The sequence below is a fragment of the Arctopsyche grandis genome, chromosome 9, assembly GCF_051622035.1.
Source record: "Arctopsyche grandis isolate Sample6627 chromosome 9, ASM5162203v2, whole genome shotgun sequence".
Lineage (NCBI taxonomy): Eukaryota > Metazoa > Arthropoda > Insecta > Trichoptera > Hydropsychidae > Arctopsyche > Arctopsyche grandis.
Window position 1 is genome coordinate 22593638 of NC_135363.1, and position 144179 is coordinate 22737816.

The window sequence follows — 144179 nt, forward strand, 5'->3', positions numbered from 1 at the left end:
TATCAATTTTAATTAGTTGCCGTGGTGACGTGGAAAATTATGCTAAAATTGTATGAACGAAGCTTTTGTGAAATGAGGATGCTTAGATGGGCAGGAGGGTAACCATGCAGGACCACATACAATATAAAAATTTCCGTGGCAGCTATAAAGAAAGACCATTTCTTGATAAGCGACAAGAGAGTCATCTCAGATGTTAGGATAACGGACCAAATGACACGCAGAGTTCTGAAATGGCAAAACACCCAAAAAGATGCGGGTGTTTTGGATAGAGATAGGTAAAAGATTCTAAACTACCACCTGAGTCTACATTAGGAGAGCCGACTCCAAATAAATGGGACAAGTCTAAGAGAAGAAGAAAAAGCCATTGTTAATTTGAAATGATTTTTATAAAGCAAACGATGGAATAAATGAATTTCAGCATCTGGTCTTTTCATTTCTGCGAAAACCCCAAAGTGCAATTCTACTTAAATTCGCTATGCCTTCTTTTCATTCCGGTATAATGAATTTAATGGAAAATAGCATAATACAAATTGAAATTGCTATTGCACTTAACAAATACGTCTAGTAACGGTGGCTCAAAATTGCACTAGATTGCATCTCGCCCGGAAATGCATCGTAACAAGATTTGGCATTGCCATAATTTAATTAAGTGTTTCATCTTCGCGAGCGACTGATGAAAATCCCGAATGAGCTCTTATGCGCGTCGTCGCGAGGCAAGCTCTTAAAGTTCGTCAAACTAATTGCTATATATGTATATATTAGTATATTATGGAATATCATATTTTGGTTATTTAACTTCACCAAATACTTCATTGGAAAAAAATAAACACTTCTCCAAAAATAGGAAATTGAAAAATATATTGCTTTTGGTTTTATATACGTGGACTTATTTTGAATCTTTAAATTAAAATATATTAACGTTAATAATGTCAACGTGTTAATAATGAAGAGCAGTTGTCGAGGAATCTTATTAAATAAAAACTTAAATTATTTATTTATTTATTTATTTATTTAAGTTTGGACCGTTGTAGCATTACAGGAATTCCTAATGCGCCACAATGGTCAAAAATATAACAGAAAAGACAAGAAACAAAATAATAAATTAGACATAACAAAAACAAAACATATATATACACAAACAACTAAAAATAATAATAATTATTATTATATATCGTTTATCGTCTTGAATTCATCCTATGCTTACAAGGTTTTTGTATTTCGTAATATTCTTTCTCGATTATGATTTTCAAGTTATGAATTCCATACGTCCTCACCAGATAGAATTTCAAAATTTGTCATCCGGACTGACCGAAACCAATCACGACAAGCAAATAATACACCACCACCACGTCGATCTACTCTATCGCGACGATGCACCCTCCAGGAAGAATCAAAAAGTTCAGCATCAAAAAATGATGAAGTCAACCATGTTTCCGTTAGTGCTACCATATCATCACAAATAGTAGAAACGGCTGAATTAAACGCAGCCAGCTTTGTCCTGAGACCTCGTACATTTTGGTAATAAATTACCAATTTTCGGTCTCCCAGTTTGGCGCGTGACTTTCTTTGAGACAAGAAATGGCAGTTTTGATTGAGCCAACGGAGGTTGAGCCAATGGAGACGAAACGGAAGAGGAAGCAGAAGAAGAAGCCAACACAGTCACAACAGAATCACGACTATCAGGACCATTTGAGCAGGCAGATGTAGGAGAAGAGGCAAACATCGACGTCACTGCGACCGTTTCCATAGAAGATTCACTAATACTTGCAGACGTAGTTTTAATATCAGGCTTCAAACATCTAGCAGCTCCCGTACAAACATCAGCAAATGAAACTCTTGGGCGCAGCTCTAATGATGAAACAACGTCAGTGGCAGACATAGAAGTAGTATTAGTATTAGATTTTATATTCTTAATGCTCATTCCCCAATCTTTAAATCTACCAAAATGAACACCAGCAGGCCAAGAACCAGCAGAAAATAACAGGCCAGCGACAGAAGCAGGAACAGATACCTTAAAGGATGTATAAGATCCTCGTGCATTAAGAGGGGAAACCACAATGCCATCCTTTAATCCACAGATGGCACTAACGTGAGTCAAAACCTCGTCACACGAAGTGTCCAATGAGAGCTAAATTATATTAGTTTGTTTTCAAAACTTTATTATTTACTAACTGAAAAAGATTATTATTAGCATTGAAATATTTAGATGGTAAACGTATTTATTTTTGGCAATTTGAGCAATTTATTCTAAGCTTTAGTACATTTTGCTTAAATAGTGGTATAAATATTTCAGTGTGTTTAATTGTGTTAGTTATTTGGTTTCATTGCGAACTTTGTCCTTAATAAAGATGCCGTGCTTCGGTCGCACTACTAGCGTAACTTTTTAACCACGATGTTTATATTTAACCTAAGGCTCTCACCATTCATTCTATTTCCTCTCCTGGATATTGTACGGTTGTCATAATGTGTCTCAGCTATTCAAAATTTTATGCCATAATGACATTAAGAACTTCCTGTTGTAACTATGTAAATATATTTGTCAACGTGTTGTAGGACATCTTAGTTTCTGTGTTCGTTAATATATGTACGTACATAGACATACATATGTATCTATGTATTCTATTATGCTTTGTATATTTACAAAATTATTTTATATTTTGAATAAAATCACACAGAGGTTCAAAGAAAAGTTAAATTTTTATGTAAAAGTTGATAGCATAATAATAAACCACTCAACTGTAATATTCCGTCTATATATGTATGTACCTATATATGTATTATGCCATATAACTTTGGTCAAATTGAAAACAAATATATTTGACATATAAAAATTTAGACGGTTTGCCCTAGGGTGACATCTATGGTGACTATCTAAAGTTGTACATATATAAATTTATAGATTATAAATTTTGAAATAATATTTTTCCTGAAGAAAAAGATCTTCGATCAATGTGTTTTGCCAGTGATAACGTATGGATGTGAAACTTTGTCATTAAACATCAAGATACTACACAAAATCCAATACACTTAAAGAAGTATGGAACGCTGTATGCTTCGCAAAACGAGGAAGGACAGGAAGCGGACGGAAAACGTGTGTGAGAAGTATGACAAGGGTAGTGGATATAATGGATAGCATGAAGAGATTAAAATTGCAATGGGCGGGCCACGTAGCCAGAATAATGGACGAAAGGTGGACAAAGAAGTGATAGAATGATTCCCGATAGAATGCAAAAGGCTAAAAGAAAGACCACAGGGAAATTGGGTCGACGAAATTAGGAAAATGGGTGGTTTGAGATGGATGAGAGTTGCGCAAAACAGAGACGAGTGAAAGCGTGTTGGAGAGGCTTTTATCCAGCAATGGCTATAGATGATGATGACGATGCTTCAAATAGAGGTGACATAGTGGGTAGGTTGGTTATTGCTGAAGGAGGAATTTGATGGAGGAACCATTTCAACAATGAAATCAAATTAATAAGAAAACTCTGATATAAAAAGATCGACCGTGGAGTCACACATCTGAGGTCTGGCACGCAACAGAGCCAGGGATAGAATCCGTTACCAAACATTCGACAAAAGTACTCGCTAACCACTGATCTAATATTGCTGATTAACATATACGCACGTTAGAGTTAAAGTGCTCTCATACACGACCAGTTTGGTCATACACGAACTATAGATATAGTTTAATTAATAGTCAAGAGCTATCTTCAAATTAACTGAAATAGTATCATTCTGATCTCTTAGTGGAAACGATTCCAACCAATTGACAATCCTGTCCTATATCTCCTAAAATTTGTGTGTACGTCATCTCATAATTTGTTGATATTTAAAATGTCCATAGATGTCTATATGATGTTTGTAATGTTTGATAGGCTTTAAATGTTACTTATTGTATAATGTTACATTCATGTACATGCAATGTCGACAATAGATATATCTGCATTAAGCCAGCAGCATAGCTCGGTCGTAAAGCTTCCGCTTAACACCGAGAGGCGCCGGGTTCGATCCCATGAGCTGACCTCGATTGAAAAGAATTTATTCCGAGTATATGATCTGTAGTACTGCTGGTCAGACTTGGATATTTGTGACTTCAAAACGATCGTTTACTATCAGAGTTTGCCAATTTCTCTGGATTCATTGTTGAAACGGTTCCCGATTAAAATTTGCTAAAATTATGTACAAAAAAATTTATGTACAATTCATAGATGTCTCGTTGATTTGCGAGTTTTCAGTGTCGACTTTTATAATAAAAATGCTATATTGTTTGTAATTGGCCAGGAAGGCGCAGTGAGGTTTGCCTGTACGGCCTTCCTGGTATAAAATGTAATAAAAATAAGATATATCAATAAAATATCAACGCAAAATATTTGTCAAATATTGGGCCTCTGCTAATCTTTACCTAGACATGTGAAAAAGTCAAAGATAGAAACTATTTGTTTTAGATCTGCATACATTGGGTATTGTTGAGTCACTTTTAGTCAGTATTTCTATGATATATATATATATGAATATTGTATCAGTAATTCAATATATGAATATTGAATTAGTATACATATGTATGTATATGTATCTATATACATATAAATGAATAGATTAATTAATAGATCTTTAGGTTTCGTCCACCTACTCGTCGCGTATTATGATATCCAATAATGTGAACGGATCTCAATTTTCTTGAGTTGGGGAACGAAACGCACGTAAAATTCGCTCCATTAATGTCTCGTTAATTTGCGAGTTTTTAGTAAATGTTGCATTGTATGTAATTGGCCAGGAAGGCGCATCGGGGCTACCTGTAAGGCCTTCCTGGTATATGCATATGTAAAAAATAAAATAAATAACGAAATAAATATGTATACAAATTTAAAGATTCAAGTCAGTGATCTGAAAAAAATTGTGTTTCAGTAATATGCGCATATGCTCGAGGGCTGTTTATTTTAAAATGTTTTAAATAAATGTGTTTATCGATGTATATAAAAGTTATGTAAGTTTTTTTAAGTGTGCTTTCATCGATTCCCTTCAATGAAAAAAAAAACAGAAATAAACTGATAGGAATAATTTATATATGAACTGACATTTAGATTGGTATATGAATATTTGAATATAACACGCGACAAGGATTTATTTAGTAATCTAGGATTTTGAAAGGCATAAATCTCTCGCTTTAGGGATTTATTATGATAGTGATGCATCCTGCATCCAAGTTGGATGCACTTGGATCCATGCATAAACAAACACACGTATACACATGCTTCGTCTAGGCAAAGTTATAAGCTCTCTCCTGCGCCCTATAAAGGGAAAGCTCTACGCGAAAGCTCATCTCGCGTAGAGCCCCAGTCGGTGGTTGGCCGTAGAGTCGCGCGGACGTAGGAACATCTACGGTTCTCTTACACCGGACACGAAACTTCACAACTGTCAAACTGTAGCCAAACTTACTGTAGCCAGCCATGGAGAGAGTTGGTCCATTCTCGAGCAACTTCCGGTGCGAATCTGGCGGCGGGGAACTGCACGCTCTAAACCAGCATCTCGCGCGAAATTCGAAATTCGCCATACCACCTCTGTGTTGAACATTTTTTCAAATCCAAAAAGACGAATATTGAATTTTAATGATATCGTTTGAATTGTTTGCGCTTTTAAATTGGGTTTAGTTCGTTTTTTTATTTTGAAATATTCCAGTTGAAACGCACGTGATTTGTTTATGGGTGGATCGTCTGGTCGGAGATAGTTCGTCATAAGGTAATTGAATTTAAATATTATACGTTAATCATATATGTATACATGTAGTTAATCATCTTGCGAATACGTATACGGGAAGATTTCTTAATTTAATTTTGTAACTTTTGCGTAATTTAATTGAAAAAGTTTCGTAATCAAATTCGGAATGGGATTATGACAGCGTTCATTATAATTAATCTCCAGATTAATCTCACTTCAAGTGGTGGAATAAGAAATCCGTTTCTTCTTTATATATTACTTTTATAATGATTGTGTGTGTTTTCGCTTACAAATATAATGAAAAGTTGCGATTAAAGCGTGTTTTTTCTAATTGCTCAAGTTTATGATATCAGAAAGCATTAAAAAGTCTCACTAGAGTTACACGTAAGCACGAACAAATTATCGAGGCAAGGTCAACTAATTATAATAGTTATATTTCTTTACACGCACCACAAATTTTTATGTAGAATTATATTGTATTTATGTGTATGTAGTAAATATTTGATTTTTGATATTTTAAATAGTATAAATCTCGAGCAAATCCACCAAATTTGTATGATGGATGTGTATTAAAATTAGTACACATATGTACATACATAAATATATATAACATATATATAGGAATTAAATGCATTTATTTTAAATTTATTATTTGCATATATGTACATATATTTAAAAAAAATACTTAGTACTAAATAGTAAAAAATACTAAATAGTACTGCAAGCATATATTTTTTTCTAGAATTCGTTATACCACATTAATCACTTTCAATAACGTGCGTATGTTGTATGTAGAATAATACATATTTGAAAGTACATAAGTGCATAGTTAAAAAATACATATTTACGTAATATACTTGTACATATGTATGTATATACATATATGTATATAATATGATCCTTAAATTGCAGAAATTTTTTAATTTAGCATAGTTTGATTTATGATTTTTGTTTCATCTAAATATTTTTGGTTTATTTTAAGCCAAAAATATGTTCTACGTTCACACACTGTTTTTTTTTATATTTTACCAACATGATATTCAATAATTTAAACGTATTACTTTCAGTAAGAATATATGTACGGTAAATATAAGGTTACGAGAGTCTGTCAATAATTTGTTGACTATTCAGCGTTCCGGACTTATTTCCTAGGCAGGTTTTTTGGCGTTATAAGAAAATAAATGTATGAACATATTTTAATTTTAACACATATTTTCATATTAAATGATTTCCATTTTATTGGTAGCGGTATCAAAGGATACGTTCATACATACATATGTATGTATGTATGTATGTATATTTAAACACTGAATTTTTTTGTATATAAATTTTTATGTTAATTTCATATTATAATGTGTTATTATCGTTTGTTATTATTGACATACATCTGTTATCGACCAAACCATAATTAACAATGGGTTTTTATAATAACATTCTGCTTTCAAATAAATAAAAAATTAAAATGTGTGTATTGGTTTCTATTATTGTACATTTACGCATTTTTTTGAATGTTTATAAATATACTGTGATCTAAGCAACATGCTATTATATACTTGGACGACTATATAATGATATCATCACGTAATGATTTTCAGACGTTTCAGGAACGAAATTGCGTAAATTAATTATTGAAAATACATATATTAAGGATTTGTTTGGGGTAGAAACTTTTGAATTTTGGAATACAATATAATGCTAGAACTTTTAAACATTCACAATTTGTACTGTGTCCTGACGACTTGCAATTCTTCAGAACTAAATATTAGAGCAATGTCAGATTGCCATCTTGGAGAGATTGGCATATGAAAATCGTCTTCCTTTCAGTGCTTAAAAGTATCACGTCCATATTTCAATCTTACATATGTACCTATACATTATCAGTGAGAGTTGTTGACTATATCTTTGCCAGATGGAAATTTGATCTTCACATAGAAGATATAATTATGCTAATATAATAAAAAATGTGATTGAAAAATATGAAAAAGTAACATTTCAGGTTCAAAGTATTAGAATGGAAATAATCATTTTATATATGAGTTATAAATCAAAGTGGTATAAATCCACTTTTTTATTTCTAGAAATATCTCGCAAAACATTAAATATAATATAATGTTTTGCGTTTAACCAAAATACGAGTATATTACTAAATGAATGTTCAATGCTTTTCGATTCAATGATTCAATGATTCGATTTGAAAAATTAGAATACATTAAAATTGAATTAACAATCAAAACTGCCGCTTTGACCACTTTTTTTGCATTTCGAGAAATATCTCGCGAAACATTAAATATAATGTTTTATTTTTTTTACATATGTAGACACCAATGCGCCTTCCTGAATAATTAATTACAAACAATACAGCATTTTTATTACATAAATCACTGTATTTCAAGAAGCTGGTGAACATGAAATTTACAATTAATTAATTAATCCATTGAGACATCTATGGATTTTTAGACTTACATATTTTTTTTACAAATTGTACATACAATAATACGGAAGATTTGTAACAGCCGGTAGGATAATTTTTAAGGAACCGTTTCAACAATGAACAGATAAAATTGGCAAACTCTGATAAGAAACGATCGATTTGGTCTCACAAAAATCCAAATCTAACTAACAGTATATTAAAGATTAGCCCGGCATCGAACACAAGAATCTCTTAGCGCTAAACATAAACCCAACCACTGAGCTATACTGCTGCATTGCGTTTAACAATGTGTAAAAATACTAGTGGCTTTTGTAATACGTTTTTTCTGCTTTCCCGAGATTCTGGATATATCGAATTAAAAGAAATGATAACAATTTATGAATAAAGTCAAACAGAAATAGTTAAATATAACGGCTCATATGTACATTTATATATTGTATGTAAGTTTGCAATCGTGACGTCACCGGAATAATACATCGAGCACGTTTAAACGATGAATATGAAAATGTATATAAATTTTCCAGCGCACGACTGAATTTTCGCGGCGAAAACGCCAATTTTCACCCCGCAAAACTTCCACTTGGTAACGAAAGAACGCTCCCCGGGGAGAAAGAGAGAGACGCGCCTCGCGTATAATTGTTTTAGCGCTTAAATTCGTTCGATCGCTTTCGCGAAAACCACCAAGTTCGTCCGATATCGCGAAAAGGTGAGTTGAATTCCCAAGAAGTTACACAGACATGGTTGAAAACGTGAGCCGGAGTCTCGCACGTTAAGGGTTAACGAGTTTTGTCAACGGCGAGTCGGAAAACTCGCCTCTATCCAGAAAGAGCTTTGAGGGAAAAAGCCTCTCGCGGGAACTCCGGTTTTATTTATAGACGAAAAAAGGGTTTCGGCACCGTTAGGGAAGGGGGAGGGGTCAGAGATTAAAAAAACGGGATGTTTTTCGATCGAACGCCGTTGATAAATTAACGAACGTAAAATTTGACGTTAACGAAGTAAATAAATTAACGACGTGCGCGACGCCCAAGAATTTTCCACGGAAATTTATATTTTTTTCGTTTGGGAAATTCTCAAACATCTAAATATTGGATCGATTACGACGAGTGCGATTATATATGTATGTAGACGTGAGAAATTGTAGACGTAGAATTTGAAATAGTTGACCGGGTATGTATGAGTGTTATTATGTATCGTGCGCCCGGGAATTTATGGGTTATTCGCCGTACAAATGGCGTGTTTTGTGCAAAAATTTGAATAAACTCGTGTGCGCGTTTAATCTCGGTAATTTGAGTGTACCCTTGTATATCTCGAAATTTTTATTGTCGCGACTATAAAAAATCTATTCGCTTGGAAAAATTAACCCGCAGAAATTTATTGCGTGCCTTTTATATTTGGAATGACAATAATTTAATTTTAATGTGTGTTTTATAATATTTTTCATCGGCGCCTGTCTACTTGAGGTAAATGTCTGATTTAAAATTTAAATTAAACGTACAAAATATCCGTATTGTACGTGATGAGTGAACGCAGCTTATGCTATCTTTTATGATTCAAATTAAACCCTTCGGCAGATTTGTACAATGTGATGGATTGTTTGTACTTGATAGGATTCATATACATAGAGACGTCTACTATTACTTAACATCATTATTGTATTATGTAATAAATATGATCAAGCTTATATATTGTATTGTTTCATATTTCATAATTCCTAAAATTTGAATATTAAATAGATTAGTTTTCTTTAATATTTACATATATAAATTGTAAGTAGATACGTATATGCATAAATATGTACATGCATTTAATAGGCCGGAGTGAAAAACGCGAATTTTGAATTTCCATCGAAGAATCTAGTGAAAAACTTGAATTGTATCAAGGAAATGTTAAGTAAAATATTTCATCGATTTTAATGTCTTTTGCCTCCAACCAATTGATTTTTCTCGACAAATTTTCTAAAAAGTATTTAAAAAAAAATATAAACGCTTAATTTACCCATAAATTTTGACTGATTAACGAGGATTCAAAGTCGCCGTTTTACCAAAAACTCCCATACAAATCTCACAACGCCCAATTGTATGGCGAAATGATTCTTTTCGGAAAATCATATTTTTTGTGTTCCCGTCATTATTTTAAAAATAAAAATCGTCAAAAGCTTCCTTAGTTATATATTTACCCTTAATTTTAATACAAATAATGACGAAATTTTTTATAAATTCTTAGAAATATAACAGACCAAAATATAATGTTTTATGTCAACATAGGGGGAATGTCATATTTTACCCGGTGACCGGAAAAATGCACTCGAGATAGTTCCACTCTCGAGACATCCATACTTTCAAAGATGCTCAAGGAGAACTAACGCAATAGAATTCCACAAAAAAGCGTCATGGGGTATTTTTATGTTATCCGAGGGTGCTAACCTTTTTTTTTGCGTAACTACTATTTGAGTGCCTTTGAAAATTAGGACTTCTCGAAACTGTGTTACTTTTTAGTGCAATTTAGTGCATCTTTCCGGGAACCGTTTTACCAAACATTCTTGTTTTTATGTTTAATTTGGAAGAATGTAAAATAATCAACTTTTTAAGACAATAAATAACTAATCTATGTATGTACATACATATATATGCTTATTTGCCGATTATAATGTTTGAAAATGAAACAAGTCACATCCCAAAAAATAAACTTCTATCATTTTGTACAATCTTTTTCAATCGATCAGGCAATATTATGATATCTTTCTTATTGTCTGATTGATGGAATGAGGCTATATATGTACATATATAGCTATTTTTATACGAAACTTTATAAGTAACGATTTTTTCCACCAAAAATAGCTTATTTCAATTTTATAATATCCACCACGTAAGCATACATACATAGATAAATTATGGGACGTATGAACGTTTTTAGTTTATAGGAAGTATATTTTTTTAGTTTTAAATTAATAAAAAAAAGTCATATGTATGTATTATATATTACATATTTATGTAATATGAAATATACATATAAATTAATGATCATATTAATTTTCTTAAATTTGACGAAGGTACGAATTTATTATACATTATTGTATCTACTTTTATTTTAATAAGCGTAATTAATTTTAGACTGGCAAGCTGTTTAATTTTGCTGTGGTGTTTAATTTTTTTATGTCTATGTAAAATTGTGTGTTTTTAATTATTTGATGAGGTAATTGAGGGTTCAAAAATATGTAATAAATTAATTGCATATTTAAGTATTGCAATAAAAAAAAATTCGACGGATTCTACACGTAAGCTAAGAAAATCCCGTCGTATTTTTACGAGCGACTCAAAAGTTCATGTAAATTATTGCAATAACCGATAACTCTTTGCTCGCTCGTTTTATTTACGATCGAAAAGAACGGCTTGGGCATTATGAATAAAATATTTTATATTGCATCCCCATCCCACGATCGCAGACTGTGTAAGGTACACATGTACGTATAAGCTAACGTGTATTTGGGGATCGTTTTGAATAATTCATTGAACAATTCAATACGGAAATATGGATAAAAATAGGAGCAAAATCGCTGCGAAATCGATAATAACCCCCGAGAGAACAATTCTTTGGGTCGATATTCGAAATATGTAAGTTGAACCGTTATGGTTATGGTGATTCGTGATATGTCAAAGGCCGTGTATCTCTCAGATGCTTTTAGAACGGACAGATTCAGATGCTCTCCTTTGCCGCTGAATAATTCCCTCAGGCTTCAAATTCATAGGGGATGGAAGGAAACGAAGAGGGATAAGTCACTATCATCCGTTATGCCAGATGCTTCTTCAAAGATAGTTCCTTTTGTTCTATTTCGAATGAAATGTTGATGAAACTGCGGTTGTATATAATTGCTTCTACGGTCAATTTTTTTCGATGCAAAGTCACATATACCTTTTGAAATTTTCAGACTTGGCTATTCCTAATGATATATTCTGGATTCATATAAATTGATTTAAGACGGAAGAGCCTTTGAAACACTCAAGGGATGATCTTTGGAATGTTTGTGTATTAGTTTTAAGCGTTGGGTTTCAAGTTTGAGAAATCTTTAGGGATTTTAGTTTCTTTTGAAAATAATTGATATTTTAAATATTATAATTGTATTACGAATAAGGCTTATTAATTGGTAACGTATTTTCTCGGAAAAATAATTTTAAAAATAATTTAAAAGCATTTTTATATGAATAATTTTTAACTTTAAAACAAGTTTTGAATCTATCTATCTATATACATATAATATATCATATGAAATATATTATATGTATATCAATGTATTTCATAATTAGTAAATTGAAAACTTTGATATTGATTAATCTAAAAGTTTATGACATTTGATGTACGTCTGTATATGTTTAATTACATATTATACTCTTATATTTTATAAACTGTGTACATACATATATATATATATATATATATATATATATATATATATATATATATATATATATATATATATATATATATATATATATATATATATATATATATATATATATATATATATGTATGTACATACATAAATAGTATGACATTAATAGTGTACTATCAAATGAATATTACTCCAGCGAAGTAAAAGCAATATGTGGCTTTTAAGACTAAGATTTCGAAACCTCCTTAAGCCATTAAGCCTCATTAAACACGAAATAGTAATTGAAATATGTAATTATTTCGAAACAATTCTAAATAATGCTAAGTTTTTGGTTTAATATGCATGTTTTATAGACAAATGTACATATGTTTGTGTGTATATATACGATACTGGTGTAATCCTTAATTTTATTACGAACCCGGCTTAAAATGGAGTTGAAATTAAATAAAATAAAAAAAATACGTACTATATTTCATTTGAGCTTGAATTAAAATACGACCGTGGGGGTATAAATCAACCGTGAATTTTAAATGCGTGAACGAAATTTGTAATGCCGACGCGAAAAGGTTAGAGTTGAGATGTTTTTTACACTTGAATTTTTTTTTTCCGTTTATTTCTAAAGCTCGAATGAAAAGCGATTCGTCGTCGAAGAAAAGCGTTAAACTCGGCGATAATAGACGGAGATAAATGTATTGTGATCTAAAAAGCGATCAGTGTAAATAATATTTGAAATTTTAAAACGCGATTCCCGAGACGTGATCGAATTTCGATCTTGATATCATCCCGAGTCTACAATATTTTATTATTATCTTATAGGGCTTAAGTTTTTCTCATATTTTTATACCATGTCTACGAAATATTTTCATCTCATAAAAAGAATAATAATATTTGTCTGCATGGAGTGAACATTTATCGAGTATCTAGGTGAAAACTGATCAATGTTCATTCAAGTATATATAATTTTATAAAATTCATAGTTGAGCTTTGTAAAAAAATTATATTGAAATTTGTTTCAAACAAATGCTTTCAAAGTATGATCGTAAAAGGTTTACAGATTCAGCATTTACTTTTCACATATTATATACATAGATGTATGTATGTACATACTGAAAAAATAGCATTTTGTATCACGTTGTACTTTTTCAACTTATACTCAATTTCAAATATTAGATCAAACTTATTACTTTGTCGAATATCATCGATCATTTTTCTTATCAATATGGGATAAGATATGGAAGAGAGGGAATGTCGAAGTATGTTTAAGCGTATATATTTTCGTTCATACTATACATTATAAATATATTTATGATAACATACACATATATTTTATTTGGTTTCAAAGCATAATACGCCTTACATACATATTTTCGTGTATGTATGCCTTACATACATATTTTAACGAAACTTTTAAGAAAGTATTTTGGCAAAGGATATTGTTTCGTCGGTTATCACACATTTTGATTGGTAAATAGAAAAAAAAATAATAGATTTATTAATAGGGGAGCCAATTTTAATTTTTAAGTGATTCCAACTCTGTATAGAACTATTTCACAAAACGATTTTTTACATATTTTTATTTTATTTAACATATAAATTTTAGACATAAAAAATCACATATGTATGTATGTATTTATATTCGAATACAATTATTTCACAGTGTATTTGAGAATTACTTAATACTTCGAAATAGAGTTTTAATTTGTCGAATCTAAAGATTTCAATAAATAAATATGATGAAAATACATGTACAATAATAAAAAAAAAACGCGAAAATAACATTATTCGATCAAAAGGATGAAAACGAAGTGACGAGGGAACTATCGAGAATCGACGGAAAAAATCTGGAAAATCTCGGAAAAACTTCTTAATATTGTTTTTATATTTTCACTCGTGTAAAAGTAAATGTACATATGTAACAAATAGCAATAGAAGTGCACAACAAATTTGTTAATAATATTAATAATATTTATTAAAGTACCGCAAATAATTATTATTTATTATGTTTATTCCATATGTTTTACATACATTTAAGTGCCTTCAATGCGATGTAAAAGCTTTTGAACGGCATATTTATGCACTCGTAAACAAAACACAAAAGAAATGCTGACGTCATCGAAAAACGCCTTCATACAGCACATATGTTTATTTCATTTGCATTTGAAATTCAAATGAAACATTAACAATGTGCGGAAAATCTTTCACAACACAGATATATACGAAATACGTACATACTTATGGGACGCAATAATGTAAAAATGAACGAGGAAAATTTATTCGCGTTAGGCGCTTTTTCGATACACGGTGAATAAGCCAGTCGGTCGAGTTTATTTTTATTTTTTTTATTATGCGAATATGGGGTTTCCCCATACGCGCGCGAGCACAGGCTCGTCTCTAGGGGATGCTGCGGCCCCATAAGCTTCTTCAAAATTTAATACACATCATCTTTGAGTTACGCGTTTCCAGCATCGACCTCTCGACGCAGGCGCTCGTGTGTGTTGGCCTTTTTTCAAATAAAAAAAAGATAATATTTAACATTTATAATATAATGGGTAGGCTTCTGTTGTATTATTTACGTGCATGTGAATATTTTTGGCTGGTCGCTTTGATAAATGGTCATCGCTATACAATGCGATACATATTTTATCAATACGCTTCAAATGGGTTGAGAATTCATTCAATTCTATGTATGTTGGCTATATTGTAATACCCATATAGAGTGGTTCATAATGCGTTTTTTATCATGCAAAGGGCGATAGAAAAAGTCATTTTGGAAATATATACATACATAAAACTTTTTAGAATTTTAATTACCATAGTATTGTTGCATAGGGGTGGATGGAGGATCCAAATAAAAGGTCAAAGTCGCTTCACAGCATTTATTGGGTGATTAAGGAAATCCACGCACTGCCAGTGCGTCGTCCAGAATGCCTTAATATGGCCTAAGTACCTGCTTATAAAGGGCAGGTCGCTCACTACATCTTCCTCGACGCGTTTGTTTACCTATTGTTATAGTCACGTATTAGATATGCGATCCCACGGTCTTGGCACGCAGTCCCACGCTTTCGCGCTGTCAGTTCTGAGAACTCTAGCGGGAAGTGGCTGGGTACCGTTACCGAACCATTAAGTCCATTCGGGGGTCTCCATTGTTTGCCGTCAGCACTTAAGCCTGGAGATAATCCTCGAAAACCAATTATAACGGCGGCTCCTTTAGCATATGATACAGTATCATTATACATATGTTGCCCCAAAACAACACCCATGGCCAAACTTTATTTTTATTTTTATTTTTTACATAGATACCAGGAAGACTAGGAAGGCTTAAATTCATAGAGACATCTATGGATTTAGACTTGTACATAATTTTCAAAATATTATACATCAATCAAATTCAGATATTTTTGACATAGTCGGAAGGGGGAATTTTGCCAATTTGATAACAATTTGTAACCGTTTCAAAAATGAAATCAGATAGATTGGCAAAATCTTACATTATCCATTACATTGATCACCTTATCAATAATGTGATTTATTTATTTAAAGTTTGGACCATTGTGGCATTACAGGAATTCCTAATGCGCCACAATGGTCAAAAATATAACAGAAAAGAAACAAAATAATAACTATACCGGGTAATAAAAATTTCAATTATAAAAAACATAGAAGGAAATATCTTGCACCTATAGCCAGTTCCAATTAATAAGAACCAACTGCAAATACAAAATATGATGAGCGCAGACTACCAGACAAATAGGTTAGAATGATATCCGATAATTTACGTTCACTAAGGTGGAAAATATCACATTCAGGCGCAGCAGCAATGATTTCATTAAGAAGTCGAATGACTCTTGGAATAGGAACCATTCGAAAAAGAACTGTACGAGCAGTAGGTACAACCATCAAATGATGATGTCTACCACGTACATAATTTATATATGTATATGAAATTGAATGTTTGTTTCTCTGTATGTCTCGTATAGCTTCCTAAATCACTCAACCGATTACGATGGAACTTTCTGGATTTGTTGTATGCATATCCGGGAAGATTATTAAGAAAAAAAATCAGGAAAAAAATCTTAAAAATAATATTCGTAATTAAGATTTTACCGACGCGAAAGTATAAATCGCCATTGTGTAGTCAACGAAATGTGTTTGTTGGCAAACGCGTGACCAGTTGGTTTATGACGACACGGCGTTGAAGAGACGTTACTCTTCAACCATCTCTTGAAACGGGAACGGGAATTGCATGCCTTATTCTGACATTTGCAACGCATGCCGGGTTCAGCTAGTTAGTGATAAAATATTTGTCGCCATCCAATTAGAAAATTTAATCAAACATGATATAAATTCACTGTATACGAAGATAATTTGGTCAAATTCATCAAACGACCGGCACAAAGGCTATTGAACCACTCAGTGTATCACGAGCGATATTTCAGTCGGACGGCAGGCAGAAGTCCCCGGATATAAATGTCAGCAATCAAAGTGATTATTTTTTTAAGTGTTGCTTTGAACTTCGACTCTGGTGATTAATGGGTAGTTTTCCAAAGGTATTGCGGCCATTACAAAGGTTCCGGGACGACCGGGGTGTAGGGCGGCGACTTAACCCTTTCCAAGTCGTTCCTTTTTTCCACGTCCCATCGCACGCGGGCTGTTAAATCCTTCGTGAAATTTGTGGCCCCGAGACCCGTAATTTAGATGGAGGCTGAGCATGGGGGGGGGGGGGGCTCAATTGTTAGCACAATCCTTCTAACGCTTCGTATCTTCGCCTAAATAATTTACGCACCCAAAACCCTTATCTGAGCGACCATGCAGATGTTTGTTTTATTGCCGTCTTGCCGATCGAACCGAGCACCTTAAACCTTTCTCCAGCAAACATTATATATTGTACAATATACATACATATATGTATATAAAGGGTGATAGATGTCTTGGGGAGAAGCCGCAGTGCCTGCGTAAGATGCGGCACAATAACGGAAAAATGTGAAATATTACAAAAAATATTTTTCATGATATAAATACGTCTAATTACACTTATTAATCCAAATGTATAAATTTACAGTTTTATTCGGTTTAAATTAAATGTCATTCTAGCCTATAGCACTTATTATTTATCTACGCACGATTTGTTTTTAAGTGTATATAATATTTTTATTTTATTTTATTTATTGAAAAATCAACAGAAAACAGGATGTACATAGATATTTATAAAAAACAAATAGTAAATATATAATATATGTAACATCCTAGTCCAATAACAGATTTTTACAAATATTATAAAAAAAATGAAAAAGATAAATATAAGGAAAACAAATGAAAAAGAAAAGAATAAAGGCTATAACATGACAAAATATGTAGAACATTGCATAATTAAACTATAGTATTAAAATATTGGAAAAAGGTTATAAAATAGAATATAAGAAGAAATTGAAATTTACAACTATATAACAAATGAAAAAGGTAAATACAAAATAAACAAATGAAAAGGAAAAGAATGAAAGCTATAATATGATTAAATAGCACATTACATAACTAAACTAAAGATTAAAAATATTGGAAATATTGGAAAAAGGTTATAAAATAGAATAGGAGAAGAAATGAATCAATCGGTCAAGATTCTCTTGATGTTAGACCTGAATTGATGTAGGGAAATACCAAATAGATCAACCTCATTCAGCTCTCCGTTAAACATACGATAAACGCGCTGCAGATAAGAATATTTTTGGGAATTAGTATTGAAAGGATCAAGTGAAAAAATTCTGAAATTAACCTTATTCAGTAAATCAGAACAACCAAGGAAACCATTTATGAGCTTAAAGAAGAATTTAGCATCAGTATGTCGTCGCCTGACAGAAAGATTGTTAAAAGATATGATTTTTAAAATGTCGGAAACAGTAGAATGGGTATAGGTAGGAAAAAGGTAGTGTAAGGATTTAATAAATTTAAGTTGAACTTTCTCAATACAATTAATATGGGATAAATAAAAAGGTGACCAGATAATTGAGGCAAATTCAAGGTGATATATACAAATGCAGGTGTGTATATCTAATATATAATTTCGAAAGAGACTTTGTATGTATGTAAGTTTTGGTTCGTAGAATTCGTGACTTAAAATTTAATAAAAAACATTTAAATATTCAAATAAATTTAAATAAAATAAAAATGTTCAAATAAATTTAATAAAATGTTTACTATTAGATTGTCCATGTTTAAGTTTTTTATATTTCAAATACCGAGCGAAGCCGGGTAAAATCACTAGGTTTTATTAGGGCACATATACAAAAGGGGAAAGTTTTTTGCATGTTTAATTTTGAGGAATTTTTTATTTATTTAAATTTAGACCGTTGTGCCGTTAAAAGAGTCCATAATGCGCCCCAATGATCGAAAATATAACAGAGCAAAATATATACATACATACGGAAAAAAATACATATTCATACCGGCTGGACATACAAAACATCCCAAAGTGAGGCCCAAACATTTTTTTTTTAATTTATGCCAGGAATGCCTATCAGGTAACCCTAATTTTTTTTAAACTTTTTAAAAATATGAAATATGAACGTGACAATACATACAAAGTGTATAAATAATAATTTTAAATATATGTTTAAAAAGCATTGCTGGTCAATTATGAGTATTTGAATTAATTGTAAATATCTATGTATGTACAGAGAATATAATACTAAAATTATAGTTCTGCCACTTTATTGTTTTACAAAATGTTATAGCTATTGGTTCCGGTCAATGTTTTTGAATCAAAAAAGTTTCAAGCAAATTTATTGTAGGTGTTGACTATTGCGTGACGAAATGTAAGGATTATTTGGATGTAGTTTTTCTTAATGGATTTAATCCACACGGGTAATTTTCTATAATTCGACATTTTTTTTGGACAATTTGTATAATTTAATAATAGTAGTACCAATAATATGTTACTATTATTACATTACCTGAGTATTATTGAAATTTGGAATGTCAAAAAACTATATACATACATATACATATGTATGTACTTAAGTTATATTCATTGAATATAAAATGTTCATTTACCTTATGTATTACATACATAAGGCAAATCTAGAATACACACGATAAATTTAAATTTCATACACATGACTAACGGTCGTGCAAATTGTTTGGCTCGGTTATTATCAACACTGAATTCACAAGATAAAATATTTTTTAAATTACTTTCATTAATTAAAAAAAAACGAAAAACTGTAAAGGAACTGTAGTAATTTTTTAAATTTTATAATATTCGAGTACGAGATTCGTTTGCTTACTGTAAGTATATATATTTCACGTTATCAAATACATTTTATCAATTAATAAATTACTAATTAATCGTGACGAATCTTTTAACAATAGCAAAATGTCTACCAATAGCAAATAATATTTCGCAGAATAATCTTATGTGGTAATAAAGCTTTTAGAACATATTTTCATAAAGAAGAATTTACGTTGAAATTGATATAACCTAAATCTAGTCAACATACTTTAAATAATTGAATCGACTCATATTTAATCAATATTTGAAATATTGATCTTTATTTCATAATCCGAAGGTTTTCTTACTGAAATATCGCTTTGACTAATTCATACAGTTTAAATGGTTCAGTCAGTACATGGTTTATTCAGTGCATGTTTCAAAAAAAAAAAATACAATCAATCGATACGTACGATTCATTGTTCAAAATTATTCAAAATGGTAGTAAAAAAAACATTTTAAGTTTTGCTAATTACAGAAGGCGACACTATTAATTTTTTTTTATATGAATAGGCTAAAACTCACAATCGTTGCAAATTCACACCTATTGATTCTGATAATGAATCTTAAGTTTATCCATTTGGTCATTTTTGAGACATAAATTGTTATCTTATCAATTGTTTTCTCAAAAATCTAATCGAATAAAAATATTTCCTAAAAAGGACAAAAAATGAGTAGGAAATATATGTCAACCACAACTCGGATATGTATCTGGTAAATACTCCAGGTATGTTAAAATTAAAGTATTAAAACAAAATGGTAGTCTAGTATAAAGGAAATTAGTAAAAATATATATGTAGAGATATAGAATATATCATGTTTTATCACTAGTAAGATTGACTTTTGAAATTAGTATAATTTTTTATTTTAAACTAAGCTTTTTAAACTAGAGCGCAAGAGCTATCGAATCAGTAAAATTTGACGCGTTCCACGTTGTCAATATTGTGATGTTCTTAACATAGTTATATTACGTATAACGAATTTAATTATACGATAAAAATTTATACAAAACTCTTGTGATGACAGGGATCCAAGAACTGTATAGGTGTGATGATTTTAGCGGAAATCACTTATTTTCATATCCGTACCAGAGTGCAGAGTTTTTATGATGACTGATTGATTTCACAGTTGATAAAGACTAAATGGTATTTACTTATGGAAGGGACAGAGAGTCATTCCAGAAAAAAGCGTCGCATAAAATTTTACATAGAAACCTACGACAGCTCATAGGGCTCCTCATCTGAAGGTAAAAGCGAAACATCTCGACTACTGAATATGACGCCAGATTCGCTTCCGCGTGATGCATAGCGGCCATTTTATATCCTCATATAATACATGGATTTTTTTCTAAAGTCGCCTCGAATGGCAGCCGGTCTTATGTGTGTTTTTCGATAACATTCGCATTAGCTCGCCCTGGGGACCATAAAGGACCCTATTGAGACGTTTCAATATGTCGGAGGCGACTTGTGACCCCCATTCGGGTGAAGAGACCTACCCCTAGGGTCGAGGACGGGGTCGAAATCGGCTACAAGCCACCAAACCCTACCTCTGAAACTATCCCCTCCAACTATCGTGGACTTTGGTAGTTTGTGAGACCCCTGTAACGACCCTTGGGGGGGTTCGTGTGATTTTGCGTCCCACAACACATTGGCGATTCCTCACCGATTTACGTATTGCGTTTGAAAAGTGCCATTCTAGAAGTTTCCTCCTTATTTATGTCTACGCTTTTATATTTCCTCCCGTCTATTTTATATTATCACACAGTTTTACGACGTGATAATACGACGCTGGGAACGTTTGTCGAATCGCATAAGGTTGCTGTATGTGGCTGCCGTTTCAATTTTATGGGAATCGTATTAATTATGTTTCACTGCTTTCTTAAATAAGATTTTTGTCATATTATTTGAAAATAAGATTTTTTTTTATTATTGGAAAAAGCTTTGTACATCTTATGTATGTAGTGTGGAGTATTAGTACACTAGAAACTTCAGGATATATTCAACTTAATCGGAAGTATAGCAATATGCATATATTTTACATAAATATAAACATATACATATACCAAAAAGGCCTAAAAGGTTAACCTCAGTGCGCCTTCTTGGCCAATTACAAACATTGCAGCATTTTTCTTACATAAGTCGCTGAATTACAAGAAACTAAAAAGCTTGAAACTAACGAGACATCTATGAATTTTAACATATACGTACATTTTATTGTACATTAATCATACTCAAATAGCGGTGACAAAGTGGGTAGGATGGATTTTTGGCCAATTTTAATGGAGGAACTATTTCAACAATGAAATCAGATAAATTGGCAAACTCTGATAAGAAACGATCGACTTGGAGTCACAAATATCCAAGTCTGACCAGCAGCCTTATGGGGCGCAGCCTTATAGGGCGCAGCCTTAAGGGATGCTGCCTTATGGGGCGCAACCTTATGGGGCGCAGCCTTATGAAGCTCAGCCGCATGGGGCCCCGAAGGGGGCGCAGAGAGGCGCAGCCTCATGGGGCGCAGCCCCATGGGGCCCCAAAGGGGTGCAGTCTTATGGGGCTCAGCCGCATGGGGCCCCGAAGGGGGCGCAGCCTTATGGGGCGAAGCCCTAAACGGCAACTGATCATGGGGGCGAAGCCCTAGACGGCATTTAATCATGGGGGCGCGGAGGGGCGAAGCCCTAAAAGGCATTAACTAAGGGGGGCGAAGCCCTAGACGGCATTTAATCATGGGGGCGTGGAGGGGCGAAGCCCTAAAAGGCATAAACTAAGGGGGGCGAAGCCCTAGACGGCATTTAATCATGGGGGCGCGGAGGGGCGAAGCCCTAAAAGGCATCAGCTAAGGGGGGCGAATCCCTAAACGGCAATTGCTCATGGGGGCGCGGAGGGGCAAAGCCCTAGAAGGCAAAGGCTCAAGGGGGCGCCGTGGGCGAAGCCCTAGAAGGCAAAAAAAAAGATTTTTATTTTTATTTATTTTTTATTTTTTTTTATTTTATTTATTTATTTTTATTTTTTTTTTTTTTTAATAAAATGTATACTATTAGATTAGTCATGTTTAAGTGGTTTATATTATAAATACTGAGCGAAGCCGGGTAATACAGCTAGTGTACTATGTATTCTTGTGTTGATTCTTGTATTCTATGAATCGCAATTGATTTGTAAATTAAATTGGATCAATTGGAATTGGAAAAACACTAGTCTTCTTTTATAATCGTCATAAATATCCGTTAATGTGTTGTTGTTGTTGTTTATGTGGTCCAAGTTTATCTTAACGGTTTAGATAAGTCAGAGTGTAATTTATGTTATTACGAAAAAAAAGTGATCACAATAATTACTCTGTATTTCAAGTAAGAGTACGTGTACATATATGTTTGACATATATGTACATACATATTATAAATCATTGATAGCAAAAATGTACTTATTTGTACTGTACACACACATGTTATTTTATTTATATAAGAATAGACGTAATTTATTTATCACCGCGAATATATTTATTATTTCTTGTTCGATAATATAATTTTCTCCGCTTCGTTGGATATTTTCCCACACGCCGAAACGACTGGGAAATTTCTTATTATTTTTCTTCTTCATTTTTCCTTTTATTTATCTGATTCGGTGATCATGGCTCAAATCAATCTTCCTCAATATTGGGCTCGTTTCGACCTTTGAACTAAGAATATGACCTAGATTTGTGTATTATATATATTATTTTTGGTTATTTCTGCCGTTAATATACAATCAATCGTATTCACCTGGCGAGAGATGCATACATTTAAACAACCAAAGACTGCTTTCACACGCTTCTGAATTATGTTCCCCGACAGTAAAAAGCTTTTAAATTCATCGTTGTAAGTACATAATATCGAGTGTTCCAAAAACGTCAAGAATATGATCTAGTATAGTTTTCTGGATATTCTTTTCGCACATTTTCTTTTGTTTTATTTTCGCGACCGACTCTCGATTTTCCCCAGGGTTGGTCTTCGTTATGAAAACACACTAAAATGTTTGCACACAGCTTCACTTTTATACAGGGAAAAATGCAAATTTAAAAAATGCCATTTCTTTGCCACAGGGTTTATTGAAATTCCAGAGAGAGCGAGAGGTAGGGGTGGTTTGATTATTGAATTGTTTCATGAAATATTCATGTAATAATACCCGTAGACAAGTATCGTTTTACATTCATTTCGTGCCCCTCTGGTGTATGCGTATACAAATAAGCGTAGATAAAAAAGCCACCCGTGGTAAAAGATACCCCCTAACCCAGTGGAGACGTGAAAAGCGTAAATGCTTCACAGGTTAATGGATGAAAAAGGTAGAAATAAAATTATAGCCGTGTAGGAAATGAAAGGAGCCGCGACGATGATGATGTCAACGGTGGGATTGTAATTTGAAATGAAAATGGGAAATTTGAATGCGGTCTCTGGGCAAAAGACTGAAAACATCATGTCGTTATCGGAGCGTATTATATGTCATTATGAAAGGATCTAATTCAACGTCGCAATGAATTACATTAATTTATATTTATTTACGGGTATAAAAATGACGAAGTTCAATTTAAATGTATTATGTTATTATTTTTTTATTATTATAATGATTTTATGTATGGATAAAGAAAGGGGGAGACATTGCTGGTATATTTACATTTTACATATATAATTTAGAATAATGCGAGAAGCACAGATGCTATTTCTCATGGGAGATGACGGGTAATGAAGAACGACAGAATTGGAAACGTAATAAAGAAAAAGAAATTCATTGGTTTTTCACCATTGACATTCTTCATGTTTTACGCACGAGTGACTTAATATTAATAAAAAAATAAATTTTGAATAAATTAAAAACGTAAGTGATTTCTTAAGAAATATTCACACGAATTATATGAATAGTTGAATATCAAAATTATTTACTGTAATTTTTCATAAAGCCAGCAGTATGGCTCGGTGGTTGCGTTTATGCTAAGCCCTGAGAGGTTAACGGGTTCTATCCCGTGCTAATATTTAATGCTGCTGGTCAGACTTGGATATTTGTGATTCCAAGTCGATCGTTTCCTATCACAGTTATTCAATTTATCTGATTTCATTGTTGAAACGGTTACAAATTGTTATCAAATTGTCAAAATTCACCCTACCCTTCAAAATGTAAAAATGTACAATATGTAAAAATGTATATACAAGTCGAAATCCATAGATGTTTCTATGGATTAATTCATTACTTAATTAATAGTTAATTTCGTGTTCAGCATCTTGAAATTCAGTGATTTATGTATGTAATTAAAAATGCTGCAATGTTTGTAATTTACTAAGAAAGCGCATTGGTGTTTATCTGCTAGGCCTCCCGGGTATATATGTACATATCATTTGTTACAGACATTACTAACAAACTAACCAGTAGATTTTATGACAGAATCACTAATAACCATACTAACACACTTGTGAAGAGTCTCGGTGATTACAACAAAATGTCTATACCCTTCAGGTATAACACACAGATTACCTAACACAATCTACGTCATCGAATTTAGAGAGTCTTTAATGAATATTATGTATTAGATGTATTATGAGCATTTATAAAAATTGTAAATAGGTTTTTGAGCTCTTTTTCCTATTATGCTGTACATTAACATTAGAATAAAATAATACTACTATGATTACTAACCAAATATAATAAAATTGTAAAATAGAAAATGATCAGTAGATCAGTAGCTATTAAAATAGATATAAGATGTATTGTGAACATAATTTCGTAATAATAAAAAGCATTTAAAAATCAAAATAAAATATACATATATATCTATGTAAAAATAAAAATAAAGTTAATTTTAAATTTTATTTTTATTTTATTTTTATTGTTACAAATAAATATACACTCGTCATCACAGATTTGCTCCAATGCGACGTGTGTACGTTAACGAAATACAGAATACATAAACAATCACAAATCATAAATACAGTAATACATATACAATCAGAATATATAGCATATAACAATTAATCAGAAATAATAATCATAGAGACATCTATGGATTATTTTTAGATTTTGTGTACAATTTTTATACATATAATAAATACGAAATTATAGAGATGTCTATAGAGATATATATAGATTTCAGATTACTGTGTATAATTATTACAAATTATACACAGGCAGATTTTGTGACAACAGGAATAGATCTAATACCAATTTTCAGGAACCGTTTCAGCAATGATCAGATAAAATTGGCAAACTCTGATAGAGAAACGATCGATTTGGAGTCACAAAACCCCCAAATCTAAGCAGCAGATGGCGAGGACTCGAACCTTTGACCTCAGTGGTGCTAAACATATACGCTACCACTAAGCCAAACTGCTGGCTTAGTAGAAAGCTTAAATGGAAAAACAACACGATGTTATCAAAATATGGAAGCTACTTATATACATATGCATGAATTTATGTATAGCACATTAAACTGAATAAATGTGTATGAATATACAAGCTTAAGCCTTACATTTAAAATGTAGACTAAAATAAAAATAAAAACGTGAAATCACTTAAACCAAAAACACACACACACACTTTTTTTGCGCTTTTCCGAAGTACATTTGTTACAAGAAGGCGTTTAAATATCCAGCCAAGACTTGAATAATCGTTATGCCGTCATTTCTGACGGAGACAATTTGCTAATGCCTACACATTTCCCGCTAAACATTACAACTATGAATATTTGCACGTAAATTATTATTATAATAACGAACGAACGCGCACACCGCATGTCACTAATAAGCACACATTTAATTTGCAAGCAGCACTCGCTTCGCAAAACTTATTACGGTTTTGGCACATCTTCAAATGCCATGACTGGCTTTTTAATTAGCACAAATAATATTAACTTTCCAAGCTGGCAAAACGCAAAAAAAAACACACCACTCGGCTTGATTAATAATAATAAAAAAACTTGGACTTCGTTTCAACGTCTGCATGAGAAATTCTTCAGCCGTAGCTTATGTAGTCGTAATAAAATCAAATTTAAATTAAAAACGCCAACGTTCCTAGCAATATGAAAACACACAATCAAAGCGCACACTCTTGAGCTTGAATTGATTGCAAAATTAATTATAATTCTGTTTATATTTAATCAAATGTTATTGCCGTTGTGTCGCGTGTCGTTAAGTCGTTTAGTACCCAACATTCGCTACGATTTGTATCACTATTAGTTCTACGACTCGTTGTAGAACGCTCGTTACGCTATTTAACTACAAGTCTACGTCATTTGAACCGCGAAAGCCTCATTTAGCCAAAGGGTTATTAACCCTAAAGCTGCGCAATGAGTCGTAGGCGACGTTAGGGCATTTCCAACCCTTCGCTTTTTCTACACTCTTTGAGCTACCGGATTACTTACGTTCGTTAGCTTCGGTAACGATAGCTATTACTTAATTACCGAATTATTACACATAACTTAAATTGCCTCAATTTATTTAGCTTACAGTTTCGTTTGTACGTAAATTCAATGATATTTCAATAGTATGTAGAAACAATAATAATAGTATATATATATATATATATATATATATATATATATATATATATATATATATATATATATATATATGTATGTATGTATGTATATATATATATATATATAGGAAGTCCGCTGGGTAGTAGGGAGGATTGCAGGAGAGAGAGACAAGTAAAAACGATCTCAATTCAATCTTATGTTTATTTAGAACAATAGGTAATCGATGCGCGTACGCAACCGGCGCGTCAAGGCGCGACGCCTACTACTGTCGCTACCGCACACGGTTCGGTAGTACCAACCTTAACATTAATACATACAGTGCATAAGACCAACTGTTCGGCATGAGCCACATCATTATACATAATTGTAATCATTTTTATATTAATATCTTACATTCGGCCATATCTGACAAAACATTCGTCCTCGAATGACATTCATCATCTTTCATTCTTTATAATTTTTCATCTTTCATTCAAATAAAACAGTATCACTTCAATCTCCAAGCATTCATCATTTCTACTGAAGATTTAACAAAATTTGACCCATCGAGTTCTCCCACTTCATATACATCATACTGATTGTTGTCTCTAACTTTACAATCAACCCGATACGGTCCCATGAATTTAGGTCTTAGTTTCATTCCCGATTCAAATTGTGAATCCTTTTTTATTCCGACCAAATCTTCTTCTTTGTACTGCTTTTCTGATGTTCGTGTCTTATTGTATGTCCGTCTGTTTTTCTTCTTGAATTTCTTATACAAGATATCTTCATTCGATAAAATATTTTTATCTGAAACATTTTTCTTCTGCACGCCGTCAGTCAATCTCTTTTTCCAAGTGTCTTTCTTTGAAACAGCATGCAATTCTCCCGGCTCCATGTAATATTCTGATACTTCAACAGACACCTCCGCCTGTAGATCAGTCTTCCTTCTCGGTACAAAGCTTTTTGAAGAACACTCCTTGTTTGACATCAAGTTTTCAAGCTGTTCCAAGCGTAACTTCATAAAATTTCTCTCCGTTCTGAGCTGTGAAATTTCTTTGTTTCTCTCCGCTAGCTCTTCTTGTACTTTATTGAGATTCTCGGTGAGAACAGTCAGTTCCTCACTATTTTTCTGCTCCTTTTCTTCCGTTGACCCGACATCTCCGGTCATCGTTTGTTTTCTTTTCTCGGAGACAACTATGTTTGCAAATAGAATTTGTGCTGTCTTCTTTTCTTCCTCATCGGTGACAAGTTTTTCACCAATATTCTCTCTTGGCAGTTTTTCCATATCGGACTCTTTACAGATTTCCATTAAAGGTATATTTACATTAGGTTCTGATGTGTCTTCTCCTTTTCTCATCGGACATTTTGCATATACATGTCCAAAGCTGTTGCATTTGTAACATTTCGGTCCTCTGTGCTTATTTCTACACTCTGATAACCTATGTCCTTTCCTGTTACAATTGAAACAAACTATACTGTATTTGTTTTCTTCTGTATCCTTCTTTTGATACATGTGTTTGTTTGACACTCCGTCGTCTTTCCTCGAATTCCAGGGAACATCTTTTCTAACATTAATTTTTTCATATGTCTCTGCTTTCTCTTTGAATTCTTTAAAGTTTTTAGCTCCATATAAAATTATTTTATTTGAGCTTTCGTCTTGAATACCATCAATAACATACTGGATGATTACTTCTGCCTCTAGGTTTATCCGACTACCTACATATTTCTCGCATATTTATTATATATTCTTTGATGCTCTCTTCTCGGCGTTTTACTCTAGTCATTAATAATGTATGTATCAATGCACTATTTGTAACTGTTTTGAATTCTTCTATTATAATATTTTTCAATTTTCTCCACGTTGTTATTCCCCGTTGAGATTGTATAAACAACTTTGCTACTCCCGTCAATGACTTTTTGGCATACATGAGCTTCCTTAAGTCATCCAAATTCGTCATCTGGGCCAGCTCTTCAAATTCTGCTATCCATTTCTCCACAGGATAGTCTTCATTTCCGTTAAACGGCGATATAGAGTCTTCTACATCTCGAAATGACAATAAAGGTGCATCTCGTCTTGATACTTGGATCTGCTTAAAACTTCCTAAGCTTTGTCCATCTTCTTCATTGTCTTCTTGGTCGTTGTCCTCAGCTAGGTTAGCTTCTTTATCGTCTTCATCTTGGTTCGGTTCTTCATCTTCTTCTTCATCTTGGACCAAATTGTTTAAGAATGATCCAATACGATCGGCAATATCGTTCATTGTCCCGATCATTTTTATATTTAAAATCCGACATATCATTATGAGATTATTTACAGGCATATTCTTTACTTTTTCTATTATCTTTTCATATTCTTCCGATGAAGTATCTAATCTATAACCCGAAAATAAATTCTTTCTCAACTGTCTCGAATTTTCAACTTCTCCAAACACAAATAAATATAACTCTCTTATTTCACTCAGTTCCGCTTCATTCAAACTCCGCTTAACATTCTCAAACGATTCTAAAGTCGCCATTTTGCAAATAAAATTAAATACAATGACAAATAAACAAATAGAATGGTAAATAAATAAATAGAATGTCAATTATAACCTAAAGAGTTTTAACACAACTCATCAAAATCGTTGCACTAATATATACGGTGGGGCATATAGACTTATGGACACAGCACTGAACACACACACAAACACTGATATAGCATCAGGTGATCAGCTCTCGATGAAATCGTCGCAGCTGATATCCTCGTCGTGGTGGTGGTCATCGGTCATCAGTCATCAGGTCGTCTTAGCTAGTCATTTGCTAATGTGGTGAATTTCGGCGAAAGAAACCTTTCTTGACACAGCTGTCTTCGCGCCTGTCTCGTGACGTCACAGCTGATGTCGTCGTCGTGGTGCTCAATGGCGACCACCTGTCAGATTGTCGGCGTCCTTTCTCGCAATCTGAATCCCTATCCCGGACGAGCGCCCATTTTATAGGAAGTCCGCTGGGTAGTAGGGAGGATTGCAGGAGAGAGAGACAAGTAAAAACGATCTCAATTCAATCTTATGTTTATTTAGAACAATAGGTAATCGATGCGCGTACGCAACCGGCGCGTCAAGGCGCGACGCCTACTACTGTCGCTACCGCACACGGTTCGGTAGTACCAACCTTAACATTAATACATACAGTGCATAAGACCAACTGTTCGGCATGAGCCACATCATTATACATAATTGTAATCATTTTTATATTAATATCCCACATATATATATATATATATATATATATATATATATATATATATATATATATATATATATATATATATATATATATATATATATATATATACATATGTATGTATGTATGTATGTATGTATATATATATATATATATATATATATATATATATACATACATACATACATACATACATACATATATATATATATATATATATATATATATATATATATATATATATATATATATATATATATATATATATATATATATATATATATATATATATATATATATATATATATATATATATATATATATATATATATATATATATATATATATATATATATATATATATATATATATATATATATATATATATATATATATATATATATATATATATATATATATATATATATATATATATATATATATATATATATAGATATATATTATTTCTCTAAACAGCCTGTTGGAACATATGTAAATGGCATTGCACTTAAGTTCCTAACCTTTCATTGAGGTAAGTTGATCATTAAATATGTTCCTGTGTATTTACATATATAATACATTATCGAAAAAATTGTAAAATATAATAAAATAACTGTTGGGAAGATACAAAGATTAATATGTATAATAAATTTGAATAATAATCTTGTTAAAAGTTAAAAATAAAAATTGAAAATTCTTATCGTGGAATAATTATGTAAAGTATCTTCGGTTGCTACTCATCCTACGACCTATCGCATAGCCTGGATGGATCATCCTCGTTTTATGGATGAAATGGAGTGGAAGAGAAATGAGATTCCTTCATTTGCGATTCCATATGCCCTTGGTGAAAATCTGTCATTGTTTAAGAGTGCGCAGATCGTAAGGGGTGTGACAGAGCCCATTCCGCGTTCCCCTCACTTTCAACTCACTCCGTCGCTGTTGTCCTACTTGAAAAATGAACAAAGAATTTAAAAATATCACGCCGTGCCTTTCCTTCTGTGTACGGAAAAGTACAGGTGACTCTTGTGGGAATATTTCCACATTTTTCGCAGCGGAATGCAATCAAAGAAATGTCGCAAAATGTAACGAGACCGTTCTCTCGTCCGCGAATGACGATTCAATTCAAATAACCCGAACATTATTATCCCAGTCGATAATTAACATTAGGCTTTATCTTAGCGATTAATCCGAGGTTGAGAGGAAAAACTTCTTCCACAATAAGAAACTTTTACGTCTCGACAGCAGACTACGTAACTCTCGTATGTGAAAGGACATTATATTCCTCCATTATCGAGATTAGAATGGAATTAGTTTTAGTTATTATATATACTTATACATGAATATGCTAACATGTGTCATTTAAAAATAGATCAAAGCTATTTAAGATGTATTTAAATTTTGCAACGTCTACATTTGTATGTACTTCTGTACATGCATACATACTTTATTCAAACTCATTTTAATTTTAAATTTCATTGAATCTACACACATTCGAATGCATTGTATCTTCGGCATAACCAGGAGAGATAGGAGATGGAATATATGGGTAAGAAGTATGAAGTTATTGAAATGGCAATGGGTGAATCACGTATCTAGAAGAATGGACAAAATAAGTGATAAAATGATACCCGAGAGAATGTAAAAGGATGAGAGGAAGGCTGCAAAGAAAATTTGTGTTTGTTTGTCTGTCACGTATGCGTTCTTATACCGTTTAACCAATATTGCGATGAAACTTACAGGAGTCATTGTGTGTATTTCCGCGATCGTTTCTGTAAAAAAATCGCCCAAAAACGGGAACGGGAACGGTAAAAACGGAAATGAGTGGCATTTCAACGCAATAATTCAAATGCTATCACGTCACTACCTGGGTTGTTAGAGTAAAATAAACAAACAGTTGAATAATTTCAAACGTGTTCGCCGCCTGCGTTTTTCCTATAAATGGGAACAGGAACGGGAACGGGAACGGGAAAAAAATGTCCAAAAACGGAAACGGAAAAAAAAATGGGAACGGGAATTGCATGCGTTATTGTTCATGGTTCTGCTAGATATACATAAACTAGTGAATAGCCCGATGAAACATCATCGCATGGGTATAAAATTATTATATACTCGTATAAAACTAAAAAAAAAATCCGGAACCGGAACCGTTATTTTCGTAGACTCTCATAGATAGTTTTCAATTCTTTATTTGTAATAATTTTCAATTCTTAAAAATACGCAGACTCCCATAGAGAGTTTTCAATTATTTATTTAAAGACCTATTTTTTTCTATTATTATTAGCTATCGCCCCGAGCGATACTGCAAATCGAAATCGATTCACTCGATCCATGACACCCGACTAATTCCGACTTGTTCCGACAACTACCGAAGATATGACTCCGTTTTGATTGGTTGTCCATACGTTCTGTACGATTATTGAATATTAACGTTATTTAGAGCAGCCTTTATATCCGTATCATGGTGTACTGGTCAGTGTATATTGATCTGGGCGCGATGGGGGTAGGTTCTCGAGTCGGCGTCCTGGAATTGATTTTATTTTTTCAAATATCGCTAAAATATAAATTAATTTCAATTTCAATAATTTCAATTAAAAATATATATTTAATTGTTTTATATGAAAAGAAAAAAAAATGGTTCAAAACTTCGATAAATGAAATTATTAAAATTATGTATTTTTATATGGCGAGAAGGAATATTTCAATTAATGTTTAAAAAAAAAAGGCGAAATGAAAAATTGGATTTGGCACGATGTCCGAGACGATTAGCTCATTTAGACCCATATTCAGGCTATTTGGGGTGATCGGTTCGAGTCGCGACAAAGTCGTCTCGTCGAAAAATGAATAAATCGATTTTTATCGATTCGTTCATTATGTTCGGCGAGAGTTAGGACACACACACACACACACACACCCACACACACACACACACACAGATTACCGTCGTTATATATATGATATAATATATATGTACAATGTAGATTAAATGTAAAATTTAAATTTAAAAAATTTCAAATGTTCGTGCATTGACTGTTATATGAGGGGCTAACAGTGTAGTAATTTTAATAAAATGTAAAAGAAAATAAAGAAAATTTTACGATGCACTAAAAATTTGTTCTATTTATGCAACAAATGTTCGAATTCATTTTTATGGATTTTCTTTTAATAATAAAATTTCTAGATTTGCTTTGCTACTTCCTATGTATGTATATTTACTCGTAGAGAGCTTTTTATCTACATATTAAATCGTTAGAATGGGAAGTTGGAGAGATCATTATATAAATTATATTAATTTTCATTACAGTTAGCTTGAAATGCTTTTAGTTTCAGCATTTTATGCTGCCAACATTTTTTCAAGTTTACTTTGACAATTACTGAAAGTTTTATACGAAAAATAGCCTAAAAGAAATCTTAATTTTTTCCATTTGCTTTGCTTGTTTGATCATTAATATTGGTTATTTTTTTAAAAGTGTACATTTATATAGAGTACAAACGAAATTTGAAGACACTCTTTAGCTTAGTCAGCTCAAAACGTGATTAAAAGTGAAATAGGTAACTAGAATTAAACTTTTTAATCTAGAACCGTATTAATTTCAATTATTTATGCAAAAAGCCGCTTTAAGACATTTACTTGAAAAGGGTAGTTCAAAGGCAATTAAAAAAAGAACGGGAAAGAAGAGAGTGAGGAGAGGGATATCAAAGCGTTTCGTGTCGAATAAAAGCTTTTAACTTTATAAGCCAAAACTTTTATTGTTTTGAGCTTTCACGCCAGTAATACGCTCACATACAATACGTACAATAAATCGTCTGGGAAAATAACCGAATTAATTTCGACTCGTGCGAAAACTTTCCACGAAACAATCCATTTTAATTCGGATTTTGACCGAGCTCGCATTATCAACCACTCATCGAGTCACGTCGAATTATTTAGCACTGGACGGATGATTTTTAATTGGAGCGCCGGACTGTGTAGTGTTAACTTTTGCAATGGCTACTTAAGGACCCCTTCCCTACCATTCTGGTTTGCGTAAGACGAGAAATTGATGTAAATTTATGCGTTGTCATACCGACAAACACGTCAACCGGTTGTGACATTGGCCAACAAGGGTCCTACTCTGCTTCCCTTTGTGAAGAGATGGTGTTTGCTGAAAGTCTCCAGTTTCAAAGTGTAAAAGTATGGTTATGCCCCTTTTGCGAAACAATGTTAAGATCGGCGTTTATCAAACTGTATGACTTGGGGCTATTAAATGTCTGCCTAGAAAAATTTTAAAGAAAATACAATATGCTTGACAATGGAAGTCCTGAACACTAAATAAATATAGCCACACTAGTCCCCATTGAGTCATTCTAGATACGGTGTACGGGACAAAAGGACCTCCCCGAGTAGCAATAAATTGAACCAACTTGAATTTGATTCTTTCTATGACCCCTGAACCTGCAAATGAAAAGGTTTTATATATTTTTTAGTGCAGGCGAAGCTTGTCTTACTCTTGTATAGAGGAGTGTATTGTAGGTTTATATTACGTACTAAAATTGACCCAACTATTCTTGCATCAATTTCTATAGATAGATTAGACTTCAGTATAAAAAAAATTGTCAATTACGATATTTTGGGTCATTGACAATATATAGACTTCACCGTTCTACAATATTACATACATATGTATGTATGTACAATATATGATATTGTAACGTAAAATTATAAGTAATTGATGCTCGTATACTACTGGCTTACCAGGATTGATCGCCTAATCGCGCGTTTGCGCCAAAAAGGCGTCGGCCTATGAGAGCGCCGCATTCAACAGCCAATAAGGTGTCGTGACTCATTGACCAATAACCTCACTGCAATGAGAGTGCACGACATGTATCAATAGTCAGCGGACTGTTCCGTAATTCATTCGGAGCTGGCTGGTAAATGGGTAAACAATATACCACTTGCAGTGTCTTTCAAAACTGATATTAGAAAACCCTCGTCATATTCATGCAACAATAGTATCATAAAACTCATTGATGAAAAAAGCGCTTTAAAAACAGAGGATTAGCTAGCACGTCTAGGATCGCCAATTGTATTTTATTGTGAACAAAAGTTTTGACTGTTGGCAGGAAATTTGCTGGTCTCTAAGAAACTATTGTCTGTTGAACTGTTTGAAAACAAATTATATTTATTTTTATTTCTTTAAATTTGTTTTAACTATTACAGGATTGTCATCACGGTGACACATATGGCCAACTTTGTAAATTTATAATATAATATTACTATGAATTTGAAATTAAATTTGAATACTGGTGACAAATGAGGGTAGGTGGTCAATTTGAAAGAAATCTTTTCAATAATGAAAACAAATTAGTTAATTAGCACACTCTGATAGGAAATGATCGACCTGAGTCACATATGTATGTACCTATATATCCAAAGTCTGGTCAAAGAACACTGGATCAGGGACCAAACCCGTGACCCCCCAGTTGTTTGCATTATACGTTAACAACTGGGATACATACGTTGCTGGTTATATTGAAATCAGAATCATTTACATATTTCTTGGGATATTTTTCAATTCATACATCATATGGTTAGAATTTTGTTTTTTACTGTACTACTACCGGTGCTACCTGGCTTCACTCGGTAAAAAATTATTTAATGACCGACCAATCACTAACGTCTTTGACGACAGCTAATCAGAAACGATTTACAGACCCCGTTTAGGTTTTATATAATATATGTATATGATTGTAAGCACAAATGTTTTTGTGTTGTTATTCGAATGATTTTACCTTGGAAAACGTTTTAAATTTAATTAAGATTTTTTTATGGGGATTAAAAAAATTTAGTCAAAATGTAAATAAGTCATAATTTTTTTGACAGAAAAAAAGTAATTTGACACCTTCTAAAATTCGGGATCAAAAAAGTTCGGGAAACTCAGTCTCGGACCTATGTATGTCAGTTTTCGCTTTTGAGTGGGCGTACGCGGATAGAAGTCAACTATGACGTTTTGTGTTGGGACCTGGATGACCTTCCGACCTCTCCAGCCGCCTCATTTGTATGATAAATAATAAACACTGCTACAAACTTCAGTACGGAATTATCCGTCGACAACGAGTCACAATCTGAAACAGTTTGACGGTGATTTGAATTGCGGTCGTTAACGAGGTCATAATCTCCCTCGACTGCTTAGAAAGCCAAGTCGTACTCGAGCTTGAGAAGTTGAGGCTTACATTTTTGTTACTTCTTCGTCTCCAACAAACAATATTTATGTTGATTTGGCCTTACATGCTAAGATATACTACAATTAGAGTGACAATTTACCAAGTTCAAAGTCTGTAAACTGTCCTTCTAAAGTAAATTTGCATGTGACAGTTGTAGACGCGTTCCTTTGAATTAGTGTTCTGCGTAGTAATTTAATTTATGTACTTGAGTTTGCATTGGGCATAAATACAATTGAACTAACTACACGTGGGAAATCTTATGCTTTGAGTATATTTCTAATAAAAAAATATTATGCTGGTGTTGCGTATCTCATGCCTTTGATCCAATTTTAAATAAATACATACATACATACATATATATATATATGCAAATAATATATAAATAAAATAATCTAATCAATATAAAGTAAAAATTTACATTAACCAGCAGCATATATCAAAGGTTAGCGTGTAATGCTTTCAATTGTGTGGTAACGGGTTCAATCCCTGGCTGTGCTGCTGGCCAAACCTTGGACACGTAACTCCAAGGTCGATTATTTCCTATCAGATTTTGTCGATTTACCTGATTTAATTAAAACGAACGTTGCCATCAAATTGGCAACCCTGTCCTATTTTTTGCAAAATTTGAGTTTATAGCATCTCGAGTTCACTGATTTATAAAATGCTACAAATTTGTCCATAGATGTTTCGCAACTTTCGAGCTTTTCAGCATCTTGAAATTCAACGATTTATAAAAAAAGTGCTTCGGTGTTTTTTTTTATTTTTAAATGCTTTTTATTATTAATAAATTATGTTCAAAATCTTATACATATTTTAATAGCAACTGATCTACTGATCACTTTCTATTTTACAATTTTATTTTATTTTTGTTAATAAGTATAGTGTTATACTATTCTAATGTATATGTACAGCATAAAAGAGTTCAAAAATCTATATACTATAAGCTTCAGTGTATAAATCGTACCCAAAGTATGAGAGTCAGTCATAACATCCGATTCAACGAGTACAGTTCTGTTCTTCGGTGCAATAAATAACATTGGAACGATGAACTAAGAGTAGTTCATCGTTCCAATATGAAAGTGTTCTTCGAGACAATTAACATTGAATCTTCTAAAATACAATATAAGGATTCAGTGTTAAAGAATCTTTTCTATTCAGAACTTTAAAACTATACATAAATAAAATAAAATAAAGAAATATTGATTGGATTGATGTCGATCCAGTCAACGTTTCTAAAGAAATGTACTACCCTGAAACGGGACACTGGAAATAAGCTATTACTTTGATTAACCAATTATAACCAAAGTAATAATACATTCGATGTTAAAATTTTCAGACTTCAAAGACAGCTGTGATAGTCAAGTTCAATAATAAAATTGTATCGTTTAAAGTTCAGTCGTAAAATTGTGACTTCAAAGTGTAAAAGTATAAAACATTTTCACTTTATTTTGTGTGTCTGTTAAACTAAACGGCACATTTCACTCACTGAACAATTCGATTGCTCACTGAGCGATTTTTCCATCGTTTTAGTTTTCGTTAGCTACATATATTTTCGAAATGGACCGTTTTAACGATATCGCGTCAACTGAGTATGAAGCACCTGTTATCGTAGTAAAATTTTGAAATATTTTCAACTATCAAAAGTATGAAATTTAAAATCGTCGAAAGTAAGACTATATTTACATGTTTATTTATTTCATAGAACGTGACCACTCGTCTTTACAGATAGGCCAGAGCGACAAGTGCACTTATAAGGATACAATACAATCATTCAATATACATAAGCATTTTATACAATGCGAATTCATACAAACATCCACAGTGACATCTATGCATTTAACAATCAAAATGGCGAGCCTCAAGGCGCTGAATAATTAGAGATAAGAAATAGACATAGAAAAGGAGATACCAATTTTAATGAGAATTAGAAAAATTAAAAAACGATCGACATAGAGTCACAAACCAAGGTCTGGCCAGCAGTGGGACTCTAGTGGGATTCGAACCCGTGAACACTCTGCTCGAAAGTATAATACGTTAACTATTAGTCCACGCCGCTGGTTTATATATGTAAGTAATTACATACATACATAGCTTTGTTTATTGAAAATGGTACATAAATAAAGCACGGAGTCAAAATTTTGATTGAGTTTCAAACATTTTTTCATCTGCCACGTCTTGGTGTATTCTTAAGATAGGTAAAGATATTAAAAAAAAAGCGAAAAAGTTGCGTTTTTCACAGACGAGACGGAAAATAATGTGTGTATAAAAAAAAATAGAAAATATTTCAGCGTGTATCAGCCGACAGGTGAGATGATTTATAAGCTGGAGTCCTTTCGACGGGAAAAACTCTCATTTGGTTTACCACCTTTTTCGCGGGGCGAGATTTATTACGAGAGGGCGAAAATCTACGGCTGGAACTTCTGTTATTTTTGCATACGAAGTGAAAGTGTTCAAATACCTTTTCTCGTATATTTCAAAAAGTTATTCAAACTTTCGTCACACTGTACAATCGAGCTGTACAACAATGTTCTTGTTACAAAGTCCGTACATTATTCTTGGAAGAACACTGGAATAGTACATACAAGCACATTTTTTACTATCTCAATAAGCGAAATATTATAGGCGACATTATGGTGACCCGTACTAAAGTTTGAGTATAAACATTTTGAATATAGTAAAATTTATTCTGTAATGGTCAGAATTTAACATGTTTATAATTTTATTTACCTTAGTTACCTAACAGCTGGATAGTTGGAGGGTTGGTCGGTCGATATTCGAGTTAAAAAGATGACATTCAAATCATTTGACAGTGTTTGTGCCTTGCTAAATTTAAGAAGAATATAGAATGCTTTAATATTTGACAAAAAAACGGTCTGAATTAATTGAATGGCGTGTTGAAATTAAATTTAATTCTTGAAGGTGGTAATGGAATTTTCACTATGAAAAATTATTGAAATATTTTCATTTGTTTCTTGGTATAAAATATATTTGAATTTGTATGAAAATTTTAATTAAACGAGTACCTTAGAGTATTGTGATTAATAACTTATAAAGTCAGTTTTGTGTTTGATGTGTAATCGTGAATACATTTCAAAAGCCTGGAGATTCAATCTATTTGTATTGGAAGCAGAAGAATATTCGGGTAATTCATTTTATATACATATTTACATATATAAAATTTTATATTTGTTTTATTCTGCTATGTATAGATATCGACTGTTTTTAAGCCATATCGAATTAGGTGTACTATGTATATAATACCTATCTAATTGTGCCCTTACTTAGATCGAGACGTGTTTCGGAAGAATTTGTATGTAACTTTCACTAGCCCTGGCAACGCCGGGCAAAGAAAATAGATATAATACTTATGATTAACCATTAAAAGTAAAATAATTTTTGACTAATAATGGATAAATCCACAGCTTTCAATTTTGCCATATAAAATCTGGTATTCTATATAATGGTGCCCTAAGTTAGATCGTAGACGTGTTTTGGAAGAATTTGTATACGAATTACACTAGCCATAGCAATGCCGGGCAAAGAAAATAGATCTAAGACTTATAATTAAAATTTTAAAGTTAGAAAATGGTTGACTAATAATGGATAAATCCACAGCTTTAAATTTTGCCATATTGAATTTGGTATTCTATCTAATGATGCCCTTAGTTAGATCGTAGACGTGTTTCGGAATACTTTGTATACAACTTTGACTAGCCCTAGCAACGCCGGGCAAAGAAAATAGATCTAAGATTTATAGCACTGTTCGAAAAATGACGACTTTTTTTTGGTTCAGAGACGAGATGACCGCTCGAATTAGTAGGTTTAGATAAAAAAAAATATTAAAATAGAAAACCAATCCTTATGAATGTGGTGAAATAAAAAACTGGCCAAATAAACGCAACATAACACGGAGAAAAAATCCGTAAAAAAAATATATTTTTGACTTTTAAAATTCACTTAACAATTAATTATAAGTATTTTAAAACAATAAAAATCACAATCAATAGAAAAAGCATCTGACTATTGATACCAATACTTACTTTGAGCACAACAATACTAGATTTTGAGTTAAAGACCGCAATAGGCAAAAAACTGTAAAAATCGCGAATTTTTTTAAGCGCTCATATCTCGTAAACGATCACTAACCAACAAAAACTATTACCATATTCGAATTCAGTGGGTCAAACCTAGTAAAGATTGGTTAGCTTTTGCTCGGGTAACTCAAAAACGTGATTTTTTGTTGCTCAGTGTAATGGATAAATCCACAGTTTTCAACTTTGCCATATCAAATTTGGTATTCTATGTATATAATGGTGCTCTAACTTAGATCGTGGACGTGTTTCGGAAGAATTTGTATACAACTTTCACTATCCTGAGAAACGCCGGGCAAAGCAAATATGTAGATTTAAGACTTTTCATAAACTATGAAACGTAAAAGAATTTTTGAGTAAAAATTGGTAAATTTCTGAGTAATAGAATTTTTGAGTAATAATGGAAGATTTCAACTTAGATATAACGCATTTAATACTCTGTCTAATGGTGTCTTAACATTGAATGTAGACGTGTTTTGCATGCATTTTAATTCATCTTTTATTAGCCGGAGCAACGCCGAGCACTATAAATAAATCCAAAACCCAACGTTAACTATTGAATGTATAGGTAGAAAAATAGCCATTAGAAACCAGCTAATATCAAAAGATCACATCATTTGATCCAATGTCATTTTTTTTATTAAATCTATTTTATATTAAATTTTAACGGGAATTATCGTCACGTAGATCTTACTCGGAATGTGGCTCTCGTTCCAGCCTCCTCTACGGCATCGGTAAATCCACGTACAATCGCAGGCCACTCATACCAAGATTTATTATATATCATCAATCTTGCAGAGTGATGTATTTTAATTTACGTCGAAGATTGATGGTTAAGCCTTTGTTATATTCGTTCTTTTTGAGGAATTTCCAATCTTACGCAAAATTTACGGTCCAAACCGCTCCCCCTTTCCTCTCTCGCGTCCCTATACCCCCCCCCCCGCCGCTACCCTACGTTATATCCGCAACGTCGAACGTAAATTATAACCGGCAATAATTTAAGTGATTTCTTTGTATAATAATTCCTACCTAAGCTACGCAAAGCTTCTTTTTTCGATATTACATGACAGCTCGTGTTTACGTATATGTATGTACGTTCTACATACATGTACACGTACATATTTGCATGTAAGATTTTTTCCATGTATTTTTTTCACATCGCCGGCTTTTCACTCGGTTTGCGGTTTTTCCGCATCATTTGGTCCACTCTAAGCGTTCTGTATATTGGTTTCGTGATTTTTACTCTTTTTGCCCTTCCTTCGTGTTATTATTATCTAACGACATCCGCTTTTGTGCTTGGCAGGCGAATTTTTAAATTCATTTTTAATATAGTGAAACTTCTCAAAGCGAGAACGCCAAGGGGTGAATATCTGACATGATTTTCCGTCGAGAAACATATGTAAATATTTATAAACATATGCGAATAATATGTAAGTTATTATATACATTTCATAGTTCAGAAATTATTTTGAAATTGATATCGGTGTTATGTATGTTTATATAAATACATAACAAAAAATTATGCTTTGTATTTACCGAAACGGAAACTATTCCATCTTCACTAAGTTTGATCTACTGAATTCAAAATTTTTGGTTTGCTTAATTTGAATTGAACAATAATTTTTGTTGGTTTGCTTTTGCTTATGAGATATGAGCGTTTAAAAAATGCTTTGAACGCATTTTGTTTTTAACTCTAAATCTAGTATTGCCGTGCCCAAAAGTGAGTATTGGAATCATGATTCATATGTCTTTATACATTATCTAGCGAAAATCAAATGTAAAAAATATACTTATATATTATCAAATTTATTTTGAAAACAATTTTTTGCAAGTCTTTAGATTTGCCCAATACGACACTATAGCCAAAGTCTTAAATAACAAAAATTACACGAAAAAGAATAAAAACACCGAGTATTTTGTTTTTGGCTATTATAAAAAGTTTTCGAGTATTTTGATCGAAGCCAAAATTGTAATTTGATAATTATTTATTTTCAACATAAGACCGTTGTTATAAGTACAGGTAGCTCTGATACGTTATTTTATTGAAATAATACAAATTTTAAATTTAAATGATTACTAAAATATACAAAAGGAAAAATAACAAAAAAATTGACAGCTTAGTTGTCAATAGATGTCAATGAGCCTCGAAAAAAATAATATAGGGACATATTTTATAGTCTTTAAATAGAATAATCGTAAGAAAATACGAACGAAGGTCAATTCTAATATTAGCTTTGAACATAATCAAATCAAATTATTAGAATATATTCTGCCGAAAATATTACATTGCCAAAAAACTACCGTTCTACGTGTTCACGTTTCTCGATATCCGCCCTGGAGTTATTTTATGTGAAAATTGACGTAAAAGTGAAATAAATTCCGCGTACCGGATGCGAGTTTTTCTGTATGTTCGAGTTCCGGTTTCGTAGAGTTTCCCCCGTCCAACTGGACGAATGCAATACGTATGTATGTATGTATAATATGTACAACGTCGGTCGATAAACTTTGGCGCGAAATTCCGAACACAATGAGGCGGTTTAAGCGTTAATTATTTCGGTCGATATCGAGAGCAGATTTCCGGTTGCAAAAATACGCTCGCGAAATTCACCGACAGAATGAGAAAACTTTTCCGGAAAAGTTTCGGCTCGTCGGGACACACGTACAATAATAACAATACACCCCGATTTAGGTACGAATTCAATCGTCGCTATAATAGCCCGGAGCGGCATTCGAAATTTATTATTGCCATTCATCATATACACGATGTTTCGATATACATATGTATGTATGTAGATACAATATAATATGCTAGGTTAATAATATATGGAATTTCAACAGTGGCTTTTGAGGCTCGTGACGTTTGCTCGTCGGTTTCATATTCGGATGGGTATCGCGAGTTTTATTTGTACGGTGCTTTATTATTGAAATGTCTTTGTATTGAAGTACATACATATGTATACATATATGTGCATATATAGATCTTAGCGTAAATAAAATTCACTCACGCTGTGTATTCAAAAGGCACGTCGTCTTTCACTCAGTTGGGTGTGTTGAATTAAATATATGTATGTAAATTTGAGAGACAAGCGAAAAAATAAATGAAATCGATAGTACCGACATACATAAGTACATATGTATATAAAGGAAGTTTTCTAGTGTGATAGGGGTTTGATGTGATGTGATGTTTGGTTGAAATAAATTAAAATTAATTTCAAACCTTTCAGATCCGTCTTTGATTGATTTGTGAGAGGCATTGAGTGTGACGAAAAAATTAAAAATGACATTTGGCTTGTTGAATATAGTTTGTATTTAAAATCTGATGTATCTTTTACAGCCATTCACTATCCAATGCTGGATGAAAAAATTTCCAGCACGCCTGAAATTGTTTCCGTTTTACGCGGCTCTCATCCATATCACCTCATACCTTTTTCTAATCTTTCCATCTTCCTCGCAATCTTATTTCTACCCTTTTACATTCTCTCGGGTACTATTCTAGCACTTACTTTTTCCATCTTTCATTAATTCTTCCGGTTACTTGATCCTCCCATTGCCATTTCAATCTTTTCACTCTCTCCACTGTGTATTTTAACCACCCATGTCATATTTCTCACCCACGGATTCCACTTCCAGTCTTTCCTCGCTATGCCAAGCATACAGCGTTCCATATTTCTTTGAACTCGTTGCACTTGTGTAGCATCTTGACGTTCAATGTCCAAGTTTCACATCCATACGACATCGCTGGCAACACATCCATCTTCTTCTTCAGAAAAGCATTTTGGATTTAAAAACTGCGTTCATTCGTTCAAATGCACTCTATCCTAATTTCATACATCTCAAAGTCTTGATATATGTATATCTTTTGATAATTGCAAATATATAATAATCGCCTATTGAGTTCGTAACATAAATAATATATGGACCACTTATTCATGACAATAGTCCCTTCGGGGGTAGATATTTATATGAAATCTGTTGAGAGAGACTGGTTTAAATCCTTATTTATTCAAAAGCACACAGTACAGAAGTTTCTTACATTAATTCTGGTAATTGCCGAAGTAAACACGCTAATAGTGTAACAAATGTTTTATATTTTCATAATATTGCATTTATGTATTCGCGAGGGAACATACTGTGGTAGTTGTTACGAAAAAGTAATAATAATGTTAAATCTTGAGAAAGAATCATGTTTTATAAAAACAAAGTTAGTTGGCCTGGTAAAATGTATATTTATGTATCGTAATTTGGCAGTATTACGTCAATTTTATGTGAAAATTGTATTCGATTGCTTTTTAAATGTTTTTTTTTATTATTACGAAATTATGTTCGTAATACATCTTATATATATTTTAGGAGCTACTGATCTACTGATCATTTTCTATTTTACAATTCAATTTAATTTGGTTAGTAATCATAGTATTATAATGTTAATGTACAGCATAATAGGAAAAAGAGCTCAAAAACCTATATGAAAGTTGTATGAAGTCCCATAAATGTTCGTAATGAATGAAACTATTGTCATTTTCAACGATGTTCACAAATCAAATTTAGTATATAATGATTATAGCTATAAAATCCAAAGTATATATATATATATATATATATATATATATATATATATATATATATATATATATATATACATATGAATATAGTGTTCCACTTTTAAGCAATTCCGCGTTGGTAATTTTTTTCCTCGACTTCCTGACAGATAAATCTTCGAGTCTCCAAATTGCGCACCGTTAAAATCTGAGCTTTCAATCGCGGGGTCGCTTCGAGGCGATTATTTTCTCTTTGTTATATACGTAAGTCTTGTAGCTTTTCGGCGATACCGCGGCAAACAAACATATGTAATAAAGCGGGGTTTGTCCCGTAATCCTACGACTGGTACATTGCGGGCGCGCGCTGTTTGCTGTTTCGTCGCCCTTGTTGAACTTGGGGGGCCCTATGAAGACACAAAGCCCCGAAAGGTTTACAAGCTTTTAGCCCTGGGAGGAAATAAGATGGATTCTACGGTAAGAATTAATGGCATAAATCATGGGTGGAGAGGGATGCGTGCGCGAATAAACAGGAAAACCGCCAAACAATACGGGCGCGAACGGCGCTCGGTACGCAAACACGCATGACCGGTTTTTTTGGTTGATGTTGTAAATAGTAAATGGAAAAATGTAATAGTTATTACATTTAGGAGCGTTATTGTAAGGGATGTTTCGGGTATGAGGTGCGTAGTGTGGGCCAAGTTGAATTATTATGTTGGAACGAAAATCGAGGCGAAGTACGTTTAATTATCGTCTGGTAAAGGCGCTCGCTTATAATAAGTAATATACGTTTATTTCCTATAAAAATGAGGCTTGAATTATTTAAAATGTAATTAAAGCTCTGACCGCACTATGCGACAACCGAACGATCCGACACTTCACAACAATACGCGACCGAATATTGTTTGAATGAAATTGTATGAGATTTAACGCACTGCGCGACAGTCGCATGACGTAGAACGACACCTTTCGTCAAAGTTGACTTTTCGACCAACTTTGACGCAAGGTGACATTTGCAACGTGACGCAAGTGTCGTTGAGTGGGGGTTGCCTTGCTTCAATTATTCTCCTTCTTCATATCGTGATTTTGAAATAGCATGTAGCCATAGTCTTTTGGTTTTTCTCGATTGTTTTTCTTCCTCGCATATCAAATATACTATAATAGCGTCCGTTTCGTGTATCTTGCTCCGAGGTACCGAACGAATGATTGAAATAATTTACTGCGTAGTGTCGCATCGCTGTCGTTCAAGTGCGGTTTACCTAATATTGTCGCACACTGTTGTGAAATGTCGGATCGTTCGTTTGACGCATAGTGCGGTCAGAGCTTAAACGTGTCGTGTGGGTTTTTCCTACAGGAATATGTGTCAGATGTATGATAATATAAATCAAAGTTAACTTAAAATGATAAAAATGTTGCAGAAAGGTCTGGTATAAAATTTTAGATTAAATTTGGGCATATTGAAAGTCAGGTGAGGTATTATATTTTATTTAAAAATTGACTAGGCTGTGCTTAAATGTATGTACATAGATTTATGAATATATATGTATGTTGCAAGGAATCCTTTATTTGAATGCTCTGACTATCGTTTTGTTCATTGATTTTTGTGATCATTGAAAATATAGATAGTTTCATTTACGATTTAAAATTAACGATGCCATTACGGGCTTTAACTCTGAGTGACACCTATTGTATTAAACTTGTACATACACATATAAACTAATAGATCATAAATTTGGAAACAAATTCGAATAGTGGTGACAAATTATGTTATATTATGAAAATCTATGTCATATCATAGTTGTTAGTTTTTGTTTAAAAATTTTAATTGTGAAATATTTCATTAGCAATTTGCTATTTAATAATAAATTAAAATAGGCAAGATGGTTTTGCCAATTTGATGCGGAACCGTTTCAACCATTAAATCAGATAAATTGGCAAACTCTGAAAGACAACGATCGACTGGAGTAAAAAATATCCAAGTCTGACTAGCAGCACTGCAGAAATACTCCCAATGAATTCTCTTCAATCGAGGTCAACCTATAGCTTGAACCCGGGAAACTCCAGGTAGGTAGGATTAACACAACCATCGAGCTATACTGTTATTTACATATATTTTTAGCAACTTTGGAGTAATATTTTAAATTAAAATTAACTAATTATTGTTGTTCTAAGGCGTCATTGTATTGTTGCTAACTGATCGATTCATAGCGATATAAAAATAGATATCTTGATGATAGATACCTTCATCTATAGCTAGCCTATCCTCATTAATAAATGTAGTTTCACTTCGAAATAAATTAATTTTTAAAATAAACGAATGATACGAAATGCACTACATGTTGGTGTCTTTAAAAAAATATACATATAATATTATAATACTTAGCCACAATAATGTGGATTTTCTGTTAGTTCAACTACTCACTACTATTAAATAAAACCTTTTAAAAAGCGTCACTCCTGTTCTACTCAAAAATATTAGGAGAGTTTTAATAATCCTTTAATAGTTGATTAGAACTCAGATTTCTCACCGATTTAAAGGCTATTCAAAAACTATTTTAATTACATGACAATATTGTTAATTTGAAGATGCTACAATTATTTATAATGAAATTGAAATTGTCTGTTTATTTTCGGTTTCGCGTCGTTCGCGCGCGTCCCAACGTTCGTTTCCCGAAAAATCTCTTTATCGTTTTTCCTTAACGATCTAAAATGACAATTTTCCCCAGTGCTACATCGTATAATGTAACCGAAAGTGTACGCTCACACACAAGTAAGATAAATTACACCATTGATTTTCCGCGTCGTTGTGGAAAATTCGGCGCGTAACACTGTTTGCCGTCTGGGGGAGACGCTCTGTGTGCTTTCGAATTATCGAAGACGGAAACTTGTACGCGAAATTCGAAATTTATCATTAGAATTTGCATTCGAGATGTTGAATAAATTTCACATTTTCCTTTTTCCGCCGGAAACATTGAAATATACATACTTTATTATATACATATGTATATCTATCGTTAGCGTAATAGGATTTTTATATGAGTTTTTAACGATTCATCAAAGCGATACCTTTTCACCTTTTGATCATAATATCAATATCCTTCTAAATAATGACTTGAGAAAGATATTAATATTTCATTATACTACAGAGAATTTTCAGTTCAGAAAATTATGTTATATTTAGCATTGATAAGAGATAGTCGATTTCAAGAGTACTTATTTCAATGGACTACCATGTTTTATATGAACAAAGTACTTTAATACAAGTTTTTTTTTCATTTTTTTGCGTTTTATATATGATATTTAGATTGAAAATCATTGATCGAAGTCTCACCTTACATATGTATATGTACATACATATGAGATGAATACATGTGTGTCAAAAATGTACAACGGAGACAGAAGTAGAGCTTGCGATTAGAAATATGTAGTTTTATGTCAAATCGTTTATTATTCATATCGTTTATCGTGCATAGTTTATTGAATGTGTGTACATATAAACGAAATATATTAAATTTTAATGGACATTATAAAAAAGTATCGAGAAATATAGAATTATCATTATTTATGACTATTTTTATTACCCATGTAGTAAACATTTCAAATCGCCTACTTATTTCACGGGGTCGAATATTAGATATTCGTTTTTAGTACACGGTAATAATTCTAAAGCGTACATTTTTACATGAAAAACCTTAAGTATATCATTATATACAGCAGCGGCAATCATTTACGATGCCATAAAATTATAACGAAAACGATTTTCATAAATTTTCCTATTTTTTACTCAATACCGGTTCAAATAAAACGTATTTTTATTACCCAACATCTAATAATATCAAAAAGAACGATTTTAAAATTAATTAATAATAATTCTCTCCAACGACGTTCGATTAATCTATTGAGACAACTTAGGGTGGGAAAAAAAAGTATCGAGGGTAAATCTTTTCTACGTGGGCGTACCCACCCTAAATTAACGAGAAAAGCATTTTTTTTCTGTATACACTCGAGGAAGAAGAAAAAAAAAACGTAAAAAACGCGCAGAATACAAAAACGTCGGTTTCAATAAAGCCATTGGAGTGCGCACTGAAAAGCCGCACCTGTCCCGGAAAGGGTTAATCTCCCCTCCGTACCTTTTCGCGAGGACCTCCAATAATACTGCGAATCGTACGGGACGACCGTTCAAAATCATAAAATGTTTTTTTATTTCGCCAACGGAGAAGGGATTGCGATCCGATTCGGTCGTTAGAACCCCGCCGCTGCGCATTATAGGGTTGACAAATTTACAATGTTCGAAGACGACGATCGTGTTAAACGTTTAATAAGATAATAACATTGTGGGCATTTACTTAGGATCGTTTGCGTGCAAATTTGTATCTACATATGTGCCAAATGTACATTTTAAAACCATCCTGGTCGTTATGGAGAAATGTACGGTTTACGGATCGGATGAGGTTTGATGTGTGTTTTTATCTGATGATGTTTTGGTGTTTATTAAATGATAGATTGAAACTTTGCTGGTCAGTTTTGTTAATCATGTTTTGACGATTCTGCTGTGGTTTAGTGGTTTGTTTTGTTATACAATCGTATTGACTATTCCCTATTATTAGAGATTTTAGTTGTGCGCATTCTTCGATGTGTTTTTTCCATATTATTTATTTGCTGTTGACTTTTAATTGTATGTATTTCATAAATTGTGTTACAAAGTATTGAAGTTGGTCTATATTGTTGTACATATACAGTTTAATAAATTTAATACAGTTCAATAGGTTTAAAAGCCCAAAAACTTATTTAAAATTCTTATATGTACATAAGATACATACTATAAAACATTTATATAAATGAAGCTTTAAAGTGATGTGTTTATGCTTGAAGGGTAAAAAAATATCTTGTTATAATCACCGAGATTCTTCACAAATGTATTAGAATGATTATTAGAGACTGTTATAGAATCGGTCTTTATTTTGAAAATGATGTCTAATACTAATAATGAACAATACATTCGCTAAAAAAGGATGTTTATAGATTAGGTCTCTATTTATCAGTACCTACCTAATTTTGACGATTATAAATAAATTTAAACGATGCATTTGTTTACATATTTTTGGCAAAAATTCATATGAGTTCATTGCAATTTGAACTAATCTTAAATGTATTGTTTATTTATTTAATTTGTAAATGGATAAGCAATTAAATTATATTAAAAATATTAGGTTTTGTGGGTTTGAAGTATAAAGAAAGCTTTTATTGGTGTGAAAATGATGTTTATATTTGATGAACAGACTTTAGGTTTAATTTTTTTATTACATAATACGTATGTATGTACATATATAGAATAATAAAATATAGAAAATATTAAACAGAATACAGGCCATATATTTTAATATACAGACAAAAATAATAAAAGTTAAGTCTATAAATTAATTTTGAAGGTCATTCCTAATGCGCTTTAGTTCTCATGATTTTCAATTTTCAACATCACAAATTTCTAAAAATTTGAACATCACCTCTGTTTCTATCTTTTTACAATCTTAGTTTCACTTTGCGATTTTTTTGGACAAACCCCCTAAAACTCTTCTGATCGCTTCGTTTAAAAATTCGAAAATTTTGGAGATGGCGACACGTAGAGAGAGCACGTAGGCTTATTTGAATTTCCACCCCCCCACTCGTCAGATTTGAATTGCTTAAATGCCTATAAATTTATATTTTTCACACTATATCTTAAATTTGCATTATTTGCTCTTATTTTCTCTCATATATTTTTACTAATAGATTATTTATTAATGAATCGTTTAAAATTTTTGATAACTGTATTAAGAAATATGAAATGAATTAATGTGTGGGTATATTGTATTTATGTATGTATATACATATTATGTACTCAAAGATTTTGAAGTGATGAAGTGAGAATGGATATTTTATTTATAAAATCCTGAATAAATGTGTAATTTAAAATAATCATGTTGTAATGTCACATTGAGATTAAATTTAAACTTAACAGAGATTAAGATTTATAATCAAACCTTTAATTTCAAACATTTAAAGAGCACTTACATATGATATAGCGATGAAGTTCATTAGATTTATGTTGATGTGCCGAGAAGCAACGACACTCTCATTTACAGGCCGAATTTCTCACGTTTATAATTTTTCAACAGCTTCAAAATTATTTAATTAATACGAAGACGTCACAGAAACGTTAAGACGGAGTTAACGTCTAGGCGTTAATCTCAAACTGTGCTGGCAATTAACGGGTGATTTATAATAAGGGAGTGTCCCGCAAACAGGGTAACCATAAAATTAAGCTCAAGGCGCACATTACCTAAACTTGGGCCTGGCCCATGGTGTGTATACGGGTCTGTAGCAATGACTTTGAGGTACTCACTTTACGACTGGAAGCTTTGCCAACGTCGTTAATTCGCACAGGAAGGGTCAGGTCTCCTTGAGCGTTGTGTTTTCAAATTTACCCGCTCGAATTTGCATTTTCCGTCGGTCGTTCGTTCCGTCGGAAAATCTCGAAAAATTCTTATCACCCGCGTTAAAATATCACCTCGGCCCCGGTAATAATGTCGATTTTTTTTTCGGCATGCAAACGATTCATTACGACGACAGGGCCGTTCGCTGTAACGAATGCGTCAAAATGGATTTTTGTCGGTGATTTTATTTTTTTAGGCGTTAGGCTCGTTAACGATTTAACCCTTTGATGCGTTTCGTTGAGTAGTATTGCGCGTTAGAGCACGCTCCGTCAGTCAACGCGTTCAACTAATTGCTGTTATATGTACGTTGCTGTGTATACATACTTGAGTATAATTATGTACGCATTCTATAGATATGTATGAATGTACATACATATATTGTACATACATGTGTATGTACCTATTTATGCCTGTAATACCCTAAATAGGTAAAGAAATGTATGCCACTTTATATGTATAAACATTGACGTATTGATTATTTTAGCTAGTTTTTGTGGGAAATTTTGATCTAACGTTTTTAAATGATATGCATCGTGTATTTTTTCTATATTTTTGTTTTTAAATTTTATTATACACATATATAATATTAACCAGCAGCGTGGTGTAGTGGTGAGTGTTGTATTCTTTCGTGCAAGATGTCACGGGTTCGATTCCCGCTAGTCTTGTTGTTGGTCAGACCTTGGTTTGTCGAGGTCGATCGTTTCTTATCAGAATTTGGCAATTTTTTTTGATTTTCATTGAAACGGTTCTTGTTAAATTGGCGTTTCCACTCCAATTTTCTATTGCAAAACCTATTGAGTTATTGTTATATCTCAGGTTTTGCCAGGTTTCTCTTTATAGATATCTCGGTGGAGGTTTATCGAATGTAAAATGTTATTGATCGTATTGTATTGTCTGACCATAGATGTCAGATATTGTTTCGATTTACATGTGCATGTATGTAATAATTATGTATATAATATATAATTTCTCGAGTCTTAATCTTTTTAGCACACTCGCCGCTTTGGAGCAATCTGTTAGGCGAGTGTGCATGATTAATTGAAATAAAATAAAATATTCTATCAACACTGAGCAACAAAAAAAAATACCAGACTGAAGACTAATCAATATAAGTCAACAAAAATCATTAACCGCTTGAATTAGTACCTTTATATAAAAATAAAATATTGAAATATAAAACCAATCCTTATAAATATAAAACTGGCCTAAAATAGCACGGGAAAAATATTTGTAAAAAGATATACATAAGTTTAGTGCTTTTAAAATTTTTTAGATTAATTTGAACCAAACATCATACATAGTACATCTATGGATAATTTTTGATAAAATTTTACAAACCTCTTTTATGTTTCATTTATTATATGAATCAGCGAAATTTCAGATGCTGAAAACCCGGTAATTATGTGAAATGGGTAAAGGTAGCCAATTTGTTGGAACTGTTTCAATGAAAATCAGAAAAATTGTCAAACTGATAAAAAAAACAATTGACCTGGAGTCAATGAGTAAGCTCTGGGAAAAATATCCCAAAAACTAACTAACATAATTTCTACATATAAAATTTTTAAATAATCTACATATAATTTTTGCCCGCGATGGTTTCTGTAGAAAAAATCACCCAAAAACGGGAACGGAAACGGAAAAAACGGGAATGAGTGGCATTATAACGCAATAATTTCAAATGTTTTCGCGTCGCCACCTGCGTTTTCAGAGTAAAATAAACAAACAATTAAATAATTTCAAATGTGTTCGAATCATAAATGTAATTTAATTTGATTATTAAGTATTAATTTGAAAGCGAAACATTCACTTATCGAAACATCGAGAAATGGTAACGGGAACGGGAACGGGAATTGCGTGCGTTGTGGCATTGCAACGCATGTGGGGTTCAGCTAGTAATGCTATAAAAAATTGCCTGATGGAAGAAAATTACAAGCTGTGAGTTATTTTTAACAATAAATTATAAGATTTTTTTAACAGAAGGGACATGTGCAAAATAACTTATCAAAAAAATTTGTAATAAATTGTACATAAATGTACGTTTGTTTATGTATTGTTTAAATAATGTACGTTTGTTTATACATAATTCGATAAGTATTTTTTTTATTTTAAGAGTGATTCTACTCGAATCTACATTTTATATTTTAGTGGTTCGTGAAGAGAATTCGTGTAAAAAATATAATAAGGAGATGATAATCGTTCGTAAAAAGTAATAGCAGTGCTAAAATGACGTAACTTTCATGAATAATTTAATAATAAAGGTCTGGTTTACTATTTTATTTATTTTACACCCCAACGCGAGTAGAAAATTGTGTTATACTTAGATAAAAAAATACTGTCTGGTTAAAAATGTATATATTTGAACGAATTCAATGATCGCATAATTTGGTTTATCGTCGTTTTTTCACTATTACAGACATTCATTCGCTCTATATTTGAATTTATTCTCTCGTTGCTCCTCTTATGTCTACAGTTAATATCTCCTCTTCTTAGCTTACACATATATGTATATATATATATATATATATATATATATATATATATATATATATATATATATATATATATATATATATTTTTTTTTATATGAGTAATTTATCTTTATTTATGTGTATTTATGTGTTTATGTGTAAATGCATGTATAATGTTTGTATGTTTATGGATGTATGCAATGTATGTGTATGTGTATATGTATATGTATATGTGTATGTATGTATATGTGAATATATATATATATATATATATATATATATATATATATATATATATATATATATATATATATATATATGTGTGAAGGTGTGTATGTATGTATATGTATATATGTGTATTTGTGTATACGTGTAAGAATTTGTGTATATATGGATGGTGTACATATATGTTTGTATAATTGTCTTTGGCCAGGAAGGTGCATTGGGTTTACCTGTTAGGCCTTCTTGGTGTAAATTGAATAAAAAAATAAATAAAAATAAATAAATAAATAAAATAAAATATGTACATACATATATGTATGTGTAATTTATATAAAAGTGATAAAATTGTACTCAAAATTGTCATTTTATGAAATAAATATTTTATGTTATGTACACATGTGATCATTTTTAAAACTAAATACACGCGCCGAAGGCATATTAATTATATTTGATTTATGAAAAATGCCATAAGCGAGCGTTCGATTTTTTTAATGGAAACTTTGCCAATCTACATATGTACGTGCAAGTTGATTAGAAGAAAATTGAAAATCGAGTGAAAACACACGAGTGGATTTCCTTTCATAGTCGGAGGAGCTTTCGAGCTTTCGACTCGAGATCAAATTAACAGCTGCGTCTCAAAGATAAGTTGATTTTCAAACTGGGTCACCCTCTCGACAGCTTTCGATAAGGCAAATCAAATTATATTACACCCACACTACAATACGTGCGAATGGATTTCGCGTTTGAATAAATACCTCCGCACACATACGCGGGTGGGAACTTCCGACGCGACCCTCGCGCGAAAATTCCGCTCGGTTTGACCGCAAAAGTTTTCACTGAATTAGCGCGTATCGTGGAAAACAAAACCGATATTTTCCGGAGTGAATCTATGAGCGAGTTTTCCCCGGACGCGATAAGCCACTGACAACAATTAAGCTACTGTGCCGGAAAACGGAAATAGAAGATAACTTTGGCTCAAAAGAAAAATCTTCGCTCTTTGTCTCTCTCTCTCTCTTTCTGTCCGTGCGATTTATATTATGATTCCTTATTTTCTTTTTTTGGATTTTGACGCAAGCAAACGATCACGGCCGCGTAAAAATGAACGACTCGTTTCTACCGGTCGTTTGAGGGTTAACCGCCGTTACTTTTCGCAACAATCGGATTTTCCCGGTTTGCTCTCTATGCGCGCTGGTATCTTTGCTTTTTCTACTTTTTTTAAGAGCCTTTTTGCGCCATATCCGACACATCCATCGCCGTTTGCGAAACGCTTGCTCTCCAGTAAAAATACAAAAGTATGAACGGAGAGTAAATAAAAGCTAACTGGAATTTATTTTTGGGTCAGTTTTCACATCGGTGACTTTTTTATATCCAATTCGGTTAACCCTTTTACATGTCATACTACGATTTGTCGATTTGATAGCCAATGTTTTACGCCGTAAGAGTATATTCACATAGTTAACTATGTATATGTATATATGTATATTTATATTTATATGTATATTTTTTTAATATTATACAATACCAAAAAGATGCAAAAATTAGATTTTGTTTATTAATTACTTGGAATGATCGGAATAAGTTCATCTTTCCATTCACATACAAATCATGAATGCCTAAGAAGAAATTTAAGTCCAGTTTGAAATTATTACTAAAACAGTATCAGTGAAGTGAAAACATCAAACTATATAAAATTTTTTCAAAGATAACTTATTATATTTACTTTTGAAATTTACATTCATTTGATTATATCGTATTCTCGTTGTTTTACCTAGCTCAGTATTTGTAATATAAACAGCGTAAACATGGGGAATCTAATATTAAATAATCCTTTTTTTTATTAAATTTATTTGAATTGAAAAAAAAAAAATATTCAACCAATCGAATCGTCGCCATAGAAACTTTGACTTGTTTTGTTGCCAACCAAAAATAATTACATACATACAAACTTACATACAAAGTCTCTTTCGAAATTATATATTAAGATGCATAATAAAGTGATATTAATTATTTTTAATATACATACATATGTATATGTATATGTATGTACTTATTACGTATTTTTATATTAATTTAATTTTTGTGTTTTATAATGTTGTACATTACCCGTTTAATAGACAAAGTTGTTACCCTAATCACTTTTAATTAAAAAAAAGATATTTTTACGTCTTCTTTAACATGTCCAGATTCAGTTCTGCGTAAAACTTTAGAAACCTTTATTATAAACATAATTCATGAAGAAAAACCGACATGAAATTTATTTACTACAGTATACATATATGTATGTTTTATATGCTTGGTGGAATATTAAATAAAGCAATCATACGAGAATTAGTTAAATTAGGTATTGTAAAATTAAGTGCGGTACATTTCAGAGTATAAAATTTTATTAAAGTCGAAAATGTTGGCTTTTGATTGGTGCTCAGTTTAATACTCTTTCTCTAATAAAAGTGACTCAATAAGACGATATTATCTGTTCGGGACCGATAACGTTATCGTGGGGCAGCTAGCGTAAACGGAAACGGAAGTGACCGACCGGAAAAGCAACAAGGCGACCGGCGACGAACAATGAAACATTTTTATGAACAGTCAACTTTTCTTTTATACACTGGGATGTTTTTTTTTTATTATTTTGAAAAATATTTCAGTTGGTTACAATACAAGACTGGGGATTGATCCACTTTTGCGTGAAAATCTCAGCGCGTTAATCTCGGAAAAATATGGACGCAAAATTTAATAAAATAAAAGTGTCAAACGGCTGACGTAGGTGCTCGCGAAATAATCCCGTTAATTAGTATAAGAAGATTTGCGAGTCCTAATTAAGTTTGTCTAATTAAATTTCGGCTAATTATTCCGATATTTATCTGAGATATATAATTTGGAAATTCGTGACTCGCGCCGGCAGTACGCGTTGGGGGTTTTTTTTTAATATAATAATTTATTTTTAATATTTATAGTACCACCATGGATGATGCCATGGTGTTCTCGTCGTTAAATAAAATTTATTGTGGATCGTTAATTTTCCGCTCATAATTTATTAAGTACGTGATATTTTCGGGAATTTTCCGCTCTAAATTCAGAACCCGCCATGCTATCGTTTGACAATGAATCTGTATGAAAACGTTCGGTTAATTATATTTACCGTAAAAAACGTTGCGGGAGATTAATCACCATCCTCCCACCACAATGGATTAAATTTGAATTACACGAAAATCATTAAAAAATATATCATTAATCCTATCGTTCGGTGTGAATTATGTTAAGGAACGTTAATTCAGACGACTCTTCGTTCACTTTAATATTTTTTCTCTGAATATATTTTGGCGCGCGCGGAAAAGAAACGGTTTCTCTTCATTCCGCCAATTTGAAATTTATATTTGCGAGCTTTAATTAATTCGTTTAACGGTGAACGGCGCCGTAATTAATTTTTAACGATGGGCTAAATAAATTTTTAACGGCGTCCCATCGGACGACTATAATTTATCGAGTAAAACAACAACACTCCTCGAGAATGTGATTTTCAAATTAAAATTACGACCTCTCGAAATATTACAAAAGCTACTTTACGAATATTCATTGTCTTGTATTTTTTCTTTGTGAATATCATAGGAATCAGCAATGTTTTTTTTTTATTACGGTCAATTTGTAATGTCGAAATGACATATTGTGTCGCGGTGCATTTCCAGGCAAAGCGCAGTCTAATGAAATTTTATGTCAACATTTCAAGGAATGTTGCATATAGTGCAATTGTAAATTCACCTCGTAATATTTGCTATTCAATTTATTATACGGCAACGAAAAGAGGTAGGGTGAAATGAAACTACATATGATCGAGTGTAGGGTTTCATTCGGAATTGAAAATATAAAATATTTAAGATTCGTTTATTTTACCATTTGACCATTTTATTTGTTATTTTTACAGGCTTTTCATTAGTTTCATTGACTGTGTATTCATGACGTAATGCTTGTGAATTAATTTTGAACCGTTTTCACTAGTGTTTGCCCTCATGTAACTAAACAAATGTCTTCGATATAGCTTGAGGAGCTTAATCATTGACCGAATCATAAAAATTTCATCAGAACATTTCGTCAGATCGACGTGATGACAGTTGGTTATTAAATAGGCCTAACTACTACCCTCTACGTAATTCACAAACTAAATAGTTGTAAATTTATAACAGTTAATTTTTCCACGCTGTCTCATATATGTATGTTATCTCTTACAAATTTGAACTTGTAGCATCTTGTATTTGATTATATTATAAGTATACTACCCACTCTGTGAAATGTATTTATTTTTCGAAATATGAGTATTATCGAATTTTTCCATAGATATCTCTATGGGGTCTACCTCACGGGCCCGAAAGTGAAACGCCCGAAAACGCAAATGTCGGAAGGCAAAAATTGAAAATCGAAAGATCTCAAGTCGAAAGATCAAAAAAAAAAGGGTGCATGGTAAACGCATATAGCTCAAATTATCAAATTATCTATAGTTTTTTTTTTAATTACATAGCATTTTGTTTTGTAATTCAATACATTTCGTTGTCATTCAGTTAATAAGTTTCGTTAGTAGTTTTGATTTTTTTATTATTATTTTGTTCGTTTACGTTTCATCGAGCGGTTTTAGAAAGTCAGTTGAGTAAATTGATAGTGTATTTTTTTAAACTAAAAAAATTAACAATATTCTCCTGTGGGATGCTAAAACAGGAATAATCCTCAAATTCTTTCGAATTGTGTCTATCGTTCCGAATAGACGTAGTTTGACGTATTATTTTGATAATGAGTTGAATTTGTTTGTGTATTAGACTTGGTTCACTATTATCGAGGTTTCGAATAGATTTGTAAATATTTACCGACCCCTCCGATACATTTAAGTCAGTGTGTGACGAGTAGTCTTCGATCGTGCGTGCCATTGACACGCACTTTTGTCACCACTCGACTTTTTCCCACCGATGTCGCACAACGTGTTACGAGTATTGTAGTGAGATAAATGGGCAAAGCCGGAAGGCTTTCGGGCAGAAGCTTACGCGGGGTGATTTTTCCGGCCAGGAGGTTAGTAAGGGGGGGGGGCGAAACATAAAAATAAACTACCCCATCGTGCGCGTCGGAAAACCTTATATTTGATATGGCAGGAAATAATACGTAACGCGAGAGGAAATATTTTCATTACGTTTTTCCCGTATTGCGTTCCGATATTGAATTATAATGACGTATACGAAATAAACTCATATGAAGTGAAATGGGAGCTGACGTGCAATTTTCCTTGCGCAGTTCGTATTTTATATTGTACATATCGATTTCAATTGGGTATGATATGAGTTATGTTTAGTTCTGTATTTTTGAGACCATAACTTAAACTACTCACTACTTGGTACTATCTGGAACGACTTTGTATTATGATTGTGAATCTTATGTACATAATACATATGTACGTACACACATATGTTCTTGCAACTATTGGAAAATTTATCAAAGTATGATTTATTTTGTATATTGTATGTACATATGTATGTTTGTTTCCTTTCTTTATATGAAATTCTCAAAAAAAAAAAAAGTCCATATAATCAACCATATGTATGTACATTTCAAAGCAGTCAAATCTTTGCATCTTGGTTTAATTTATTTACTATTTTACAAAAAAATACAGAAAGTTTGTCAGAAAGTTCAGTTGGTAGTAACTTTTTGTTGGATTCATCAAAGTTTCTTCTTCAAAAAAAAAAATAAATTCTATTATTGCGAAATAGCACAGTGAAAATTCATATGTCAAATTAAGAGTCACCTGTCAAAATAAAATGACCATTTACTTGAATTATATGTTCTAACCGTTAAATATAGAATATGGAGCATTCGATACATATACCTACATAGATAAATGGCGCTAGGCAAAAAAAAGTTTTTTAGTTAAAAGAGTGGATATTAAAAATCTTTGCCAAATTTGACCCATTAAATTCGAATATGATATAATTTTTGTTGGCTTGCTCTTTTTATCCCATATGTATGATGAGCGTTTAAAACATTGTGAATTTTTAACAGTTTTTTTGGCTTCTGCGGTCTTTAACTTAAAGTCTAGTATTAATTTGCTTAATCTAGTTATTGTTTGCTCTAAGTTACTTTTGGAATCAATAGTGTTTTTTCTAATTATTGCTGCACGTAAAAATAAAGGTTATTTTTATCTTTTAAAATTCGCTAGATAAATAGCATTACAAATTTTAAAGCAATTATAAATGACAATCAAAATAAAAAAAATCTGACAATGGATTTCAATACTTTAGACACAGCAATACTAGATTTGCAATTTTACAATTTTAGTGGATTGACTAGTAAAGTAAAGATTGACAAGTCTCCTCTCTGGGATTTTTTTTTGTTGCTCAATATAGTCAGTCTAGTGTTTTGAATGTTTCAATCATTTGTTAATACAATACAATTTGTTCGTGCTATGAAAATAAATTGAATATAAATTCAACCGGAAAACGGCGGTAAAATTTTCAATTATGAAATCGATGAATATTATCGGAATCCCTAAAGTAATTTGGGACGAAATTAAGACTTGTATTTGTATTCGAACTTGTCGCAGTCTCGAATATTTATTTTGTGTAAATTTAGCACGGAGATATAAACAACGTAGAGTTCGTTATTAGATTGGGGAAGTTTTAAATTGTTTTGTTTGAATTTTCCGCAAAAATAATCGCATCCCCGCTACGTTTCGAAAGGAATCGTACGCCCTCGGAGCAACAGGTTGTTTGTTGTGAAAATTTCACCGTTTTTCCTCAAAAGACTCCAAAAACAAGGGCAATTAAGCTTTACACACGCATTTGAATGTAAACAGATACACGTTCCTGCTATACATAATTGGCGTTTAGCACTTCGTCTAATGAATTAATTGAAATGATCTCGACGACGACGTTTAGTTGCGAATTATTTCGGCAATGTGACGTTTCCATTATGAGACATAGTCCGCGTTTCTTGCGAAGCCTTGTATTTTATTTATTCGAGCTTTTCTCTCTTAGGCGCGCTTTCTTTTTTATTTCTTTTTTTCTGCTTCAGCCGTGAAAATTTCCCTGAAGGTTGTCTTAATAAGGTTTTGCTACGTTAGTCTCGGCCTCGGGGCGACCGGAACAATTGGATTAAAATTTGTCTAATTGCCATTTTTTTGCTCACAAAGGCACTGGCAGAGGACGTCGTAATTACAAGCGGGACAATATTCGAGCAAAGGTTGTCAAACTTTTATAATCAGAACGACGTTTGTTACACGCTTAAATTGAGAATTAATTACGAAGCGTGTTCAATGAATTTCCTGTCGCGAAAACAAGCAAATATTTCTCTTTGATCGCACCTTCAATAATACAATACGCACGCTCAGTTGTTTTATTTATTTGTTTCTTTTAATTCTGTTTCACAAATAAAACACAATAACAAGTCATTGCGTTAATGCTTGGAATTATGCAATAAAATATGAATGTATGAACATAGATATGTATGTATATAGTGAATAATATTAGGAAAGCTTTCAAATTAACAACTTTTTGATGAATTAGAGAGCACTAGTTATTTGATTATTATGATGAGAAAAGTTCAAAATAACATTGAATGTACAAAAAATCAATATTAATATTAAAATTAAAATTGAGCAAATCTTAATAGAATATTATACTATACGTTTTTATTTATACCTTATCTAAAATGATAAGTGGCCTCAAATTTAGTTATGAAACTCACATAAATTAACCTCTTATATAATATATGCACATGTACATGTCTATAGGAATATTGTATGTGTTGCATATAGGTACATATGTGTAACGTTTAATATATATATATATATATATATATATATATATATATATATATATATATATATATATATATATATATATATATATATATATATATATATATATATATATATATATATATATATATATATATATATATATATATATATATATATATATATATATATATATATATATATATATATATATATATATATATATATATATATATATATATATATATATATATATATATATATATATATATATATATATATATATATATATATATATATATATATATATGACGAATACAAAATTTAGCGTTATTAGATACAGACACTGTTTATATAATAAAACTCTATGTACATATACAAATGTACATATTCGCATTGAAAGTAATCGATGACCATTAATTTGCGTGAATTTCTAAACTCGAATATGTGTATTTTAATACATTTATACATATAATATAAATTATAATTCTGTTGAAATGTTTAATGGATTTTAAATGAGCATGTGTGTGTGTAGATATAAACTTGTATCATTGAATGTTGAGAAAGTTTTAAAAACGATCGTATTACTTCTAGATTATTTGTGTATTCTGCCAAGTTTCAGGTGTAGTTTATCTTTTTTTTTAAGTTGATTAGGATGATAAAGATTCAGTCAAGATTTGAATCACTTTTTTATTTTATTATATACATATGTATATACCAGGAGGACCTAACAGGTAAACTCCAATACACCTTCCTGGCCAATAACAAACAATGCAGCATTTTTACTACATAAGTCGCTGAATTTCGAAATTTATGAATTTTAACTTATACATAAATTTTATTGTACATTAATCATACTCAAATAGTGGTGACGTAGTAGGTAGGAAGTTTTTTAGCCAATTTAATCGAGGAATCGTTTCAACAATGAAATCAGAAAAATTTGGCTAACTCTGATATGGAGTCACAAATATACAAGCCTGACCAGCAGCAACACATATACTCAGAATAAATTCTTTTCAATCAAGGTCAACTCACGGAATCGAACCCGGCGCCTCTCGCTGTTAGAAAAAGCCCAACCACCGAGCCATGCTGCTGGATAAAACAATGTAGCATTTTTAATGACATAAATCACTGAATGGAGGAATTGTTTCAACAATGAAATTAGATAAATTGGCAATCTTTGATAGGAAACGAATGACTTGGAGTCACAAATATCCAAGTCTGACAAGCATCATTACAGATATACTCGGAATAAATTCTTTTCAATCACGGGATCGAACCTGGCACCTCTCGGTGCTAGGAAAAAGCCCAACCACCAAGCCATGCTGCTGGCTAAAACAATGCAGAATTTGTAACCACATAAATCGCTGAATGGAGGAATTGTTTCAACAACGAAATTGGATAAGTTGGCACTTTGATAGGAAACGAACGACTTGGAGTCACAAATATCCAAGTCTGACCAGCAGCTTTAAAGATTAACACGGGATCGAAACCGGAAACCTCTCGGTGTTAAATATAAACGCAACCACCAAGCCATACTGTATAAAATATATATGAAATTGTATGAAGGTAATGCTGAATATCTACTCGGAACCGCACTTGACAGGCCATTGAATCTGAGAGTGGAATAAGATTTTCCGAAGTACGAAATCTCGATACGTTCTCGTATTTCGGCAATTGTCTCGACAGCTCAGAACCATAATTTAGTTTGTCGCCGTGGAAAACCGGTGCGCGCGTAAAGTTTTCCGCGCGACGTGAAAATTGCGTTGCGGTCGCATTATTTATCGAACATAACCCGTGCCGGCTCTTGCATTTTAATTTTTCCAATACACGCGAAGAGGGCGCGAATTTCACGCGAACGCGAACGGGAAAGCGGCCATAAATCACCACTACTGAGGGTGGTTTTCCGAAGCGCAGATATCCCCGTTTCATCCAATCGAAATGAACTTTCTCCTCTCGACGCTAGTTATATAATATACGCGAGTTTTCCGCCATTGTTTTCGATCAGCGCGCATAAATCTCTTCGGGTTTCGCGTTTCGCGTATCGAAGACGTTGAATTTTTCAAATTTAAACTATGAAAGATTTACAATTTGTAAAGACTTTTCAGATTAAAAATGTTCGCAGAATTTCACAATAAAGAATTATTGCCGTGCTTCAACTTACAACTAACTATAATAAATAGAAATTGCGAAGAATGTGTTTCGATTAATCATATTATATAAGAGACAGTTCTGGATTTGTGAGTAATCTCAATTAAAAGTTTTTCAGAACTATTCACATACATACCAACAGTATGGATGGCTTTTCACATACTTAGCCAGCAGTATGGCTCAATGGAAGCGTGTATGCTTAGCACCAAGTGATCAGTGGGTTCGTTCCGTTCGTATACTGCTGGTTAGATTTGGGGGTATTTGTGACTTGAAATCGATCGTTTCTTATCAGAGTTTGCCAATTTTATCTGATCATTGTTGAAACAGTTCTTCAAAATTGGCAAATTTTCCTGTTGTCACAAATCTTCTGTATTTATTTATTTATACAAATTATGCACAAATCTAAAAATCATATATGTCTCAATGGATTAATTATTTAATTAATTGTTATTTCGTGTTCTTCAGCTTATGGAAATACAGTGATTTATGAAATAATAAAATGCTGCATTGTTTGTAATTAATTGTCCGTGAAGGCGCATTGGGGTCTTCCTGTCAAGCCTTCCTGGTATATATGTATCTATGTAAAAATAAAATAAAATACAAATATTCACATACATCTACATACCATAGTGACGACTTGGAGTTGATCTGTAAAGTCACTATGGCAAATTTGTGAATAAATAAATATAAATATATATATATATATATATATATATATATATATATATATATATATATATATATATATATATATATATATATAGTCAATTTATTTTATGTATGGGTTCGGTGATTATTCGGCAAAAAGCGATCTCATGCAAGTCACTAAAATCTCGATCATGGAACATCTGGCACCCAAAATCTCCATCAATCGAAAGGTACCCCCGCGAAATATTGTACTAAACGATTGTCGTGCGTGCGAACGCATTATTTATTGAACATTTATTCATTAAATTTAACTGATATTTGTTTGAAACGAACGACAAAATGGCAAAAAGGAAACGACATCGATCACCACTTGCCAAAAATTTCTTTATATCTAGTTTATATTTGTGTCTGAACTAAAAAACTGATTTTTATTCGAACGTTGAGTCTTCTATATTTCGCGTTATGACATAAGGTTCTTTTAAATAGGCCGTTCGTTACGTTTGTTGGAATAATTCTATTTTTTAAATTAAATAAAACCATAAATTCCATTGAAAATAAATATGCGACCCACCCGAAGATTTTCCTCGATTAATTGAATCATGTATTTTCCTTTTTCGGTTTTTTAAGTTGCGTACCTGATTTCCATTTCATTGCTTAATTTTGTACCACTTAAAAGGAACTCGAAAGCTTAATGAGGGTCGTTCGCAGTGAAATCTCATAAGAACCAAGCCATCCTTTAAATTTTGAATAATTGCAATGTAAATTATATACAATGTAGACTAGAGTCTCCACGCAATTGAATTTTCATTCGAGTATAAAATTTTCACGTTAATTAGAATTTTTACTACATTCTATTATCTAGCCCAATTAGGTTTAATAATAATGCTTTTAAATAAATTTGTATTAAAAATAAGCAACTAACCTATAAATAAATTATGAAGATTCAAAAAAATAATTATCATTCTATTATTTTTCTATGACCTTACTATAATACTATAGGATTAAACTGTCCAAATATTTTCCATACAAAGTCGATCCATGTGATTTTGAAGATTTCGCATTATATTTGGTGAAAACTGGGTTAGTTATATATGTATATGGTTTGATACGAAGTTTAATTCAAAAGTAACACACCGTGTTGACTTTAGACTTTAGGGGTCTCATCAATCATCCCCAAATCCGAAACGTCTCTACCATATCGGTCAATTGAAGGGCTGATGATGGGAAAATGTTATTAGAAAATCAATATGGTATGTTTCGTTTCAAAAAGCAGGTGAATAATATGTAAATAATTTATTTATTTAACGCGCCCTTCGTTTTGAACGAAGCGGATTTCTCCATTTGTTTTTATAAAAATTTGCCATGTTATAAAGTTGTTGTCCGGAATTGAGCCAAAGTGTTTATCTCTAGTAGTTTTTCATTTGCTTTCAGTAGCAGAAAAAATTAAAGTGTAAAAGGATTATGATTCCTGATGGTTCTATAACACAGGCGAAATATCTTCGTAATCATAAAGTTATTTGATTTCAGACGAACCACTAGTTAGCTAAGACGGGGCTATAAACGTTATATATAAATAATTAATTTATGTATGGTTAAAATAGTCGTTTTGCGTCTAGCATATTTTCGGTTCACAGGAATGAAATCATCTCAGTACAAATTGTGCGCGTTTAGTTCGCCATTTGCGGGAATTAATTTCATCTTGTGCGCGGCCCCCCCTTTGTTTATCCCTTTTACATTGATATTTTCCGGAGATAAATTTCGCACGACTTTCTTCGCCGAATAGAGGCTTCACTTCTCCCCGTTTCTGTGGCATAACGACCCAGAGAATAATTAAGGGCGAGTGGTGAAAGTATTAAATGGCAAAGGTGTGCTCGCAGCCACAAAAGAATAAGTTTCTTCGGAAATTTATGTTGGAAAATTTCACTTTTCTCTCGGCTGCGGATATTTTCTCTGAATATTATCCGAGTCCATTACTCGCACGCGCACCTATTGACCGAATCTAATTTTCTAAACCTTTTCCCGAATCAACGGACCCTAAAGTCAGACAGCGAGATGGAATCAATACTTGAGCCGAGCTATTCGTTGATTTCACGCACGACCGCATTTGAATCTTCGATTCCTATTTGAAGTATCCTCATTATAAAAATGCAGTTACGCAAATGTAATGCCAACATTTCAAGGTAAGTCCATAAATTTGAACTAGTTGATAGAAGGCGTTGAATACATATCTCGAATGGATTTGAATGGAAACGTAAAACTCACTCACGCATTAAAAGATGAACTCGGTTTTAGGGTCAACGCTACGTACATATGTATGTATGTATGTATGTACATATAATACTGTGATATCAGTGAAAGGGCTAAGACATTAGGACGTTTGACTTCGAAGCACGTACACTTGGCTCAATGGCTGGATTTAGCCGTTAAATCCTTTTCGTTTGCGTCTCATCTAGTTTTTCACGGAGCATTTGTCTTCTTTTGATAAGACGAACCTAATGATCCAATCCCAGGTACAAACTACCTAATTTATCTTTTTTTATTTCCAACTATTTCCTGTGACGCTGCCAAAGTCCCTTTTATAATGATGTTTCTTGAAAAAATAAAATTCCACATATTATTATTATTAGATAATGTGAAATAATAATGTGGGTAAATGTGTACAGCATATATGTAGGTATATAAAAGGTGAATTTCGGTGTATCGAATTTTGTCTGTTTTCCTTTCCCTAATCCATCTTCGGAAAATTGAAACACTAAGCCTGCGTCAGGGAATGTTTCGTCGATATTCACACCCGAGAAGAGGTGTCTCTACGTATTAGGGAAAAGTGTGCTTTTCCGCTGATTTTGCTAGTGGAAGAAGTCCTTTCGTTGGAAATCGGGAATATATCGAATAAAATATAATATTATGAATATATGTTGAAAAATTGACATAAATAATGAAAATGGATTCCAAAACATAATTATGCCTTGAAGATGTGACTGTTTTTATATGTATGAGCTTCATTTAAATTTAATTTTAATGCATAAACTTCAAATTTATTCTTTGATTTGCAAAAATCATTGATCTTAAATTTTTAAAATGTTTCAACAATTTGAATATTTATGTAATAATACTTTTAGAATTTTACCTGTTATATCAAAATATAAATATAAATGTAACTAGACACATGAATCGAGAGTTTGTTTTTGAGTTTAAAGTTTACTTTTACTTCAGAATAAAACATGAATGCGTTAAAATTCACAAAAATACTATCAAAAACTCCATATCATTGCTAATTTTCACATCAAAGTAGCTCACGGAGGAAAACTCACGTTCCATGGAGCGATAACAACGTTAAAAGTTTCACTTTTGTGAAATTTTCCCAAAGGACTGACCAACCGTTAAAAATCTACCGTCTTTCGCCAGACTACGAATAAAATTTTTCCTCTGGGAAATAGATCTGAACGGATCTTTTCCATTATTTTTAAAGGTTATCTGTATTTTTGAAACTTTAAAAATTCCTAAGAATTTAATACCGTGAATTTATGTTTGTAAGTATTTATTATTAGTACATTGTGTTTATTGGCGAAATACATATAATAATAATCTCACAAGTATATGATACGTTGATAAAACCAACGATTTCATCTCAGTAATTAATATTTGAAAGACGTGATCAAGAAGAAGGATGTTTTTCTGTTTTCCTCACAACCCGACCGTGGAAAAAAAATCTCATCCCATTTTTACGTCATTCACCAGATATCGTCATACCGTTTTGATTGAGTTTGGCTCATATCGCGTTTTCCACATTTTCCCTCGAAAGCGATTGATTGAAATTCTTCAACACGTCTAATTTTTAACGAAAACAAAGCCCTCTATGAGCGTAAATGTATGTTGGTATATACATATTGTATGTATGAATGTACATTTGTATATAAATGTTGAACGACTCAATTGAAACTTTCCGTACGAGAAAATGCGAAAACTTCGCGTCAATATATTCAAATGATCTATAAAATATTAATATCTCTGTAAGGCGAATAAATTTTCGTACGCAGAATGTTCCAAAATGGGTTTTTGTTTACTTACAACTTTTAATTATAATATATTATATTTTCATAGCATCTCATTAGAATATTAAATAGATTTGTTTTTTGTTACAGAACATGTCAACGATTTCGAATCACAGCAACTGATCGTCTTGGGTAAGTTTTTTTTATAATTAAAGTTTATTGCGTTTTGAGTCTGTTATAATACAAAAACATACGGAATTCTTCAATTAATTTTTATTTAATGAAAAAAAAAATCAAGCAATTGGTACGATATGATTAATCTGCGTTGTATAATAGATTCAATTCATCGGAATATTTAAAAGCCGATTTTCCTCTTTCATAAAATGAAAAGAGTTAAAGGGAACCTGCCAAGGGTGGGGGCAATTTCTCTGTATTTTTTTTTTATTCACGCTCGGCTGATCATAAATCTTAAATTTCACTCGGTGTAGGAAAAAAAACTTCCACGATTGCCCTTAATGGTGGATTTAAATGGAAAAAAATGCGTCATTATTCAAACCGAAAAATAATTACTGCCATTTTAAAAATGTTGTGTAATTTTCCAGACCTACAATGTACATAGTAAAACATAAAGATTTACAAATAATAATAATCGGAATGAATGTATAATGATTCTAGATTTACATTTAAAATATAAAGAACACTTTTCTTTCATATTGAAAATTCTCATATAAAATTATAGTATCGATTTTATCTTTTTTTTGTAATTTATTCGCATCCCAATCGCTTCGGATTATGGACGGTATTATTATTATCGGAATTGATTTCAGACATCAATTTTCCGTAAAAAATTCTATCGAATAAATTTTCCACTTCCGGTCGACCGAATTCGGCGATTTCTCCAAAGTGCTACTTTATTATTATTGGCAATGCCATTATTTTGATAAATTCACATCAGAAAGAATCCAACGCGCTTTGAATCATCGGGCATCGTTCGGTGCTCAAAATCCATGCTTCATATTTTTTGACGTTGAATAATATAATAACACTAGTGTTGTGCCCATTGATTTCAACGGGTGGCTTAGAGGAATTGATACACGAATTTAAATAAAGTTATATGATATATATAAATGTAGTGTAAGGTAATTAATAGGTGCGTACGCGTATTAATGAATGAATGTGTGTGTGTGTAGTGTTAACAGCGAGTACTTTGTACACACGCACGCACGCACGCATTAGACAATTATTATATACGATTTTTTTTTTTACTAAAACAATAATAAGTCAGTTTGCATTATTATAGCATTGCATCAAAGTTATGCAAAAAATTTATAAAAATGTATGTATGTAGACCTCAATATGAACGCTGTTAACTAAAATATAATTATTCATTTTAACGATAACAATGAAAATTAACAGGACGATGATGAAAATACAGTAATTTGGTGTACGTATTTCAATGTGAAAACACAGCGCCTTCTATATAAGTCTATTTTAGTCCCGGTAATATTTTCGTACGATAAAATCAACATTTTCGATGTGCAGATTTTAAAATAAAACACAATTTAATTGGAAATCGTATGAAAGGCGCGGAAAATGTACGCACAAGTGAAGGGAAAGAAGTTAATGAAATTTTTCGCTCTGACAAGAGTGGGTCGTTGAGGACTGACCAATTTTGCCGGGGTTTTGTCGAGGGCGACAAAGGACCTTGTTGGTCCTCTGAGGCACTCATAGCTCCGACAAGGACCAGGACATCTCGTCACCAGTGTAGGGTGCTCTCGTCTACGGAAAAATTAGAGCACGCCACGTGAATGGGGGGAAAATTCGCGCAGAATACAAACGCATCTGTTTTTATTCTATTTTCCAGCTGCGAATTTCAAGTATTTTTCACAAGCACACACATACATATATAAAGTAGAAAAAGTAGATTATTTATATTTAGGTCAAATAATAGACATGTCCGGTGGTAAAGAAGAAGATATAAAGAGACGTATGAAATTAGGATCGAGTGCATTTCGACGAATGAATGGTGTTTTTATTAAATCAAACAAGTCTATTTTGCCTGACGAAAAAGATCTTCGATCAATGTGTTTTGCCGGTGATGATGAATGGATGTGAAACTTGGACATTGAAGGCCAAGTTGCTACACAAAGTCCAATGCACTCAAAGAACGTTGTATGTTTGGCATAACAAGGAAAGACAGGAAACGGAATACGTGGGTAAGAAGTATGACATGGGATATAGTGGATAGAGTGAAGAGTTTGAAATGGCATTGGTCGGACCACGTGACTAGAAGAATGGACAAAGATGGACAAAAGAAGTTCTAGAATGCTACCCGAGAGAATGCAAAAGGTTAAAAGGGAGACCGCAGGGATGATGGTTAGATGAAATTGGGAAATTCAAATTATAAATTATTCATATCTGATTTTATCTAGAGGTTCATGCTATTTAAATCTTAATTTATTCTTAAACTTATTTATGTATTAATTTATACAGGTTACGCCTGTTAGTAAAAATGTTATTAACACGACATCTATTGTCAACATTGTACATTATTGTATTGTATTGCAAGTATTATTCAAAGCTAATTACAAACATCGATCATGAAACATTATGTACAATCATCATAGAGACATTTATGGACAAATTTTTGCAGCATTTTTAAATACCTAAATTTATTTTGTCATAATTATTTAAAACACATTTTTTGGAACCATTTCAAATGAAAACAGATAAATGGACAAACTCTGATAGTAAACGATCGACCTTGGAGTCACATATTTAAGGCCTGGCCAGCGACACAGTCAAAATACAATCAAAAGCATTACATGCTAACCACCGATCTATGCTACTGCTTAATATCTTTATAAGCTATTTACACTTTATGTATGTACAGTAAATAGGTATGTAAGTAAGACAGAACAAAGAATTCTCTTATTATGATCGAATCGAGACAAGGAGCCGGGTAAACAATCCCTTTGATGTATCACGTACAATAGACAATAGACGATCACATTTTCTATGTATGCACACGTGCCTGTATGTGTCGTAAAACTTAATGAAAATGATTCGGCAAACATTCGCCGAATAATTCGCAACGTTTTAAACAAAGGATCCGAAACCGGAATTCCTTCCCGACGAAGCGTTTCGCATTTTACTCAAGACATGTCTTGATTTAACACGTGCGAGTGAGTTCGTAAGATTGATTTCAGTCTCGGTGCTTCCCTTTTTGCAGTCAATCATATCTATCAAAGAAAAATAGTCTAGTTTTCTCCCAGTGGGCCTTTGTTCCCTTTGTTACCTGCCAACAGCGGACGTGCTCCATACATCGCGTCACCTTTTCACTGGAGCTCCAATTTTCAAGGATTTTCACCATATTTTCGAAATAATTCAACCGATTTTATCCCTCGCATATATTTTATATCTTATATTACACTTGCGTTCTAGTTTAATACAAGATATAACCGTTACAACGGTTGGTATTTTTTAATGGAATCGCTATATTTAAAACATACACATATGTATGTAAAGATGTGTATATTTGGTGTGTTGAATAGAAATATATAAAAAACCAAGAACATGCGTGTAAAATATTGGAACTTGGTGCAAATTTTTGATCGTAAAATTCAGCTTACCGCGAAGTCAAATAGAATGTGCTCTGTATTATTAATGTTGTGGAATTGTACAATTAAACAAAACGTACAGACAAAATATGTACATTTTAGTGTATAATATTATTTTTTTATTTAAAAAAAACAGAAACAAGCAGCATTACAACGAATATGATATTAACAAAAAAAAAGTTTCTAAAAAATAATAACAAGAATGAAAAAATAGCAATAAAGAAGACAAGCGTTGAATAGTAGCAAATATACTAAGAAAAATGACCAAACAATAGAAATTTAAAGAAAGAAAAAGAACAAAGGGGATCAATATTGGGGAATATTGTTAGAAGAAGAGCAATGTCTATTTAAAAATGAATTACAGGAATAGTTGATATAACATGGATATAATCTGAAATAATGAAGGATTACGGAGGGATCTGATTGGACATTGGAATAGGATCTTACTTAAGAAATAATAATAAATGAACAATAATAATAAATCATAAATTTTCATCCTAGATTGTAAAAAATCTATCTCAAATTATGAAAAAAAACTGTATAAAAAATATGAAAATATGTAATATGATTATATTATATTAAATATGCATGTAAATTTAAAATTAATTAAATATCACAGAATATATTTATAAAACTCATTAAACTTGAAAAAGCCATTTTTATGGAACTGATTCGCGATTAAATTTCCGTTTCTATGTTGTATTTTTTTTTCGCATCAAAGAAGGACTTAAAAGAGCAATCAGTTTCATTTAAATTTATTTTATTCGTTATTATTAAATATTAAAGCTTATACCTTGAAAAATTTCAATAACAAAGTCGTTTAACGAAATCTTACTTTTTAATCTCATTTTTTTAAAAGAATAATATTTAATTGTATATATTAATTATAAACTGACATAATGAAACTGAAAGCCTTTTATGTATATGTATATGTATTTCTCGTACAGTTGATTCCTTTATATTTTATTTACTTTACAAGGTATAATTAAGAGGACGTTAAAGTATTTACATTTACAAAAGGGGCAAGTCGTGTCAGTTGCAGTTTTTTAATTAAAGTGTAATTAGATCCTGACATTGGGAGGGAAAAATAGGAAAAATTTTAGCACAGGGAAAACGTAAGTAAAAGCTCTCAGCACAGAGTGCATAATGTCAAAATTCATAATTTTTTACATCGTTAAGTTCAATTTGCTAAGATGATAGCGGCTGTATCCTTTTAAAATACCAATGTAAATATTGTGATAATTGACCGTCACCAACAGCTGCAAAACAACAACTCAGCTTTAAACGGTATAGATGTGGTTGATAATTTTGTCTATCTGGGGTCACTCATATCTAACAACGGCGGCAGCGAATTGGAAATACGGCGCCGGATTACATTAGCAAAATCGGCAATGTCACAACTAACGAAGATTTGGAAGAATAGAGCCATTACAACTGCTGTCAAAATCCGTCTCGTGAAGAGTCTCGTTTTTTCTGTCTGCCTTTATGGTGTCGAGACGTGGACCATGAAGGCGGCGGATAGACGGAGAATCGATGCCTTCGAGATGTGGTCCTGGAGACGGCTACTGCGCGTGCCTTGGACCGACAAACGCACGAATGTGTCTATTCTTGAAGAATTGAAAATCAAGGATAGATTGTCAACAATATGCCTGAAACGTATATTGCAGTTCTTCGGCCACATTGCACGAAGAGGTGAGGAGAGCCTGGAGCGGTTGGTTGTGGTTGGTAGCGTCGAAGGCAGAAGAGCCAGAGGCAGATCCCCCGCACGCTGGACTGACCAAGTATCTGCAGCGACGGGCGCTTCCACGGTAGCAAGTCTTCGCCTGGCCGAATTTAGAACTGAATGGAGGCAGCTGGTTGACCGCACATCATAGTCACGATCCTCAGTGATGAGGGAACCGACAGCAATATAAATATTGTGAATTTTTTTATACGACGTTAATTGGAAGACACGGCCTCCTTTTGTGTCGGTAAATTATGTCAAGTTTGGCAATGTACCGGAAACAATCTTTAATCTCACAGACCTATGTAAAATAAATAATTGACGACGCTTTAAAAGATTTACGCCGCGTTTTCTACAAATTTGAATTAATTTTTGTACCATGAAAATTGTCCAGCGGCGGCTCGGGATGAGACCTTTTTCTATTATCATTTTAATCAGGTTTTTCGTCTCGATTTAATTCAATTACACGCCTCCGGTTTCCAAAACCCCACTCCCGCTCTCGTCCACCGTTCCCTTCGCGAAATTTGCGGTGTTTATATTCGCGTGCGATTGTATTTCGAATTTAATTCGGGACAAAAATAAGAGAAACAAGCTCTCAAAAGAGTCGCCCGGGCTTTTGTATTCTTTGCGAACGTGTAATTTCATGAAAACACGCCGGTGAACACGACCTTATTTTCAAGAAGCTACCGCACAAACCGAAACATAATATAATGATTTAAATTTGACGAAAGACTTTAATGAATTGTTGCAAATATTATAAAGCGAACATAAAGGGTTGCTTTTGTTTCATGTTTCAACATTCAAAAATTATAATTTCACTGAATTATACCCAGTGAAAATGTAACTAGTTATGATTTCACTGGAACGTCAAATTTTATTTTTTTTACTGGCAACCCGTTTGACGTTTGATTTGCTGGGCGAGCGCCGATTCTGTCGTGAAAGTCATTTTAGAGATGTTAATTTGACATTAAATGTCGTTTTGACATCTGTTGTGTGATTTATTTTACAGCCGTGCCGAAAATATTAACCCTTTATTTAAAACGAATGGCAAAAATCACAAACATATGTACATATTTATATGTGTAGTGTCACGTTCCAATGAAAGATTTATTTATTTTTTAAAACTACTTGGTTAACTAACCAAGTTTTATTTATTATTATTAAAATGTTATATTTATCTTATATTATAGATATATTCGAAAAACGATAGATTATGGAACGATGATAATTTAATATGAGATACGTAGAGCTATTTCACTTTCACTTCAACTTTTGTTCACTTTATTCTGCTGCTGTGCTGACCGTCATTTGCGGACGCGTTCTCGGAGTCTTGATGATAACGACTGTCACTCTTACATAGAGTCCATGATGATGACTAACGACTGTCATCTACGGAGTCGATGGTGAGGACTAACAAATGTCATCTGCGGAGTCGACGTTGATGACTGACTAATTCGATCGAATCGTGATCTATATAAGTGATTTATTATCTTATGGGCAGGGCAAATTCCGGGATTCTTATCTTATCTAAATATCCTATTACAGGAATGTTTATTAACTTGTTTACTCGCGAATGAGTGTGAAATAGAAATATGTTGCTGGAAACTGTATCCATAGGTATTTTTGCATTCATTGGAAACGAACCAAAATGAACATTTGCAATTTCGTGTATATATATATATATATATATATATATATATATATATATATATATATATATATATATATATATATATATATATATATATATATATATATATATATACATATTTATGTATACATTTTTACAAAGAAGATGTTAAAAAAATGTCAAAAACCTGTCGGACAGTATTATGTATGAGCGTCGAATCGTCCCGAGACAAATTAATAGTCCGCTCCCATCGAATCTCGACAGCATCCGGGGTAGCTTTTGTCTTTCAAAACGCCGTCGGCGCTTCAAAAGTTTTCCGGGTGAGGGTCGAATTTTCCGCCCCTCCCCCGTTTTTCGCTCGCCGCGGCCGGTCTAAATTAACTGCTGGCAACTTCTTTTCGTGTTAAAGTGCCCGGGACTTACTTTGTCGTCGAGTCGTAGTCGTAATCTTTCGTCGGGTCGTGGACCCGTAACGGAAAACTAGCGGAATATGGAAAACTTCGCCATGGAAAGCCAAACCGGGACGGACGGCTTAATGAAAATGGAGGCTTTAGAAACTCGCAACACCCACGTGCCAGCGCATAAATTAATTTTAAAATTTAAATCGTCCCCGTGGAAGATCCTTTCCTATCCGCCCAGTCCTTAACATCTTTGGTGTAACTTTGACGTGGTCAGTTACGTGTGGAAGAGATGAAACTTCATCTGAAAGTTTAATCACTTTTATCCACGATATTATAATCAATATTTCGATCAAATGCCATACCACTGACAGTGATTTTAATATACATATACATTTTAAAACAATGACGTGAGATTTCGATATTCTGCTATACGTATGCATATGAAGGTATAATATCATATAATACGTGTCGGATATTATGAAAGTTACTTATTTCCTGTTTAGATAGATATATGTAATTCATATAGCTATTTGCGTGTCGTTGTAAACAAACTGTAAACAAGAATCAAAGTTTTGTAAGATTGTGTACGAATTTTCAATTATATTTTCAAATTGCTTTATGGTATTATACTACTACGTATGTCTTAAATCACTTTTATAATAAGTTCATGAATTTGGAACGTGGAAATACGTCTTTTCGTGAAGGCATATATGTATCCATTAAATTTATAAAATTATAGTAATACCGCCGATTATAAAAATAAAAATCTTACATTTTTAGATCCGCAATAAATTTGAAGCTTAGGACTCGTATTTTTATATTTTTCTTTGAAATATTATACTTGCTTATTATTTTATTAATTTATAATTAGACTCCAAAAAATTAAAGGCCTTGCCGTTGATACAATTAAAAAAATGTCGAATGATTTTATGTAGGTCACCTTTGTTTTGTTAAAAATTGTATAAAAAAGTAAATAGGTTTCTTTTTAAAAAAAGATCAATATTTTGAAATAAATGAAAGCGGTTGAATATCACTTATAATGTAAATGGTTTTCAATGTTACGTTAAATGGTAAAGCGTTCAAATTTCAAACGAAATTTCCGCTTTGGAAATTCAATCGGCTTCCGGAAAAACGATTAAAAGCCAAACAAAATGTCTGAGAATTTTCATACAGCGACGATGCTCTTTACTTGGTTCGGTTGAATTTTACTAAAGCGAATATTTCCAAGTTATTCTCCAAATGAAACCACTAAATTTATTTGTAAAATCAATGACCAATCTTTTCCAAAACTGCACAGTTTAATTGATCTTTAAATAGCAAAAACGCAATGTATATACGTATGTACACATTGTAAAGATTACGTCACAGATGGTGGAAGCCAGAAATTAAAGTCAGAAATTCGTGTTTCGTTTGATTAATGGCCACGTAACAAATTGTTTCCTCAATGGGAAAACTTGACGCTTAAGGGTCAACGAGCTGTCATGGAAAACCGCACTTGCACGGTGATTGTCGATTTTTCGGAGTTTTTCCCCCGCTTTTCACGAAGCCGGAATCGAATCGATCAAAAGACAAAATGAGTTTTAACAATGGAAAAATCTCGTACGATCGAACCATTGAACCAATCAAATCAAAAGAGAATCAAGTCACCTATAAACAAGGTATTATGTACATACAAACGAAAATAGCATCATATATATAATATCGCTATTCTGTGTGTCTGTCTGTCTGAATTATAATAGTCGTTTATAATACAGAATCTAAAGCTAAACCACTGCCAAAATAACGTATACAAATATAATACGAATATAATAACAAAAGAAAAAAATTATATATATAATGTTTGCTACCAATGTTTCCTCTAGGCAAATAGATGGCACTAAGTCTCTGAATATTTACCGCCATCTATTTAAAATTTATTTAATTAATTATTTTTTTTATTGTTTACATGTAGGTAGGTAGGTTTTTTTTACATTTTTTTTCATATCAAACAATTAAATATAAATATTAAATAAAATATATTTAAAAAGTATTTGAAAAAAATCGACCGCGAAACGACACATTGCTTTTATTTTATTTTTATTTAATAACATTATATTCTAACACCCATGCGATGATATTTCATCGGGTACAGCATTAGTACTGGCATAATATCGCTATTGAAATCATCACAAATCTAAGATAATATCTTATATATAAATAAAACAAGCCTTGATAATCTAAAGTGAGTAGGCAGTAGTTCGTCAATTTTTTTATAAATGAAGCAATATTTATACAAACTTTATACAATGTTCACAAAGCAAATGTACGAAAAATGTCTGTGTACAATAGAACCTTTTGTTTTAGAATTCTACAAGATTTTTTATAAGAAGTTACATGTTTGATTGCAATTGTAGAATCCACTTCAAACCCGAATTTTTTTTGTTTTTGTTTTTTTTTTTAAATTGGAGAAGTCACACCCCACGCCTTATTTGCGTATGGGTGAACGATAAGCTTCGTATTTATTTGTGGGTTTTTGGAAAGCTTCACTATGCTGCAGAATCCTTTTATCTTGATCCGCGCGAAGCCGAGCAATCACAAAAGCTCAGAAGGAAAATGTAAATAGAGTAAACAAATAAAAATCCGCAATTCCTCTTTTATTGTTTTCCCCTCAAATCACACACACACGAGCTAGCTTTTTTCAAACTGTCACCGAAACTTACGTCGAAAGCACACGTACACCGCAACTAAACTGGAACGGTGGCAAAAAAAAAAAAAATAACATACCGGAAAAGGAAAGCCCCGAGAATCCTTTCGAGTGAGAAAGGGTGAAGTTTCACCCTCGACACCCCGCAGACGAAATTCGGTTTATTTTATGTCAATTTAATAAATGGATTTCGGCTCTTTTGCCAGCTCTAGCTGGCAACGCGCAACCTAAGGGACGTATGAAAAATAGCACTGACGAAAAGTCACTCTCGTACCTATTGTCTAATATAGTCATAGCTCGTATGCGAATCCATAAAATATGCTTCGGCTTTGTATGCTATTTTCATATATTGCTATAATTTATATCTAAAGTTAAACGATGTGGTATCAAACTAAGCCACAGTTGTGCGGTCATACGTATAGGACGAGTTATGTATGTATGTTTATTCGTTTAAGTACCCTTTGACCTTCTTTTTTATATGAAAGTTTATTTTTTTTTCATATGCGTATGTGAGTAATCTGTTTTTTCAGAAACCAACAAGCGTACTGAGCCAAAAATCGGACCGTAACCAACCGGAAGTGACATTTTAGTCTTGTATAATGTATAGCTTCCGTAATCATATTCTATGATTATTTTTTGAATTACCAAACAATTAAATTAAATAAAAGTGATTTTTTTTAACGCTGGCCTTAAGTTTTTTTTTAAAGATTTGTTTATTATGTCGGAATCTTGTGCAAAAAATTTTGATTCAATTAAGTAAATTATATAGAAGGCTTTAATTATAAACAAGCTGAACCCTTTTAACTGTATTTAATTATTAAAATAACATTCGAATGATATGGAATATTGAAGAAAATAAAACGTGTGTACCTACGTACATATGAATCATCATCATCATCATCATTTACAGCCATTCGCCATCCACTGCTGGATGAAGGCCTCTCCAACACGCTTCCACTCGTCTCTGTTTTGCGCAACACTCATCCATCTCATTCCGCACATTTTCCTAATTTCGTTCACCCATCTTCCTTGCGGTCTTCCTTTTACTCTTTTGCCTTCTCTCGGGTACCATTCAAGCACTTCTTTTGTCCACCTTTCGTCCATCCTCCTAGCTACGTGACCCGCCCATTGCCATTTCAATCTCTTCACTCTATCCACTATGTCCACTACCCTTGTCATATTTCTCACCCACGTGTTCCGCTTCCTGTCTTTCCTCGTTATGCCAAGCATACAGCGTTCCATACTTCTTTGAGTGCATTGGATTTTATTTTGCATTTTGGCGTTCAGTGTCCAAGTTTCACATCCATACGTCATCACTGGCAAAACGCATTGATCAAAGATCCTTTTCTTCAGGCAGAGTGGCATTTTTGATTTAAAAACAGCATTCATCCGTCCAAATGCACTCCACCCTAATTTCATACGTCTCTTTATCTCTTCATTTTTACTACCAGACATGTCAATTATTTGACCTAAATATAAATAATTATTTACTACTTCTACTGGTTTATCATCTAAGGGGATGCTATCAGGCATGCAATAACTATTGAACATTAGTTTAGTCTTATCTACGTTAATTTTTAATCCTACTTTTCTACTTTCCCTGTCCAGCTGTGTTAGTCTGATAAGTAGGTCAGCTGAATCACGAGCTACTAAAACTATATCGTCTGCGAACCGAAGGTGACTCAAAAAGCGACCATTGATGCTTACTCCGGCTGTATCCCAATCCAATTTCCTGAAAACTCCCTCAAGCACCGCATTGAATAACTTGGGCGAGATTGTATCTCCTTGTCTTACTCCTTTTCCTATGCTAAATCTATCTGTACCTGAAAAAATTTTAACCGAAGCTGTGGCATTCTTATATATTGCAGCTAACAGTCCCACATAGGGTTCCGGCACTCCCTGTGTTTTTAGAGCGTTAAGTACTGCATTATGACTAACTGTATCGAAGGCTTTCTCATAATCGACGAAACCTAGGCACAATGGCCGTTGATATTCGTTGGCGCGCTCGATTAGTTCGCCAACTACTTGGAGGTGGTCCATTGTGCTGAAATTTGCCCTAAACCCTGCCTGCTCTATAGGTTGGTTCTCGTCGAGGATATTTTTCAGCCTTTCTGTAATAACCTTCGTGAAGAGCTTGTAGACCGCTGAAAGTAGACTAATGGGTCGGTAGTTCTTGATATCGCTTTTGTCGCCTTTTTTGTGTATTAAAATGATAGTTGCGTTATTCCATCCTTCTGGTATAGCTTGGTTCTGGATGCATTTGCTGAAAAGCCTAGCTAAGATATTAATTAGGGGGGGGCCGCCACATTTTAGTAAGTCGATGGGAATATTATCTTCCCCTGGGGTTTTACCATTCTTTGCAGTTTTTAGCGCGGCCTCTACTTCGCTAGGCAATACTGCAGGAACCCTTTGGCCGTGTGTCGATTCCAGAGCGGGGAATTGGCCGTTGTCGTTCTCGTATAGTTTTGCATAGAACGTGTAAACTCTGTCTATGATTTCTTCTCTATTCCTAATTATTACTCCGCTCTCTGATCTGATTGCGATCATTTGGTTTTTGCCTAAGAAAAGATCCTGTTTGCACTTTTTCAGGCTACGGTTATTCTTAATGGTATTTTCTATTAGCTTGCTGTTAAAATCCCTGACATCCCTGACTATTCTCTTTTTAATTTCCTTATTTACTAGATTGTATTCTTGCTTATTATTATCCCTATCTAAATTCCTTTTATGCTTAATTAGGTTTTTTGTTTCCGCTGAAATTTTGCTTAATTTAATCTGTTTCCTGAATCCACCTAATTTCTTACCCGTTGAGGTTAGAACCGAACTAATTACAGTGTTCAATTCCTCGATGTCTGCTTCTGGGTTTAATTTCCCGTATCGATTTCCAAGTTCGAGTTCGAATTCCTTTTTCCTAGACCTTAGTTGAGCGAAATCTGGAGAGTTACTGCATCCTTTTATTAATTTCCTTCGTTCGCAATTTATATTAATGGCCATCTTGGCACGGACTAATCTGTGATCGCTACCTATATCTACTTTACTTAAAACACTAACGTCTTTAACGGAGTGCAGGGCATTTGTTAGGATGAAATCGATCTCGTTTCTGTCTCCTTTAGGACTCTCCCAAGTCCACTTATTGTTGGTGTTTTTCCTGAAAAATGAATTAGTGATAAAGAGCCTGTTGTGTTCTGCGAATTCTATGAGGCGATCGCCTCTGTCATTTCTTTGGCCGGTACCAAAATTGCCTACTGCTCTTTCTGTATTTGCCTTTTGTCCTATTTTTGCGTTAAAGTCGCCCATGATTATTTTAAAGTGGTGACGGCTATTATCGTATGCGTCCTGTATTTTTTCGTAGAAGTCTTCTATTTCCTCGTCTGGGTGGCTAGATGTGGGGGCGTACACTTGGAAGATTTGACAAGTGTACCTGCTCGAGATTCTTAATACTATATAGCATATACGTTCCGATATGTCGCTTATTTCTATAATATTTCTTTCTATTCTCTTATTGATAAGAAACCCTACTCCTCCTATTCTACCATTTGGTAGCCCTCTCCAGTAGAGACAGTTACCACTTTTTAGGATTATTTGGTTTTGCTGTTTTCGTCTTACTTCACTAAGTCCTACTATATCCCATTTGATATTTTCTAATTCATTCTCTAATGCAAGCACACTTCCTTCACTCGATAACGTTCTTACATTGTACGTGGCTAAATACAGGTTTCTATTAGCTAAGCTATCATCCATCGTCACTCTTACCTTGTTGGAGGTTTGGATATTATTTTTCTCGCATTTATCCAAGATGTGTTGAGAAAAAGGCGGTACCTGAGAGAGATTTCCATTCAAGGAGTGAGTTCTTACCGCCATAGACTCTTCTCTGTGGTCAGCTTTGACAGATAGTCATCCTAGGTATCACTTGGATCACTTATGAATTATTACATGCCATTTAACAGGGTTACTTTGTAAGTGAAAGTAGTTAGTTATGATAATAATAGATTAGCAATTGTTATACTACTTTTTTATAGATCTTTATCGTGAGACGCCTCTTTGGAGACAACGGATTTATATATGTGAGTGCGGTTTGCAATTTAATATTTTAATAATAACTTTAGTAAAGAATATAAAATTACACGAATTACTTTAATATAATTTAAATATAAAAAAGAACTGATAGACAGTTGGGAAACACCGTTTCTGTTTGCTATTATTCTATTAAGTAAAGTTCGTTAAAGATTTTTGGCTGGAAGCAATTATGTGGAAGATTTATTGCTTCTGTGGGACCGACTGAAGGACCCTTTTTTTGTATTCAGGTAAGGAGATGTATCTCGTTCGTATATTTTTTTTGCTCAGATTTGACACAAAAATTAGCACAACATTTTTCGAAATAACTGATATAAAACCGCTTTTTACGACCGATTTGCTGTTTATTTTTACACTTAAATTATACTAGGATGCAATTAGTAGAATAAGTGATTAGATGGTTAAGTTTTTAGATTAAATTTCGTGCAATAGCCGGGTTTAAGCGAGTAATAGCGGGAAGAACGCAGAAGCACGTCTTCCCCGCATGACACGAAAGACCGAACTCCGTACATATGAATATATGTATATAAATACATACATACATACATATGCATATATGTATAAAAAAATGCTTTTCCGGAAATTATTGAATCAAATGGAAAATAGAAAATACATTATCACCCATTTGTACATAGTTTTAATAAGGAAAGTTTTACCTCAACGTTGTCATGAATTCAAAACAATGATATATTCAGTATTTAAATGGAACAAGAATATTTTTAAATCTAGTTTACATAAATATATATGGAATTGCATAAAGCTTGCAGTGGAGGATTTCATGTATTATTCGTTTTCCTTTCGTTAACTTAAATTACTTCAAAAAAACTAAAGTTTATTTTTATTAACAGTGAAAATTCGCATACCTATTTATTTTCAGCTATACGTATACACATATAATTATTGTATTTATATTTGGCAAAAACAAATTTTGCGTAAAAACTTGTATAAAAGGTCCTCTTAGGTGTTTATTTTATCCCCAGAGAGGCTGTTGTGTGTTTTGTGTTCGTATTTCAAAGTGAAACTTTTCACTTTCCGTATATATGCACACACACATACACTTTTATGTAAACACACGTATAGAAAAAATATATACTTATATGTAAATGTATATATTGTCTATGCCGCAGCACGCCATTCCAATCACCGCGACATTTTCCCGTCTCTGCCAATGCGATTTCGATCAAAGGAAAAACGTTTTTCCGAACGATTTTCGCAGTCCGCAAACATACACACACGCGAACAACACTCGCCGATTTCTGGAAAAAGGGCGCTCGAATTTCTTCACTTAAAAGCCCACCATCCAAATTCGCACACGCACACGCTTAATTTTGGGTCGCCCTGTATATATGTATGTACATATAATGCTCCCTTTCCGTCGAAGCCGACCGCTCGTCCGACTTTGAAATCGTATATTATTGATTCTATTGGGTCAGTTGAATAATTTTACAACGTAAAATTATATGATTGACTTCTTTATCCCTTTGAAATTTTATAATCAATGGGTAAAAATGGTTTTTTCATTTTGAAAAATTACTTAAATTAATTCTATTTGCCATGTTCCATATTTTCTATGTCGACAACATCAATTTTATACAACATTTATGATACATATTTTTACTTAATTCAAACTCAAGAATCCAGTATAAAAACCGACAATCAGTCTGTATATCCAGTTTAATGAGTTCAATCGTAAGCTCTTAATTAAGAGGGCTGGACAGCAGCGCCTTGTCCATACAAACGTACTATACTTCTCCCTTCCTCAATTATGGCACTAGAGAAGATATTTTTTAATATGCTATGGATATCTATCATTGGGGTGCATCTATCGTTTTATTTTTTTGATTAATTATTTTTTATAGGAGCTAGGAGCCGCCAAACATCTATAAAATCGCCTCTTTTTTACACCCACTAAACGAGTCCAGCGTGCTTATTTAACGGTCGATTTAAAAAAAAAATACGCCGATAGATGCACAGAAAGTATCTTTTTTATACCGATGATGAAATTTTTTTAAAAATTGGTCCAGTTTTGGAGAAGAAAATAGGAGAATACGAAACCTCGATTTTGTCAATTTAAAATACGTTTTATCTGGTCGAAGCGCAAATGTCGCATTCACTCAATATATACATACACTCAATATATATATCGAATAAAGGAACGGTAACAAAATTAAGGTTTCGGGTGTACAGCCCTCTTAAGCAGTTCATTATACATATATGTACGCGTCTCTCAAACTCATCGTTCCAATATTAAATTCAAGATCCGAGTGCCCCAAAAACAAAATGCCCCAAAAACGTTTAAAAATGTATCAATCTCTATGTTTAAGTCTCAAGTCTCTATGATGTTTTGTTAAATTAATTCTGAAAATTGTATATCGATGTTTGTAATTGGCCAGGAAGTTTACCTATTAGGCTTTCCTGGTATATACATATATGTAAGTAAAAATAAAATAAATGTCTTTTCAACCAAGGTAGTAGACAGAATTGTTAATTTGATTAAATTGTAGAATTTGTGTTTGTATAACAAATAAAGTTTAACAATTTTGAATATGTACATGAAATGAAAGTTCAGTATATGCAGTACATATATATTGAATTCCATCATAATTATAATTGTATAGATATAAAATACATACCTCTCAAATAATATCCCAATAGAATTATTGTAATTTTTAATTTACTAAAAAAAATATAGGTACTTGATATACAATGATTTTTGACCGATTATAATTTAAATTGTAAACTGTGTATATATTATATAAGAAACTAATCTCTTAGTAAGTTATAATAAGACTATTAAAAAAACGTAATAATTCGGCTGAAAATAATGAAATTATTTCCAGATGATTTGTGTGTTTTAATTACGTGTATCGGTATCAATAAATTATATCACAGCCTTGTTAAAGATAAATTGAGGTTTCAAGGTTGCTTATCATAAGCCCAACAGGCTTTAATTTAATCAAGTATTGATTAACCTCATACATGATGGTCCTCAATATTGTATACCTAAATCATTTTATATATGAGCCGTTATATTTGAAAGTCCAATTGTCTATTTCAAAAATAACATTTGACGTAATTCACAAATTTTTATCACTCATTTTAATTCGACATGTGCAGAATCTCGGAAAAGCAGAATAAACGTATTACAAATCACCGGTAGTTTAAATATATTTAAACGCAAAAAAATGTGTGTTTTACGAAATATTTCTCTAAATGAAGAAAAGTGGCCCTATGCCAATATAAGGGTGCATATGTACCTATTTACTAATGTTGGTAAATTTCTCAACGCCTATAAAGTCACTCAAATGAAAATCAGTAAAATAATATATCTGAATTTAAACTTAATTCCATGTATTATTATTTTCCCAGTGGATGGGTTAGTATCTTAACGCCATATTTCAATTCCGGCTTTCACGAAACGCTCCAGCATACATCCTGGGATTAATATTTTGAATTAGAGGTGAAAGAGGCGTCTCGAGATAAATTTGCAAATCCGCTCGTCAAGTCAGATATTGAGATCAAACTTTAATTAAAATGTGTTACATTTCACTTCAGGCTCTTTTATTCAGAAGTTTAGCAGTTTAAATCGTTGTCAATTTTCAATTGAGTGAAAACGTTAGAGTTTCAAATGTCGTCGAATTTTCATTGTTTTTCAGTGGTCGAATCGTCTGTGAGAGCCAATAGTAGAAAACGTTAAATTCAATGCAATATCGGAATGTTTTGTTAACTTTTACCCTATGTACGCATTTTAACCAGATTTATTAGTGTTTCGTTTCATTTTAGCAAAAGGTTTCCTTTTATCTGGTTGAGGAAACGTGAGTAGGCAAAAATAGTCAAAATCTATACGACTGTATATGGAGAGTAATTTATCAACACGTGCTGAAAAGGAAAATATGTTTTCGTGGCGAAAAACACAGCCATTTTTCTCGCAATGTAGAGAACTTTATTTTCCTTCGCGGTGTTTCGTCCCTGTAGAAAATACCAATGAATTTTCCATTTGACACCGGAGATAAGTCATCGTTCAGTGTTTTTCCCCGTTGAATAATTCCTTGGGAACACGAGCAGCAGGTGCCTTTCAAACAACTGATGAGAGAATGATATCGAAATATATAAATAAAAAATATCGCATTTTAAAAATAGCTGCACGCGATTCAATCAGAAAATTCAACTTCATATGTAGTATTTTAAATCAGCTTCATAACGAATCGGATTACTAATACATTTATACGGCTAATAATTGTACATATATGTAGAGTAAGCGGTTTAATATGGCCCCGTAGACAGTTCGATATATCGACGATCAGATTCTAAAGCACTCTAGTTTGCTTCTGGAGTTGAAAAAGACGTGTCTAAAATATATTGACCTTTTATAAACTTCTTTTAAAAGATTTTTAGATAACTTCGACCATTTTGGCTGAAACTTTCGCGCGAATAGCTCTTCGAGTTGTTCACCAGCTTTGAACCAAACTGTAGTACTACGCTTATATTTGAAAATAATAATAATAATAATATAAAATAAATGATTTTATTTCTACCAATCATTTTATTTTATTGCTTTGTAAAATTTGAAAATATTTAGTGCAAGGTATCGTATATTTTTCGGTTATTTTTAGCACAATAATAAACGGCGTGGTTTTCATATAAGTTTTACCAATATTTGAGGTAAAATATCTTTATCGGATCAATTAATAGTGGACCAGACTGTGATATATCCTGGAGCAGACCCTCGTGACGCTCATAAATAACCAGGTCCTTAATGAAATCCACATCGTATTTTCCGGTCAGATTACTTCATCCATATACAGGACGAGCGCACATTTTTATATTTAATATAAATTTAAAAAGCGCTCATAATTTTATATTTCATAATATAAAATACACCATGTTTTACATATTTTTATATAAAATTTAACAATTCATAAAAAAACATTTACTTAAAATGTTTCAAAAATACAAATATAACCCTCTTTAGTTTTTTTGGTTGTATAATCGAAAAAGGAAGAGCGTTTTTCCGGCTCACATCCCTGTCACACGCTTGACATGTTCTTTCACACGGTACAGTGGGGAAGCAATTATCACACAACTATACCTGCAAATTCTATAATAATTTGTCGCTTTGTGTGCTACAGCAATCTGCTGTAAAGTAGAGTAGTTTCTTTCAAGCTTTGTTGGAGGTTCCCGTATAGTGCGCAAAATTGTTTTCCAGATAAGTGAAAAGCGACATGAAGTTCCCTCCACAGACTAGAATTTTAAACGTATTTTTCAACATATACGGAGCCAATTTTCCTCGAATATTGGACAATTGAATAAATTTCCACATATAATATGAATTTCAACACATTATTAAACTGAGTATAATACTTACATTCAATGTTAGTAAATTTTATATAATTCCTATATAATTATATTTTCAAAAATATCTATCATATATCATTATATAATTCAAAAATATCAAATTACTAATTACAGTTTTAACTGTAAATAGTAATTTGATACTTTTGAAATTTGGCTATGGTAAGTTACAAACCTATAATTGGGTCAGTAAATTGAGACGAAAAAAAAGGTGGTACGATATAGATATTCTGACGGTTTCATTAAGTTTGATGTAGAAATTCGTTCAATGGCGGAAGAAAACTTCGGGTAATTTTTCAACTTAAGGAAATCATTTATTTCGAACTTGTTGGATTCAAGTAATCCCGAAAGCTTTCGAAGGTAATAAATTTTTCCAATAAAACTTTTGATTCGACGAAAAAAAAAACAAATTCGCTTCCACAATCCGAAAACAATACAAATTCGTTACGTATCTGTGTATTTTTGCATGCTGTGCAAAATAATTTGGCGGAAAATTGGCGAGCGGCTATAATGCGAATCGTTTACTATGAAATTGCCGTATGGAAATTTTAACAAAAGAGGAACATGAAAATCATCAGTTGAAATGGATGGAATTTGATGAAAACTCTAAAACTGTAGTTTGAATTCCGGATTGAAAAGTTTTCTTATCAAAACCGAACGAATTTCCCATTTGAATAACACGTTCCGAATTAATTGTATTTAAAATTGTTAAAGTAAAATTCGCTTGTACTTCTGCCAAGTGCCCAGTAGCAATAATTACATTCGCCCAAGTAAGTTAATAATATTATATTCAATTAATTTGAAAACGACTGTCTCAATGTCTATTTTTTATATACTGTATATTTTATTAAAAAAAAACTTTTAAATTTATATATGCATTAGTGCTTCCTACATTTTTTATTAAATTCTTTTATAAATTATATCTGAAAGCAGCTGAGCACACCAAATTTTTCCTTAAATTATTAAATTGAAAATGGCTTTTGCTGCTTGTTGTACGGAAAAAAGGCGAACTTTCCTTTTAACTCTTTAATTGAATACGAAGTTTCACTCACAACTTTCTTTCAATAAAAAATTACGCTGTTGAAACGCGTCATTATACATTTCCTTAATAATAAATATTTAAAAACTCTACAGGAAAAACCGCACCCTCACTAATACATCTAGCTTTAATCCGGCGGCTTAAATGCTTCCTAAAATATTCATATCCCAAACAAATCGAGATTTGAAAATGCCACAAGACTTCATCACACAATATTACCGGCCGGTATAGAACCTATTCGAAGGTATTCGAAGGAGAGGGAGAGCCGAGAGAATGAGGGATATCTTGTCTCCCGTCGAGTTATCATTGGCCCGAGATGAAAGTTTTGATTAATCTTCGGCGCTTGCTTTGTAACTTTTTTAATACGAAAATGTCAAAAGGTGATTTGTGACTGCGCGGATCATTTTTCTCAAGAATAATTTGTACACGTAATGCGTGCGCCTTTGATGGTGAACACGATCGTAAGTAAATACGACGAACGGAAATTGAGAAATGAAAATACGCTATCCATATTACGTATATAATAATAGTAGAAGATCGATTGTTTTGCGATTGAATTGATGGCGTGGCGTGTAATAATAATACTGTCTGAAATAGATTTAAATTATAAAATTAAACGAAGACGTAAGCATCGTGGAAATGATCAATAGCTGAAAATAGTCCGATTGGATTCATGAAAGAGGAAGATTTAAATGAAACATAATATATACATACATATATATGTGTGTGTATAAAATGCAATTGATTAATTTTGATTTATATCGATTTTACAGTCGAAGTGTATTTTCAGTTATAATATACAAATTCCAACTGGCGTTTTAGGTCATTTGTATTCGAACACAATTCAACTAGTAAATTATATGTCTACAAGCGTAAATACACTTTCAACAATGTACGCCAGTTGTATGTAATACAATATGATATTTTTACGAATGCTTTAGAATTGCAATAAAGGTAATGTGTACCGTATGATAACTCTAAGAATGTGTTCAAAACAGTGTGACGTTTTCACGAAAGCCTAACCTCCATTTAACCTGGTATCAACTTACAGTTGAACTGTATTTTCAGTTGTAATATATTTTGACCAGTTATGTAATTCGCCATATGAATCAAATTAGATGGGATTAGGGGGTTAGATGGGTTAGATGGGATATATTCCATCTAGTCAAAATATATTACAACTGAAAATACACTTCAACTATAGCGGTAGTTGTTGCCAGTTAGATGGAATATATTCCAAATAGTCAAAATATATTAACCAGACGAATAGAACCTTGGATTTGTGACTCCAGGTCAATCGTTTCCTACTAGAGTTTGCCAATTTATCTGATTTTCATTGAAACGGTTCCAAAAAATTGGCAACCTTGCCCTTTTTCTCGCCAATCTCGAGTTTTCAGCAATGTCAAATGTCGCTGAATTGTATAAAATTCTTATAGTTTACAAATTTAAACATAAATGTCACTGTGGATATTAATTGATACGTATTTACTTTGTATAATATTGATAAGACTTGTATCTAATGTTCAATGTTTTTGGCCAAGAAGGTGCATTAGGATTAACTATTAGGCTACAACTGAAAATGAATATTACAACTGAAAGATATACTTCACCTATAACATTGGTATTAAATGTGTCATGTTTAAATGCTACACGTACTACATACATATATACATATGTGTCTTCACGAATAGATATAGATCTACTCCAAAAGATTCAGGAAATATGAAGTAAAGACATGTGATTCTTATGCCAGACTTATGACCTTGTTACATTCAATTTGATTTTTATGCCAATTACAACTTCTAAAATTATAGGAAGATACTCCTTAGCGCTTTGAGAATTTATATCCGGATGGTGGTCTCAATTTTCCAATTAAAACTTCAAACTTGTCGTAGTCGAGGATGGAAAACTTCGGAACAGTGCAACCGACCAAAGTTTTTATTCCTTCGAATGCACTTTACTGTCGTTTTGGAATATTTAAAGCATATTTCTACTTATTGAAACGTGTGCTCAACTTCAAAGTTGATTCTATATCGTGAGAACCGTAACAAGTCCCATAGGAAAGGATACTTCTTCAACTGCTGGTGTTGGTATATAAATTTAATACATTGCGTCTTTTGATCTGCATTTATTTGTAGGGATACATACTAGCTTTCAATCCGAGAATCTTTTTGCAGATATATAATAAATCGAGCACTTAAATTTTAGGTCTGAACTTTCAGCTTATAAGCAAGTAATCTCGTGTTGTTTGCTGTGGCTCAAAGTGGTTTCACTCGTTTTTACTAGAGCGTTTTGTGTTTGATCAGTTGGAAACGGCAAAGATGGGGAAAAACGAAGTACATTAAATGCAACTGCAGTCTTTTGTTCTATATTGCCCTCCTCTGTTGGGAGTTTTCTCCGCATATGAGGCTGTCACTGAAATAGCTCACTTCCTTCCGGTGCAAAGCTCGCCCACTGCATCCACGTATCCTTCGTCGGAAACAGAGTTCTTGTGTTCCCTTTCTCGGTCTTGGGCAACGTGAACAACTTCGTTGCTTTTAACAAACAGCAATTTACAAAGGAACTGAGCGCTATCATGATGTTGTACATGTGTTGCAAAAAACTGTACATAATGGTATTCAAAAATTATGTAAAAAATGTATGAACCGTCAAGTTTGAAATTTCTGGAAAAGAACAACACTCCGTTTGATTTTTTAAAAATACCTATATATTAATAATTGTACATACACACATTGCAAACCTATTCTTAAAAAGGTAGTATATGTAAATGTTGTTTTATTCCTATCCATTTCAGACAGTTTACAAAAAGTATTTCAGATAATATAGAAAATGGAAATGTTTAGCTATGCTTATTCTATTTGTGGATTTTGCATATATGTGGGAAGTGTTCCTTCTCGAGAATTTCTCGAAAAAAATGCCAAATTGAGAATTCTCATTTCTCGAGAAATTCTATAACACATTTTTTATTATATACATATGTATGTATGTACAAAAATATTTTTTTGTCGAAAATTTTCAAAAATTTTACAACCACTGCCCTTTATATAAATGCATTTGAAAGAGTGGGTTTATACCTAATGTGCATACCTCTTAGAATATTTTAAATAAGAGGTCTGGGATTGATGAAAAATTGTTTACAAATTTCTAACTTTCGAACGTGAAATTTCTAACTTTGTACAACATTATTTATAGACACACTCCTTGGATCCATCATCTATGCCGCCTTTGCCAATTATTTTTAAATAAATAAATATGAATCGAACTGAATTCATTTAAATCGGTAGAATATTTTTGAAAAAGATCTTTTAACAATTAAAATGATAAGTTTTTTTTTCAATAAATGGTCAGTAACTGTAATGCTAATAGTGTACTAATTACATAGATTGAAATAAATGGTCAGTAGACCATGGATTGTTTTAAGTAATTTTTGATAAGCCGAATATAATCAAGTAGTCAGTGACCGATAATATAACTAACCAATCATCGTATTTTCTGACCAAATTAAGGGGGTATTCTAGTTTTGAGGCATGAATTGCAGGTATTTTTCAGGTGCAATAAAAATAAGCAAAAATTATTTTTAGTAGCCATTATTTTACCAAATATTCATTAATGGTTGAGGAATAAAAAATTCTAAATTCAAAAAGTTACAGGCTGATGAAGTGAGGGGTCTGAATGTCACGATTGGAACCCTCCTAGTAATCTGATATCAAAAAAATTTATTAACAAATGTTGCAATCGCCCAAACTATGGAAAAGTCAAAAAAAATTTTTTTCGCAAAATAGCGGATGTCCGAAATAAAAAGACATTTTTTACCAGTTTTTTTTGAAAAATTGAAATTTTGTTATAATTTTAGGGCGATAGAGTAATGTATAGAGAAGACTCACACTACATTTAAAGTAAATTGGTTCAGTAGAACTTGAGATATCATGACAACCGTCTCGAAAAAAGTATTTTCGAGAAACAAGCGTTTACAGTTTCGGGTAATGTTACGCGCCCGTTAGATATCACGTCACTAAAACAGCTATACCTCCGAAAATAATTTTAATTTTGAAAAATCCTCTTAATGAAATATTTTTAAAGGTTTAAGATTTGAAAATATGAAAAAAAAATCGATTTTTTTCAAATTTCTAGACTAGAATACTGCCTTAAACGGAAGATATTGAACGAATAAATACAAGCCGTTTCATAATATGATGAGATTTTTCATTTATCGTTGTAATAATTGAATATGAATTATAACACCCTATTTAAAAAAACCTGATTGATTTATTAAAATGAATCATTGATCGATTCAATTTTGGGAAAATGTTCATTATTCTAAGCTATCTAACTAGTGAGCACATAGTACATACATATATGCCATAATTGTAAGAAGTTATTCCTAATGAGACCAACTAATTTAACCCTACGTCAACCGCTTTATTTCTTAACATTTTTGTATTGAAAAGTAAACACCACACTAACGCATTGTTGCTTATATGAATCAATGATCTACATATGTACATCTTATACTTTATATTTAAAAACGGTAGGCAACTATGATAGTAGGTAAACTGTAGATTAGTTGTTGAAAAATTATGATGGATTATATGTGACTTGATATTATGTATCTCTAGAAAAAAGAAGAAAATAACAATTCGATTCGAATGTCTTCTGTCTGTATGAAAGTGTCAAATCAAATATATAAAATTTGAACGTGTCAAGTTTGAGTTTTCCGTTTGAAAAGTCACTTTTGGCGAACAATGTGTAGGTATCGATCGTCCTTCCGGTCTAATCTGCGGTTTGCGGATCCCGTCGACGTCTCCCCGTTAAGCCGCATCACGCTCGATCAATTACTATACTCACTCTTTTCCACGAGAATTTTCCCGGACGATCCAGTGAAATGACACGTGGCTTAATTGAGTAAAGCGTCGCGTTTTCGTCTCGAGCGAATTCCACGACGCTTGATGGGATAAGTTTTATTGGGCTTTCGAACTGCTTTTTTCCCTCACCTCCTCCTTTTCTTCGTCTCTCACTCTTGCGCTTTCTCCTACTTTTACCGCAGTCAAAGTTAGGCTTTTCATATTGACATCTGTTTTTTTTCCTCTCCGTTTGCCATTTCGCTCGTTTTGACATATAAAACTCACTGAGAATATAATACTTTCGGATTACTTTTAAAATGAACGTTTCCCTCCCCATTGTCGCTCAGCTTACACATAATACCTACAACCTATATCATCCATAAAAATCCCCGCCTTTTATCTTCATCTGCAATGAATTTATGTGATATTAGGCCGTGAATCCTCCTATAAAAGAGGTGGCTGACAATTCAAAGATACATACGCAACCGGAATAAAAAAAAGCCTAAAAAATACATGCATATTTATGAGTTAATGGATTATTTCAAATTAAATTTAAATCAAATTACAACATATTAATGTAAACAAATTTTTAAAATTTTGTATTACTTTTTATGGAAGAGTTTTACAGTAGAATTTATGAGCCCGTAATGAATTTCTCCATTATTTAAACATATATTATTTAATTATTTATGTTTGGACAATTGTGAAATTACAGGAATCCCTAATACACCACAATAGTCAAAAAAAATGATACAGATAGATGAGAAAAATAAAACTTTATACATTTACATACATACATATACACAAACAAAAATACATTTAAACACAATCATAAAAAACTAAAGCATTATAATAGTAGCAGATAAAATAAAAAATTCAAGTAATAAAATACAAAGTAGATTGTAATAGAACTACAACAGATTAGCATTTCAATTATAAATTGAAAATAGCAGAGCTGTTTTTAATTCGATTCATGCATACAAACATATGCATAGGTGGTCCTGTTACTTGGAAAATTTTCTATGTAAAAATCATTCTCATTAGCAATAGCTTCATATGATCATTTAAAGTAGTAGAAAATTTATATGTTTGTAGCCTATATTTGACTCAATACTACAGACTCCCAGCACATGAATAACTAATTATTATTGTTTATATTCGACTATTTGGATATTATTTATATATCCAAGATATATTTATGTGTCGCAGCTATGATAAGTACCTTCTCAGATTGATTTCTATTTACAACAAAGTCTTTTCAAACGAGTAAAATTTTATTTGAATGAACACTATTAAATTCAGTATACATATGTTTGACATGTATATATTTTAACCGAATAAAATCACTTTCAAAGATTTCACATTAATTAAACATCGCACGTATGACATTTATAAATGAGACTCGTAATCATGCCTCCAGTCCATATATTAATTGTGTATATGGGGCGTGCGATTATCTAGGGCTTTGTCCCCAATGGGGTGCCTTCGAAACAATTATGGCAAAAGCACCTTCCCAATAACCTCTAGGCTTCAAATCCATCATGAATAGTTGAGGTGTTAACGCGCAAACTATTTATTACATCCCGGGAACCCGTAATTAATTGCAGTCCGAGCGGACAGGATTCAACGAGGTATGATGGCATCTCACGTTCCATAGGTATATTTACAATGACTGCCATAACAATACACGAGGTGTGATCAAAACATACGGTGAATAGATCAAGTGTTTGTATATACATATACATACAGGTACATATGGATGAATTTAATAAACGCGAAATAAAATGGGGCACTTCACTCGAAATCGGTATTCGTCTGACACTGATATGTTAATTGTGTACTCCATCGGAAATGTACTCCATCATTGTGTTTCATGCTCTATATACATATTATATAATATTACACATATGTATAATATGTATATGTGTTCTTTTGGAATTAAATTAGAAACTTAAAAGAAAGATTTCTTTATATATTAGATAATAAGATTTCTTTATATACAATATTAGATAATAAGATTTCTTTATATATTAGATAAGCTGTTTATTGGTTCATTGAATTACATCTTATTTAATTTATGATGATAAAAGGCAATTTCTAAATCTAATTTTGACCCTTTTGATAGACGAGCTTTGTTAACATTCTCTAAAATATCTTTATTAGTATTTCCAGCAGGGCTGTGGAGTCGCTACAAAATTTACCGATTCCAATTTAAATATTTTAGTGATACTGACTTTTTTAGCCAATTTAAAAATTGTTAGGAATTAAAATAATAACAAAAAATTGACAAGTAAACCAATTTATTGAATTTTTGGTGATGAAATTGGTAAAAATAAAAAGTTAATACATTTATAGTGTATGCGTATGAATTTTATACCCAAACAAATCAATTTAATAATCAAAATGAGAATAACAATGTACGAGATGGAGGAATCAATCGATTTCAAGCGTACTAGTAAACGTTATACAACTAATTAAAGAAAATAAAAAAAATCGGTTGGAGTCGGTAGATTCTTTACGATTCCGACTCCTCTTGAAATCCTACAACTCCGACTCCACAGCTCTGCTTTCCAGCCCTACTTTTTACTTCTAGGTTGACTAAAATAAGGTACATAATATTTTTTATAAAAAAAACCGTAGTGCTTCTAAAGAAAGTACTTTTGCATAAAGAAGGACTTACTAAAAATAAAATACATATTAATATATTCTAACAACGGAGAATATTTTGAAACTATTTATCAAATGATAGTATCGGAAATTAAGATCATTAATCTTTATCTTATTTTTTTTCTGAAGCTATGCTTATTCGATTTAAAATGAATATGGTGGAGTGTATACACATTTATGTAAAGATAGTATCATATTTATTTATTTATATAGATAGTATCATATTTATTCATTTTTGTTGGAATTAGGATTATTTTTATAAAATTTGATCAATATTATTAATAAACTAACTCTTAACGATGTAGTATATCTCAATACTATCAACATTCATACTAGATTTAAATTTCGGTTCTTCGAAGTTTACTAGTTCATACATACTTATACTTCACGTCTGCGAAATATATCACACAAAAATGATAACAACCAAAATAATCGTATGACGGGAAACTTGTAAAGCTGAAATATATATTTCATAAAAGATGAATGGATCTGATAATTTATTTACTCGTTCAACAGTATGTGTTGTCTATCAAACCCCATGTGTAATACGCTCTCATAGTTTACTTTAAAGTACTTATCGGAAATTCGCCACAAGGAGTCGTATGGTGATTATTCACGCACTGTGTATGGCGGGTGGCTGTTTTGCTAGGGAAATGTAAAAGCCGTCATCGGCCTCGACCGGAAAAACACATAAATTTTCCAGGGACGTATCCCGCTACATAGATTTATACACCGGTCAGAGCCGTGTGGAGATTATTGAAAGCTCCCGACTAAGTAGGCTTTTGTATAATACATCGACTTGGAGAAGTCTGAGCATGTGAAAGTATCATATTTGCCACAACTCAGCTCGCCGGTTGAGCATATGTCGAAATCCCGGCAGAAATTGAAAATTTATTCAATTTTTTCGATGATTTCGAAATTCTATTAGATTTTGATGGTAGTTATTGAGACGGTTCGCTTTGAAATTTGCAGCATCAAAACCCACCCTCTCCGACAAAATCATTATCCATTCCGACTTTCCACTCTCTCCGCTCCAGAAAGCAAACGGGAAATCATTGGAAATTAAAACTCTTCCCAAGAGGATATCAATACACGGCAAATAATAAAAATGTTTGACATGGTGAAGTACGCTCCGTTTAAAATCAAGTATGCATTAATAATACATGTATAACATGTTGGCTATTGAGTTTCTGATAAAACTACGAGTGGAAAAAAATGCATTGTTTTCAATTTAAATATTGGTAAGTCTTTCTTTCATTAAGACCATTTTATTATAACAAGAAAAGCAACAACGACTAGCTGAACATTACTGAATTAGAGTCGCACTTTTCTCGTACCTCGTTGTATTTTACACCACCTACATATGTACATATGTACATACCAGTGGCGTGCAAAACTAAAACCTCTCACCTAAAATTTAAAAATATTGACAATGTAATTAAAATAAATTCAAATCATTGTTCATATTGATATTGTTCATTCGGATTAACATAATTAGATCAGATACTGGAGTTGGCCCCACATGACGTAGTGGTGGTGGTAGTGGATTGTTATGGTATGGTCCACCGCGTCGTTTACTTGCACGGACTCACCGTCTTAATTCGGTTCCTTTCGCGGTGTTGGCAAATTTCTATATATAGGGATTTTGTTGAAGAGAACATTCCAACTATTCCGTGCTTCATTCGGAGCTAGCTCGTGGATGGATCAAGAACAATGAATTACCTCTACCATTACTACTGCGTCTTTCACTACAATCTTGGAATTGTTAGAAACCAAGCATGTTAAAATTATGTGGTCTAGTGGTGAATGTTGAATTATTTCGTACTTGATGTTACGGGTTCGATTCCCGCAAAAGTCTCGTTGTTGGCCAGACCTTGGTTTGTCGAGGTCGATCGTTTCTTATCAGAATTTGCCAATTTTTCTGATTTTCGTTGAAACGATTCTTGTAAAAATTGGCGTTTCCTTCCCAATTTTCTGTCGCGAACCTTTAGTTATTGTTATATCTTAGGTTTCGCCATATTGCTCACCATAGATGTCTCTGTGGTTGTTTATCGAATATAAAAATTCGTATTGTTAGATGAAAGTTATTCATCGTTATTTATCGTATTCAACCGATGTTTGTAATATCTAACCATAGATGTCAGATATTGTTTAGATTTACATGTATCTATGTAATAATTATGTGGACCAGGAAGGTGCATTTGGGGTTTACCTGTTAAGCCTTCCTGGTATATTTGTATATATGTATATGTAAAACTGCGTCCAATCAATGATTATGGTAAATTTTCCGTCACTTTTCTGTAGATATTAAAAAGATTTTGTATGTATTTTAAGCTCGTGTTATATATTTTTTAATAAAATATTTTTCATTATTATAATTCGAGATCTTTCTTTTATATATTAGTTGTTGACAGGACCTCTTTCATGACTGACTATTCTTAGAACAATGACATTTATCCGTCCATAATATTTTAAGCATTGTTTTTGAGTGCTAGATTTTAATGTTTAAAAGCTTTTTGCTATCCATAATATATCTCAGCTCTATTCTATTACTAAGTGATCCAATATAGGACCGTTATTTATGTATTTTTTTGTATTATAATCGTAGAAGTAAACGCTCCAAAACGGATGTATAATACTGAGATTTATTTAATGTTAAAAAACTTCACATTCTTGAATGACAACATTTGAAATTCAACACACAACTGAAATAATTATAATTTCGATCAAAATGGTCACTCAGTATTTCCAGCAGTTTATAAATAATTCATTTAAATCACAATAAAGAGCATATAATATAACACCATAGCATACTCAATTTAAGTGTTTATTCGTGTTACGCTCACCGTCGTAAAAATAATACAAAATATATACGACTACACAATAAATTTATCTTTATATGTTATAGCCCAAAACGAGTTTCGAAGTATTTAAGTGACATAAAAAACTTTCACAGTCGATAGATTGAGTTTTCGTGCACGTGTGAGTGTGTATGTGCGCGCATTTCACCTTATAAAACCGGGAAAAGCCCGTCGAGTGCCGTATCCTCTTTGCGCTTTTCCGCTTTTCCGCGCTGCCATTTAATCCCTTTGTCCCCTAGTCCTATTTTTCCCATTTTCACGGCTGTCTTTGGCCAATAGGCTTTTACTGCGGAAGCGTAAAACAACAATTTTTATGCTCGCGCGCAATCACGACGGGTCGAGTCGTAAAGCGAGTCATCAGTATGCCGGTGAAGTTTGACGGATTTTATTGTCGCCCGGTTTTTCCGGCTTATCCGCCCTTGTCCGTGTCCACCTTTTTACGGAGTTTCCTTTCACTGATCTCTCCCCTCATCTGGCCCGTCTCTCTAGGGGGCAGGTCTCGTAATTAACCTTTTCGCTTTCGACGAATCGACCGAACGTGCGCCGTAAAACGCCGCTTTTGGCACCTACATATATGTACATATGTATGTATACAACATATCACAAGGCTGTAATTGATTTATTTTTTTATTTTATTAAATTGAAATGTTATGCATTTTTAAATCATTTTAATGTTTTATTTTATTTTATTGTTACAAATCAATATACACTCGCCATTACAGATTTGCTCCAATGCGACGGGTGTACGTTAACGAAATACAGAATACATAAACAATCAAAAATCAGAAATACAGTTATACATACATATACAATCAGAATATAAAGCATATAACAATTAATCAGAAATAATAATCATAGAGACATCTATGGATTATTTTTAGATATTTTTTTATACAATTTTTATACATATAATAAAAATACGAAATTATAGAGATGTCTATAGAGATATCTATAGATTTCAGATTACTATGTATAATTATTACAAATTATACACAGGCAGATTTTGTGACAACAGGATTAGATCTAATACCAATTTTCAGGAACCGTTTCAGCAATGATCAGATAAAATTGGCAAACTCTGATAGAGAAACGATCGATATGGAGTCACAAAACCCCCAAATCTAACCAGCAGTGGCGAGGACTCGAACCTTTGACCTCAGTGGTGCTAAATATATACGCTACCACTAAGCCAAACTGCTGAAGGTTTATAAAAGGTGTAATGATTTAAAAATGGGACAAATTTTTTTTTTTATTCGTCGTTTAAGAAAATAGCGAATAAAACAATGTATTTACATTATTTTCCAATAACTGTGATCTAGTTTTCATAGTATTATTGCGTAGAGGTGGGTGGAGGATCTAAAGAAAACGCCAAAGTCGCTTCACAGCATTTATTGGGTGATTAAGGAGATCCACGCACTGCCAGAATGCCCTCATATGGCCTGAGTACCTGTTTATAAATATGGCCTGAGTACCTCGACGTGTTTGTTTACCTATTGTTATAGTCACGTACTAGATATGCAGTCCCACGCTTTCACGCTGTCAGTTCTGAGAACTCTAGCGGGAAGTGGCTGGGTGCCATTACCGACCACTAAGTCCATTTCGAGGTCTCCATTGTTTGCCGTCAGCACTGAATCCTGGAGATAATCCTCGAAAACCAATTAAAATGGCGGCTGCTTTTAGGATATGCTACAGTATTTTATTCAGTTTTAATTTATTTCATCAAAAAAGTTCCTTTCTCACATTTTCTTTATTTTTTTTATTATATGTACATAGATAGCTTCCATATCTAAACTGACTTCAGTTTTATTTCTAATAGCTATGTAGCTGAAGCTTATCTTTTACTGATAACATACATTTAGTAGTAGTATGGCTCGGTGATTGAGCTTTTGCCTAGAACCGAGAGGCACCGGGTTCGATCCCGTGAGTTGATCTCGATTGAAAATAATTTATTCTGAATATATCTGTAATGCTGCTTGTTAGACTTGGATATTTGTGACTCCAGGTCGATCGTTTAATATCAGAGTTTGGCAATTTTTCTGATTTAATTGTTGAAACGATTTTCGTTTAAAATTGGCTAAAAACCCTTCCTACCTACTATGTCACCACTATTTGAGTATGATTAATGTACAATAAAATTTATGTACAATTCATAGATGTCTCGTTAATTTGAGAGTTTTTCAGTGTCTCGTAATTCAACGACTTGTAATAAATATGCTACATTGATTGTAATTGGCCAGAAAGGCGCATTGAGGTTTACCTGTAAGGCCTTCCTGGTATATATGTGAAAATAAATAAATAAAATAAGCGTGGAAAGGAAATATCTTAAAATAGATCTTTGCACGTGTTTTCTGTGATCACAAAAATCAAAAATCTTATGAATTTTATACATATACATATATTCGGCATACAGTTTAAATAGCACTGCACTAATAGACCGCATTTCAAGCGAACATGGCGCGGGCACCAAGGAGATTTAACTACGTGTGTATGTATGTACAGAGTACGGTCAATTAGGGTAAACATGAGGATGTAAATCGCATTCGGAAATTATACGGCCACCGGTCGTGATAAAAACCGATAGGGCCGAAAACTATGTAGAATCCATCCCGAGCCGATTTTCCGAAAGGTGAAGGGGTTGGGTCGAGAACGATGGGTGGCCAGGGGATGAAGCGGGGATGAAGCGGGAGGGGTCCTTTGTCGGAAAATCGGGCAGGACGTTGCGTTTGCAATTTATCATACGTTTAATACAAGTTTGCCGACAAAAGGCGAGACAGCCTATGTATTTGTATAATAATAAATTAACCGCGTTTCAACTTTCGCGCGTGATTTATGCGCGCTCACCGGAAATGCCGAAAGGCGTCAAAGCCTTCTTCCAATTTTGAACGAATCAATTTCGACATACGTTTTCATGCGAACAATCGTATTGTTCGTCTTGAGCGATGCCTCGCAATTTACAAAAGTCTTATTAATCACCATTTGTAAGTTTCCGGCGCTACCCGAGCTCGACTAATCTAGTATACATATGTATGCACACACGTGTTTTAACATTGCTAATGATGAATTACTTGCCTTACGTGTTTGGTAATTTATTACACCTGGTGCTAAGTGTGTAAGGTATTTTTTATTGTCGAATGACTGTGTTCAAAATAAATCTAGGGATATAAAGTACTCCGTAAATTTTATTACCGTGGAACAACAGAGGTATTGTTTTCATTGTAGATATCAACGTTTCTTAAACTTTTTTCGGGTGAAAAGCAGATCTTCATATGTTAAAAAAAATTGTTGTGTTTAAATACTAGTGTTGAATGTTATATCATCTTCATTAACAGCCATTCACTGTCGGATGAAGGCCTCTCCAACACACCTTCATTTGTCTACAGGAATAGTTGGTAGAGCAGGGATTAATATGGACATTGGAATAGGATCTTACTCAATAAATAAGGACTATCAATTATATAATTCAAAAGCTTAAACAAAAAATATAAATAAAAAATTTTCCTCCTAGATTGTAAGGAAACAAAACGACCATTGTGAAGAAATCTGGAATTTCAGTAGGAATGGAAATTTTTATTTACGCGTTCTAAACTTATTAGCATACATATACGCGGTAGAAAGGATACAAGCAAATTTCAGATGAATTCTTACTAATGAATTAAAAAGCAAAGCAACAATACCATGGGATTTAAAGGGCTTTTTCTAATATCATCCACCCATCGTCTTTCTTTCAACCAATTACATTCTCTCGGTTACTTTTCTAGTACTACTTTTGTTGACCTTTAGTCTATTCTTCTAGCAATTTCCATTTCAATATATCCGTGTTATCATCTTATCATACTTCTAACCGATATATTCCAATTCCTCGTGAACACACAGCATTCCATATTTATTTGAATTCATTGATTGTGTTATTATTTGTGTTACATTTTGGCGTTCAATGCCCAAGTTTCGCATCCGTTCATCATCACTGGAAAAACACATTGATCAAAGGTCTTTTTCTTCTGGGGAACTGTAATCATCTAATCATTAGATCTAGCATTATATTGAGATTCTAATGAATGTAAGTTTGGTCTTATCTGCGTTAATTTAAGGCCAACTTTCCTATTTCAGTTGTGTTAGTCTGTCAATTAAATCAACTGGATTGTGAGCTATAAGACTATGTTATCTGCAAGCTGAAGGTGACTGAAGTATACACAGGTATTATAAAAATATATATAAAATATTCTACATATATGAAGATGAATATGTATTTGTTTGTTAGAATGTTTGTCTGCTATGCAAATATAATATATAGTTTTCAATTTAGAGTACTCTGTATCGTATCTTATGGTAATTCTGTATCTTATGGTACTCTTATTCTGTAACTTAATATATAAATTACAATATTTTCTGAAAAAGGTTCATTTTTTATTTATTTATTGACTTTCACTTAGTCGAACAATGATGCTAGGTAATTCGACTAATTTAACAAACTTTCAAAATTTTAGCTTCTTCAATAGAAAACAAATTGCCATATGAACTGGATTTTAATATTTTTGTTTATTTACATATTTATTTCAATGTAAATCCCAGCTTGTTTTCAAAACATTACTAAAATCCTTACACGGTTTGAGAAACTTGGTTTTGTATAATTTACACAACATACTATCACACAATTTAAAGCGTCATATATTTTCATAATCGTGCGGTTATCTTCAAGAACGAGTTAAGTTTAGAAGTTTCTGGATATTAGCTGTGTTTAAACTGTAAACATGGTAACGTTTTAGTCAGAGTAATGTATATTGCATATTTATTCTTATTTTTATATAATCTACTATTTTCGTTATTGGTATTTATTTATGTTGAATAACATAAAATATATATATGTAAGAAAAGCTTTCATTACGTTCTGTTTGTTACTTTTGGGTAAAAGTCGTAGGTACTCTGTCGATATTCTTCGTAACACTTCGTAATTCTAGAGACTGAATGTGGGAACAACTGGGTCAACGTTCTCAAATAGTCAATGTTACCTTGGCTAAAAGGGCACACATTCACTTAAATGTAGGCTTTGATGTTCGGGCCCTCTCAATCGACCAAGCCCTGAAAACTTCTCGAGGATTTATTACGCACAGGAATTTTATTGTTGTGACGGGGAAAAAAATGAGAATAAAAATTCTTCTCACATTATCGCCGACTTCATAATACTGATTCGAGTAAACTTTGACGCCAAAGTAAGTAAATTATTACCTTAATTTATTCGCGATTCTCTTCAGTCGCACAAACCGAGTTGATTACATTTTTTCGTGTACTTTTTTATGATTACATTTATTTTTCTTTATTTTTTATTTTATTTTTCGCGGTGCGTTCAACTTAGACTCTCATTTATGAATATTCATTTTTCACGGCTCACCTCATTTTGCGTGTTTTATCGTCAAACTCATTAATTCTGCCTTCAACATTGTCAGCACAAAATATTCAACTCCCCGACAATTTAATCCGGGAATCCGGAACGATTAAGTAAATTACACTCCGGCGAATCGGAGGTCGTACAAAACTCGACCGGATACGTTATAATTCGCGAATCGAGCCTGAAATCTGAAATACATATGTATGTATGTATGTACATGGATAATATATGTATATATGTAAGTCAGACTCGTGTATTAAGAACAAAATCATGTCTTGTTTACTTGCTTTTCTTTTGCTCGCATGAATTATTCAATTTAGACATTATTTTCTTTGTAAAGCTAATATTTTTTAGGGACGTCAAAAAATAAATAAAATTGACGACCGACGTCTAGTATAAAATAAAATTCACTACTGAAAAAGTCAGTTTTTATTATTCAAGGAATTCATAAATACGTTCTTTGAAGTAAAAACTTATAAATGTAAGATACTTTTTTTTATGTAGACTTACGTCTATTCACGAGAATACATATTTATACTTTGAAATCACTCGAATATTATCTTTCACGTAAATAATATTTTGATATTGTTGAATATACCAAAAATTACGTTTTGTAAAAATAAAAAATAATTCGACCTGCCGACTTACAGTCATTCTGCAGTACTGCGTTAAATCTGTGCGAATAAAATTTTGATTAAGTCCATCCTGTAAATAAACATAACTATTATACGTTGATATTGAAAATAGCAACCTTGATGAAATAAATGATCAAATATGAATTATTATTACAATTTTCGATTAACAAATTACATATGTATATTTATTTCACTAAAATCCTTCCAAAAATTTTAATTTCATTTTCCATAGAATCTCATTAGATAAGGTAGTCTTTTCTCTGTAAATTTCCAATTATTAATTACTTTTAGTACATTTAGGAGAAACATGCTTACGCACTTACTTTTTACTTAAGAGGTAAGAATAAGTAAAACATATTAGGGTATAAAATTTATACTTTTAACATGTAAAAATTTTTCTGATTCGGTTTGCGGCTTTTGGGAGATAATTGAATTAAGAAAACATAAAAGAGATCACCTATAAGGGGAGGTTCCATTTCCGGTCAACTTAAAAATTTACATCATATTGATAAGAATTTCAGTAACCAATACTAAGTTTCAGTTCGATAGGACGAACGGTGTTCAAAAAATCCCCAAAATACACTGACACACATATGTACTTACAGACGCACACACACACACAGTATACGTACATTTTTTCTAGATCTTGAAAATGTGATCAGTGATTGATTCTGATTTTGAATCAGTCAAAATCTTGAGTTCAAATTTTCGCATTATCACAAAACTCCATATATTATTACTACGTACATAGTAAAGTAAAAATACTATAAGCCTTTGCGATTTGTATTGTAAACGTGTGCGGTCAATTTAACAAGTTCCAACTTAAAACACAACCAGCTGAAACTACCTTTGCATTCAATCTGTACGCTTGTAAATCGTATCGGAGAAGCGAATGCCCGAAGCAGTAGAATTTCAGTTAACGTTGCGGTGGTTATCAATTAGAAGTGGCTGAACCAGTTCTGTTGCGATTTTCAGAATTTCCTATAAACACACACACACACACACACACACACAAACATACATATGTACATATATACATAGTAAAAGCCCTGAACGCCAATTCACTCAAAGGTTCCGAACAGAGCAATTCCCAATGGATGGTCGATTGTTTTGGTGAATCCGTTGCAACGAGTAGTAATACTCCACATGTCGGTGCATTGATTCAAATGAAAAATAAATAAAACGTACCTGCATATCCTCCATGTGTAAGCTATTGATGAATTGCTTTTGTATGTGGTGGCTGTAGCTATCGGTTTTATTTCAATGTACCATCGAACTGCACTCATGCCCATGATTTCGGTCGAAGCGAATCCCAGAAAACACTTCAGGATCGACTCGTTCCAGATTCGAGTACTCTATCCAATTTGTCGGACGACGTATGTACATATATATGGCCATTTGTATCGTTGATTCGTTAGGTGATGTTTGAAAGCCGTGTATTTCGGTTGAATATCGCGTTTGTTTTTATTATTTTAGTTCGAATAACGATGATTAATTTGATAGGATGTAAAGGCATGGAGCTCAAATTGCAGGGAAATAAGGTTGGGAAAAATTCCGAATAAAATTTAGAATATATGAAAAATTTGTAAGAGCATAAAGTTCATTTAATAAATATATTTTTATGACATATGTATGTACATCATATGTGCCTTGACAGGAATTACCCCCCGTGCGACACATACGATTAGATTATTTATGTATATAAGTACTAATAATTTTCACAAGGTTTTTATTAGTTTTACTTGGTCCAAATGGTAAAGAAAAACTTTGAAATTTTGCCATTTTGTTAGGTTTTGCCCCCGATAGAGACTTCAATTATTTCCGCTAAGTCGATAGTGAAATTTAATCGTCGTAGAAATGTTTAAAAATTCTAAATTTGTAGAGACAGTGACAGCTAACCCATTGTCAATAGCCAGTAGCCTTGTTTGTTTGACTTTCCACCCCCCCCTCGTTTTATCCACCCCCCAATTGCTTAAACGCCTTTAACTTTATATTTCCAGACTATGTCCTATTAAAATATGAAATATAAGCTCTATTTATCTCTCATATATATTTTTAATTCACTAATAGATTACACAATGAATGATAAAAAGTTAATATGATAATGTCAATATGCATGTTATGGCCTAAAAAATTTTTTTTAAAATAAGGTTTTATATTAATCAAACATAACAATACATATCATACAAAAGAGACATCTATAGACAGTCAACAAATTTTCGATGCACAACAAATTTAGAAAAAATCCATGATAGATAGAAATACATTTAAATTTAAGATTCAATAAATTTGAGATGATAATAACTTGAATTTGTGAGATACTGAGTGGGAAGATACTGATTTATTGGATGGCACAACAATTAATCTAGGATCTGTGTTTTAATAACCACAAGATCTCGTCATTAGCGTATTTTGCCGGGACTTGAATCCACGACCTCTCGATTGGTATGGAACAGCTCTACCAGTGCATAACACTGTGGCTATACATATATTTTTTTGATTTTTAAATGCTTTTTATTATTACGAAATTATGTTCACAATACATCTTATATCTATTTTAATAGCTACTGAACTACTGATCATTTTCAATTTTACAATTTAATTTAATTTGGTTAGTAATATGCAGTAATATGCGTGGTCAGTATATGAAATAAGCATGAAATTAAAAATAATTCACCCCTATATACGGTTCAATGACGAAATATCTACGGACAAAACGTGTAACGACACAATGTACGACAAAATGATTACGCGAAACAATGTTTATACACAAAACGTTTATTAGTTCAAAAACCAATATTTTAAGCGAAAAAAAAATTATTCGTTTTTCAGAATCAGAATTCAATAAAACGTGTGGTGACGAATATCTTTCCACGTCCTTTTTATAGATATCACGTCCAGTATGGTGGTTTTTTTTTTAACTATTTTTTAAAACAATCAGGCATAGGCAAAATCAAGTCATATTCATATATAAAACTCTTAGTTTTTTTATGTTGCTTCGAACACTACTACTATTCAACATATGTGTGTTAATATATTATATATTACCATATGTGTGTATGTATGTATGCAATAAACAAACAACACTGATTAACAGCACGTCAATTTGTATACTAGCCAGCTTTTACTAGGACGTTGCACAATTTCATGCAATTGCCGAGTGCATTCTGTTGATGCATCGAATTTCATAGATGCAATACATCAATCATACAACCACCGCACCTTGTTTGTATTTTGTTAGCACATTGGGATTATATTTTCCATTTTATTAAAAATTCAAAACTACATACATATGTATTCACTTATGTAAATAAAAAATACCAGTTTTGCTACTTTATAACATTTATTTCACGTTTATTGTACTTTTGCTTTGTGTTTCATTTCATATCATACAAAGCTTTGTTTCATACAAAGCTTCATATATTTAAGCAAAACTTTGACGCAATTCTGCAGACTAACTAATATAATATATATGTAAATCATCAGAGTTTAGTGACTCATATATTGTTGGTCTACTAATGTATCTACATACATACATATATTGTTGTTGTAAAGCATAATTCTTGTTTAAGTACAAGCGTACTTTTTTTTATTTCTAAAAATATATTGAATGCAGGGTCTTCATATTTCATTTGTTCAAGAATTGTAAATAGGTTTTTGAGCTCTTTTTCCTTTTTACTATTATTATATCCCATTACCATTAGAATAATATAATACTGTAATTACTAACAAAAATAATAGAAAATGATCAGTAAATCAGTAGCTATTAAATAGTTTTAATAAGATGCATTGTAAACTTAATTTAGTAATAATAAAAAGCATTTAAAAATCAAAATAGTTCAATTGTTCCTTATCCAAAGCTCTAAGATTAGAATTAAGCCATTATGGAATAAAACATTGATGAATATCAGCCGAAACAATTATTTTCGCGGGAAGCCTCTTGTCCACGTGCCTCAGATGCAAGAGAGAGGACGAATTCAGTACGCGCCGCGCTCAACAGACAGTTTGAGAATGATATCCGCCTTGGAATGACTCATTTATTTATATTATTCGACGTTTAGTACATGATTTAAATCATTTTTATAGCTAATTACAACAATTAACCACGCAGATTTTGCATTATTTTAACTTAAAAACACATTTTTAGCTGAACGTTTGGAGTCCAGCAATGTGGCTAGTGGATTTTAGCATAGTAAGGCAAGTTATAGTATCCAAAACTACACGTCAACAGTTCGATACACTACATCACGGAAAAGACTAGTTTTGTTCAAACTATACAGCACCGCTCATTTTCAGCACGTTCGTGCTTGTTATGAACAAGTATAAAGCAAAATCGTCTTACATATACACCACAGAGTGTCGTCAATATTTTCACAACTTGACTTTTCCTAAAAATTTTCATCCACATTTCACCACTATGACGCCGAGTAAAGCGTGAACATTTTTCACTATGGCCAAAGAAAACTGGTTCTGCTTGATACGTTTCAGTGACATGTTGTATAATATGAGTAGATCGTGTCGGTTGCTGTTGTTTAGGATACTCATAAACATATTACGTAACTTATGCCAGCAGCATGGTTCAGTGGTTGCGTTTATGTTAAGTACCGAGAGGTCACGAGGCTCGATCCCGTGCTAATCTTTAATTCTGCTGGTTAGACTTGGATATTTGTGACTCCAAGTCAATCGTTTCCTATCAGAGTTTGCTAATTTATCTGATTTCATTGTTGAAACGGTTCCTCCATCAAATTGGAAAAAACCATTCCTACCCACTATATCACCAATATCTGAATTTGATTTATGTACAATATGTAAAAATGTATGGACACGTCTAAATCCATAGATGTCTCTATGTCTTAATTAATTATTTAATTAATAGTTAATTTTGTGTTCTTCAGCATTTCGAAATGTAGTGATTTATGTAATAAAAAAAATGCTGCAATGTTTATAATTGGCTAGAAAGGCGCATTGGGGTTTACCTATTAGGCTTTCCCGGTATATATCTATGTAAATAAATACATAAATATGAATATGTCCATATATTATAGAATGTACTAAAAAATATATTTCGTACTGCTGTTTACGTGTGGTTGTCGGTTTAAGCTGTATAAACGAACCTTTATTTGTATGCAAGAGATAATTTTGAATTATTGAAATTTTGTAGACGATACTTTTTTTATTTCTTATTATAATACCTACTATGTACATATATAGTGTAACTTTTCGGTTGAATGAATTTGTATTGAAAATCCTATTATATTCTAAAGTGTGGGGCACAGTTCTTGTTCTTGTGATGACACGTACGTTACGTGCGATTTGTTATTTTTTTTTTTTGCTTTCCACTTTTTGCCGATGGAACTAATATTTGTTCGTCGTCGAATTTGGAGTGTCGTTCGGATCTGGGTGATTGATGGGGCGACGTTTGCGAGAGATTAACCACACAAGTGACGAGATAAATGCTTTGTTAGCGAACCGCCGGTTTCGGAATCATTAACCCGATAAGCGAGGCCGATTAATGCGAAAGCTACAGCCGTGATGTACGGTTCGGTGGGTGGGTGGGAGAGAGAGGACGAAGGTACGAAGGAGGGTCCATGGGGATGACGATCGACGGGGCAAGATTGATGTCGGTGGGGTAGGATGCTGAGCCGCGGAAGCCTGTGTCAATTGGGACAAAATCAACACAAAATTAATTACTGCAGGAATTATTGGAAGGATATTAAAATCAAATCAGATATACATTTATACATACATGCATAGTTATATTTTATGTATTATATTGCCCATCCTGTTTTATAGTCCCGGATTTTGCATATACGATTCTGGCGATCGGGTAAAAACGATTCCTTTTTGTAGCTTGATACGGGTCTGAGCTTTCAGATTTAAAAGCGCTTCAGCATCTTCAGGTCAAGATGGAATCCTTATGAATAAGCAGTACTGAAACAATCCTCGACGAGATATCGGTCAGTACTTCTACTGGGGACGAAATCCTTGATTCAGCTGAAAATCCGTCGCTTGAAAATATGTAATTAACATACTTCATTATGTATTATTACTAGTGGTTTTACCGTAATATAAAACGCTTAACATGACTAATCTTATAGTAAACATTTTATTAAATTTATTTGAATAGTTTTATTTATATAAATTTATTTGAATATTCATTTGTTTTTTTTATTAAATTGACTGTCACGAACAAACAAACATATATGTAAGTCTCTTTTGAAATTATATGTATATCAGAATCCGGCGCCCCTGGGGCCGGAAGCGAATTTATTTGTCGTCATGGTAACTTTGACTTGTATTCGTTTCCCACCCAACTATAGTTTCAAAGTATCCTTCGAAATTATATATTAGATGTTTAAATTTACGCAATAGATATGTTTGTATGTTCCACGAAAAATTGCGGAGTTTTTTCGATTTTTTTGTTGAAAACTGTAATTTTCTGCTATTTCATCCCGAATCGATCATCATATATGCATTACATATGCACTACACAGAAAGATATTCGAAATTTATTTAAATGAAACGTCTTTATGAATATATGAATATGAATTATCTTTGTAAGGAAATATATGTATGATTAAATAGTTGTAAAAAAATTAGTTTCATTGAAGCTGTACTTTAGATCCTTAAATTTCACCTAAAAAAATGTCGTTATTTTTTAGTTTATTCAAAAAGATTTTAAATAGAGTTTTATATATGTTTACCCAAAAGTTTACCCAAACGGATTAGGCCTTTAAAGTTTACATACTTTAACCATCGCGTATTAACGGTGTAGTCGACATTTTTTGAAAGTTTACTTATTCAAATTATGATAAACCTTTTTTTTTCAAAAAACGGTAATATAAATCGCAAAGCTTTGAGTAAATATTCAAATCTTCTAATATTTGACACTTAACATAAATTAAACTTTGAACGACAAGACGACGACTAAAAATTTAATACTGTCTTTCGAAATGAAAATAAAAAAGAGAGGAAAACAGATAAAAACAGGAAAAAAGTGGCGACTAAAGAAAAAGTTTCAACTTTTTTCTACTTATTTTCTACTACTCACTTTTTACTACTTACTACATATACATAAAATATATAATTATTGTAAAATCATGAATATGTGTGAGTGAATGGATTATTTGAATTAGGTCATCCCTACTACGTGTCCCATAAGATTGGAATCTACATACATATAAAATGTAATTGATCAGAAAAAACTTTTTTCATCAGTAATACAATATGATGGTTTAAAGTAGGGATCCCAATTATACAGTTTTAAGAAGTTCAAGATATTATTAAAATTTTAAGAGAATCGTTATCTGTAACACCAAATAGAACTAAATATGCTGTAGATTGAAAATAAAAAAATAACTCCGTATAAAAAGTATACGAATATTCAGATTTGGGATCCCTAGTTTAAAGTAAAGCAGTATATCGATTAATAAATATTTAGTATTGAAATGCTATTAGAAATCAATAATTATAAAATTTTAGCATATGCTAATAAACATTTTTTCATGTTCTACTAGAAATACGTCCTTATAAAAACGCTTAAAATAATTACACTTTGAATTGACCTTAGGTCAAATTTCTTACTATTTATAATAAAACCATGCAAGACACAAGTCGTAAATACCATTATGTCAGATATATGTTTCGTTTTATACGAGTAAAAATTACAATTTCGATGTTTAAAACATTGTTGAAGTGCCGCAACGGTCTATGTTCCGACACATGTTACCAATCGCATCATTAATTCTTCTCAAGCGCGCCAACCTAATCATTCATACATTCATCTAGGTTATAAAACCAAATCCCACACATGTTTGTATTTTTTTAACTAAATGACTAGGTTAGGATATGAGAATGGATTCTGGCATCAAAGTGGTTCGGCAAAACCTCGAGAGATTCCGCTCGAAAAAAATTACAGGCAATTTATATGGCTTGCGATATTTCAAACGAGCGCCTAATGCTTGCATATGTGCTCCAATGCGGGACGGGGGTTAGATGGGGGGGGGGGGGTGGAGGGGGTTGTAAATAATTCGCGATTTGTAAATGACGTGTGCATGGCAGAGAACAGGTTAAGTTCCGAGACGTGCGCCAAACGACGAAAAATGCTCGGGTAGACAGGTGTCACTTTGTACGGGCGTCATTTATTCGCATTGTCCGCGAAATTGAGACGGAGAGATCTCTCGGAATGCTGTTTGTACTAGAGCCACTTACAATGCTCCTCAAATGTCACCGTTAACACTTACCGTCGGACTGTGAAAAATAAGAATAAGCGTCGAGGAGTGTCGCTGTTGAAATTCCATTCAAATTGATTTTTTTCTGTAACAATAAGTACTTCCAAGTATGCGTATGATATCAACATACTTTATCGTGGAGTTTTCTGAGATCGAAGTGAATTTTCGAATTTTTGAATTTCGAAGTGAACGTTGATTATTTTTTGCCGGGAACGCGAGATCAGGTGATCAGCGCTTTGTAGTTTTATTGTTTTATTACAGGCAACCCATTTTTTACATGGTTTTTATAAGTTTCACTTTGCACAATGTTATGGAAAAACTTCATAAAACTCTTCCGATCACTTTGGTAATTTACTATTTTGCGAGGTTTGGTCCGCGATTGATATATCAATTGTTTCCGCTTAGTCGATAGTAAAATGTAATCTTCATAGACATGTTTAAAAATCCAAAAAAAATGTATTCGGTGCGACAAATATGATTAGATTATTTTTGTACATAAGAACTATCAATTTCTACAAGGTATTCATTAGTTTCATTTGGTGCAATAGCATGGAAAAACTTGAAATTTTGCTATTTTGCTAGGTTTTGCCCCCGATTATAGTGAAATTTAATCATCGTAGACATGTTTAAAAATTCTAAAATTGTGGAGACGGTGACAACTAACTCTTTGCCAATAGCCAGTAGCATCGTTTGTTGGACTTTTCGCCTCCCACTCATTTTGTCAGATTTTAATTGTTAAAACGCCTATAACTATATATTTTTCACACAACATCTTATAAAATTTGCATTAAAGGCTCTCTAATCTCTCATATTTATTTTGTCTTCACTAATAGATTATATAATTAACGATAAAAAGTTTATGTTATAATGACGATATCCATGCTATAATCAAACAGCATTCCGATCTGATCTGATTGGTCTATCTTTGTAACTCTCTGATTTTGACCTTCTAACTTGATTTTGGACTGAGATTGTCTAATCCAGCGGTTTCCAAACTTTATGCTACTACGCCTCCCTAAAAAAAAATTTTTTTTGCCGCGCCTCCCCACCTTTTATTTTTTTATAGATATAATAATATAGACACGTTTTAAATAATAAACCTTTATTTAAAAAAAAATACTGAACACTGCAATAGACAGAATAATAAAAAGGTTTTGCTATAACAAAAATTTATACAAACACGTATATTTATTTTTATAATAAACTACATCTAACACACCAAAATTTAATGCGACGGATGTTGTTGTTTGTTGGCACAAAGTTTATCAAATCTTGGGGGCAATATGGAGAGTGCCACTCGTAACTCCTTTTCGACTATTAACCTGGCTCGATATTTGGTTTTCATTGCAGCTAGTGCCGAAAAGCCCGTTTCGCATAAATAAGATGTTACAAACGGTAGAAGCACTTGCATTGCTTTGCAATACAAAGATTCATACTCTCCACTAAGATTCATCCAAAATTTATTTATGGTTTCATTTTGAAACTTTTGTTTTAGTGAGCTATCGCATGATAATTCTATCAATTTTTCTTTTTCGATGGTTGTCAGCTCGAATTCGTCTTCTTCATTGTAGTTTATTGGATTCTGTATCCACAAAAACTTTGAGAAATCAAGGTCTTTGAAATAATTGGAAAAATGCAGCACTAAACCATCCAAGTGGTCAATAAAAAGATTTTTACTTGCTTCAATATTGGCTGTGGCCCAGAAATTTTGGAAAGTGAAAACATATCCAACTCATTCTTTTGTAAATTTGATTTCCATAACTTCAACTTTTTAATGAAAGCTTTTACTTTGTCTTTTTGAACAAATGTATGTATTTGTGATCCCTGCATTGATTTATTTAAACCGCTCAATTTTCCAAAAATTTCAACCAAATAGGCAAGTTTAACAATAAAATTGTCGTTCGTCCACAAATGTGCCTCTTCATGTTGGTTTTCTTCGAGAAAGGTTGCTATTTCTTCTTTGAGTTCAAACACCCTTTGAATCATTTTTGCACGAGATAGCCAGCGAACTTCACAATAATACAAAAGTGAGGTATAATTAGCTTCCATATCAGCACACAGCTTTGCGAACAGCCTTGCTCTCAAAGGACTGTTCTTAATGTAGTTTATAATTTTTATAACTTTTGTAAAAATGCTGTTCAGTTCCTCGCTCATATTTTTTGAAACTAGAGCTGCTCTGTGAAGCATACAGTGCGTCCAGATAGCATGTGGTGCTTTCTTTTTGACCAATGCTTGAAGACCTGCTTTGTTTCCGGACATTGAGTGAGCTCCGTCGGTACACAGTCCAACGCAATTATTCCACATGTCGTTTTCTTCAAAAAAACTGTCTATTATATTAAAAATTTCAATGGATGTGGTCTTCCCAAGAATGGGTTTGCAAAATAATATATCTTCTAATATATTATTATCCGCGACATATCGAACATATGCAATTAAATGGGCATCTTTAGCTATATCAGTTGCCTCATCTACTTGTATTGCGAATTTTGAAGTACAAAGCCGAGAAACTAATTGATCGCAAATATCTTCAGATATATCATTGATTCTCCTTCCGTATTATCAGCAAGTGGAATTTGTCTCAACTGTTTTGCAAACGATTCGCCGAACATTATTCGAACCATATCAACAGCTGCTGGTTAAAGTAGGGTTTCTCCTATTATATGTGCTTTCTTACATTTTGCGATTCGGTAAGAGACATGGTACGAAGCCAATAATGCGTTTGGTGTAACTGAAAGTATTTTTTTGAACGTTTGCTTCTGAATATTTATCTCATCCAATTTTCTTTGAAAAAATTCTATGGGCTTTTCAACGTATTAAGAATGTAGAGTTTCTAGGTGCCGTTTTAATTTGACTGGTCTCATACTATCTGAAGCCAAAACTTTCGAACACAACAAACACATTGGTTTTTACAAACCATCTACATATAATAACACTTGTGAATCCTAACGATAAATACGATGAACTGTATAGTCTTTTCTTCGAAGCTTTATCTCTTTGTCCTTTTTTGATTTTATTTCCACTTGTATAAGCATCAGTATCTTCATTATTGTCGACTTTTCTCTTGTAACCACTCAAAAATTTATCCATTCGGCTAAAAAATATTTTATTGATATAATTTAAAATAAATAATAATGAAATGTAATTATAAAAATATATTAACTATTATTTCGATGAACTGTATCGTATTTTCTTCAAAGCTTTATCTCCTTGTTCTTTTTTGCTATTATTCCCACTTATATAAGCATCAGTATCTTCATTATTGTCGACTTTTCTCTCTTTTAACCACTCAAAAAGTTTTCCATTCGGCTAAAAAATATTTTATTGATATAATTTAAACAAATAATAATGAAATGTAATTATAAAAATATACTAACTATTATTTTCAGAAAGAAATCACGATAAAAACAATATCACATCCCGACAATACGCTTCAGTTGACACTTCAGCCACGAGTGATTTTTAAATTTGAGGTATTGTTTCATGCAACTAGCGGTCGTTTTGTGCATTACCGAAAAAGAGCGTTTGCAAAGGCGCGATTTTTAACATCTTCCTCTCCGGATATTTTTTTATAGGAATTAAATGTAGATATAAAAATGAAAGAAAAATAAAAATAAACATTCATGCATTGAATTTTTACTGTTAACCTACGATATGAAGTTTTATTTATTTGTAGATATTATGGTATGAAAATTATTTTTTTATTAAAAAGTTTTGGCGCCTCCCCTGGCAATAGTCCGCGCCTCCCAGTTTGGAAACCGCTGGTCTAATCCGAACTGCGATATATTACGAACTTTATATTGTACTAGTTTTTATAAGCCATTTTTAAGTGCTTTTGCTTAGAATGACTCTGTCGTCGGCGAGTACATAACCTCAAATTTGTAAATCGATTTGTTTTTACAGTTTCTGATTGATTTTATCGGTTTCAATTTTCTCCAGCATATTTACATGCTGCGTAAGCCCAGAAAATTCTAGCAGAAGACTGTCAATCTGTGTTTTAATAACTACAAGATCTCGCCAGCAGCGTATTTGGCCCAGACTTGAACCCACGACCTCTTTACTGGTATGCAATAGCTTTATCAGTACACTACGCTGTGCATATATAAATATACTATATGTACAAAGACATAAGTCAAAATCGATCAACTTTTCTGGAAAATAAAGTATACAAAAAATATATTACATTTATCATAAACAATATCAAAAATACTTACATATTGTTCCAAATATAAAATGATGAATTATTACCATAGACATAATCCTGGGGATTTTCAGTAACATATTTTTCAGACGATTAATTATACCACTTCGCCCGTAATTCAATTCACATCACGTAAAAATGTATAAAGAACATTCGAGAAGTCATAAAAAGCCTATAAAGAAGCCGTAAAATGTATAAGACACAAACATCTTAACGAATTTTGGGCTTAACAATGGAACGCATTCAATTTATTTCGTATTATATATATTTTGGATTATATGTATCATAAAAATTACGTTTGAAGAAAATTAATATTTACGAGTATTTCCAGTGCGATACGAGAGAAATGTAAAATAAATATACCTGTCATTTTCAATATTACATTCGAGTTAATATGATACCTTTTATGTACTCACACGGCGAATGATGTGCCACGTGCAAAAAGAATGACGGAAATAAATTGAAAATAGCCATAAAAATATGACTAATGTATAATATATGTATACGCACTTCGAACGTTATACGCACGAGTACAGTTTTGTTCTGAAAGGCGATGAAAGGGGAAAAAATTCGATCTATTCGAAATCGAATTAAATACTCCTCTTTAATTAATTCAACTCTACCGGGAACGATTTAATCCGCCGTCGAGAGGGCAAGGGAGGAGAGGTAACGGAGATGAGGAGAGGAATCACTCCATGATTAATATAACAAATTACTTCTTCGGATTGATTTATTCGTCGGGCCCTCATCATCAATTTGCCCAATTTTCCGACGTTCCCTACCGATGAGGTCGGGGGGGGGAGGGGGGGTAACAATCCCTTCTTAACAAGTACGTCGACCTGTCTCGCAAAAAACCAGCCGGAATGCCGGACTTTAGCGTGTTAATCAATTCAAACTGTGAGTTGTCTTTAGTATTGCGCAATTGATCATTTATTTTCATTTTGTATTGTTTCAGATTTATCCGGTTTGTTTTGATGCAAGGTAAGAACATCATCAATCATATATACATAGGTACATATGTACATACATACATATGCCCAATTGTAAATAATGATCACTTTTAAATCGATACCTCTATTCAAACTTGTGATGCGATTATTTGTCACTTTCGACTCATTTTTTTTTAACTTAATCGAATCACTTACTTCTTTTCTTTTTATGTTTGCATATGAAATAATCTGATTTTTATGCATATAGAATAATCTGATGTTATATATTTAAATCATATAGCAAAATATTTGTGGTTTTTAGGGCTGGTTGATTCTTGTTAAAAACCATTTTATCCTTAAAAGTCATTTTACATTATCTTTTTATTTATTTTATTTTAAAATTACACTAGGGCAAACCCTTCTTTGCCAATCTATAAAAATAAATATAAATAATTATTATATAAAATGATATAATAAAAATATATACATATACACGTGTAAAAAGTGTTCGTTATTTAGATCCATTAAAAAGATGTTAATTAAACGAAGAAAAATTATTGAAAATAAATGTTTGTACCATTTTCGTAAAGAACGGAGTATGTTTTTTTAAGGCAATTAATTTTTATTTATAGTACATATTTAATTCAAAATAATTAAAAGAACCTTTCAATCGTAGCACTTTACAATAAAACACTAGCAATATTTCGATATTCGTATATTAAACTGAAAAAAATTTAATTTCAACCATAAAAATGGCATAGATGAAAAGCAAAGCTATTAATTTCCTTTTTGTTAACATTTTAACCCCTCTTTGTTTACATTTTAAATGTTTATATTACTATTTGAAATGAAAATAAAGGCTAATTTAATAATAAAAATCCTCATACAAGCACTTTATACATATGTACATATGCACATATACTTGTGTATATATGAACCGTTATAATTTAAAGTAGTACAAGTCCAATTTTCTTCATTTCGAGAAATATCACACAAAAATTAAATATAATGTTTTAAAGCGTTTAACAGTATTTAAAAATACTGGTGGCCTGTAATATGTTTATTCTACTCTTTCGAGATTCTGGACATATCGAATTAAAAGAAGTGAAAACAATTAGTAAATTAAATTAAACAAGAAAAGTGTTTTTGAACTGACAATTGGACTACCGCCACTTTGAAGTAAAACGGCTCATATAATATTTAAGCATGACAAAGATTTATTACATAATTATAATATAACGTAACTGCAGCAAAATTTTGAAGTATTCCAATTCGCTTCCAATCTCCATATAATCCAGTATATTATTCAGGGCTAACTTTATGATTTATCATATTCAAAGTGTACCATTTACGACCCGATTGCCTTTGACAATGGATATTTGCCGCGGTAGAATACATTAATAGGTTAAACACCGAACCGCCATCGAACAAACCGAACGTTGAAAGCGATATGTCGCACAGGTGAGATTTAGCATCTAATTGGCTCCAATATCAAACATCTGCTTACTCCATTAAACAAACACCAAACACTTCGAACGACGGAGAGAGAGAGAGAGAGAGAGAGAAAGAGAAATCCTTCTCCTCTTCGTAGATTAGGTGAGGACCCTTTAATAACGACCGCCACCACAGCTAATGAGAGAAACTGGTTCGATTGAATATTACACGGGTCAATATTGCTAAGTCTGTACGTACACAGTGGATTCGACGTATCGTAAAATTCAATTTTACCACAGTGAAATTCAATTGGGTTCGATTGGATTTATTTTTTCCTCTCCGAGTATCAGCAGTTGGTATTTAAGGGTCGAGTAAGCGTTCCACGATTGTGCAGAGTTGATTTTTTTCGGCAACGCCTAATTTTATATCATAAATGGGGCTATTTTTCTAAGGCGCTTTTCCACGTTATAAAAGCGTGTATTCTTTTTTTGGTTAGATGGTCTAAAATTGGATATTGGGAAAATTGAGCGATCATTTTTATTTGGAATTTTTTTATAGCAGGTTATTTATTTTAATTATATTCTATTAAAAGTAGGCCAAAGTAAATGTTTGATTTTAACTTTTGAAAAGATTTTGTTCTTTAATAAAAAATAATACAATATATTTTTTAAAAATAAGAAATTAATATTCAATTATATAGCTTCTAGAAATATATGTTTTAATGCATCAATATAAATAGTCTGTTTTTTAATAAAGGCAGCAACTTTCATCAGTATATTAGTATTATCTATTTATAAGTATGTAAATATTTTCAAAAACATACATATGTACATATGTATGTAAAAACTTACTAATGGTCCGGATTGCCTTTTGATTTTACCTTTTTTGACAAATATGCGGAAGTCAAACATTCGACTTAATGACCATTTATTTACTGATCGAATCTTTCGAATTTGATTTATCGTAAATTGGCCTATTTGAGAAAGACTCCCTTTGAAGTTTGCATCAAAAAATACTCATTACAATCGTTAGTTATTTTCCTGTAAACTCATTTGGAATAAAATATTATAACATAATATATTTGAAAAGAAGTAAATATTCCAGAATAATAAAACATTTTAATTCAATTCGAATGACCTTGTTAACGTGTTATATAGCTATATAATATAACATGCACTTTCAGTAGAAGGTTCTCGACCCCTCTATACTGAAGAATGTAGACGGACTCTTCAATTTCCCATTCAATTTGTCTGAATGGTTTCTAAAAAGAAGACGTCCATTTTGATTGCAAGCAATTTTCCCCACGCAAAGCCAACGGAATTTATAGGATAAGACTTTTATCCAAATTAAATTTTAAATAATGAGTAGAAATTTGGACGTTTGAAGAGGAAGTTTTTTGGATATTTTTCAACTGCGTAAGCAACAGCATCGTTGTTAAATTGGGTTCGGCCTATTTTTTATAAAGGTTCAAACGAAAGCCATGCACGTACCCAAACGCACCCAATTTTCTGCGATGCTAATTAATTGGAAAAATAAATCAAATTATATAAGAATTCTTATCTTCTATTCTTATATAATATTATCGATTGCTACAAAGCTCAACGTATGTACATACATCGCACACTATAGATAAATGAAAATAAAAAACAAAAAATCTTCTCTTCAAAAGCTTTGGAGCGTCCCAATTTGTATAGAGGAAATTTTTAAACGTCACTAGAATTTGCAGGAAAATTGCATAACGTATTTTAAATGATAAAAGCATTTTAATCACATAATAGACTTTTGTTCCGAAGTTTGAACGGCGTTCTATTGTTTTTTTTTAATTATAAATAAATAAAGACAACTATATTTTGAGCACAACCTTTATATTGTAAAACATACGCTGTTATTAAATTTTCATATAGAGACACGAAACCCAATTAATTAAACAATGAAAAAACATGTCATATATAAATGTAATAAACTTCCAACGTCCAATAAAAACACTGATATGATACATAGGTCACACACCATACCAACTTATTAAGAGATACCTTATTTTCAAATAGTGCTATCATAACGTCAGTCATTTAGAAACAAACTTAATATGTCCTTAAAAGTAATTTTTTTATCCCTATTTTTATATATTTCTTTCGTTTTATTCATTACTTTTTTTTTATTTTTACAAATTTGTTCTCTTGTCTTGGTTATTATTTTTAATTGCCATATTTCCTTATCGTAATACAAATCCCTTCAGTACACCAGCTATACTTACTCTACAAGTACCTATATACATATGTACATATATATGTATATATAAAATTAAAACTACGTTCAAATATAACATAAACAGCTTTTGATTGATTTCAACCAATTTACGTAGCAATATTTTACAGGCATTAAAGCTCCGACTTATAACTTAGGTGACATTGAAAAATACGTATACATTTATGTACACACGTCATTAATATTAAAATCGACTAAAATCACGCAAAAAAACTTAAAAAATGTTTATTTTATTACCACAGTAAAAATTTGGCGTCTAAAAAATTGTAATTTTTATACTCACAAGCGGTAAAAGTCGAGCACAATGGCGATCGGTAATAGCGCTCGTACGGTTACACTTCGGTCAAATGGCGATATCTCACTCACGATCTAACACTCTAAAGATATTCAGTTTGATTGCAGGAAAGGGAGTGAAAATAGGGGCTGAAGGCGAAGGGAAAGGGCGCGGGCGCGATTTTAAACGAGCCACGTTTCAAATCTACTCTATATTTTACCGCTACCAGGTCGTATAAATTTCAAGAGAGAGGGAAAACGAGTGGCAATCGTCAGGATAAATTGAGAACGTGGGGTGGGTGGGTGGGTGGTAATGTACGAGAGGGCGGTTTATTAAATTCCTTTAAACAATAGTGCTACACCGGTAATAATACACAATCGATCGTTGCGTCTGAGATAGTAATGGATTTTCTCCGATGACACAATGGAACATCCACTCTGACGAAACCAATTCTGATGAGAAACAATCACTGTAGATACGTGTACATGTGCTTGGGTATGTCTGACTGAAACAAAAAGTATCAATTAGTTAGGGTAGTATTATTCTAGGAGATAATTTTGACATCGTACGTAATATGTTTGTATGTAGTATGGAACTGTGTACCTAAATGTCTTGGGTAATAACGTGTGACAAATATCATACGGTGTGTATGTATTCTGACATCGTAAGGAAGGAAATGGTATGTGACATTTACAAATAAACGAAAATAAGGCTTTGAAACCTTTCGTATTTGATTTAATATGATCGTTTGTAATTATAATGTAAAGCAAACAAAAACAACAAAATTTATTGGAATATTTATTAATTAAGTAACTAGTGCTCTTTACACATATGTACATATGTACAGAATGTATATGTATGTTACATTAGTACTCAATGATTGTTGGTATTTGAAATGAAATTAAAATTTGTTTTATTCCGATTGCTTATTTAATGTACAATTTCTTAAATTATGAGAGCTTAGTTGAAGTGAAAAAAAGTTATTATTTAAGTTCTCTTGACTCAAACAGAACGCAACTGAAATTAGTAACTAGAAATTTAGTTAAAATGCAGTTTTGATAGTTTTTATACTTCCAATTAATTTACTTAAAACTTTTAAAAGCTTTTTAGATCCAGCGTTTCAATTTAAGAGCACAATTTTTATAATCGTTTTTTTTTATATTAAAATACATATAATTCAAGATCTACATAAATATATATTTTTTAATGTTTCATTATAAATCAAATATTTGAATGTCATATCTCAGGTATAATTATTATTAGCTATCAGTATAGCTCGGTGGTTGCGTTAGTGCTAACCACCGAGAGTTCCTGAATTCGCACCTTGGTTTGACCTCGATTGAAAAGACTTTATTTGGAGTATTTCTGTAGTGCTTCTGGTCAGACTTAGATATTTGTGACTCCTAGTCGATCGTATCCTATGAGAGTTTATAAAATTTATCTGATTTCATTTTTGAAACGTTTCCTCACCCAACTTTCAACCAACCTACTATTTGTCACCACTATTTGAATATATAAATTTATAAATGTACAAGTTTAAAACCAAAGGTGTCGCTTTGCGGCAACCTATAATGGTGGCACCATAGTAAAAATATTTTAAAAAATAAAATAAAGTATGTACATACATATGTTTATGTTTACGTTGGGTCTACCTCACGGGCCCGAATGTGAAACGCCCGAAAACGCAATCGGAACGCAAAGATCGAAAATCGAAAGATCTTAAGTTGAAAGATAAAAAAAGGGTGCATGGTAAACGGTACATGGTAAAGTATTATAGTGAGAGCTTAAATGTTTAAAGGGTCAAAAAAAAATAAAGTAAACTACCATTTCTGGTTAACGGCACTTCACTTAATTTACTGTTACTTGATATTAAATAATATTTCATTTGATATTAAGCTGAAACTTATAGATATGGAATTTAAGCACGTATGATTGACAAATTTAATCTACTGGTACTACGTACATAGATAAAGTTAAATTACACATACCTATCTTTTACAATCATTTTAAACTGGTCAGTATAAATGTAGTCAAAATTAATTGACTTTGGACTAGATTTAAAGCTGTAACCTTATACATACATGATATATTTTATTGCAAATTAATTTTGGTATGAAAATAATCTTATTGTTACGCCATTTTTAGTAATATCTTAAATTTTATGATCAGATAAGATTTTAAAATTATTATGTACATATACATATGTACATGCATAATTCGATTCTGGATAGAAAATGAGGACTCGAGACTTCGGCTTATTAATCGCGAGTGGGTCAGAGGCTCACCCGTAAATTCACCTGTCTACATACCGTTTTAATTAGAAGCTTTTTTCCCCTGGTTTGACCTCCCCTGTCGCCCGATAAAATCCCCCATTAGCCAGTCCGGATTGGGTGCGTCCGACGCAAATCCTGATATTCCGGTCCGGATTATCCGAATCGACCAATAAAAATGACGGACTACGGTCACCCCCACGTTTATATTATATCCTCATCATAACCGAAGACACAAAATTTAATTAAATTTCGCACCCGAAAGTTAAACCAGACAGCTTTTACTATTTTTGGAGTGAGATGTATGAGAGTTGCGCAAAACAGAGTCAGGTTTCAAATTATGATGATGTATTATATAAATTAGCCAAAATATTTGCCGCATTAAATATATAATTAATTAAACTTGAGTGCATCTAATTAATTTAAATAATTGCTTTTTCTTACACAATATTTTCAAAATGATCAAAAATTCATAGACATACTTGGCAAAGTTGGACACTTAAAATTGGTTATTTTAAGTGTCCAACTTTGGTAATGGTTATTATGCCCCGTTGATACCTCTAGAGCATCTCATATTAAACAGGGTTAGGACGAGTGTAGTTTTGGTGGTTTTATTCCAAAATTTCGCGACGAGACAGCCAGAGATACTCAAAGAGGCCTTTCGCGTTAACCCTTAGACTTCGGCTCATCAACCCGCAAAGCGCTCTACACCAGCGATCCGGAAACCGGGAATACTTGTGCGCCGGTAATGAGACGTCACAGAATCGACGACTTAATATCGCAGAGTGGAGGAAAAACCGCGAAACTCAACCCTTAATTTGACGAGAGGCTTATCGCGGTACCTAGAGCGTGAGACTGATCGATTTTCCGAGTCTCGGTAATGCGAGTCGATTTTTCCTTTTGATTTTCGCTTGATTTACTCCCGAGAGAGTTCCCCCTACTTACATACATACATACATACATACATATTATTATATATGTATGTAGTGTATACTATGTATGTTTGCATATATCGAATACATTTTTTTTGTTATTTACATGAGTCGGGATACATCTGCGATATTAAAAACAAATATGATTGATACCAGTCGTTAAATTTGATATGCAGCAGGTTCATTTTGATACTTGCTTTTCGGTTTCAATCAAATATCAGAACTTTACATCATATTTATTACATAGAGCCAAGGTTTTTTTTTAAAAGGTGAGGAACTCACCTCTTGTCAAACTTTCTACTTAAGAAATATTCAAATATCATTTATGTTAAATTCAAAAAAAAAAATGCTATGCTGAATTTTGCTATTTTGACGAATTATATACATATAGATTGTACACGTGAACATTGTTTCATCTAACTAGTTTTGAAACATTATAAACACTGTGAGAAAAGGTGCCGGAACGCCGTTCCACCGCGTCACATGACAGAAAAATCCCTGCAAATACATATCTATTCAGTTTTTTTTTTAATTATGATACATACAAATTCGGTTACATACATAAACCTCTCAATATGTATTTAGATGAAGTGTTTAAATCTATATCTACATATGTATGTATGTACGTACATACATATGTATGTATATGTTACGCAGAATCTATTAAACTGTCGATTATGCGTAATCGGCCAGGTTATTGCTGAATTTGCGTATTCGGCATATTCTTTGCCGATTACACGTCATCAACAAGATATGTTTTGTTCATTCACGTATGCAAGTATTCATATAATACATCATAATATATGTATTAATCACACAAAATTTTACATCCTTATTCAACTGTCACATTGACATTTTGATACAATATAATACGTGTAATTTGCAAAGAATTTTCCGAATACGTGAATTCGTCAACGGGCTTGCATTTCTCACGAATTTGGAAATTTTTCGCCAATTATGCGTAATCGATAATTTCACGGATTAACCGTTACATATTTTTGCGTAGGAGTGAGTTCAGAATCCAAGTGAAAGGCCGAAGTCGCTTTACAGTATTTATTGAATTATTCGGGAGGTCCACACGTAGTCAACGCTTGCTCAAGAATAATCTGATATGGCCCAAGTACCTCATTATAAAGGACAAGTTGCTCACCGCAACTTCCCCAATCCGTTTATGTATCCATTACACGTACAGTTTTGAGTGAGTCTCACGCTCCCAGGTTCTGAGATTTCAACCGGCCACTTACTGAGTCCCGTTAGGCTAATTCTGGGGTCTCCATTATTAACCCCTGAATGCACTTCGACAGCGGATACTCTCTCTCGTGTTCCCATGTTACAATATATACCAATAATATAAATTTTTGGGCCACCAAATTTGCTACACTATCTCATGCTTGAAGATTTTTCATATGTAATTTTTCCAAATTTCATACACCCCAGCAACGCCGAGCATATTTACATAAATAGTATGATGCAAATAAATATACCCAACAGCCTCTTAACGCAATTAGTCAAACATTGCATATGTACATATATGAAATAACCACAACTTTCCATATATGTATGTACATACATGTAGGTATATAATAAACATGTTAATTATAATTTTCGTATTAAGTCACCTTTATACGGAGTGGTTCATTAATCATATTAATTGTACGCTTTTGCATTTCTACCACTTTTAGATACTAATAGCCATCTCGGGCATCTTTATAGCACCTTCACTTGTAGCAATAATTTTTAATTACGATCTTTTGGGTTCGGGAAGTGCTTTGTTTAAACAATATGTCCTAAACTTTATTATGCACACTCATTTGAAAGGTTTTATGATGTTTTAATTCTTACCCTTTTTGATAGATTATTGAATACTACTAACGAAGTTGACTAACGACATACATACATACATACAAAACCAGACAATAATCCATTTTTAAACATTATTTTATTATATGGAAAACAGTACAAGGTTTTCACAAATTCATTTTATCAGAAGCGAAAAAAAATCTTTATGTGTGTAATATGAACCCAATCATTACTTTCCATAGTACTTCGAATTCTATATGAGTACGAAGCATTCTTAAGTATTCTTCTATTATATGGATTCCATTGCTAGAAAATTGAGAGTGCAAAAAAGTTTCCTCAGATATATAACAAATATATCTTAGATTTATAGTCGCTATCCTTGCCTCTACCCTAGTGCCTACCCACTGGAAGTACATATATGTAGGTATGTAATACATACATATGTAGTATATTTTTAATTCTCTTGGGTCACGACATAGGTTAGATCTGGTAAAACATTTCTATGCTGTTCACCTCTTCTGTGGCACGTTCCAACTAGTAGATTCATCACTTATGGAAAAAAGCATCGTGCTGATCAAATTTATATTGAGTCGGATTTGTTTAATCCAAAATATGCTGACCTGGCTAAGTGGTGCTTTATTTTTTTTTATTTCTTATAATTGTATTTTATTCATGTATATCACCATTATCATCATCTACAGCCACTCAACTGCTGGATGAAGACCTCTCCAACACGCTTCAACTTGTTTCTGTTTTGCACAACTCTCATCCATCTCACTCCACACATTCTCCTTATTTCGTCTACCTACATATCTTCCCTGCAATCTAATTTCAGTAGCATTCCAGTACTTTTTTTGTCCATTAATGTATTATATATACATACATACACTGTGGTCTCTTTTTATGCGGATTTTTCATGAGGTTTTGAAGCTATCCGGTTTATATTTAATGAAAATTCTCAAACAAAAGATAATTTCGGACGTTATTTGATCATTTTTAGAATGAGAGATGATCTAATTGAAGTCTGTAAATTTTTAAATAACCACTATAATTGATCTATGATAACCTTCCTTACGTTTAACAATAAAACTCACCTAAGATGTCATACTCTCAAGCTCCAAAAAGATAATAAGAGAATCCTTTTTTTTTAAATAGAGTGGCTTACGTTTGAAATAATCTAACCAATGAATTAGTAACTTCTAGTAGCTTGATTTCCTTAAAATAAATGTGTTTTTGTAGTTCTTTCCTTTTTAAGCTAATTTTATCTTTTATATTTTCTCTTATTCATTTTATTTTCGTCTATTTTGAATTGAATCTTCTTTTCGGATTTCTTTGTTTTGATTTTTTTATTATCTTATTTCATAATTGTATTCCTATACTACTCTATGATGATTAAACCCTTTGGGTCCATCGGCTTTTCCACAATTCTTATTGTTAAGTATTCTTAGATAAATAAATAAATTTCGCACATCCGATTATTCCCGCGTTTTGTCGCAGAATGAAGTTATCGTGTGTCCGTTTCGGTGTTGAGATCGGTATAAAGTAAGCCCAACCGGCCCAATCCAAGCAAAATTGAGCGTTCCTGAGTGATATTCCTTTCGTTTCTAAATTTTATTGACTAGTTAATTGAGAAGCATCCCTACTTTTTCTCAAAATCATAAACAGAGACCCGAGTGTATATGGTTAACCCGGTCTCTGTCACGGGCCCGAATGTGAAAGGCCCAAAAACGCAAATATCGGAAGGCAAAGATCGAAAATCGAAAGATCTTAAGTCGAAAGATCAAAAAAAAAGGGTGCATGGTAAACGGTACATACCCACTTAATTTGCGTGAGCAGGATACAACAGGAACAAGAGGAACAGGCTTTTCCTCCTGTATTAATGTGCGCGCGCAGAATACGGGAAGAAAAGAGATTTGATTTTCGATCTTTGCCTTCCGATATTTGCGTTTTCGGACGTTTCACATTCGGGCCCATGAGGTAGACCTGGTTAACCATAGTGATGGCCTGGAGTAAATCTGTTACGTCACTATGACAAAATTGTTATTAATATATAAATAAATATTAAAAAAAATGGAAACATATAACTCATCTGTAATTATGGTAGTTCTGTTTAAATATTTTTATTGTATTAAACTTTATCAAATTTAAATTTGTGTTGGTAAATTATTAAATAAGATTTAACGACACTCTGTAAGGGCGTACATATAAAATTCTTACGATTACGCTGTCTGGTAATGTATGCGCAGGTATACGGGGAAAATTAGGTACAATGGTAAATTTTACAGAGAATTAGCCGTTCGTAAGCCGGCCGCGTATAAGCGTGGCAATTTGAGTGGAAAACAAAAGTAATTAACCGCATCATTTGCCCAGCCTCCTTATCGAATATTTATATCAAGTGCGAGCGAGAGTTTCTTTCTCTGTCTCATTCGCTTTCAATTTAGGTATAACGCTAATCGATTTTTAATTAGCTACCTATTTTCTCAACTTGCCCCCAAAATATCAAAGGGACGTTGATCATTATCGGTTTCCAAGGAAATGGAATGCTCGAGGTTAGAATATAGCGCTTGCATTGATCGACCCGCCCGGCGCTCCTCAATTCACACGTTATTGGTTGTAAACTTGTCCAATTTGAGAACAAACTCGCAGCTCTAGCCATATCGAGGTATTCATAGCCCTGGCTGAGGTCGAACAGATCCCACCTGTCGGGTCCGTCAAACCTCCCGAGGGAATAGTAATTGGTTTGAAACTGTCTCCGTAAGTTTTTCGGCTACGTTAAAGCTGTTATCGAATAGTTAACACGGTTAATTCTATTGGTTAAAGTTACTATGAATATATTTATTGCACATTGGAATCAACTGGATCACAGGATTTATTACCTCCTCAACATCATCCATACATATGTATGTATGTATGTATGTGTATGGATAAAGTTGAGGGCTGTGGAGTTGGATCAAGAATTACCGACTCCGACCGACAACTCTGACTCCGACTTGGACGATTTTAGTAAGATCAACTTTTTTTGCCAACATATAAAATTGTTATTAATAAATATAATACCGATTTTCAAAATATAAAAAAATATCAGAATTAAAAAATCATTGAAAATTGACTTTAAAATTGAAATTGTTTTTAAAAAGACATTTAAATTTATTTAACTCATACTTAAATACTATTAATTAAAGAAAATAATAATAAGGAGTCGGAGTCGGTTTATTTTTTAACTGTGTAACTTCGACTGCACTTCAAATGCTCCACAGCCCTGGCTACATATATTATATCATTACACAAACATTTATTAAAATATTTCATGTCTTTGGCTCATAAAAAATACAATTTCTTAGTCTCTCAATACACAAAAAATAACTAGTGTAAAAAGAACCCTAAAATTTATATAAGAGAGGTCCTGTGTTTTAATACCGACTGAAATAAAAAACATATTCAATTTTCTCGATGATTACGATTACACGTACGAGTCTATTGCTGATGGCAATATCTGGATGTTTATGAAATTCAGATTGACCGTCTCCTAAAAGTTAAAGTTTCCCTTTCCTTTCCCGCAAATTCGGCTGTTGGGATTTTGTTAATTATTTCAAGCATACATAACGTTTTTGTATACGTTTGTAAACATATTTGTATACGTTTATTGTATAATATAATATGTTTGGATAGGTACTGTCAGGTTCCAGGGTTTATCTGGTTAGAAAATTGATTGGGATGATGACGATTCATGCAATATCCCAATCAACATCTCTTTATTTTTGTTTTATCAAAGCTCAAACATAAGTTATGAATGAATAAAAGACATTCGTTTATCACTGAATCTTTATATTATATTTTTAATAATACGCTTTTGACCATCATTAAGTATATTTGATTAAAACTTTGATCTTGAACTAAATATTGAAACGATGAACTTGAGAAGCGCGTACCTAAGATAAATTACTTATTGTGATGATGCTCCGCTCTTACTTATCAAATTGATGTACTGATTAAACTGAGCAACAAAAAAATAACGGAGTAGAAATTAATCAATATGTGTTGAGTTTGACCTATTAAATTCAAATATGACAATGGTTTTTTTCATATATGAGCGTTTAAAGAAATGCGTGATTTTTGGCTTTAGCAGTCATTAAGTCAAAATTTAGTATTGCTGTCCCAAAAGTGAGTATTGAAATCAATAGTTAGATATTTTGCTATTGATTGTCATTAAAGCAATAAACATTGCTCTAAAATATTTATAATTAATTATGTAGCGAAAAATAAAATCAAAAATATGCTTTTTTTTACGCATTTTTTCTCAATGTATCCATTTGGCCAGTTTTATATTTCATTATAAAAAATATGTATTCCACATTTTTTTATTCCTTTTATATACATACTACATACGTACAAATAATGCATATGTATGTATGTATTTACTAAGGACCATTTCGAATGTGATAACAAAAGTTTGTGATAACACAAACCATTGCCTCGTCTTTCCCCCAAAAGTAAAGGGTCCGGACCACAAACATTGCTTTGTTTGATTTCCATATACATATATTTAATTTAATGCGGCGTTGCTGGAGGGGCGGGAAAACAGGATAATTCAAATTAATCGGTGGGAGGCAATCTCTTCCGAGTCTGTCCGTCCGTCCGTCCGTTCGTAACGTCTCTGTCTTTTGCGCGAATATATTAATGCAAATGCGAGTGATTAATTAATTCGACCGTTTGCCATGCATACAGAGCGATGCGGTTAATCCCTTTTATTCAAATGAGGGTTAAATAAACCGTGGTAACTGTTGAAATACATGGTTTCATGAATCGCAAGCATTGCTTACTAAATGCATTGCTCGCATTATATTATGATTTAATACATTTCGACCAACTTTCGTGCTAAGTACTAGCACAGAATGGAACTTTTAAACTAAAAGCTTGCGATTTGAATCCTAACAGAAACGAAATGTTTATTCAATTTTACTACAGTTGGGAGTAGGGAATCCAATCCCGAGCCAAAATTTCGATCCCGGTATGTCGCGATTTAAATTAAACGATTCCAGGATTCCGGGACCAGTCCCGGGATTTTGATTTGTTTTTAAAAAAAGCAAAATAAAATACAAAAAAATTCAAATATTGCTTTGAAGATATGCCCGAAGTAATATTAAAGCATCTAGTGCTTTCGTCATTTAGTCTGAACTTAAAATGAATTAATTTTAATTTAATAACTGCCCCAGTTTTTATTAATACTGCATGGCACATTTTACAAGGCTTATATTATTATTTCACTTTTTTATACTTCACTGTAGCTCCATCCACTGATATCAAAAAACATTTTCATTTTGAATTACTCTCAGCATATTTTTTATGAATATGAAATTTCAGTTGTTTACCCATTTACAAGGGTCAAAAATATTTTAATAAAATATAAATCAATCGGTAATATACTAATTTAGTTCGACAAAAAGGTACACCTTAAAAGAACAGGATTTTTCTCCTATCAAATTGCTGCCGCTCCTTTAGTAAACACACTGATTAGAGGTAATGTTCGAAAGAGAGTATGTACATATGTATATATTTATTGCCCCGTGCTAGTGAGAGGTGGAGAATTCCGTTAGATATCATTATTAAAAAAAAAGCAATTTAGAATGAGTTTCCCAAGTTTTTCGGGATTACGTTTAATAATACCGGGATTCAAAGGTATCGAAAATCGCTCGGGATCCCGGGATTGGATTCCCTAGTTGAGAGTGCTGCACTGGCTGCTTGAATATTTGCATTCATTCGATATTCAACAATATACGTAAATATTTTCATTATGTGAGAGACGCATAATCTCGAAATTTTCAATTGTATGAATTTGTATCCCGAGTCCGTCACCAACACGAACACTCATAAATAGACTTATTTTTACGTGAGCAAAAAAATAAATTTACCCTATGAATCTAGACAGTTTTACGGTCCAATCATGAATGACTATGAAATGAAAATTGATTCGGTACATATGAGCTCGTGTAGTTGAACCACGCAATGTGGGCACGTTGTTTGAGCTCGTTGAAGTGACGCACGATTTATCGCTCCCGATGCACTCGGTGCAAGCTTGTTTATTAGCGTCGTGTGAAGTTGCACATTATGCAAGTTGCAGCGTTTCGCACTCAGAGCCGGCTGCGCAATAACTTGTTTAAGTTTTCAGCTTCAGTTGCCTCTTGTTGCAATTGAATTACCGAGATTTCAGCCACGATGCTACACTAAACTCGGTGCAAGTGCACCCTCAAAACATCGAACTTCGGCATAAACTTTGCTCTTTGCTCTTTAGCTGTTTTGCTTTTACTATTTTTCAATGTTTTCAAAGCTCATTTGTTAGGTACGAGAACGATCACCGTGGTAAGTCCGGAAGAAAACGGATTTCCTCTATGGTTGTTGTTTAGAAAGGCGTTCGGAATCGGATGGCCAACAGGGATTTTAAGTATGTAGGTTAAACTTATTCTGTTTTTTTTTTTTTAAGTAAATAACTACAGAAGTTACGTGAGACAATGCAAGCAAGAGTTCAGTTACAAAATGGTTAAACGCTTGAAAATTCTTTCCTATTGAAATAAATTAAATTGTGCTCAGAACTGGTATAAAATATTGCTTTAACTTTTATTATTATGTAATCAACATTGTTTTGAATGTTTTGAATTGAATTTCAAACTTATATAACTCCCTTGAGAGAATATTAATTATAATATTTCAATTCATCATAGCTTAATTAGTTTTCAGCTTTGAAGCAGCTACGATGTATTTGATAAAATGTTTAATATTAAAAACGTCAATAATATTCTAATATTTACATGGAAGTAATTTGTTGGGTGATTAATATAGACATGTATTTTATATGTGTAGATTTAACATAGTCTTTCAATTTCAAATACTTGTGATTGAAAGCTTATAATTACAAATACCTTAATAATAAATAAATTTAATTAAAACAAAAATTCAATGAACCAATAGCAGCCATTTCGAAATATTTAATTAAATTAAAATTGGAATTTCTGTGAACATTGTATATTTGCAAAATAAACAATGGATTTTCTGTGAAATTTGCATATTTGCAAAATAAACAGTTTTAACACTGTGATTAGTATAATATTTATAACCAAACATACACTTTGGTTGATTCGAATAGCAAAAAGAAAAATTTAAACGAAAACAAATATTATATTTATTCCAATTCAATTTTCATATTATTTACATACGCATTTATTTATAAACAATAAGAATTGGACTATTCTTCCTATCTGGAATTAAAACTCATTATGACTATTATAAATTATATTAAAATTTTACATATTTATATATTTCTAAAATTAATTTGAAACTATTCTTTAGTATTTATTTATTAAAAACAGAATCTTACAGTATTTCAATATTTTCTCAAAACATGGCACTAAAGAAGTTTCTTCATATTTGTTTATCTGTTATTTTATTTTATTTTATTTCAATCGAACACTCGATCGCACCAAAGTGAAGAGTGTAGATTACATATATACATAATACAATAATAAAGACAATACAAGCATTTTATACAATGTGAATTCATACAAACATCATCCACGGCGACATCTATGGAGAAAATTTTGCAGCATTTATATTATAGAAATTGGCGAACTTCAAGACGCTAAATAACTTTAGATACATATTTAGATTTAGATTCATACAATGAAAATCAGAAAAATTGGCAAACTCTGATAGGAAATGATCGACCTGGAGTCACAAACAAAACCCTAATCAACAGCTACTGGTGGGAATCGAACCGCGACCACTCTGGTCGAAAGCATAAAATGCTAACCACTAGTCCACGCTGCTGGTATATATAAATATATATTAATTATATATTAACCACGGCCATGGGTGCCACTTACATAATGTTGCCCAAGGTGACACCTATGATCCAACTTTTATACATACGTACTAAATACAATTGTCACACACAATGAGTATAAATAAAACACTGTGTGAGTTGAAAAAACTGTGTTTCAACCCCTGCCACTCAACTATAGCAGCTCTGTCACATGTACATACATATTATACATATTCCTCTTTCCAATTCATCGAGAAAAATTAAGGAGCTGATTGCATTGCATCTCATTATTTTTGAACTACATACATATGTAGATATGCAAATATGTAAAAGTCTCAAATTTTCCTTGTATCACCACGTATATAAATAAAATTTGATCGAATTTTCACAGCGAAAAAGCCCCAGCACCCAAAATCAAATTTTCCTATTTCCCAACTTCAATTACACACAATACGACATCCCATGGAACAATGGCGTACTCGTACGGAGAGGCGTGAGCGTAACATACGCATATGACGAAGCCCCAAGCTTTCGGCGTGTAATCCCCATAAGCCCGACACAATGACATCGTTGCTGCCTTTTGTTTCCTACAAAAGGCTTTTTTTCCAGTCTACTGCATAGCTGTTGGTCGATGATTTCCCTGGCAACGAGCGGAGTGAAATTCGCACCCGTCGATTACGCGTTAATTAAATTATCTCAACGAAAGTTGCGATATCGTATCAGCGGGCTTTAAGTGAGCATCGATCATGTGTACACATGTGGTATTTTCGCCATGCTATTTTTCAATTAAACTTCCATAAATGTAACAAAAAAAGTGAATTCATCGCGTTTAAAGCGTAGAATTTCATACGCTCTAGCTTAGAATGACTTGCGGAAATGAAAGTACCAAAGTTGCTTTGCAAATATTCATTTATTTCATCGTTTTCATTAAGAATTCCGAAAATACCATCATCTAACAATACCGATACTAACGAAAACTTGTTTCACACCACTGACAATACTGGTATCAATTCATTTAAATTAACTTTAATAAATTTTCAATTAACATATGTAGAGAAATTGTAAAATATCTAAATAAATAATTTAGTTTATACAATTGCTCTTTATGTTAATCATTTGCTGAATAAGTATTTAAATACATATAATGGTTTCTTTGAAAGTAAATATGAATGCAACATCTCACACCGTATTAACAAAATTCGAAGTTGAACCAGAGTTAAAAATGAACCAGCAACATAGCTCATTTAGCGTATAATTCTATCAACTGAGGGATCATGGATTCAATGCCTGGCCCGGTGGGATATATATGTATGATGCCAAATTGATCGCTTCCTATCAGAGTTTGCCAATTTATCTCATTTCATTTTTGAAACGGTTCCTACCAAAATGGCCACCTACCTTCTTTGTCACCATTATTTTAACTTCTAATTTAAAATAATGTTGTAAACTTATGTAAATTTCATTTTTACCTACACATTTTACAATAGATGTCACCTTGGGACAATACTCATAATGGCACCATGGTAAACACAATTTAAAAAAAAGATATTAGAAACTAAACATCTCGGTACTATCAGTCTATTTCTTAAATATCTCAAATCCAGCAAGATCGGTATCAGTGGTGCCGGAATTAGAAAATTTTGTTGCTCTAGTTATTATGTACATAATTAATTGAAAATTCTAATTGTTTATTTTACAAATCTTCATATAAAATTTTATACAGATTTAACTTAACTTTGACTCATTACTGCAGACTTACTTTAAGTCATCAAGCTAACTAATTATTATTTTTACAACGCTTAATTCTTGCTCTACTTGATATAAACATTCGAAAAACCCTAGATTTAAAACTGACATATTTTAAATGTAGTAGTAATACATCAAAAGTACCATGTGTAAATTATTTTACACTCAATTTCAACCTTGTGTTTACTTGAGAAATTTCCCTTAACATTTTCCTGCATACACTCGTCTCTATACTATGTATAATGTGACCGCTGATTAAATTTCCCCTGTCTCCTATCGATTATCCGGGCGTCACACTCCCGTGCTCGCAAAAGCGACCTTTAAATGTGTCGGTTAAACTTTTCCCGACCGATCACGTTTTTCCCGGTTTTCTTGGCGTACGTGTCCCACCGGAAAAGCCCTCTCTTCCCCTTTCTCTTTCCTCTCGCTGCGGGGCCGGATTTGACTTTTCGTAAGGACACGTTTAAAATGCAATCAGATACGAGGACTTCGCATCCTTCGTCCCTTATAAATCAGGCCACCTGAATTTAGGGACACGGAAACACAGGAGGGAAAAACACGTATCTTCACTCAATCTTGAGACCCCTCTTCTAGAGCATACCAACGCTTCCAATATTACCTTTTTTTCAATATCTAACTATCAAACCACATATTTTGAAAATAAATAGTCAATATTATGGTTATATTTCACTATCATAAATACCATTTGTCTTAATACAAATATAATACATAGCTATTGACTACTTAGTGAGCCACTTCGCACGTAGTTCAGAGTGCTTATGGCTAGAAAATGTCGCTTAAAGAAATTGCAGTAAAATTATGGGTATAAGTATCGGAATACATAGTACTAAAGAGATGCATATAATAGACCAAGAAGTGTGTATAGCATATGAGACAAAATTTGCACGTGAATATATCAATTTGAGTGTTTATTTTGACAAAAAAATATTAGTATGACTGAATTCAAAATCGAGTAATTTTTCAGTCAATTTTATTTTGGTGTAATAATACATTTCCGGACAGTATTTTGTACGTGTCATGTTTTCAATCAATTATATTTATATGAATTAGCATATGAAAGTCAGAAAGCGTTGATTGCAAAATTTATGGATTTTTTAGGTATACTTTTTCAGATTTTAACTTTTAGCATTGTAAACGAAAAAGCACAAAAATTCAATAGACTGTCTCGCAAAATCGAAATTGAATGAAATTCGCACGACAAACAAAACAATTTCGCATTCATTATGCGGCTATACAGCCCCCTTATAGCTCCCCTATAGACAATAAAAATTATTATAATAATAAAAGTACAAAGTTGAATGAATAGGTACACGTAAATATAAAAAAATATGTATGTATATAGAAAAAAGACAAACAAACAATTGGAAAAGCGTGAAATAATAATTTGGCCCGTTCTTCTGAAGATAGTGAAAAATCCCCGATGTTCGCTTTTGACTTTGTGAAAAATGAAAAGGCCTCGTAAATCATTTCGCTCGTTCTCTGGTTTTCTCCTTTTATGTAAATTTCGCGAATGTGACATCGGCAAAGGGACCCCCGAAAAGCCAAATTTGGTTTTGTAATTCTTCATTTTTTTTTTGAACGGCAATAGGCCGAAAAGTGGCGGCAGAGCGAAATTTATTGCTACGTTTTGAAATTAATTTTTCACGCGTAATGCGGTCCCATCTAAACTGAAAAATACAAAAAAAATAGACCTAGATAGCGAGAATAGCAATAAATAGACTTTCCTCGATCGACAGACGCGGCCCAACCCCGGACACGTACGTACGTGACGACGATAGGATTTTCACTTTATTTTTCAAATTGGATGAAAGCGTCGAGAGCGTCGCTCGAGCCGACGAAAAGAGTAAATGTTTGCGGAGGATACTTATGGGATTTCAACCCATTCGCATCCGTTCCCACGTCTGTGGCCACCTCGTGTCAATCTAGGTGCGGTGCTTCGATGAATAATGTATGGTTTAACGGACGTAAAGGGAGCCACTCACGCTTGATTGCCTCGCAAATTTGCGGCTGTCTTGCCTCCATGGTCGATCCAACATTAAATCCATAACCAAATTTTCACCAATACAACATACATAGTTACGTGATATCTATGTATGTGCTGTTATGCATGTACCTCGCTTATCAATGACAGGAGTGCCGGGCTCTCCCCAACCCAGTGTTATGTAACATACATACCTCGCTTATCAATGTAGTTGACTAACCAGTAGGGATAAGACGCACCATTGATTTGTGACACACCTAAATTAATAAGTAGCATCATTGATTTGTGACACAACTAATTTACTAAGTAGAACCATTGATTAGTGGCACACCTAATTTACTGACTAGCCGAACTTGTACGACACGTGTCTTCAACGCTTCATTGTTTTTAAGAAGAGTACATATATAAACTCATTACTGTTAGAATCAGTCAGTCATCACCATCAAGACTCCGAGAGTGATAGTCATTACTAATGACTCCGCAAGTGACAGTCGGTCATTAATATCGATCCCGCAAGCGACGGTCAAGCAGTTGATCAGCAGCAGAACAAAGTTAAAGTTAAAGTGAAATAGTTCTACGTATCTCATTTAAATTCTCCATTCCATAATTAACACTGATCTCAACCCACTTTTTTATCGAAGTTCATTCACCATCTTTTTTGTGACCTTGCCTTTTACATTCTCTCGGGTAACATTCCAGCACTTCTTTTGTCCAACTTTCGTCCATTCTTCCAGCTACGTAACCCAGTCATTGCCATTTCAATCTCTTCACTCTCTCCACTGTTATATCAGCTACCCTTGTCATACTTCTTACTCGCGGATTCATTTTCCTATTATGTATGTATATAATAGTAACGATATATGTATGTAGTACTGATATTGATTTATAATTTTGAATATATTTATTATTTTAAAGTTATACCAATTTTACTTATCTCACACTATAATAGAATAGAAATTTTCCAACACTTTTACTGCGGTATAGTGCTTTTTGATTTATTTGTCAATTTACACTTGCGAATAAACTAAATCACAGAATCCCACATTTTGCAAATTGAAATATACGCAAAAAATAAAAATAAATTTGAGATGAAGCATACAGAATTTTACTGGGCAGTATAAAAAATTGCTCGAATTCAGTTAGGGTCGCAGACAAAATATTTATTGAGATGCGAAAATTCGTGTATAATCTTTTATTGTGAGTTGTTTTACAATACTTTGAAAATTTGCCAAAAATAGATGTTTTCGCATAATTTTGTTTTTAGTATGATAAAATAAAACTCCAATTGCGACATATATAATCTCAATATTGGAAACTTACACCATAAAATATCGACATAAAATTTCTATAAAAGTCGATCAACCGGTAGTGCCAGTTTATAGTTTATTTCTTCGCATCGATAGAACCGCAATGAATTTTACGATTGCTTTCTTCTTCTCCTTACCAGCTTCTGAATATTCCTTTTATGTATATTTTTATTCTGCAATAGTATAATATAAAAATATTACAGACATAATACAACAGATGGGTGAACATATCGGGCGTAGTACCGATGCAAATGCACGTATGGTTGAAAGCCAATACACGTGGATTACGCGGTCCAATTTCAAGACCATACGTTCCGGTTCGAGCAAACCGGTTCGATTGCACCACAAATTCCACCAGAGCCGGACTGCGAACGGGTGCAGGTCGGAAAATTGCATTCGAACCGTAAAATAGGTTGGTCCCGAGAGCAGTCACTGTACGTTTCCGCGGAGAATTTTCCGTGTATCGAACGGTGCAAAATCGGTTTCCACCGTCGCGGAAAAGCCTTTTGACATTTTGACGTTTGCTTTTGCGCTATCGTCAGTTTTTCGTCTGCCTTTGTGCTATCGGAAGCCTATCTCGAGTGCTTCTCTCTCCCTCAGCCCGTCTAGAAATGAAAACTCTTCTGGGATTTTCACTCGAGTATGACGGGTTACACAGTTACCGCACTTAACCGGTACGTCTGATGCAGAAAAGTTAAATGTGATATTTTTCGGGTGACGTTTTCATTAAAATTTTTCCGGCCCTACCAAAAAACTCAGCATAAAAATATCTATGTATAAAATTCAACATTTGGGTATTCATGAAATTACTATCGTTGTCTACGTTGATGTTTCAACGACTAGTTTTGGAAAGTAATTGATACATGAACCACATCTGAGGCTAGTTTCAGAATTCACAGTGCGATCTTCTACATTCTTATGAACTTGTAATATTAAATTTAATAATAATAAACCAAAATCGCTAAAATAATTAAACTGCCAAGTCGTCATTAATTAAAGATAATTAAATACAAAATTTAATTATCTTTAATTAATTTTCATTTGCATAAATTCATTGTTAATTTATCTATAGATGAAAAATTACGCGTTCATTTTTCGAATTTGAAAAGCTTTTATCGTGAAATATTTTAATAGAAATAAAATAATACACAATAAATTTAACAATTTTAAAATTTATTTGTATAATAAGAATTAAATTACTAAGTTTTTGTTGGAATCAAATTTAATTTCAAAATGAGAATATAAGAATAATCAAACAATGGAAATGCTACCAACATTTATTGCAGCTAAATAAATAAATATATATATTTTACATGTATATTTATATCTAGTATGTATTAGGATAGGTACAATGCATGCATATACTTAAAATTGTGTTTTACTCGATTCTGTAGGTAAAACATCTTTTCATATATCATGAAAGGATGTTTCAATATTTAAAATTTTCATGTACATACATATACATATGTATATCGTTTTTACGATCAAGTATCGAATTATTATTTTTTCTTTTTTTTTGGCATTCAATAGCTGAAAAATAAGACTAAATTCCAAGAACATCCTTCAATGCGATACCCGGCGAGAAATTTATTTATATATACATATATTAAAATACAAAATAAAATTCGTATCAAATTTTCTCGCCCCGTTTCTCGAATAATAAGCGTGTAACGCGATGATGAAATAACGTTCTCAAAAATTGTTTAAAACTTAATGCGAATGAAGAAAACACGGCCCGAAATAATTCACTCGAGAGGGCATCGCCTCGTCAGCGGGAGGAAAAACTACTCACCCCCTATCGGATATTCAATTTAACTGGAAACCGGTAAGAAAACGTACGCGAGTGAAAATAGATCTAAAGACGACAACCGACGGTGTGATGTCATCATTTGACGATTTTCACATGGATGAATTTTCTCCTCTTTTCTAAACGTTTTTACTTTATTTCTCTTTTTTTGGCATACGTCATGTCTTTGTTCTTTTTTATGATAATAATATTTTTTTCAAATAATTTGGAATGACTTACACACATGTACATATGTATTTATGTACATCTGAAACATTAGAAATAACAAATGTATCTGAATATATGTATATATGTAACTTAAACCATTATTAGAATATTTTACTAACCGTAACTTATGAGACAAAAAAAAGAAACGTATTATTATGTATCATTTATATTATACTAAAACTAAGAATATATATAAAATAAAATAAAAATACTCTGTTAAAATATAATATAATTTCCACAATACATCTTAGGTTTCTTTTAATAGGCATTGGTCTAATGATCATTTTCTATTTTACAAATTCTTTATTATTGTAACGTGGGAATATGGGAGAGTATCCACTATCTTAGTGCATTCGTGGGTGAACAACAGAGATCCCGTATTAAGTTAACGGGACAACGGGACAACGGGACGTTGCCCGTAAATATATATATATATATATATATATATATATATATATATATATATATATATTTTATTTTATTTTATTTTTATTTTACATATATACCAGGAAGGCCTTACCGGTAAATCCCAATGCGCCTTCCTGGCCAATTACAAATACAAATACAGCATTTTTATTATAAGTCGTTGAATTGCGAGACACTGAAAAAACTCGCAAATTAACGAGACATCTATGAATTGTACATAAATTTTTATTGTACATCAATCAAATTTTTCAAATAGTGGTGACATAGTAGGTAGGAAGGATTTTTAGCCAATTTTTTTTTCCGGGAACCGTTTCAACAATGAAATCAGAGAAAATTGGCAAACTCTGATAGGAAACGATCAACCTGGAGTCACAAATCCAGGTCTGACCAACAGCATACTCTGAAAAATTAATTTTCATTCAGGGATAGAACCCGGCACCTTCTTGACGGTAAGCAGAAGCTTAACGTCCGAGCTATGCTGCTGGCTATACAACGGCCCGGGACAACGGGACGTTGCCCGTAATATATATATATATATATATATATATATATATATATATATATATATATATATATATATATATATATATATATATATATATATAT

General features: G+C 32.5%; 1 protein-coding gene across 1 annotated transcript; it reads left to right on the forward strand.

Annotated features, from left to right (window-relative positions):
* The first annotated feature begins 3357 nt into the window (after positions 1-3357).
* LOC143917313 (uncharacterized) lies at positions 3358-119342 on the forward strand. Its single transcript, XM_077438796.1, has 4 exons — positions 3358-3402; positions 5327-5733; positions 69177-69218; positions 119317-119342. Exons 1-2 carry the CDS (start codon positions 3358-3360, stop codon positions 5615-5617), a joined length of 336 nt encoding a protein of 111 aa, XP_077294922.1. The 3' UTR covers positions 5618-5733; positions 69177-69218; positions 119317-119342.
* Positions 119343-144179: the final 24837 nt, after the last annotated feature.

Bases quoted from the DNA above. Each gene is read 5' to 3' on its own strand.
- LOC143917313 (XM_077438796.1), top strand. From the start codon at position 3,358: ATGGCTATAGATGATGATGACGATGCTTCAAATAGAGGTGACATA. The intron at 3,403-5,326 runs GTGGGTAGGTTG...CATCTCGCGTAG, and splicing joins CTTCAAATAGAGGTGACATA to AGCCCCAGTCGGTGGTTGGC.